At 38.9% G+C, this 144,179-nt stretch overlaps 3 protein-coding genes across 8 annotated transcripts; 2 read left to right on the top strand and 1 right to left on the bottom strand.

Annotated features, from left to right (window-relative positions):
- Positions 1–8,009: 8,009 nt before the first annotated feature.
- LOC113194703 (3-ketoacyl-CoA thiolase B, peroxisomal) lies at positions 8,010–17,783 on the bottom strand. 4 transcript variants are annotated; one of them, XM_026405902.2, is made up of 12 exons: positions 17,565–17,783; positions 17,300–17,393; positions 16,288–16,345; positions 14,314–14,393; positions 13,967–14,009; positions 11,636–11,734; positions 11,001–11,081; positions 9,669–9,859; positions 9,318–9,497; positions 8,979–9,034; positions 8,721–8,866; positions 8,010–8,370 (listed from the first exon to the last, which is right to left on the bottom strand). In XM_026405902.2, exons 1-12 carry the CDS (start codon positions 17,733–17,735, stop codon positions 8,295–8,297), a joined length of 1,275 nt encoding a protein of 424 aa, XP_026261687.2. In that variant the 5' UTR covers positions 17,736–17,783; the 3' UTR covers positions 8,010–8,294. The 4 variants fall into 4 exon arrangements, with proteins under 4 accessions (XP_026261687.2, XP_026261695.2, XP_026261702.2 ...); XM_026405910.2 differs by lacking the exons at positions 13,967–14,009; positions 14,314–14,393; XM_026405917.2 differs by lacking the exons at positions 16,288–16,345; positions 17,565–17,783 and having other exon boundaries at positions 17,300–17,388.
- A 1,717-nt stretch (positions 17,784–19,500) lies between these two features.
- On the top strand, positions 19,501–23,702 carry Myd88 (MYD88 innate immune signal transduction adaptor). The gene is made up of 5 exons (XM_026405932.2): positions 19,501–19,900; positions 20,704–20,838; positions 21,239–21,419; positions 21,596–21,687; positions 21,860–23,702. Exons 1-5 carry the CDS (start codon positions 19,573–19,575, stop codon positions 22,012–22,014), a joined length of 891 nt encoding a protein of 296 aa, XP_026261717.1. The 5' UTR covers positions 19,501–19,572; the 3' UTR covers positions 22,015–23,702.
- A 13,792-nt stretch (positions 23,703–37,494) lies between these two features.
- Oxsr1 (oxidative stress responsive kinase 1) lies at positions 37,495–134,987 on the top strand. Of its 3 annotated transcripts, XM_026405802.2 has the most exons (19): positions 37,840–37,906; positions 55,212–55,249; positions 57,127–57,239; positions 65,862–65,970; positions 75,009–75,150; positions 88,398–88,453; positions 93,252–93,361; positions 95,044–95,145; positions 100,867–101,000; positions 106,608–106,656; positions 107,239–107,304; positions 112,576–112,698; positions 121,353–121,388; positions 125,916–126,062; positions 127,395–127,459; positions 129,203–129,255; positions 130,912–130,980; positions 131,821–131,885; positions 132,285–134,987. In XM_026405802.2, the coding sequence occupies exons 3-19, from the start codon at positions 57,225–57,227 to the stop codon at positions 132,357–132,359; spliced, it is 1,416 nt and encodes a 471-aa protein (XP_026261587.1). In that variant the 5' UTR covers positions 37,840–37,906; positions 55,212–55,249; positions 57,127–57,224; the 3' UTR covers positions 132,360–134,987. The 3 variants fall into 3 exon arrangements, with proteins under 3 accessions (XP_026261578.1, XP_026261587.1, XP_026261595.2); XM_026405793.2 differs by lacking the exon at positions 55,212–55,249 and having other exon boundaries at positions 37,495–37,906; XM_026405810.2 differs by lacking the exons at positions 37,840–37,906; positions 55,212–55,249; positions 57,127–57,239; positions 65,862–65,970 and adding an exon at positions 68,171–68,250.
- Positions 134,988–144,179: the final 9,192 nt, after the last annotated feature.

Here is a 144,179-nt window from a genome sequence, read left to right as displayed (position 1 = left end):
GACTCTCCATCCTATAGTTACAATACAAAAGATAATTAACAGCAAAGAGAATAATCCAATAATGTACCAAGCGGAGTGTTTAAGAATATTTCCAGGGTTGAATCCATTTAACTCCTTCAATATTTGGTTAGCCAAAGAAGAAGGATCTGAAAAATCAGCTTTATTATTTTGAATGTCTTGGATATGGTGATGAAGTTCCAGAATATCCAAGCTATTATTACTATTTTGCCAAATACCTAATAAATGGTTTTTAACCTTCTCCCAATCCCAGAGAGAAGCATTGTACTTGGCAGCTGTAACACATACATACTTATAATTAGCATGGCATTTAAGCCTTTCCTTAAATTTTAAGGCTGAAAGTTCATTACCTATGTCTATAACAGTTGCCTCTAAGGCGTTTAATTTAGTCTCAATCCTTTCATCAATATTTACTTGATTACGCAGAGCCTTGGAAGTATTTTGAGCTAAATTATTAAGAAATTTTGCATGCTGAATATTTTGAGACAACGTCAGAGACGCAGAGACAGTTGAGGCAATAAATGAGACCAGTGCTAAGACACCAACAATTATGACTCCAATAGCACGTTTAGGTCTTGTTAGCTGAGCATGAATTTGCTGCAAGACTTGTAAACCAGCATCAGCATACCATGGCTCTGAAATATTAGCAGGTAATAAAACAAAAGAGGGCTGATGAAGTATCAGCACTCCTTTTCCTCCATTATACCTAGTAATACAATTGGTTAGGTTGCACTTATTACAAGTAATAATATATCTGTCATCCATCCATTTAACTTTTACATTTCCAATAATTAAAACATAAGGAGATTGGACACAAGCTCTTAAGCCATAGCAAGATCCCTCTTTACAGTTCTTGCCGACAAATTTTGGTAAAGGCTTATCTGTAAAATGCAAATACTCTGAGGCAGCAATTAAGCGCCAAATATCTTTTTGAATACCTCCTTCACTATAAGTCAAAATATTACTGACAAATCCTGCAGGTGTCATAGCAGAATTTCTTCGTAATTGTCTTTTATCAATCTTTGGAGACCAGTCTAAAATATACCCACTATCTTTAGACACCTTATGTTGTACAGGAAAGGCATTTACACAATCCATCCATTTAGGAAAGGTGCCGATCTCAATTATAGAACTATTTGGACAGTGGGGTATCTGTGGAGGTTTTGTAGAAATGACTGGCTTGTTATGGGAAAGTCCCATTTTAATTACTGATCTAATATTAGGTTTTAAGTCCCCATAAATAGAATTATTTGTCAATCTAGGTTTACCAATCGCTGTCTTTTCTTCAAATGATACTTTCAGACAGCCAGCATGTTTATCATGTGACCAACACAAAGGTAATTGGGCACTGTAGCCAGAATAATTAAATCTAGTCACATGATTGGGAGTAATATGAGTATCTGTAAATCCTCCCATCATGAATGAGTCATTAGTAAATACTGGAATAGATTCTCCAGTCCACACAGCTGGGTGTACCAGGGGTGGATCTGGGAAATATGTCCAATAAGTGTCTACTTGATTCCCTTTTACCTGACAGCCCAGTAGGGCAATTACTGTCGCTACCATCAAGACTGGGGTCCTGTTCTTTCCTAGGCGTCGAAGTATTTGGGAAGCCTGGGTTGTTAGCTTCTTTATGTCTTTCCATGAAATCAGCTTTTCGACTGGTTCAATCTGGTCTTTCTTCATCCTTTTCCGAAATCTCCTCCTTCTGGGTAGGGACTCCTCTGGGTCGATCCTCAGTCTCTTGAATCTGGGTTCTATCTCCTCCATGTCTGATAGCACGTTCAGGCACCCAAATAGGATGGAAAGAGCCTTCTGGGAAGATACAAGCATGGCCTTTTCCCCACATTATTACCGGATCTGGACCCTTCCACTGACCAGTCTGTAAGTCTTTCCACAGAACTCTGCCTAAGGGGCCTGTTACTGAAGGAGACATTTGTCTCTCAGCAGCAGTGTGACCTTCTGCATCACAGTTTAAAAAATTTAAAACAAACAAGGCATGATTAAGGCTATTTTGGGGAGTGACAATCCTATTCCCCCCTTTTAATTTTTGTAATTGAAGCTTAATAGATAAATGAGCTCGTTCCACAATGGCTTGACCTTGGGGGTTATAAGGAATTCCTGTTTTATGATTAATTTTAAATTCTTGGCAAAATTGTTGAAAAGAGCTTACGTAAGCTGGAGCATTATCTGTTTTAATCTGCATAGGGCACCCTAAAACGGAAAAAGCTGCTAAGCAATGAGAAATTACATGTTGAGCATTTTCCTTAGTACGTGCTGTGGCAAAAATAAATCTAGAATAAGTGTCCACTATGACATGCACATAACATTGCTTACCAAATTGAGGAATATGAGTTACATCCATCTGCCATATCTGATTTGGTTTTAATCCACGGGGATTTACCCCTGATGGCAGAGATGGAGTGTGAATAACACACTTTGGGCATTGGCTTACAATCTGACGAGCTTGTTCTCTGGTAATACTAAATTTTTTACGTAAGCTAGAAGCATTTTGATGGTGCAAGGAATGGGAAGCTAGTGCACAGTCATATGAAGACATCTGTTGACAAAAAGCTACTAACTTATCAATTTTGTCATTACCTGAAACTAGAGGTCCAGGAAGATTAGTATGGGCTCGAATGTGTCCTATGAAACATGGGTACTTTCGCATTAGCACTGTCTTTTGTAAATTATGAAATAATTCAAATAACTCCTGTGATGAAGTAAACCCAATCATTGAAGTTTCAATATTTTTGGTAACTCCGACTGCATATAAGCTGTCAGAATAAATATTAATAGGCTCATTTGAAAAGTAATCTAAGGCACAGATCAGAGCTTGAAGCTCTGCTCTTTGGGCAGAAGTATAAGAAGTTTGTATCACCTCTGTGTGAACATGACTGAAAAAACCTGCCTTACCGGAGTTAGAACCATCTGTGAACACCGATAAAGCTCCCTCTATTGGGTGAGCTCTTACAATTTTTGGAAAAATGAGTGATGTTAATGATGCAAATTGTACAATCTTATCACGAGGATAATGGCTATCTATCTGTCCAGGGAAATCAGCAAAAGCTATTTGCCAATAGTTAGAAGTTTGAAAAAGCCAGTTAGTTTGTTGAGCAGAAAATGGAATAATTATGATATCAGGCTCAGATCCAATTAATTGTAAAATCCTAGTTCTACCTTTAATTACTAATTGAGCTATAGAATCATGAAAAGGAATTAATGTTTTTTGAGGAGAGTGGGATAAATAAATCCACTCAATAACTCCTAATCTTTGCCATATGGCTCCTGTTGGGGTATGCTCAGTTGGAAATATTAATAAATACACTATTTCTTTAGGATCTATTCTAGTAAGCTGTGCATTTTTAATTGCAACTTCAACTTTCCTTAAGGCTGCCTTAGCTTCCAAAGTTAGCTGACGTGGAGAGGTTGGAGAAGGATTCCCTTGTAATATCTGAAATAAAGGACTTAACTCAGAAGTAGTTAGTTTTAAGGATGGCCTTAGCCAATTAATATCTCCCAATAATTTTTGAAAATCATTAAGGGTACGTAACTCCTTAACTCTTATCTGAAGATTTTGAGGACGGATTGTACGTCCTTGAATTATCTGGCCTTAATATTGAAAAGGAGACACCTTTTGAATTTTTTGAGGAGCTATACATAAACCCATTGCTGTAAGCGAAGCCTCTAACTGAGTAAAAATTTCTGAAAGTATCTCTGGATTAGCATGAGCCAATAATATATCATCCATAAAATGAATAATATATGCATCAGGAAAGCTATTCCTTATGGGATCTATTGCCTGATCAACGTACTTTTGACACAGTGTAGGACTATTACGCATTCCCTGAGGAAGAACCTTCCAGCAATATCTCTTAACAGGTTCCTTAAAATTAATTGCTGGGACAGTGAAAGCAAACCTTTCACAATCTTCAGGATGCAACCTTATAGAGAAAAAGCAGTCTTTTAAATCTATTACTATCAAGCTATAATCTAAGGGAATGGCTGTGGGGGAGGGAAGTCCTGGCTGTAATGATCCCATAGGCTGAATTGCATGATTTATTGCCCTTAAATCCTGTAGTAATCTCCAATTTCCTGACTTTTTCCTAATAACAAAAATAGGTGTGTTCCAAGGACTAAGCGTTGGTTCAATATGACCAGCCTGAAATTGTTCCTCAACTAATCTATGAATTATTTTAAGCTTTTCCCCTGAGATGGGCCACTGAGAAATCCATATAGGCTCCTCTGTGAGCCACGTGATTTTTTCAGCTGTCTTAGGGATCGGGGAAGTGCTCAGGGCCCCTAGTAAAAATTTTGGTTTGGAGCAATTACTAATCTTTGTCGTGGAGACTGGCTTGTAAACAGATACTCTTCCTGAAAGGTCTCCCTATCATCTCTAGGAAAATACCTCTGATTGACTTCCTCAACTGACCTTATAGAATTTGGAGTAACTAATAATAATTCCATTTTGGTTAAAATATCTCTTCCCCATAGGTTAGCTGGTAAAGACTCTAACACATAAGGCTTAAATACTCCACTGTTCCCACCAGAATCTTCCCAATGGAGATAGTTGGCACTTTGAGCAGGCTGTGAAACCTGTCCTATTCCCTCTAGGTTAGCTGGTGCTACATGCAAAGGCCAGTTTCTAGGCCAAAACCGACTAGACAATACCGAAATATCGGCTCCTGTGTCGATTATTCCTAGAAAATTTTTATTATTAATTCTAAGTTTTAATAAAGGGCGTTCTTGTCTTACTAACTGTGACCAATATACTCTGTCCGGCTGCTTAGAAACTGAATCTGCCGGCAGGTGCCTTTCAGAGACACAAGGCAATAATATTAATTGGGCAAAAGTATCCTTTGGGGTGAGTCTTAGGGGATAATTGGCTTTTACAGTAACATATAGCTGTTCTTTAAATCCTGAATCTATCACACCAGGTATTACCTCAGTGGCTCCCTTCAAATTATTTCGTCCCAAAATTAAACCTACAGTATTATCAGGAAGCGGCCCGAAAATCCCAGTAGGAATTTGTTCTGGCCCCGTTTCAGGATTTAATTCAACTGTCCTTGAAGGTCCTAAGAAAACTGTCTGTGATCTCTGTCCCTGTCCCGGTAAAAATCGCGGACTGTTCTGGTCGGCGCCAGTGACGTCACACTGTGCGACCTTCCCCGGAATTCCCCATATTGTTGCTCGGCTCCCGCTAGGAGGGAATGGTGGCGGCGAGAAGGCGGGCTCATCTGCGCCATCTGAATCCTCCACATGGGGCTGCAAGTTTAAGTTCACATTTCTAACCTTTGGCTTGGCCCTTAGTGCCTTTGTTTTTAAATGGTTTAAGGGAAAGGGAATTAACTTAGCCTCAGGCTGATTCTCCATTTGAATAGACCTAACAGCTCCTTGAATGCCTTTTAAAAGGTCCTCAGGGGGCCACGAACTTTGGCCCATATATTCAAAAAGACAAACTTCTAGAGCTGTCCATGTTTTCTGTATATTTTCAATGTCTCCAGGTAATTCATTAGAAATACAAACTCTCTGTAACTTCCTTCCTAATTTCTCCCAAGTAAGTAAATTTGGAGATTCCTGTTCGCAAAACCAAGGACAATATTCACCTACAATCTTTAAAAATTGTAATAACTGAGTTTTCTTAATCTGTTTCCCTTTCTGATTAATTATACTGTCTAAAATAGTCAGGTACATTTCCTTATCAGTAGAAGTTGAATTTCCCATTTTAATTAATTTAACGTCTCTTTCCTTCAATAACTCTAGGTACTTTTGTGACCCAATGTCACTTCTTCCTTTATCTTTATCTTTTTCCTTTATTTCTTTATTTCCTTTTTCCTTGTCCTTATATCTTTTTTCCTTATCTTTATAGCGCGCTCCCACTCAATCTAACTAATCTAGAATGCCCCCCTCGTGGGCGCCAAATCTACCACGCGGCCTGCGCAGTGGTTTCATTAATGAGGTTCTAGGCATAAAGTTAGTTAGACGAGATCGAAATAAAAACACAAGACTCAATTACCTTAATTCTATTGCTAGGTCCGAGACGGCTCCCCTCTCTGGTTTGCTCCTCTAGCCTCCCAGCAGGGCAGCAAGGATTACTCAGGGCTAGCAGGAGAGAGAGAGCGAGCACGCCGGGGAGTAGCCTTTTATTAGGGAACCAGAGATTCAGGGGAGAATTCCATCCAATGAAGGTTGAGGGGGGGCTGCACTCCAAGGTCAGGGTCAGCGATTGGGTCCCCGGGGTCAGTGGTCAGGCACACCCCCACACGGATGGGCTCTCTCATCAGGAGAGGGACGGGAAAAACTTCGACTTTTGCCAAAGTGCCTCAGACCCTCAACGGGAGGCACCCGATCACGTGTGAGAATGGCGTCCCACAGGTAGCCTCTAAGTTTCTTCTCACATTTTTTCCTTTTCTACTGCTTTGGATAGTGAATGCCAGAGGGTGTGACTAGGGAGCTACATTCTAGATCTTTTTCGTTTTTGAGGGAAGATCTTGCTAAATTCCCCTCACTGATCTGAAACTTACAAACCTCATCTTTAAGTCTCTTTGGTAGCTGAATTACAGGTATGTGTCATCACACCTGGCTCTCTTGAAAATTTTTCAGGCTTGAAAAAGTCTCTGTTCTTTGGAAAAATAAAGCTGAGGAGGCTTTGACTGGCTCAGGAGGTAAGTAGCACTGGTTCTGACCTTTTGGGCTGCCTTGGGATCCTCTCTGAATGTTTCTGGACAGGAAGCATCACTGGCCCTTGACCAGGGCTGAGATGACCTCCTCTTGGTTGCCTGGCCTGTGTCTTAGTTGGAAGACATCCAAAGCCCACAAACAGGGACTCTGGCAGGGCAAAGGTCACTGCATCCCCTGCCATTTAGTGTCTCTCACCTTCCCTGGTCTCACTGTGCAACAGATGCGAGTGATGTAAGAAGCATGACTGGAGCCTCGTAAGTTCCTCTGGAGGCATTTGATCACCAAGCAGGTTAAGAACTGTGATTCTGAAAAACCTTGGCTCTTAGTGTCTGAGGGGCAGGGACAATACCACTGGCACTGGCACATGCTGAACATTGCCAAGAGTTGGAGAGTGAAGTATTGCTCAGGCCATTCTAGCTGGGAACAAGCTCTTGGGCCAGAATGCCTTAATTAGAGTCCAGAATGGGTGACCATGACAAATTACCCACCATTCAGGACCTCAGAATTCTCCTCTATAAAAGGGGATGCCTACCTCAGTTCTAGCAAGGTTTTTAAGAGAATTAAATGGAATGATGGAACACTATGTGGCTCACCCTGTTGCACTACTAACACATGAAAATAGTTCAAAGTAGCATTACAGGCATGGGAACACTATCAGGGCCACCAGTTGTCATTCTGTAGGCCATATGCCTCCTCAACTCACAGTCCATTTTGAGGACAGTATAGCTGTCTACACTGGCCACTGTGCTTTCCTGTCAATGCCATCACACCTCCTTTTCTGTGCAGGTCAGGTCCCTCTTGGATGTGATTATTGCACTGACTTCAAACACATTTGCAGTCCACATCTGGTGGACTCTGAGGGCAGGCAAGGGCCGAAAGGATGTGATCCCCACTCTGCAGCCCTCACTAGAAGCCTTTCTGTGAGAACTCACAATTCACTGGTTGAGCAGAATTATATAGAACATCATCCTGCCCCTGGGAGTGTGGAGAGTGCAGTGATCAGAACAGAAACAGCTGAGGGAAGAGGATGGCACAGGCACGGGAGCAGATCAGCGGGGCAGGGACATGGACCCAGAGGTTCTGAACAGCTCCTGGTATGGAAGAGCCCCCTCCAGGGCAATGGTCTTGGCCTAGGCCCTGCATTATAATTCCCAGAGCTAACACAAAGGATAGGCCATACTACCATGAAGACTACAGCAGTTTAGACTCACTACTCAGATGGAGCACACAGAAGTCCAACAAGGAAAACCACCACCCTTGGAAAAATCCACAGCCACCAAGATGAGATAACACATGTTTATTATGTCCATTGTACCCTCATTCATAGGGCCAAAGTTCCCTCGGAATTACATGGGGGCTTTGTGGGCTGGGTGACTCACACTGGCCCAGCTAGAGGGGGCCTGGTGGTAAGGCCCAACACCCCACCCACTCATGTAGTGTGTCATCAGTGTTCACAGTTTCCAAATTAGTTAAAGTGCCTTGATTTGTCCCCATCACCACCACCAGTGCTGAAGGTCCCACGTGGATTCGCTTCCTCAGAGTCATTTTCTGGCTGCCAGAGCAGGGCCTTCCGGGTAGTGCCTTGAGCCAGGGACTCAGTTCCCAGGGTATTCGAAGACAGCAGCAGCTCCCATCCCAGTGCCAACGCACATGGACACCACTCCATATGCCCTGGGAGAGGGAACTAGGTTGGTTGGGCATAGGTACTCTGGACAGAGGCCCAATCCCCTGACCAGAGGCCCAACTCCCTGACCAAGGCCCTCCTAAACAGAGGATGCAAAACCAGAAGACCAGATCTGTGGGAAATCTGACCCCTGACTGCCCACCTAGGCACACACTCAGTGGCAGATGCCCTCTGTAGGCCAGAGGCCCTTTTGAGGCTGACCCTCAGGGACAACAGGGATCATGTCCCTATATGCCCAGTTCAAAGTGCATGTTGAATTCCCAAACCCCCACCCTTCCATGCCCCAGCTCAGCATCCCCCATGACACCCCACATCACCCCAAGGGGAACAGCCTCACCTCTTCCCACGGCGCTTCAGCTCATTCAGCAGCATGATGACCTGTCGTGCCCCAGTGCAGCCCAGGGGGTGGCCCAGGGCCACCGCTCCTCCCAGAGGGTTCACCTTCTCAGGGGGGATTCCTAGCTTCTCCACACAGTAGACAGCCTGGAAGGAGCCAGAGCAGCGCCTGGGCGTGCTGACCCCCTCCCCTGCATGGCTGGTCCACTGGCTTCCACTGGGTGCCCAGGGCCCAGGCAATAGGGAGACTAAGACTCACCTGGCTTGCAAAGGCCTCGTTGATCTCAAAAATGTCCACATCATTCACTGTCAGTCCTGCAAGCAAGATTTAGACCTGAGATGATAGAGGCCCCCAAGCACAAATCTGGGTCTCCCCAGACCTCCAGCCATGCACAGACCCACAATGCCTAGTAGTATGTCTGTCACTTCTGACAAGTGAATGGGTCTCAGCTGTGGGTCATGAAGGCCTTGGGTATGGAGTGCTAGCCTGCCCAACCTCCACTCTGCAGTACCCACAGGAACACCCTAGTAGTCACCCCCAGCCCCAGCAGCAGGTCATGAGGGGACCCAGGTCTAGGGCCTGAAGGAGCCACCTGACCTGCTTTCTCCAAGGCTGCAGGGATGGCATATGCAGGTCCGATGCCCATGACATCAGGTGGGACTCCAACCACTGCATAGGACCTCAGGACCCCGAGGATGGGAAGGCCCAACTCTTCTGCCTTGGACCTCCGGGCCAGCAGGACTGCAGCTGCCCCATCGCTCACCTGGCTAGAGTTTCCTAGGGAGGAAGTATTGGGGTAAGGAGGCATCAGGGCAGAGCAGAGGAGAATGAGTTCTCCCACGGGCCCCTTCCAAGGGATCTGGTCTGCCCCAGACTCCATAGCATAAGAGCCAGCCTGATGACAGTCCCTGGAGGCAGCCCTACTCCAGCATCCTGGCCTGTACTCACCAGCCATGGTGGAGCCGCCATCCTTGAAAGCAGGCTTCAGTTTGGCCAGGCCCTCCATGGTGGTGTTGGGGCGGATTCCCTCATCCTGGGACACAGTGATGCTCTTCTTGATGCCCTTGTCATCGTGGATGGTGGTGGTCACAGGCACAATCTCAGCACGGAAACAGCCCCTGCTCTGGGCTCTTGCTGCCCTGCCAGCAGCAGACAGACCGGCTTAGGCTCCCCTGGAGCTCCCTTCCTCCTGTCTCCACTCTGGCCCATTGTGGCAGACATGCAACCTCAGCCTGCTAAATTCAGGGACATGTCTGGTCCTAGGGGACATTGGAGGGATCCGTTGGAGGTCCTGAGGAAACCCTGTTGTTGGGAGGGGGAGGCTTGTCTAGGGCCATCCAGAGCATCATTTACTATCAACTCCAGATGTCCACATCATGGCTGATTTAAAACTCAAGGGGGGAGAAAGAAGCTTTTGGGTTGTGTTTACTTCTTAAAGCCCTTCATCCAAGAGCTTAGCCTGTCAGTTTCTTCTGCTCCACTGAGGCTGGAGTCCCAGGAACACTTGTGATGACTTTTTCCAGCTTTCCTGGGTGACCCCACATCTGAATTTCCTCCCTTTCCCAGGTTCCTCAAATCTGAAGTGAAATATCCTAAACTCCTTGATGTCTTTTCCAATTCAAACAGAGTTGAACCCCAAGGCATTTTAGAGTTACCTTTACAACTTTATGCAAACTATAACACTTAGGGGGCATTTCAATGGGAGGAACCCAGAGCTTCCTGCAAAGCCCACATGCCCACCTGACCCAAGAGGCTAACAGTCCCTGCCTTGGAGAAGCCCACCTGGCTTTGCTGTCCTTCCTCAGCTTGGTCAGGGTTGGCCAAACCTGTCTGCTGATGCCCTGAGGCTGAGCCCCAGGTTTTCTGCCGTAGGCTCAGGATGTTTGTCCTGACACAGGCCTGCTCCAGAAACTAGGGTGGCTGGTCCAGAGCATCATTGACCTCACACTCTAGGTCCCCAGGAAGCCTCTGGCTGCCCCATTCAGTTCCTGAGCAGCAGCTAGACATGATCTGGTCCTCATTATGCCCCAAAGAACAGAGGGTAAACTGAAGCCTAGGTAGGGAGAAGGTACTCTGCATGGACAGTCCTCAGGGAAGAGCCACCAGCTCAGAATGACACTGCCCCCTTTCCGATCCCCAGCTGGGAGGCAGGAGGCTTGTAAACCCCTAGTACATAGCTGTACTCTTGGGACACATCCACCTCAGACCTCAGACCACCCAGGATGGCCTCACAACCTCACCGTCCAGTCTTTTCAAGGTTCCACCCCAAGCAGCACTCACTTCTGCTGGGAGGCCAGCGCAAAGGTATCCTGCTTCTCTCGTGAAATGCCAAACTTCTCAGCCACGTTCTCTGAGGTTATCCTAGGACAAAAGTAGTACCCAGCTGGGCATAAGGCTGGCAGCATGGGGACCAGGGCCATGCATGCCACAGAGACAGTATTGAGGAATCAGGCAGTGGCACTCCACCCCCAGCACTGGAATGGGGCAGAGAGGGAGTCACCAATGCTGGCCAGATGCTCAGAGTTCATACACCAAAGACACCTCCTCCCAAAAGAGGGAGGGCAGCCTGCATTGGCAGCAGAGCAGAAGAGAATGTGTTCCCTGGGTGAGCTGCCTCAGCACAGAGGAGAGGGGAAGGAAAGTTTATCGGAGGGACCTACTTGTGAATGAACACCTCAGAGGGGGCATGACAGAGCAGGATATGTTTAGAAACTCCGGCTCAGAGAAGACTTGAGGACCTCAGAAACAGGAAGTACTGAGTGCCATGCTGAGTCTCTGAAGAACAGATGCTACACACAGGAAGCAGGCCAAGCCTTAGCATTGGCAGGCACAGATGAGAAAGTTCCTCAGCCCCGGCTCCTGGAGAGACAGAGCTGAGGGGGCACAGGCACACAGAGCTATGGACAGGCACTCACCCCATGGGGATCAAGCAGTCTCTGGCCTTCTCATTCTCCAGCAAGCGTGAAGTGATATTTCCAGGGTTTCCTCTGTTAGCCAGGGACATGGACTCCACCCTGAGGAGAGGGAGGAGAAGGAGGGAGTTGAGTCCTAACAGGAACACACCCAAGGATAGGGGACATGTGGCAAGTGTTGGGAAACAGCCAGGGAGCCCTCGGGAACTGCAGTGCCCTGTCTGGGAGGCACAGACAAGTGAGGCAGAGCTGGGGCTGGGGGGCTGCTGAGCCTCGTCTCTATCTCCACCCCAGGACAGTGTACACTGCACAGTCTGCACTCCTGGGTGCAGGGGCATGCTTCCTTATACATCTGCTGAACCAGCCATTTAGAAGTTCCCGAGGAAAGCTTTCTAGTATATACCACATTGCTACAAACATATCCAACATGCCCAGGCCCTGTCCCAACCAGGGTCCACAAATTCAGAGGGGAGAAGGCCCAATAAGTTCATATCAAAGAGCAACCTGACCTGCACAGACAAGGAGGTGCAATGTTCTAAGAGGAAAGTGAGGTGGCTAGTGCAGAAGGATCAAGAAGGACTGGGGAAGGGGAAACCCTAAAAAATGGTAACAGATGACCTTGACTAGTGCTTTGTGTTCCCTGCATTACTTTGAACTCTTTTCAGGCTTCAAATAGTACCCACCCCATGATATGTACCCTATAGTGTTAGCTTCGTTATGATTCCACTTTCTTCATCCTCCTTCTCCTTTTCTTCCTCCCCCTCCCCCCTTCGTTTTTTTTTTTTTTTTGGCATTGGGGATTGAATCCAGGAGTGATTTTAGCACTGAGCTCCATTCCTAGATCTTTTTTTTTTTTTTTAATTTTGAGACAGGGTCTCACTGAGTTGCTGAGGGTCTTGCTGTGTTGTTGAAGCTGATCTCCAACTTGTGATTTTCCTGCCTCAGTCCCCTAAGTGGCCAGGATTATAGGTGTGTACCACTGTGCTTAGCCCCAGCCCTTTTTATTTTTTACTTTTGAGACAGGGTCTAACTATGTACCTGAAGCTGGCCTCAAACTTATAATCCTCCTCCCTCGGTCTCCAAAGTCACCGGGAGTCTTTGGGATTATAGGCGTATGCCACCATACCTGACCTCATTTAATATTCTTATAAGCATTGGCCAAGCTCAGATAGTATCCCCTTTTATAGCTGAGGACACTGAGGTCCAGAGAAATAAGTAATTTGCCCATGGTCATTCAGCCTGGACCCGAATTTATACAGCTTATACCAGGAACTCCCCTTCTACCTAGGATGCCCTAGGCAACACTGAATGTTCAAGCCCTTGGGGACTGTCAGATTGTGATATGGGTGTTGTGCAAGCACAAGAATCTTTAAGCTGCTTAAGAATCAGAAGCTCCCTATGGAACTCATTAAGGCTTCAGGCCTTCTCCTCAAGTTTCCAAACTTGCTCTCTTCCCAGTAAGAATGTAACAAGAAACACATCAGAAGGCAGGCTGGGCTGTGACCTGTGTCATAATAAAGTCCCTATTTGTAGTCTTTGCTCTCTTTGAGATATAAGTTGGGGCAACCCAGTGCAGGTCAGCTAGGACCCAGTTAGGGACCAGCAATACTTTTCATCAAAAAACATTCTAGAGAGGATTTGAAAGACAGTGGAAAGACATCAGAACCAGGGCTGGTCACCACCTCAGCCTGCCAGTGTCTTCACCAGCCTGCCCACCCAGCATCAGAAGCCCCCAGCCAGGGACATAGCACCCTGCCCTTCCTTGGAGGCTCTACCCAAAATTTCTAGCGCTCAATGTGCTACAGGTAAAGATAGAGTCACAGTCTGGGTAAAGGGGACAGTGACCAAATCACCTGAGATCTGACTATGTCCCTGAAAACGTGGTGGGCAATTAGAAGTTTCCATCTTGGTATCAGGGGAGAGATAAAGACATCGTGTAGGAAAAGGAATAGACACACAGTAGGGAACTGTCCCTAGGTTTAGAGAATTGAAACTGCCACTTCTCTTTCAGTAGCAGTGAGAATCAACAAAAGTCACCGACGGAAGTCTCAGTGGTGTATTTTTCCAACATGGTCACAGTTTCCAGTCTGACAGATTTTCAAGAAAGAAAGCTTAGAGGCCACCTGCCCTCTCCAGCTAGTGCTCAGATGTGAACTATTCTTGATCACCCAGAGTTGGGGGCCACTCCTAGGTTTCATCTATACGAACCTACACCAAGCTAGCTGCCTAAAGGAGCCAGGGGATGATACTGAAATCGTGGCCTCTGAGAACTGAGGAGAAGGGAATTAATTTATCCCCATTGGTTAAGGAGCTCTGGCAGAAAGAAATTCTTACCCACAGGCCATGCCAATGTCATATGACCCATTTCTGATGCCACCTGCAACAAAAGCATTTCATAATCATCCTCGGCCAAAGTTTGTCTGTCCTGGGAGCAGCAGAGCCCCTGTCCCACCTGCTCTCAGCCTAGGTGCCATTCAGTCCAGTCCCAGAGATAAAGACCCAGGAGTGTTCTGAAGAGGAGTGGGGCGGTGCCAAGGGGAGCTCCTGAACTCTTTCTGTGCTCATAGTCCTCTCAGAAATGCTTACTGCTGGTCCAGGAGACAGTGACATCACTGACTGTAACCCTCAGGGACAGGACTAAGCCCAGGCCCTGGCCTAGGGCACCACCCATCCCAACTTACCAGCTATGTTGGCCAATGCCTGCAGCCCTGATGAGCACTGTCTATTGACAGTAGACAGAGGCACAGTCTCTGGAATGCCACTGAAACAGAAGGCAAGAGGCATAGTCAATCCCTTGTCCTGCAGGCTCTCATGGAAAGCAGGTCTGTACTCCAGGGCCCTGTGACTGTCCCCATCAGAGGGTGCAAAGATCAGGAGAACAACCTGAAAACCCAGTGCCCATGCCAGGATAGATCCATTGGATAGGGGTGGGCAGCTCCTGGGCAAACTGTGTCTCTGTATGTACTTGCTCCCCAGGTCCTACAAGAGCATGCCCTTCCATCCTATGAATTTCCTCAATCTAGAAAGAGGGAAGACTGTGTCACAGGAGTCCTTCTCTCTGTCCCTCTGAAAAATTAACAGTAAAAACTAGTCATATATTTTCCCAAAAGTAGAAAGGAGAGGGCATTTTGCTTAGATAAGCTACCAGAGCAAAAGCCATGGTCAAGTATGAGGCCAGCAACCATCTCTACCTTCCAGCATACTAGTACCCACATGGCTGGGTATTATGTTTCTATTCTCTCCCCCAAAAGCCTGTTCCCACCTGGAAGAAAAGCTCTTCTAGGCACCATTGTTCTAACATCCCATCCACTGGGAGCTCCCAAGGGTCTCACCATGGGCTTAGCCCTGAAAGGTAGTACAGTGTTGGCCCTTCCAATGAAACCTGCCTTGGCAAACAGTATAAAGCTCTAGTGATATTTTCAGGCCATACTCCAACCCACTTAAAACTTCAGGGAGTTCCATGAGCATCCTGGTGATTCCAATGGGCAGCCAGGCTTGGTAATCCTGGAGGTACTGATTGGGCCAAACTCTGTAGGGACCCTTAGAAGTACATGGCTTCCTAGGCCTGTTGAACCTTTCCCAGATATCCTAATTCCATTACACCTGATTCTTACCTCTTTACCCGATCCACTAAGTTTTTACCAAATACCTATTGAGTAAAAGTTCTTAGATGCTTATAGAACTTCTAGAGGATGCTTAACCAACATGCAGAAAATGAATCCACAAGAGGAGAGTGAAGTAGCAGGACCAGATGGCAAGGCCACATCAAAGAGTAGCATAAGACTCTTATTCAAGAGGAAGGTCTCTCATTTTCAGCCTGAGAACTTGGAGAAGCAGTGTCTAAGCGGCAAGATTGTTTAGGCAGGGTTTAGCTAGGAAAGAGAGAGGGACAACACTCCCCAGGCACAGAATGAAGAGAATAGGGAGGATAGTAGGCAGAGAAGCCAAAAAAGAGAAGGAGGAGGGAAAAGAAAGAGGAAAAATCAAGGTGAGTAACCAGTTGAGAGATAAGGCTGGAAGGTTAGCCTGGAGATAGTGGGAGACACTGAACTGCAGACAAAGCAGTCTGAGGCTTTCCCAGTTCCTAGAAGTTTTCCTGTTCTGTCACTGGCTAATGTCCCTACTATTTCTACTCAATGCAAATAAAAGGACAAAGACAAGTGTGTCTTAAATCTACAAGTGAAAATAACAGAATCACTCCTTGCCCATAGTGGGAGGTAAAGTGCTAAAAGGCAAGATGACCAGGGCTCCTCCTGGGTTCCTCGCTGCCCCAGGGTTCTGACCTGGAGTTCCCAGCTTGCCCAACTAGCAAAGAAAGCAAAATCACTCTTCAGCATGTTTATGTGTTTAATTTACCTGATAGATGAGGACAGAGTCCACTTTTTTCAAAACACAACAACAAGTTAGCTTTGGCTACAATCATGCCACAGATAACCACTACCAAAGCCCTGTAGGTCTTGGCTCATAGCTAGTAACATACCAACCTCAAAGTGGGAGAAAGGTTGGGTCCACAAGAGCAGCATTCAGGTTTCCCTGAAATCTTTTGACATGGTATCCAATTTTATTCTCCACCACCCACAGAATGAGTTCCCTGGATCCAGGACCCACTCATTAGTCACAGTGGCCAACTCAGAGCTAGTGGTAGAAAAGATTACCTCAGAAACTGGGCGATCCGGGCCATGATAGCCCCAGCCCCAGGCTGAAGTACATTGCCTACGGACAGAAAAGCCTTTATTCAGTGCCAGTTGATGTCTGGGCAAAAAGGTACAGCTCCGAGTACCCCAGAGGAAACATTCCATATCTTTCTTCAGGAACATGAGTTTATGGCAGGCCCACTTGATGCTCTGGAATTTCAGGGTATAGAGTAAGGACAGCTAGACATATGACAGTGTGTCCAGGTCATATACCAGTCCCCATGCTGGAGGGTTCCAAAATGACTTGCCCATGCACCCTGCTCTTCCAAATCAGCACAGACTAGGCAGGTGTCCTACCCTTCCAAGTAACATGGAAGACTGAAGGGAAAGAGAAACACAAAGCAAAGCCTGAAGGCCAACAGCATTGATACTTGGGCAAGGGAAATGAGATTCTGAAAATGTACATCCCCTTAGTGTCCTCCTCCAGGCCCTGCTGTCACTGCAGAGAGAAGAAACAATGATTCCTGACCCAGTGGTGGCACCTGATGGATGAAACAGTATTACATACTATGTTTTTATATTTCAAGGGAAGAGGTGTGTGGGTGGGAATCAAGTTTGGCCTGAAGGTCCAGACTCTGGGTTCATGTTCTAGCTCTGGAGCAAATAACACTGGGCCTCAGTCCCTCCATCTGTAAAGAATGGAGTGGATTAGATGGGTTTTGACATTCTCTTTTGTCCTGGCACAGACAGGATATCAGGACACATTCAGAACACCCATCTGCCTCCCAGAATGACCTGGAACCCCTAGATTGTCTGTGTTTGGGATGTCTGCTTTTTCTCTAACAAGCAGAAGACACGAGGAAGAAGAGCAAAGTGTCTAAGTCTACTATCAGGAGGAGAGCACATCCAAGTCAGTGTTCATAGTCCATAGTTCTCCTTAGTGACAACTCTGGGACTAGAGGCGTGGGAGCAGGACTTTGGAGGGATGGGAAGACCAAGAGACTCCATAGCAGGGCCTGGGTGGTGCACTCACCCACGGAGATGTCCCCCAGCTGCTCAGGCCTCAGCTTTACATCCTGTAGAACTGCGGTCAAGACAGCTGACAGAAGCTCGTCGGGGGTGGTGTCCTGCAACGGGACGCGCAGCTGTGGTGACTGGCCCGATATACCCACCGCAGGGAGACACAGCGACTGCAGTTCGAGTTCTCATTGCCTGCGGCATCCTTGGGTCCACCTAGCAGATGACAGCTCCCCGCCCCCCACCGTGTTACTCCAGGCGCCAGCGCCGGGGGACCTCACCTTGAAGCCCCCGCGCCCCGCTTTGCCGATCGCAGTGCGCCGCCCGTGCACCACCACCACGTCCGCGGCCGAGGCTTGCGGGAAGCTACTGTAGCTCGGCGCAGCCTGCAGCGCCGGGCCGGACTCGGGCCGGCCAGTGAGATGACCCAGAACAACCTGTAGCCTCCACATCACGCGCTCGGATAAGCTGACCAGCTTTGGGACTCACGACCGACCCTCGGAAACAAAGTCACTCGCGCAAGCGCGGAACCGCCCCTCTCTCCCGGCCCTCCCAAGCCGGACCCAGAGGCACAACCATTCAAAGTCCCGCCTATTGGCCAATCAGGGTACGGTTCTTTCTGAAGCCACGCCCAGAAATGCAGCCTGGAAATTTACCCCCTTTGGTAGACTTTAGTATCCAAATCCGAGGCGGGACTCTTGAAATAACTTCTTGAAATAATCGGGCCCTCTAACAGGAGCCCCTTCCTCCAACGGCCCGGCCCGCTCGCTGCCCGCCGCCAGACAGAAGGCTGAACCACCTGGAGCCCGCCTCTTGCTTTGGTTGGAGGAGGTCGGGGCTCTAATTCCAGTTCCCAGGTTCTAGTCTGCTCGGTTCCCCAGCATCCAATCCCAAGGACCTAAATACTTCTGATGCTCCCAATCCTACTCCGAAGGGGTCAGACTCTCCCGGGAAGTCTTTCCAGAACTAGGCAATTTGAGATTCTTGGCCGGTGCTGAGAACGGATTTTCAAATGTATGAAAGTGTGACAAGCTCTATAGCTAGAGAGAGAACAATTCTGATACCAATTTTACATGGCTTGGAGTATCTCATTAGTATCCATCCTCCTCTCTAGAACGGATCCACACCAAGGTAGAGAGAACCCTATGTTAGAGGGCCTGCAATGTATTTGACACATAGTAAGTGATAAATAAATACTTGTTGAATTAATGAAACCAATCAAGGCTCCCTAGATCTGTACTGTGTCCCTAATACTAACTAAAGAGTAAAACCAAATACTCCTTGACGGACAATAGCAGGACCATGCATTTACTAGAGACCTGTGTGAGTAGTGCTGTGTTTTACCCAGATACCAAAGGACCAGGCGCCTAGTAAATCACAACCCTCCGCCTTTTGAGCGAAGAACCATAGCCTGCCTCAAACTTAAAGCAGTATGTCCTTTTCCACTGCCACTTCGAGATGCAAAACTGGTCTCTTCCCATTCTCCTTCGGATTGTGTATTCCGCAGAGAACAGACCTGGTGACTCCCCCTGTTCTCTTCCACTACCTCAAGGGCAGCACCATCTGAACCTCTTAGATCCCCAGTGAAATGGATGTAACACCATCAGATCCCATAGAGCTAGGCCGGTTTCCTACAATTCCCGAAATAGGGCCATTCTCTCTGGTCTTTCACTCACCACCACCATCTGACCCCTTGAGGACAAGTCAGACGACCTACCCAGATCTCAAAGAGCAGGTTCTGCTGGGTACGGAGGCATATGCCTGTAATCCCTGATACTCCAGAGTTTGAGCTAGGATGATCATAAATTCCAGGCCAGCACACTCAAATTAGCGAGACCCTGACTCAAAATTAAAAGGGGACGGCTTTGGGGGATATAGTTCAGTGGTAGAGCGCTTTCCCAGTATAGAAGAGGCCCTGGGTTGGAACCCCAGTATTAGAGAGAGAGAGAGAGAGAGAGAGAGAGAGAGAGAGAGAGAGAGAGAGAGAGAGAGAGAGAAAGAAGAGAAGAGAAGAGAAGAGAAGAGAAGAGAAGAGAAGAGAAGAAAAAGAAAGAAAGAGACTCAAAGGGCAGGTACTGGATTCCTATATTCACCGCCCTTAAGTCTCCAAGTGAGGGGTGGGGCGCTCCAATTTGGCACCCCTGCGTGGGCCTTCAGATTCTACCGCAGGGCGGCGCTTCTCAAAAAGCGAAAGCAGCTGGGGCGACGAGGGGAGGGAGCCGTAGAAGGAGGAAGTGGGACTTGCTACGCGACCTTACAGAGCCAAGGATCCTCCAGGACGACCCTGTCATGTCTTCAGGAGTCCCCAGTGATGAGTCTGCACCCCCGGCCATTTCTACATCCTCCCTGCCCCTGGCTGCGCTCAACGTGCGAGTGCGGCGCCGCCTGTCGCTTTTCTTGAACGCGCGGACACAGGTGGCCGCGGACTGGACCGTGCTGGCTGAGGAGATGGGTTTCGAGTATTTGGAGATTCGGCAGTTTGAGGCGCGCACAGACCCAACCGGCAGCCTGCTGGACGCCTGGCAGGGCCGCCCTGGCGCTTCCGTAGGGCGGCTGTTGGAGCTGCTCTCCACGCTGGGCCGTGAAGACGTGCTGGTGGAGCTGCGGCCCAGCATCGGTGAGGCCTTGGATCCAGGGTGTGGGAGGCTGACTTTCTCAGGCCTCAGCAGCCTGTGGGATGGCTCCGGGCGCTGGAAAAGTTCACAGAGGGAGACGATCAGGTCCCTTGTCAGTATCTCTGACAAGATAAGGATAGAGCAAATGCGGCAAAGGCCCTGGGAGGCAGAGAAGATGAGGGCAAAACTTAGCAGAGGCTCTCAGGTTGGGCCAGATGTTAGTCTGAGGCTGCACTGGAGCCTCTGAGCTGCGTCAGGTAGGGCAACAGGACAACTGAGGGACTGGAAGCTGATGGTCTAGAAACTTCAGGTGCCTGGGAAAAGAACCCCTCTGCCACTCACTGGCACTCTCTAATGTATTGCACAGGAGGTCCAGCTGCCCAGACAGGCACACATTGCTGGGTTGGGGTCACTGCCATCACTGCACCATAACCCTGGGTTCTCAGCCCTCCTCACATGCTCTCATCCCCCTTTCTCACATCTGCCCCTGATCCTGAAAAAAAGACCTTCATTCCATTCTCAGGAGCCCTAGAAGGGGGTCAAGGACAAGGGACAGGAGATGCTGCTGGCTTCCCACAAGGCCAGAACTCCACAATATCCTTTTGGGAGAGTCAAAGCTCTGGTGGTGTGTGGTGGGGGGGTGAGTGCATGTGTGCATGCTCAGCTTGTCAGAGCTGTGGAGCTGCCCATGGCACCAGCAGCTGAAGGCCTAGACTCCAAAAGGGCCAAAAGAGGTGAGACAGGCTAGATCCTGTCTGTGGGTGGAGGGCTGAAAAACCTGACATACCCTGTCTCTCTCCTACAGAGGAGGATTGCAAGAAGTACATTTTGAAGCAGCAAGAGCAGGAATCTGAGAAGCCCTTACAGGTGGCCAGAGTAGACAGCAGTGTACCACGGACAGAGGAGCTGTCAGGCATCACTACACTTGATGACCCAATGGGTAAGGGCCCAATACTGTTCCTGTGGCACAGGCAGACAGGTGGGCGACAGCCACAGGACAGTGTAATATGCAGAGCATGGATATTGGAAGCAGATGGGCTGTGAGTCCTTGAGCAAGCCTTGGTTTCTGAGACTTGGTTTTCCCACTGAAAAAAAAAAAATGGGGCTACTACTAGTCCTACCACTATGTTGCTCAGAGACTCTCACGAAATGATGGTTAACCCAGGGCTTGGCCTCCAGGGCCTCACCTGTCCTCTCCTGAGAAGGGCACTTTCTCTGAGTCATGTCATCTTGGGATGGGTGTAGAGTCCAGGACTAGGTTGCCTAGGCAATGAACTCTTGGCTGGTTTCCTTCACAGCTTCTTTGTTGCTCTGACCATCACCTTGTGCTCTGCTCCCAGGGAAAGTACCTGAGCGTTTTGATGCCTTCATCTGTTACTGCCCCAGCGATATCCAGTTTGTGCAGGAGATGATCCGGCAACTAGAACAGACAGAATATCGGCTGAAGTTGTGTGTGTCTGATCGTGATGTCCTGCCAGGCACCTGTGTCTGGTCCATCGCTAGTGAACTCATCGAAAAGAGGTTGACTAGGGCCCAATAGTGGGTGGGTGAATGATGACTTGCTCAAAGGTCCAGATGCTGGGCTTTTCCTGCCAGCTGGCCCTGGTCACAATGGCCCTCCTTCCTCTGAGGCTACCCCCTGGGAATATGCTGAAGTAAGTTACCATAGTATGTGCAGCCTGCCCACTCTCCCTTAGGTGTCGCCGGATGGTGGTGGTTGTGTCAGATGATTACTTGCAGAGCAAGGAATGTGACTTCCAGACCAAGTTTGCACTCAGCCTCTCCCCAGGTAAGCTTAGTTCTTCCCTGGCCAGATGCACGTCTCTGCACACCTGAGCTTGTGTGCATCCCTGTGCCTTTGTGTGAGTAAATAGGTGTTATGTATTTAACTGGGGGTGGTCTGATGTTATCCCTTGACTGGGCCAAGGGCCTGGTGAAAGTGCTGTAACACTTGCTTACAGGTGCCCATCAGAAGCGCCTGATCCCCATCAAGTACAAGGCAATGAAGAAGGAGTTCCCCAGCATCCTGCGGTTCATCACTGTCTGTGACTACACCAACCCCTGCACCCAGTCCTGGTTCTGGACACGCCTTGCCAGGGCCTTGTCCCTGCCCTGAAGATGACTCTAGGATCCCCGGGGTGCCTCCATCTGTCTCCTTGTTCATGTGCTTCTGCTGGTGCCTCTTCCTGGGATTGTGGGGGGAATCTGTGCTCCACTTGCCTCTCTGTTCCTAGAGGTGCCAACTCCACAGATACATCTGCACTAATCAGACATCATGTGGACACCACCTCTCTGTCCTGATGGAACCACCACTAGGATTGGTACCTTCACTTGCTGAGTTATCAGCCAGGACAGTGTAAACCAGGGTCAGCTGGATGAGAAAAAAAGCTGCTCAGGAGTAAGTAAGAAGAGGAGCAGTCAAGTCATCTCTGAGCCATTCACATATCTTCCACCTCACTTTCTCTACCTGAGCAGTACAATGTGGAGTTTTGGTGGGAGCTGTGTTCAAACCACTGCAGGAAAAGGTTGAGTATTGCTCTGGCTCTCTTGGAGAAGATGATCTTGGCTGAGAAAGAACTAACTGCTGCTAGACCACATGCTGGCCACCAGTGGGACCATGCACCTGCTGGGGCAGCTGCTTCCACTGTGATGTCTATTCACCACCTCACAACCCCCTTCCTCCTCTCTGTAGGGCAGTTGAGGAAGCTGGCTACTCCTTCTAACAGAACCTGCCTTGAGCCTGCTTCTAATGGGTCTTCTCTCAGCTACATCTTTGACTCCCCCAAGCCTCTGCTCCAAAAGACCATCCTGAACAGCTGGTGCTGCTTTTCACTTCTACTCATCCAGACGCCTGTCAGCTCTCCTCAGTTCTTCTTGACCTGGGTTGGCATCCTGGCCTCTGACATATCATCAGATAGGCCTCTGGGGTTGAGTCACCAGGGTCATGTCAACAGAGAACCTTCCTTCCTGGGTCACCCACAGAGAGCTTTCCTACTATCTTTCTGTATTTCCATTGCTTTGTTTGTCAACAAACAGAAGCCACATAAGAACATCCTTCCCCCAAATTTGTGGGCACACAGCCACCCATAATCTTCCCCACATGAGCACATACAAGTTGACTCATACACTCTCACCCACAGAGGTACCTACATGTACATGTTTCTTTGGTGCAGCTCCCAGGGACAGCTGCATGGGAAAGTTCCACCTTCAAGGGGGTCTGACCATCTCCTCAGACAAGAATGGGTGCTCTTGATTCCTTTTTTCTCTTTAAAACCAAAGTCTGGAAAGGGTCCAAGGTGCCAGCGTTTCAATGAAGGGCAGACAGAGTAGGAGAGCTCCTTGGACTGGCATAGCAGGCAAGGACATTTTCTTCCTCCCAAGGTGGTTTGTACCTTCCCCTCAAATTCTCTATGAGGGAGAAAATGCCATGGTCCCAGTTCTCTGTGCTCAAGGACAGACCCCAAGGCCCTAAAATAATAGAAAATCACTTCTCTGCTCCACCTTGGCCAGGCTGGGGCAAGGTGCCTTCCCACAGGATTCCAAGAATCCTGTCCTCCCATTGATATTGGGAATTTTACAGCAATTTCAAGAAAGCATTATCCACCCCTTTTTCATATGATTTGTGAGAATTTCAAAGAGATCTGAAAAATGCCTGTGTTTGTCATTTATCTTTCTCTATTTTGGGTTTATAATAAAAATATTCTATTTGGGGAAGGTGTGTATATGTGGGTATGTGTGTGCACACACACACTCAGGAAAGGAGTTTGGAAGCAGTAAGCTGGATAGCATTCTCACCAGTAAGAGAGGCTGGCTGGTTGGGTGGGTTCCAGAGGGCTTGGCAGGGGCTCCCTCCTCCTCTTGGGCTCAAATCTCAACAGGGCAGAATGCAGAACCAGGAGCACCCAACCTGAACAAAAAGGCTGGAAAATAATTAACAGAGTCTCAGGAATTTATGAGACTGTGTACAAAAAAGAACTAGTTTGCCATCCAAATCTGAAAGGAGAGGAAAAGAAATTTGAGCTAAAAAAAAGTATTCAAGGGTCTGGGGTTGTGGCTTAGTGGTAGAGTGCTTGCCTAGCACGTGTGAGGCACTGGTTTCAATTCTCAGCAGTACATATAAATAAATAAAGGTCCATCAGCAACTAATAAAAAAAGCATTCAAGGAGATATGGTTGAAACTATAAAAATGAAGTAACTGAGCATAAATCAAGAAACTGAGCAAACCCCATCCATGATGAAGCCAAAGAAATCCTCACCAAGACATATCAGAGTCCAGCTTTGAAGACCAAAGACAAAGAAAACAATATCTTGAAAGCAGTCAGGACAAATGGGATCTTAGAAATATTTGAACAACCTCAGGTTTCCATTCAGCAGCTGTAGGGGTGAGAAAGCAGGGGTTTAACAAGTGCTGGGAAGAAAGAACTGTCACTCAAAATCCTTCACCCCTCTCCAAAAAAAAAAAAAAATCCTTCATCCAGTGAAAACAGTCTTCAGAAGAGGAAATCAAGACGTTCTCAGATGGAAATCTGCAAGATTTCCTAAGAGAAGGGCTATCAGAATTTCTTGGAAAAGATAAGAGGAGGAATCTTAAAACATCAAGAAAGAAGAACTAAAGAAATAATAAAAAAAAAATAGGGGCAAGCTCAAAGCCCTTTGCTTTCCTAGATGTTTGGAAGTTCTACTTGTTAATTCTTTTCAGTCTATTTTCTGTCTACTTTTCAGTTTGGGACTGTATACTGTTCAATCCAAAAGACTAGTTAGCAGTTGAGTGCAAGATAGATTAAGAAACAGGAGAAGTGCAGTGAAAATTTCTGCCTTGGGCAACTTCATTAATGAAAAAGGCAAAGGAAATGACTGATTGTGGGGTTCCCAGAAGGTCCTCCTTCTTCAGAAGATCAAACTCTACCAGGTCCCCTGTCTTAAGCACTGTGTATTGTGATGTGCCTTCAAATCGTGTAGGGAAAATATTTAAGATGGTTACAAATTTATTTAAGATGGGGAGAGTCAAGTAGCCCAAAGGGAGCACAGGCCTTCTTATCCCAGTGAACTGGTCTACTGTCAACACAGGTAGAACTGTGACACATTAGCTACAGGGAATGTTCTGCCCAGAGCTATGAAATCCTATACACAGAGACACTCTTACAACACTGCAAATGCACCCAAATTACAGAGATGGAGAAGTAATCAGAAGTGCCAGGGCCTAGAGCTCATCAAGGAGGGGAGGGTGGAATGAATAGATGGCCCAAGCAGAGCTATACAGTTGTAATTGTTAGGGAGTTTGATTGTGGTGTGACAGAATCTACCCATGTGATAAGATGGCCCAGAGCTACACATGCATATTCTACCAATATCACCTTCCTGGTCTTGATATTGTTCTACAGTTACATTCGTTCACTGGGGAAATTGTGAGAAGGATATAGGATCTTCTTCTGGAATAGCTTTGCAATTTCTTTCAAATCTATAAGTATCTAAAAATAAAGTTTTTTTTCAATTGTTAATATAGAAAGTAAAAACCAAAGCCACTGGGTCCCTAAGAAATTATTAAAGCTTAGTTTTCCATCATGTTATTTTTTTTTTATAAAACTAATCACTGATAATACACATTTATAAAAGTATTGTTTCCCAATACCACTTCATTTCATAAGCTCATTTTTGGAGGAGCTGCTTATTGTATTGGTCTAAACCAAGGCAGAATAGGAAGGAAAACCAAGCATGGTTTTGTCTTCAAGGAAATTAAGACCCAATGGGAGAATCAAGACACAAAGCAAGAACCTGAGTAACTCAAAATCAGACAGCAGAGCCCCGGCAGCAGTTGTGCTGCTCAAGCCCCCAGCAGCAAGTTTTACAAGTCCCAAGGACAGGCCTCTGTGGGCCAAATGCCTTGATAGGGCCTCTGGAGGCAGATGGCCCTAAGGTGGGCTCTAAAAGATGGTGTAATGGGCAGGGTGAACCAAAAGCAAGAGAAGGAGATGCAAGCAGAAAAGGAATAATTTAAGTGAATGGGAAAACCAAGAAGCACATCTGGAAAGGAGAACAAATTAGTGAGACAAGACCCTTGAGGTTTTTTCAGGGATGACCAGGGTCCCAGGAATTTAGGCTTCAACAGGGCTCTGGACTGAGGCTGGCAGCGCAGGGTTGTTGAACCTCAGCACAGAGAGGCTAGCTGGGTGGCTGCATGCAAGGAGGATTAAGGAAGTGGAAAAGCATGGTGGCACTTTCTGCTTCAGGCAGTTGTGCAAACAAAAATGAGCAAGGAAGTGACACTGACTAGCTTGAGAGACTCTGTGGTTTCTGAATTTCCTCTTTCCCTGAGCAAACACCACTGGGTCCATCCCAGATGCCCTTGCCCAAGGACACACACATCAATACCACTTGCCATGACCTGCCCCTGAGGGCCTGAGGGAAAGTGGAGTCTGAGGACCCACGAGGGAAGTCTCCTGTGCTCTCTGGTGTAGATAGGCTGCTCTAGCTCTCACCCTAAGTGGAAATGAAGTGTGGTCAGAGTGCCAGCCTCATCGACTTCAAGGATTACCTCTTTTTAGTGGAGCTCTAGTCAACAGACATGGCATCTGAGCCACATATATGATTTTAAATCTCCTAATAGCCACATTAAAAAGGCAAAAGGAAGCAGATAAAATGAATAATTTATTTAATTCATTATATCTAAAGTAACATATCAACATGTAAACCATATGAAAACAATTGATGAGATTTTACATTTATTTTCCTTATCAAGTCTTAATAATCTGGTTTATATTTTATGCTTTCAGTATATTCCAATCTGAAGTAGCCTTATTCTAAGGGTTCAATCCCTACTGTGGCTAGTAGCCACCCTAGGGACAGGACTGAGTGACTAAGGAACTCTGCTACTCAAAGTGTAGTCCCTGGGCCAGTAGCATTGACAACCCCTATTAGAAATGAGGACTTGGGGCGGGGGTTGTGGCTCAGTGGCAAAGCGCTTGCCTTGCACATGTGAGGCGCTGGGTTCGATTTTCAGCACCACATAAAAATGAATAAACAAAATAAAAATATTGCATCTGTCTATAACTAAAAAATATTTAAAAAGAAAAGAAAAAAAAAGAAATGAGGACTCTCAGCTGGGCATGGCAGTGCATGCCTGTAATCTCAGTGGCTCAGGAGGCTGAGTCAGGAGGATCTCAAGTTCAAAACCAGCCTCAGTGATAGTGAGGCCCTAAGCAGCTCAGTGAAACCATCTAAATAAAATATTTTTAAAAAGGCTGAGGATGTGGCTCAGTGATTAAGTGCTCCTGGGTTCAATCACTAATACCAAAAAAAAAAAAAAAAAAAAAAGTAAAAGGTACTCTTTGGTTCTACTCCAGACCTAACTGATCAGATTCTGCACTTTAGTAGGGTCCCCCAGTGTTTCATAGGTGCAGAAAGGTTGAGAAGCTCCATCACATCCATGTGGGGAGGGATCTGTAGGGTGGTGGCGTTTGGTACCAGTCATCAGCATTCCTCTTCCTCCTTGGAGTTTCCCACCATAATTTTCCTCAGCCCCAGCTTCAGACACAGACCTACATCAAGCAGCACCTCTCCTTCTTCTGAGCTCTCTGATGGGTTCAAGCATGTCATGAAACCCAGCCAGAGTCAATAAGATACACTGCAGCCCTTGACAGATCCCAGTGTACTTGAAAAAAAAAAAAAAAAAGGTTAAGTTCTGTAGCCACTTTGGAACATGATGGGACTACACTGTGTAGGGAACTGCAAAGAGAAACAAGCCAGCTACTGATGATGAAGTAGCAGGGCCAAAGAGCAAATGTCCTGGGTCTTAGCTCATAACCTGACAGCCATTTAAAAGGTCTCACCTTAACCTTCAGTTTGTCAGATAAGAAATGTTCTTCATTTATCCATCCTCAAACAGGACTAGGTGCACCATTAGAGCCAGGGTCCTTTCATTTTCCTCATCAGGGCAAGTCTTACACCTCACCCTTTCGAGCAGCCAATACAATAACACTAGCTTCTTTTGTTGTTGCAGTGGGCCAGACAGATACCTTCTTGTCCCAGCTGTGTTTCTTTTCCCAAGAAGGGGTCCCCATAAAGTTTTTGCCTGACTTGGTTTTATTTCTCTTCTCATTGAGTCAAAGTTCCCAGGGTCTGGCACCAACGACATCATGTGAACCCCTACTTCTAGTTTTACTGCTGGGATTTTCAGGTATGTGAGAGCAAATTTCCTGTTTGTTTAAACTAGATGGGCTCATGTGCTAATATTAATATTGTCTTTCTTCTCTTCCACAACTCCTCCCCTTGCTCTCCAGCAGGCTCTGTGCTCCCCATGGGCTCTGGTTTGCTATTGGGTTTGGGCCTTGGGTGGAACCAGCTGGAGATCAGAGAGCAGGAAGTGAGTGAGGTCAGTGTATTTATCCTCTTGTTTTCTCTACCAAAGATGCAGCTGCTTTCAGGTAGCCTCTCTTTCCTTTTCCCCTACTGGCTCCTGTAGTCCTCTGTTCATTGCTCCCTCAGGGTTCTGTGTGGTCATGGCTTCCCAAGGTCACTAGCCCTGGAGTATAGTATTCGTCCTTTAGATTTCCCTCCACCTTGCCCTTGACTTTACAAATAGCTTCTTTATGAAACTGATCTCAGATTATCCATTTTGACTGCACAGTTCATTTCCTGTTGACTCCTGACTGGCACAATGATTGATACGAGAAGTGGCCTTAAAATAGGATTTTGGAATTGAGTTGCTCATGTGTTGAGGAGGGCAGGGATAGCCTCCTTACTGGCATCCTGGAAATTCATGGTGTTCATATCATTGCAAATAAAATGATGATTACTGGTGGTACACAGGTAGAGGACAAGGCGTGGGGATAGCTGATCAATCCAAAAAGCACCTGTTCTGACCTGGGTGTTACCTGGTGCACTGGTCCATCAGACTGCCCCTCAGTCTCTATGAAATGCATTGTATAAACATTTATGAATTACTCTTCATGTGCACAATTGTGACAAACTAGCCTAAAAAGGAGATCATGATCCATCATCCAGAACTGGGGCTGCTTTCCTGGTACAGAGCAATGGACCCTGACAGAGTGGGAGCTCCCCAGGACCTTAGAGTGGAGTTTAAGCTCTGACCTCCCCATTCAGTAGGGTAGATAATAGGCAAGTTTAAGATTACCCTTCCTACCCAGCTAAACAGAGGCTCATGGGAAACAGATTTTAGGAAGCTAAGAAGTCAAAAGGACAGCTGCAAATCAAATGACCTCAGCTTCTACCTTAAGAAACAGGTCAATGGGCTGGGGATGTGGCTCAAGCGGTAGCACGCTCGCCTGGCATGCGTGCGGCCCGGGTTCGATCCTCAGCACCACATACCAACAAAGATGTTGTGTCCGCCGAGAACTAAAAAAAAAAAATAAATATTGAAAATTCTCTCTCTCTCTCTCTCTCTCTCTCCCCTCTCTCACTCTCTCTTTAAAAAAAAAAAAAACAAAACAAAACAAAAAAAAGAAACAGGTCAAGAGGCAGGGGGAGCAGAGAGAATTGATTCAAAATAAGCAAAAGAAATGAGGCCTGTGCTTTCTTTTTCTTCATTATGCAATCAGGTCTGTTCCCTTTGGGGGCACAAGTGGAAGGCTGGAGGAGACATAGGCAGGCAGTGGGGTTGCATGTGAGAAGAGGTCACTGTGCCTTTGCACCTACTCAGTGTACACCATCTCCATTGCACAAGAGCGGGTTGAGGTGCCTGTCCAACCTGATGGACCAGTGTACCAGGAAAACTCTTTCTTGGTGTCCTAAGATTTCCAACTCAATGGTCAGATAGGTAGAGGACTCTGATATTTACAGTTACACAACCCTAATTCAATCATTCATGTTGGGTGCTAAGGGCAAACAAGGCTTCCAATCCACTAGGAATCAAGGAGAAAGTCTTGATTTCCTTAATCAGATTTTGCAATGAGAAATTTAAGCAAGCAGTGATACAGCAGCAACTGGTGTGACATCCTGCAGATGGTGGTTGAAACCTGTTTTTCCTGAGTAAGAAGACCTGAATCAAACTATGTAGCACTGTTGTTCAACCTCTGTCTCTATAATGCTCTTACTCTATTCCCACCAGCTGATTAGTAGCAATTATATTTACAGAGCACTCAAAATAAGACATGAGCTATGCTCAGCATTTCCAGGAATTTCTGAAGGCAAGTTTTTTTTTTAACCTTTCTAAGTTTATTTCCTCACCTATAAAACCTCACAAGGCTATTTTACTGAGTAGAAGTATTTATATTGCACAGTGCCTGACAGTTTAATTGTTGCCATGAGGTTTTATTGGGCTTTTTCTCTGAATTTATATTATGAAACTAGGCATAATATTTTATGCGGTCTGACTTTATTCAGTTCCTGAGTTCAGAGATTGGGGGATATCAAGTTATTAGAAGTTAAATGAGTATTTAGTTCCTAGTTTAGCTATTGATGGATATCTGTATTTTGGGATTTTTTTTTTTTTTTTGTAAATTATGCTCCCTCCCCCTGGATATTCTAATATTCTTGAGGTTCAAACTGGTATATAATATTTTGTCAATTTTTCTAAAAAAAGGAAAGAAAAACAGCTCTTTATAAATTTCCACACTGCCCTTGTGCTGGCATGGCACAGGTGGGCACATCCCCATAAATGTCATAAAAATCCTTTACTTCTTATCTTAAAATATCCTCACTCCCCACAGGCCACCCACAACCTAATTTGAAATACAGACTATTTACACACACAAAAAGACTATGGGTACAGGGCAGCACAGGCTAAGTGTCCAGAAATGGTCTAAAAGAGGAAATCAGCACTCAAGATTGTCCTCAGGGCTGGAACAATTTCAGAAAAAGCATTCCTGTGGGCCGGTGGGGTAGGAGGGAGGCTGGGCCATTGCTGCTTCTGGAAGAGAAAGTAAGACCCAGATAGGTGGGGCTGAAGTGAAGGCATTCCTGGAAGGAGGTGTGGCCTGAGTGACAGGCTAAGGCAGGCACCATGAGACCACACTGGAGAGTGCTGGCTGAAGTTCCCTAGGTCTGAAAGAGGGGAAGGGGCTGAAGCATGGATGCCATAAACATTGCTACTACCTGAGATGTGAGAAACCAAACCTTACAAATTGTGAAACTCACCTAAAAAGAGCATATTAATATATATGAATACTTGTGGTTTTGAGAAGTGAAACATTTGTTTCTAGTAAGTCCTCCCTATACTCTATTGTGGGTGTATAGCCTTCCTTCCCCCACGGATAATCAACAAACTGAATTTTGTTCTCTTGCTCTTCTCAAGTATACAATCTAAAAAAAAAAAATTCATTCAATTGTACCCGCTTTTTATTTTATTTTTTTGTGAATGGAATTGTACCCTATATAGTTTTTTTGTTATTTATCTTTTGAGGTGGGGGATTGAATGCATTGGTTCTACCAATGAACTTCACCCCCATCCTGCTACTTCATTTCTATCAGCATTGTTTTCAGATTTATCCAATTTATTTTGCATAGGGTTCCTACATTTCTGCTGGTGTATAGTATCCATCGTACGAATATTTTAAGATTTTATTCCCCTGGTTTCCTTAGTCATTACAAAACATGCCTGATGATGGTATTCTTGTATGTTACTTGGAATACACATGTATAAGAGTTTATTTTAGGTAAATATTTAGGCGTAGGATTGTTGGAATGTAGGGGCAGCATAGGTAATATCACATTGTTTTCCAAAGACCTTACATCAATTTACATTCCAAATTACAGAGGATGGCAGATTCTGTTGTTTTTTATCTTGGCCAACACTTAATATTATGTGGCTTTAATTTTTTTTTGCCCATCTGGAGGGTTGAAATTTTCTCATTTTAGTTTTAATTTGTACTTTTTTGATTATTAATGTAGTGAAGGTTTATGTTTATGGGCTCCCAAGATATTTTTATGGAATTATCTTTTTTGGAAATGGGATCTCATTATGTTGCCTCCAACTTGTGACCCTCCTGCCTCAGTCCCAAGTAGCTGGATTATAGGCACATGCCACTATGCCTGGCTCTCTTCCATTTTTTGGACAATTGATCTTCATATTGTTTGTCAGCCTATATTTAACTAAGAAAAATATATTATTTATGTGATTACTTTTCAAATTAACCAAAAAGTCATAAAAATTGTTCTTTTAATAGGCAATACTTGGACTTACAACTTCAAAATGTATAAAAGTTTATATAGTCTTTCTACTTTTATCCTCAACAAGTCCTTAACCTGTGTACCACCAAAGTTAGCAGGTGTAGCAAATTGGTTAGCTGCTCACCAGTACCATCAGTTTCTTCTTCCTGAGCACATGGGAAACTATTTCCCAGTTTCCTTGACTTGGGATTTCCTCACAAGCAATGGACACACACACACACACACACACACACACACACACACGGAAAAAAGTAATGGACACAGCATCTACTGTTGGCCCATGTTTGTAAGTGTTCTTTGAACTGATGGGCTGGCTCAATATGGAGGATCTAGTAGAGGATTCCAAAGACACCTTATAAGATTGTGGTGTCCACAAAAGCTAAACTATTGAACCAATCAATCAACAGATGAATGGATAAAGAAAATCTGGTACATGTGTACAATGGAATATTACTCAGCCTTAAAGAAGAATGAAATTATGGCATCTGCGGGTAAATGGATGGAAGTAGAAAATATCATGCTAAATGAAATAAGCCAATCCCCCCAAAACAAAGGCTAAATGTTTTCTCTAATAAGTGGATGTTGATCCATAGTGAGGGGGTGGGTAGGGAAGAATGAAGGAACTTTGGAATGTGCAGAGGGGAGGACTGGGGTGGTGGAGATGGGAAGGATGATAGAATGAAAGAGACATTACCCTGTGTGTGTGTGTGTATGAAAACTAAGATTTTTAGATTAATTTTTAGGTTGTTACTTCAGCTAGAGTTAAATTACACTCACAAACTTCTTATGTGTCCTAAGATCTTCCACATAATATATATAATTACCAGTTCTCTATCAATAGACTCACAGATTGTTTCTAATTTCCCCCCTTTATAATAATGCTACAATAAATATCTTAATGAAGTAGATTTTTAGTCATATTACACTTTTGTGAGTGCGTGTATGTTACTGGAGATGAAACCCATGGCCTTACATATGGTAGGCAAGTTCTCTACCATTGAGCCATACTTCAGAAATAAAAAAACATTAATTTTGAGATGAGGTCTACTAAGTTACTCAGGTTAGCCTTGAACTTGTAATTTTCCTGTCTCAGGCTCCCAAGTAGCTGGGATTACAAATATGTACCACTACCAATACTGGCACAGACACATGAAACCTTTAAGAGATATTGTTTGAAACATTGATGGCATTTAGGAACCAGCTCTACCTCAGTCAGGTATTTCCTGCCTTCTGCTCAATTCAGCTGAAGCTCATCAAGCTGGCATGTTGTCAGCTTGGGAGACTCTGAAGCTCCTCTCTTGTTCCAAGTCTAGCAATGATAAGATTCCTTGTATTGACTGATTCCCCACTACCCACCTAAAATAATCTATATACCTACTTATCTTATAGGACCTGAGTGCCTTGGACATTCATTTCTGAATTTATCAAGATGTCAGTTTCTTGTAGGCTTCAGATTCTAAGTTATACTCTTTAATCAACACTATGACAATGTGTGCCTTTACATGGCACTGTTCCAGACATTAAGCAGAGTACACTATGCAAGGTTATTGTCCCTTCTCATAACAAGGGATGACATCACACTACAGTTGGCATATGATAAAGGGTTTGATGGTAGGGAACAGATTTTAAGAGTCTACTGTTAGTGCAGATACTGATAGGGAACTGAGAAAGTCAGTTCATCCCAGCAACATAAAATTGTGCTTTTCTTAGTTTCTCACATTTCTATATTAATGTTCAGACTTCAGTTTCTTTCATAAAGGGTCTATAAAGCCAGGCATATAGTAAAACATGTCTGTAATGTAAACATGTCTGTAATTTAGGAGGCTGAGGCAGGACGACTCCAAGTTCAAGGCCAGCCTGGGCAGCTTAGTGACTGTTTCAAAAAAAGAAAAAAGAAAAACAGGGATGGGGATAAGGTATAGTGATTTATGTGTGAGGTCCTGGGTTTAATCTCCAGTCACACACACACACACACACACACACACACACACACACAAAACACCTATAAAACTTGAATTATTATAGCTCTATAATTACTAGTGATTACTAAGGATGTCCCTAGTCTTTCCTTCTCTATCCTGAAGGTGTAAAAGCAAAATACAAGGCTGATAAGTTGCTTAGGGATGACAGTAAGAAGGCAAAGCATGAATACACTTTCACTCTTGGTTTCTCAATCCAGAGTGATTTTCATGTTTTAGGTTTACACAAAATGGTAGATGCTGGCTACACCCTGCTCATAGTCTTTGGGCCTGCAGCAAAGGTTGCTTTCAGTGTCCTAATACATGAGAAAGAGCACCTATGATTGTCTGTAGCTTTTTCTGGTCTTAGAAATGTGTTCTTCAAAGTACTGAGCTTCTTTTTTGGTGGTACTGGGGATTAACCCAGGGCCTACTTGCATGCTAGGCAAGCACTACCATTGAGCTACATCTCCAGGCCAAGTGTTAACTTATTAAAGAAGAAAAGGAGTTTGTGGTTTAACAACTCACCTTCTTTGTCAAGTGGAACCATTCTAAGATGTTTTAGTTCTTAGGTGTCTCCTGACATGACTGAGCCGTACAGTAACCCCTTGTTAATGTACCCTTTAACAGCCGTCCTTCCCTTCCTGTCTCACTGCTCCATTCCTACAGAGCACCTCCTGGGGTAACCTCCTGGACAAACTATTTGCACCTAAATCCTGGTCAGTCTCAGAGCCTGATTTTAGGGGAAACTGAATCTAAGTCAGGAACTCTTTTGACAATGAGGGGAAAAACAAGGTCCTTCTCACCAGGAAAATTTGTCATACATTCAAGAATCCTGGGTAAGATCTGAGGAAATTGTGATATAAGGCACAGGGTTCCAGAATTACCCTACTTTCTTCTCTTTCTCTCTTTCCTAAAATAATTACTGAGGGAGCCATATGCAAAAACCAGCAACACAACTGTTTTTTTTTTGGGGGGGGGGTGGGGAGTAATCAGGGAATGAACTCAGGGGCACTCAACCACTGAATCACATCCCCACCCCTATTTTGTATTTTATTTAGAGGCAGGGTCTTAGTTGCTTGGCGCCTCACTGTTGCTGAGGCTGGCTTTCAACGTGTGATCCTCCTGTCTCAGTCTCCTGAGCTGCTGGGATTACAGCACACCTGGCCCAGCAACACAACTGGAATACCAAGTATTATTAATAGCTTCAAATGTGGCTAAATCCCCCTGAATCCTGTTTTTTAAAAACACTCTTAACTGAGTGCGGTGGCACATGCCTATAACCCCAGAGGCTCAGGAGGCTGAGACAGGAGAACTGAAAATTCAAAGTCAGGCTTAGCAATTTATGGAGGCCCCAAGCAACTTAGTGATAACTTAGCAAGAGACCCTGTCTCACAATGAAAAGGACTGGGGATGTGGCTCAGTGGCTCTTGGGTTCAACCTCTGGTCCAAAACCACCACCACCACCCACTCTTTGCCTGGCTGGTTTCCTAATTATTCTCTATCACAGTATAACTACCTTTTCCTGCATGATAATTTGTAACTTAAAATTACTTATCTATTTGTTGTTTACTCCTCTCTAAGAAAACCATATTCTCTACAAAAAGAGGAACTAAGGCTGCTTTGGTCACCACTGTATTCCGTTTATGACAGCATTCTCACATGGGAAGATACTCCACAGGCTGAGAAAGGGGTTGAGGTTTGGACTTCTGGCCTAGAACAGTCACCAGGTCTTTGTTCATTAAAAATCATAGTAACCTCTATCAAGCCACAGAGAAAATAAAATGACCAGATCTGCAGAGGAGGTTCTAGTTTGAATAATGCATCAACCCATGTGTGTTCAGGAGGTAGAGGTCATATAGTGACTGCCCAACAACGTGGGCCAAATAACATCTTTAATTTTCACCATTGGATTAGTAAGTAGTTCCTTTTCTCGGGGGAAGGGGAAGAGAGGAAGGAAGGTTTTTCAAATCTTTCCCTGAAGTCTTTACTATTATTCATACGATATCATGGATGTGAAAAAAAAAAAATTCTGGTCTGTTCATGGTCCACATAGCCTAACAATCCCAAGTTAATCTTTGGTTTGTGGGTCTTTCTATTGGCACAAACCTTGAGATTTCTAACTTTTACCATCAGATGTAGCTCCTCTTCTCCCCGCAAAAAAGAAAAAAGGTAGCACCGGCAGTAACAAAGGTGTCAGTATTAATGGCTGAAACCGATTTCTGTAGTAAGGGCTGTGCCATGCCTTCTGGAAGTCTGGCACCTTTGCTATGATTGCAATGGTCTCTCAATTTCCATCTGTTGAAATCATGTTAGCTTTGCACGGTCAGGCTCAAACTCTATTGCGTCCATGAAACGTTCTCCAATCCCATCAACCAGGAGGAGACTTGCTACCCTTCACGGGCCAGTGGACTTCCTACAGGAGGGCTCAGCACCGGGTTTCCAATGCGTGGCTCGGTGAAGGTCTCTTCCTTTGGTGATTGTGTTTGGACTGAGGTGTTCAGTTAAGAAGTTTCGCACCAAGTCCTATCAGCCGAGGCTTGTTTTCTTTTTGGCCATGCTACCAAAGCGTTGTTCAGTGGCCCCATCTAGTAAACCTGAGAAAAGTGAGGTTCAGTAAGGGTGCACAAAATTCAAGGCCTTTGAAATGACCCCAAGCTGCGTGAGCCGGCTCTTACTTTAACAGCCCCAGCCGCGTCACGGGGAAAAAATAGATGATCTCGAGGACTGCAAGGAAGGTGCTCGTTTGAGCTCCAGTCCTAAAGCTGAGAACCCACAGAACTCGTTTCTCTCCAAGAAGACGCTGGAGGGCGCGCCGCGTCGGACGCTGCAGAGAACTTCCGCCTTGAAAAAAAAATGTCGTCACGGGGCAAACTTCCGGTTCCACTCTGCTGGCAGCTCGAGGCCTTTAATCCTAGTTGGCAGTTATCCACACTCAAAAGCGACCCCACCCAGCCGCTCCCTTGGGTTTCTCCACACCCTCAGGAGCAATTTGCACGTCTCCAGGGTGTGACGGTTACGTCGTGACGTCACTGCAGATAAAGGGGTTAGGAGAGCAAAGTACAGAAGATCTTGAAGGACTGGAATCCTACCGCCGAGACACTAGCTGAGAGCCTGGTGGCGGGACTAAAGTTGTGACTGGCATCCACACACACCCGTTGCTCTTTTCATTCCGTCTCAAACCAACCAATGAATGCGACGACGGAGACGGCAACGTGCCCGGGCCTCTAGAAGTGGCTCCTCCCTCCTTACTTGGCGTCTCTGGTCGCCATGCTTAGTGTGGCTACCCACTACCTCTGTAGTATTTTTGTCTCTTCTTTGGATTTTCGATGCCCTTGAAGAACTCCTTCCTTCACATTTCTTTCCTTTCACCCTCAACTTACAACTTCTTGGAGTTTTTACTTGCTTGCTAAGTAACCAGCCACACTTGAGATGGCCGCTGGAGGCGGGGCCGAGGCGGGGCGTGACCGGCGCGGTGACGTCAGCGCGCTGCGTGTCGGCAGGTGGAGGGAGAAGGGAAAGTTTGGCCCGTGCGTGGGGCTCGGGTGGAGGGCGGGACAGAGGGGTTGGGCCCAGGAGAACCTTCTGTTGCGGCTGCTGCGGAGGCCGAGGCTGGGACGTGGACCCGGACGAAGAGTGCTGGACGCGGAGGACCAGGAGGCGAGATACGTTGCAGCTGTGAACCCTGGTCGCTTTGCCGTGCAGTGACCTCGCACCCAGGCGCTGTCCGACCGGCGGCTGTTCCCTAGGCAGTTGGTGGGGGCGCGGCGGCGGCGGTTGGGGGTGGGGAGCCGCGCGGCGAGGAGACGAGAGAGGTCAGCGAGTTTGAGGGAGGACCGAGAGCCGCTGCCGCCGTCATGACTGAGGACTCGAGCGCCCTGCCCTGGTCCATCAACAGGGACGATTATGAGCTGCAGGAGGTGATCGGTGAGAGCAGGCGCCGCTGAGGGGGGAGGCGTCACGCTGGGCGGCGGGTGACACGCGGGAACGTGGGGAGCTGCGGAAACTCGAGGATTGCAGCATTCACGGGAATTGGAGGGGCGCTCGTGGGGCCAGAGGTTTGTTAGGCGCGTGTATGAAGCACGGGGTTGGTGGAGCGCTTGTGAGGCGGGGTGGGGTGGGGCTTGAGGGGCTCGTGGAAGATTTGTGTACATTTGACAGATGCTTGCACGCGAGCGACAGATTGTCTTGAAGAGCAAGAGAAGTGCTGGTGTGGGAGAGGCCTTTTGGGGGTCGTGTGAGAAGTGGGATATTGGAGTTGCGGGCTGAGCCCCCTATTTCTGGGATTGTAAGGTAGATTCATTCCTGCATCCGTTCGAGAACCCCGCCAGGAAGTGCCAGACGTTGCTGGGGAAGCTGCAGGTACTGCGCTGAGGAATGTAGACCCAACTTCTGTTTCCTTCCAACGGACTTGCTGGTCAGGGAGGTAGACATTAAGTAAGTAGTCAAAAAAAAAAAAAAAAAAGAATTAAAAAGAACAGATTTTGGCAGGTGATGGGAAGGAAATAAGATGTTCAAATAGAGAATAACCTGGAGACCAAGTTAGGGTGATTTCAGGGAAAATTCTTTTTCTGAAGCAGTGATATTTAAATTGAGCTCTGAAGGATGAGAAGTGAGTCTTTAAGAGCCTAGGGAAGACTTGTTTTTTCCCCTTAACTGAAGGATGAAGAAATGCAAAGGCCCTGGAGAGGGAAAGAACTTGATATGTTTTAGGACCCGAAGGAAGGCTGGCATAGGTAGAGATAAGGGGGAGCCAGATCTTAGGGACCTGTTCAGCCATGTAAGGATTTTGAAATTTTATTTTTAAGTGTCATTGGAGGTCTTCAACCAGGGATATGACACGATCTGATAGATCTGACTGCTGTGCTAGAGTGAATTTGAAGGGGGTCCAGGAATACTAGTTGGCAGAGACCAAAACTTTCACAAAGGTGGATTGTAATTTTCAGAGAGGCTTAGTGATAAGGGGGAGGTTGGGGACTGTGGATGAGGGTACTGTTTGTTGGACAACAATAACTCAAGTGACCTTAGAAATCAAAAGGGGGTGGGTTTAGCTAAACAGAGGCTCAATCCAGCTGACATGAGCAGACCCCTGTGTATTGGAGGAAGAATTGTCTACTTTGCCAGCATGCTGTGCTAAAATTAGTTTTATAACAAAGACTAACTGAAGACTCTTGAGCTGTCTTGCCTGGCTGTCAATGTTATCAGCATTGTGTCTGTGTTTTAAAGAAATGTCAACTTTTTTATTTCCCCCCACTTTTCTTGCCTCTTGGTTGTTTTGTTTGTTTGTTTTGGTACTGGGGATTGAACCCAGGGGCACTTAAACACTGAGCCACACCGCTAGCCCTTTTTATTTTTTATTTTGAGACAGACAGGGCCTTACTAAGTTGCCGCGGCTGGCTTTGAATTTGCAATCCTTCTGCCTCAGCCTCCTGAGCTGCTGGGATTACAGGCATGTGCCACTATGCATGGCTTTGTTTCTGGTTTTAAAACAGCCTAAGCTAAGTTTTATCTAAAAGATACCATATCTTTTACTTTAAGTCACTTCTTGGGTCTATGTCCTTGCTACATGTTGGGTCTTTGACATGTATTGATTGAGCTAGTTAGATCTTTTTGGGGAGGGGTGCTGGGGATTGAACTTTGGGAGTCTTTAACATTAAGTTACATCCTTAGCCTTTAAAATTTTTTTTTTTTTTTTTTTAAATTTTGAGACAGGGTCTCCACTAAGTTGCCAGGCTGTCCCCAGATTTGCTATCCTCTTGCTCAGCCTTCTGAGTAGCTGGGATTACAGGCCTGTGCCACCCACCCAGCGAGATCTCTGTTTTTGATTGATTACTTCTGGGTCCCTTAATTAGGGTTTCATATTGAACTAAGGGATTAAATGGGAGATTCCAAAATGATAACAGAAAAATAAAGAAAGGCCTCTCTACAGTTATTTTAGAAGAGGAGTTTTGCTTTATTTTCTGGTAGGGATACTTCTTTCTAAGGTGGAAAGGGTGGCTGTAGTCATTCTTAGTATGTTTGTTGTTGAGATGACATGGAATTTCAGATTTGCAAAGGCTCTAGAGAGTTAGTGATATTATTAATTTGGTGTCCTCAGAACCATAAATTGTCTGTAAGTGGGCAATAGAGAGTGACATCCAGTCCTTCAGGATAGGGTTACTTCTTTTCCCATTAACCACAGAGTAGTCCAAGGCTCATCAAAGGTTAAGAACTCTACTGTGATTTGATTAGGTTATTTTTTTTTTTTTTGAGAGAGAATTTTAATATTTATTTTTTTTTAGTTATCGGCAGACACAACATCTTTGTTTGCATGTGGTGCTGAGGATCGAACCCGGGCTGCACGCATGCCAGGCGAGCGCGCTACCGCTTGAGCCACGTCCCCAGCCCCTGATTAGGTTATTTTTTAAAACAACTTTTACATTTAATACTATAAAATGTTCTTATTTTATTTATAAAATGTAACAGTGTTTTAGTAAGTTTGCTGTATAATTGTTGCCATCACCCCATTTTAGGATATTTCTATCAGCCCAGTGAGATTCCCTTGTGCCTTTTCATAGTTAATCTCTCTTCCCTTCCCCAGTCTCAGGTAACCACAAATCTATTTTTTTCCTCTATAGATTGTGTTTTTTGAACTTTTCACATAAATGGAATCCATATAACATGATTTTTTAAAAGTCTACCTGATTAAAGGTGAATTTACAGAGTTGGTCAGTCATCACCAAAGGCCAGTTTTAAAATATTTCCGTCATGCCAAAAAGATGTCTCATGTCCATTTGTAGTAACTCCCTATACCCACCCTTAGCCCCAGGCAACCACAAATCTACTTTCTGTCTTTATAGATTTGCTCTGGATGTTTCATATAAATGCAATCATATAATATGTAGTCTTTTGTATTTGTATTTTTTTGCATAATGTTTTTTGAGGTTCATCATAGTGGTGTAGCATGTTGCAGTACATGGTTCCTTTTTATTGGACATCGGTTCATGGACATTGGATTGTTTCTGCTTTTGGCTATTTGGAATAAGGCTGCTATCAGAATTCACATTAAATCTTCATGTGAACATGTTTCATTTTCCTTGAGTATATCCCAGGAGTGGAATGGCTCGGTCATATGATAAATTTGGTAATTTTTTTAAGATACTGCCAATCTTTTTTCAAAGTAGTTATACCATTTCACATTCTTCTAACTAATGTATGAGAATTCCCATTTGTCAACATTCTGGTCAGCTTTGTTGTCTGTGTGCTATCTTGTATACATTTATGTGGTACTGGGGATTCAACCTGGGACTTCACATGTATTCTACCACTGAGCTATATCCCTAGCCCTGTCTTTTTTAAAATATTTTTTTAGTTGTCAATGGGCCTTTATTTTCTTCACTGATACATGGTGCTAAGAATCAAACCCAGTGCCTCACACCTGCTAGGCAAGCGCTCTGCCCCTGAGCTCCAACCCCAGCCCTGTCCTGTCTTTTGGATTATGGCCATCCTGGTGGGTATGAAGTGGTATTTTACTGTAGTTTTGATTTTTATTTCTCTAATGACTGATAACAGTATCTTTTGCCTATCTGGATTATCCATTGCTATGTTTTGTTTTCTTACTGATTTATAGGAGAGGGAAAGAGAGTGGTATATGTGTATTCATTCTTCATATAAGTCTTTCATCTGGTGTATGATTTCAGTACAGGTATTTTTATTTGTCTTCCTTTTTGTGTGTGTGTGTGTGTGTGGTGCTGGGAATTGAACACAGGGTCTCACACATAGTAGGCAAGTGCTGTCCCACTGAGCCAACTCAGCCTTGTCTTTCTTTTTTTTTTTTTTAATATATACATTTTTTTTTTAGTTGTCAATGGATTATTTATTTATTTATTTATTTATTTATATGTGGTGCTGAGAATTGAACCCAGGGCCTCACACATGCCAGACAAGCATTTTACTACTGAGCACTACTGCAGCCCCCTTAGTGGTGTTCTTTTTTTTTTTAATTTTTAATATTTATTATTTTAGTTTTTGGCAGACACAACATCTTTTGTTTGTATGTGGTGCTGAGGATCGAACCCGGACCGCACGCATGCCAGGCGAACGCGCTACCGCTTGAGCCACATCCCCAGCCCTAGTGGTGTTCTTTTAAAATACAGAAGTTTTGATGAAGTTTGATTTGTCACTTTTTTATTTTATTTATTTTATTTTTGGACAGTATTGGGGATTGAACCTAGGGATTTGTACCCTCTAAGCAAAGGCTCTACCACTGAGCTACAATTCCTAGTCCATAAACACAGTATTTCATAATTAACTATAATCTTCAAGTGAATCTTTTTTTAAAAAATATTTGTTTTTTAGTTGTAGTTGGACACAATATCTTGATTTCACTTATTTATTTTTATGTGGTGCTGAAGATCGAACCCAGGTTCTCACATGTTCGAGGCAAGCACTCTACTGCTGAGCCACAACCCCAGCCCTTCAAGTGAATCTTCACAATTCCTTTATATTTCATCATTTTTTTTTTTTCAGGAGACAAATGATTGGAATCTAGAAAAAAAAGATTTGAGAAATCATTTAGATTTAATTTTCAAAGGATTATGTTCCAGGGAAATTAGTGTAATTATTTCAAAACCTGTATATTTATTTGGCCTGTAATATTTTTCACATGTGCTACTTAGCACTGTGATATTTAATTATTCTCTCATTCTGTTTTTTTTTCACCTGTAGGATTTTACCAATATTTTTAGTTGCTTATCCAACATAAATTTCTTCTTCTTTAATAAGAGAACCCCAATCTCTTTTGTTTTAAGTAAAAACATATTACTCAGCTAGAAAGCTTCATTTACCAACTTCCCTTGTCCCCCCCCCCCCCCAAAAAAATATGGAAAAATCCTACAGGCGAAAAAAAAAAAAATCTCTCCCTAGGAACATATTAAAAGTGTACCAATTGGGAATTCAAAGGACTTTCTTGTAAGAATTGTATCATCCTAAGCATGTTTTTGTAAGATTTTAAAAGTTATCTATGTATAATTATTTGTTAAAAAAAAAGGTATGTGCTCTTCTTATAATTAATTATCTTTTTACTATTTTTGAGCTCATTTCTAGCCTGTAGTTTTGTATTGGGATTATTGAGCCTTTTATACTGTATTTGACATGTATTGAAGTAGTTGTGAAAGTGTGGGCTTTTATTATAAAGGTGTGGACTGACTTGAATTCAAATCTTGGCTCTTACTAGCTTTATGATCTTGGGGACAAATTATATAACTGGTTTTACTGTTAGCTTTTGTCTAAAATGGTGGTAATAGTACCCGTGTCATTGGGGCTGTTACATGGATTGATTGTATTAAATGGTCCAAAAAGTGGTTGTTATTATATCCAACTTTTTTCCTCCTTTCTTTTTTGTATTTACAATTTTCAAATTTTGGTATTGACAAAATATAAAATACTATGTGATTTGTAATCTTGTAACACTGTAACACTTCAATATTTTGGAATCTATTCTTGTGTATTGGAACATTCCTTCATCTTCCATTTTTTTTTCCTTCTTTCTCAGTTCCAGGTCTTATTCAAATTAGATGGATTTAGGGATTCATGTTAGACATGATAGTATACCTTGTCTAAGTCCTGCCACCGTGGTATTGCCAACAGTGCAGTATGATGGCAAAGATGAAAACCAGTCTGCACCATGTGGCTTTTATTGTCATGTCTTGGAAAGTCTCAATAAATATTTAGTATATACCTAAGACTAGGTTTAGAAAATTGAAAATTTCAGACTAGGTTTAAGATTTTTTCTTCTTCTTTAAGATGGGCATGATTCACTTGGCTTTGGTGAAGGCAACCCACAAGCTTTATTCTCTACTCCCCCTGCTTTTTTTTGTTTTATTAGTTTTTAATTAGCTACACATATTGATATTTAAGTAGTAGTTTCCAAACACAGATTTCAGAACTTCACCTCAAATCCCTTCATAAATGTGAGGATCTTCGTGCTCTTATCAATAGAGTGATGCGTAATGGTATATTTTCCCCTTGATTGGGAGACTCTGCTGAGGTAACATTTTCAGTGAGGGAAACAACAGTTTCATAGGGTTCTATAAAATAGGGATTATGTTTGTCTGCATGTAATGCAAATGAGGCATAGCAATGGCTTAATAAATACTTTTCCCCTTATGTGACAAGAGAACTGGAGGTGGCAGCCAGTCCAGACTGTCAGGTACCAATGATCCTGGTTTTTCATATCATTGCTTTTAGCTCTCATTCTCATGGCTGCAAGATAGTTGTTCCCTCTCTAGCTTCATGCTTGCATGTGGGCCAGAAGAAGAATGTGGCAAAAGGACAAAGACACATGACAGCTAAATTGGCTCTTGTTCAAAGGGCTTCGTTTCTTGGGTGCCTTACTCAGTGATTTCCACTTCTATTTATTGGTTTGAACTGTGTAATTTTTATTTTATTTTTTTGGCAAGGGAAGTTGGTAAATGAAGCTTTTTAGCTGAGTAATATGTTTTTACTTCAAACAAAATAGGTTGGGGTTCTCTTATTAAAGAAGAGGAAATTATATGTTGGATAAGCAACTAAAAATGTTGGCCTTGGGTTTTGTTTTTTAAGTTAAAATACTTAAAAAAGACATTGAAAGTAAATAATTAACATAGTAATCATATGTAAGTTACCTTTAATCTAAAGAGGTGACTGGGTGTGGTGGTGCACACCTGTATTCCCAGCAACTCTGGAGGATAAGGCAGGAGGATTGCAAGTTCGAGGCCAGTCTCAGCAACATAGTGAGCCCTGTGTCAAAAAATCAAATAAGATAAAAAGAACTGGGGGGGCTGGGGTTGTGGCTCAGTGGTAGAATGCTTGCCTAGCATGCGTGAGGCACTGGGTTCCATCTCCAGCTCCACATAAAAAAGAAAATAAAGGTACTGTCTTCATCTACAACAACAACAAAAATATTTTAAAAAATTTTTAAAAAATCAAAAAGAATTGGGTATGTAGCTCAGTGATATAAGTGCTCCAGGTTGAATCCCCAGTACCAATGGAGGGGGGGTGTGGAAACTAAAGAGGTAATTGCCTACCAATTAAAAATTTAATATTGAAACATGTAGTTTCGATTTGGAGGCCCTGTATTGCTTCTTATTAACTCTATGACTTAAGTCTTACCTTTGCTTACGTTGTTTGTAAAATCAGTAATACCTAACTCATGGGATTATTTTAATAGCTAGATGAAAAAAAGGGATACAAGTAAAGAAAGTGCTCAGTATAGTTCTTGGTATACAGAATAAGTATACAATAAATGTTATCATTCATGATGGTAACAGTTTGGACATGCTGAAGATGACTGGGTTATTTTATGTTTGTTCTGACCCAAGCAAGTAGGTTTTTTTTCTCCTTGAAAATATATTCTATACTTGATTGATAAATTCATTAAACAAATATTTCTTGAACTGCTGTTATAAGCCAGGCACTGTTCTGAATACTGGAGATAAAGTAGTAAAGCAAATAGATAAAATTCCCACTTTCATGGGGTTTGTAATCTAGTGGTGGTAGTGAAGGAGAAAAATAGAGCAGTGCTAGGGACTGGGGACTACTAGGGATGGAGGTGGGGTATGGTTTTAAATAGGTCAGGGGAAGCCATACTGAGAAGGTGACATTTGAATTAAGACCTGAAGTAGATGAGAAGTGCTTATCTATAGGAACCTTATTCCAATTAGAGGGAACAATGAACACAAAGGCTCTGAAGTAGAAGCATGCTGATGTGAATAAGGAATTGGAAGGAGGTGAGGGAGGCCAGAGCTGGGGGAGACAGGGTGAAGTGACAGGTGAAGAGGTCAGAAAGGTAAGTGGTACAGGTGCATGGTCCTTATCAGATAAGTCATTGTCAGAATTTGGTTTTTGCTTTGAGTAAGATTGAAAATCATTGCAGGATATTGAGCAGAGGTAAAATAGTTGTGAAAATAGTTTTTGTAAGGATGATAGGAGAGGTTATCAAGGGGAGGGGGAAGTGTAGTAGTGGAGGTGGTATTGGTTAGACTCTGGATATGATATATTTTGAAGTTAAAAGAGAATTTGCTGTTGGATTAGATGTGAGAGAAAGGGGAGATAAAATGACTCCAAGCTTTTTGGCTGGAGTGTCAGGAAGATTGGCATTACTGTCCCTTGAGCTGGGAGAGCACCAGAATGAGGAGGAGGGTGAGGGATGATTCACTGCAGGACCATCATGCTGTTTGAATAATTACTCAACACATATGGCAATGTATCTTTATTTTCATCTTGTATGAAGAGAATAGCCTGATTTTTATGATGGTGCCTGTTTTTTTTTTTTTTTTGGTGTGTGTGTGTGTGTGTGTGCCAATTCTAGGAGCCTTAATTTTCAGTGTGACTCTGACAAGATTCTTATTTAGAAAAGGGCTTACTCCACAGTTCAGGTGAGAATACCTTGTTTGCCTTTTAGAATGAACAGTCTGGGTTGGCTCATTCCTTTAATAAATGCAAAACCTTACTAAGGATTACTTTAAATAGTCTTTGGAATTTACCTGTTAGAGCTGTGACCAAAATTTTGGGGAAAATATCTTTAATTGATCTGACTTATTTGACTTATTTTTTTTCCTCACAGGTTAGGAGTAATATCCATTTTTACCTTCCCTTAATTTCTGGGTCTGGTAAGTTGGAGAGAGACTCAGAACTTTTTTATTTTTAGTTTCCCTCATGTGTGGGTAACTCCTTTTCTTACTTTCCATTTTGAAAGGTTTTAGGAGAAAGCTGCACCTCTATTTTTGCACACCAGTCCATTCTGGCGTGCACACTGACAATGCAGTTAAAGAATTAACTAGGAGAGAACAGAAGTTAGAATACAAACCAGTGCAAAATAATGAAAGTCTGACTTTGGGTGTTTTATTGGAAATTGCTTTCAAATTATCATTATATCAGGTCAGTGCTTAGTGGAGGGCACATCAGGGAGATAGCTTTTCACACTTTGAAATCATTCCTGAGTAGTGCTTCTTACCCATATGTATGTGTATTCATACTGAAATAACAGTTTTTACAAAGTAACATTTATGTTTGCTGCCTATAGTGCTTACCCATTGTGTTCATACTAAGAAAAATGATGGTAAGCCCAGTGTAAATAGACTTTTTTTTTTAAATTTTATTTATTTTTTTATTTTTTTAGAGAGTGAGAGTGAGAGACAGAGAGAGAGTTTTTTAATATCTATTTATTTATTTTTATTTATTTATTTAGTTAGTTTTTGGCGGACACAACATCTTTGTTTGTATGTGGTGCTGAGGATCGAACCCGGGCTGCACGCGTGCCAGGCGAGCGCGCTACCGCTTGAGCCACATCCCCAGCCCCATAAATAGAGTTGTAGTTTAAAAAAAACTGCATTAAGAAGCCTGCTTTAAAGAGGAGATAAAGCATTTAAAAAATTTGTTCTGCAATCCTTTTGTTACTAGATTTTTGAAAAATATTGGAGATAATAGTTTATTAGAACTGCACAATTCACAATAGCTAAACTGTGGAACCAACCTAGATGCCCTTCAGAAGATGAATGGATAAAGAAAATATAGTATATGCACACAATGGAATATTATTCAGCAATAAAAGAGAATAAAATTATGTCATTTGCAGGTAAATGGATGGAGTTGGAGAATACAATGCCAAATGAAGTTAGCCAATCCCCAAAAACCAAATGCCAAATGTTTTCTCTGATATAAGGAGGCTGATTCATAATGGGATTGGGGGGGGGGGAACATGGGAGGATTAGATGAACTATAGATAGGGCAAAGGAGTGGGAGGGGAAGTGAGGGGGAATGGGGGTAAAAAAGATGGAGGAATGAGATGGGTATCATTACCCTAAGTACATGTATGAAGACATGAATGATGTGAATATACTTTGTATACAACCAGAGATATGAAAAATTATGCTCCATATGTGTAGTAAGAATTGTAATGCATTCTGCTGTCATATATAACAAATTAGAATAAAAAAGTTCACTTAAAAATAATTATGAATAAAATTTTTTAGGTATTCTTTTACCCTCCTATTTACATTATTAATTACTATTTTCTTTCTTTTTTAAAAAAATATTTGTTTAGTTATACATGGGCACAATATCTTTATTTTTAAAAATATCTTTATTTATTTATTTATTTATTTTTATGTGGTGCTGAGGATCGAACCCAGGGCCTCCCACATGCTAGGCGAGTGCTCTACTGCTGAGCCACAACCCCAGCCCCAGAATATCTTTATTTTGTTTATTTATTTTTATGTGGTGCTGAGGATGGAATCCAGGGTCTCACACGTATGAGGTGATTGCTGAGCCACAACCCCAGCCCACTATTTTCTTTTTGATATTGGAGATTGAACCCAGAGGTGCTTAACCACTGAGTTACTTCCACAGCTGTTTTTATTTTTTGAGAGAGGATCTCACTAAGTTGCTTGGGGCCTCGATAAATTGCTGAGGCTGTCTTTGAACTTGTAATCCTTCTTCTTTAGCCTTCCATCTCTGGGATTTCAGATGTGCACCACTATACCCAGTAAATTGCTATTTTCTATAAAGTAAATTTTTTTCTAATGAAAGAACATGGTTGACTATTTCTAATTAATGGTATTGAAAGTATTGAGTTTTTATTGGATTACTGTACTTCTCTATTTTAGAATCTTTAAATATTTTGTTTTTGTTTTGGGAAAAATCATATGATGATGGATGAAAATGATTGTTGGATAGAACTGGAGCTTGCAAGTCTCTTTTTAATACTGGGTTTGGTGAAACCTTTACAGTTTGTCTTTGGTCATTGGTTAAATCACACCAGAACTTAGGGAGATTTATTCATTAAGTGAGTGAATCTTTGAAATAAAGATACTTTAATAGATGAACAATTATGATTGATAATACTTAGGTTTGATGTTTCATTGTTGGTGTAACTAAATTTATTCCTTTATCTGTGAAGTATCTTCCCTTATCTATGGTTTTTTTTCTTGCAGTTTCAGTTACTTGCAGTCAACTGAAGTCTGAAAATTTTAAATGGAAAATTCCAGAAAAAAATAATTCACAAGTTTTGAATTGTGTACTGTTCTGAGTAGCATGATGAAGTATCACATCACCCGTCCCCAGTATGAATCATTCCCTTGTCCAGTGTTTCCAAGTGGTATTTGCTACCTGTCCCCTTGCCTGTTTAAATAGCCATCTTGGTTATCAGATTTAATGTCATGGTATTATAATGCTGGTGTTAAAGTAATCTACTCAGTAAAAGTGCAAAATGTGGGCAATTTGAATATTCCAAAGAGAAGACACAAAGTGCTTTCTTTATGCAAAAGGGTAAAGATTCCTAATAAGAAAAAAATTGTTGCTAAGATATATGGTAAGCATGAGTCTTCTATCTGGGAAATTGTTAAGAACTGGAAAGTATGTTATTAAAATGTTCTTTTATTATTGTTTTACCTATTACTGTGCCTATTTTTAAAAATAAATCTTATATAAGTATATTCGTATAATAAAAATATAGTATATATAGGGATTAGTGCTGTGCATGGTTGCAAGCATTCTCTGGGGGCCTTGGAAGATGTCCTCTGTAGATAAGGGGAGAGTACTGTATTTTTAACCTTGGCATGGTTTTGGTTTACATATGTATAACATTAATATGTTTAAGGCTGGTATTTCAGGTTTTGTGTATGTAAAATAGTCAATATAGGGTTACCCAGGGGTAGATGTGAGAATTAACACTAGTTAAAAAGACTAACACCATTTTGTACATTTTTGAAAATTAATAATCAGTGAATACATCTATGTATTAAAAGATGTCTGTTATATAGGGTCAAAGGTACCATTAGAGGCCACATTGTGTCTTCTGTGATTTGAGAATGCTTCTGCTCCATGATTAGCTTCCTTCTATTCTGTAGTGTTTCCAAGAGTCAAGCAGTGGCTACTTGCTGAAGACAAGAGAGTTTAGATTTTTTTAGGGATTCCTTGAAGTGATGTGAAAGGAAGGGAGCTTAATTGCAAGCACTACCATTCTGCTCAACTCTACCTGTATTCATGTGCAATAGAGGATGTTCAACTAAGAAGCAAACTAAACAATTTCAGTAGTAGCCTGTTGGATCATTTTTATTAAGCAAAGGATTTTAGTGTTCCTAAACAGTTGTGAAAATTGTTCAGTTACAATATTGGATGATGTTATTGAATGTAAACATGTTCTTAAATATTGGATCTCAATATAAATTTTGTGTTGAGTTTTGTGCAGTTTTTGTTATCATTGGGATTTGGGTTTATCTATGTCAGTATTGACTGTGGTTATGTGTGTGTGGCTTTAGACAAGGATTTTTCAAATGGATTTAAATTTAACACATGTACACTCTGTTGAATTAGTTAGTTGTATATATGTATTATTTGCAATTTTTAATGTTTGAAACACATTAATTTAGAAATTTGACACACTTGAAGGATTTTAAGTAGTAGCATTATTGAGATGTAATTCACATACCATAAAATTCAGCCTTTTAAAATGTACAATTCAGTATATTTGCAGAGGTGTGTAACCATCACCACTAATTCCAGAACATTTTCATGATTCCAAAAAAGAAACTCCATTCCTGTTAACAGTACTTTCCATTTCTTTCTCCCTATGGTCCCTGGAAACGGCTACTTTACTTTCTGCTCCTAATGGATTTGCCTATTCTGGATATTTTATACAAATGGAATCATACTATATATGGCCTTTGTGTCTGGTTTCACTTTGTGTGTTCAAAGTTCTTCTGTGTCCTGTTCATCTGTAGGATGAACTCAATTGTATGCATGTGTGTATAGTTATATGCAGTTTTATTACATGAGTAGTTTCATGTAATTACCATTAAAGTGAAGATAATAGAATTGCATCTCACCGCAGGGCTCTCTTGGGCTATCCCTTTGGAGTCCTATCTGCCCCCGCTCCCAACTCTTGACAACCACTGATCTATTCTCTATTTCTATTGTTTTGTTATTTAAAGAGTAGAATCATAGAATAAAATATGTAACTTTTTGAGAGTACTGTTTTTAACTCAGTAGAACTCACTAGAGGTTCATCCAAGTTATCGTGTGTGCCAGTAATTATACCTTTTTATTGCTGAATTGTATTCCTTGGTGTGGCTGTACCAAATTTGTTTAACCATTTACCTGTTGAAGCATATCTGGATAAGTTCCAATTTGAGCTATTTAAAATAAAACTATGTCAACATTCATATGCAAATTTCCATGTGAATGTAAGTTTTCATTTCTCTGGGTTACATGTCTAGGATTACAAATGCTAAGTCATATGAAAAGTCCATTTTTTTGTTTTAATAGAAATGGCCAAACTATTTTCCAGAGTAACTGTACCGTTTTTTACAATCCTACCAGCAGTATATAAGTGATAAATCTAGTTTGACTTCATCCTAATCAGCATTTGGTACTGTTATTATTTTTTAAAGCCGTTTTTGATATTGGGTGGTGATATCTCATTGTAGTTTTAATTTGCATTTCCCTAATGGCTAGGGTGTTGAACGTCTTTTTCTTGTGTTTATTGGTCATCTGTATATCCTGTGATTAAATGTCACATTTCTTTGGCTCATTTCTTTTTTTGTGTATGTGGTACGGAGAATTGAACCAGAGGTGCTTTACCACTGAGCAACATCCCCAGACCTTTTTATTTATTTTTTTTAACACAGGGTCTAACTAAATTGTTGAGGTTGGCTTTGAATTAGTGATCCTCCTGCCTTAGCTAAGATTACAGACATGTACCACTGTTTCAGGCTTTGGGCCCATTTCTTTCTTTCTTTCTTTTTTTTTTTTTTTTAGAGAGAGAGAATTTAATTTTTTTTTTTTAGTTATTGGCGGACACAACATCTTTGTTTGTATGTGATGCTGAGGATCGAACCCGGGCCGCATGCATGCCAGGCGAGGTGCTACTGCTTGAGCCACATCCCCAGCCCTCTTTATACATTCTACATAGAAGTCGTTTGTCAAGTACATTCATATTTTTTACAGGGTCTTTGCAGAGCAAGGGTTTTTAATTAAAAAAAATTTTTTTTAAGTACTGGGAATTGAACCCAGGAGTGCTTAACCATTGAGCAACATCTTCAATCCTTTTTTTAAAAATTTTGATACAGGGTCTCACTAATTTGCTTAAGTTGCTGAGGCTTCTCAAACTTGTGATCCTCCTCCTGTCTCAGCCTCCTTGGTTTTTAATTTTTTTTTTTTTTTGTAGATGGACACAACACAATGCCTTTATTTTTATGAGGTGCTGAGAATAGAACCCGGGTCCCACACACACTAGGCGAGCGCTCTACTGCTGAGCCATAATCCCAGCCCGGTTTTTAATTTTAATAGTTAAATTTATCAGTGTTTCTTTTTATGAATTGTGCTTTTGATTTTATGCCTAAGAACTCTGCCTAGTCCTTAGGTTCCAAAGATTTTCTTCTGTGTTCCTTTCTTTAATTTTTATAGTCTTCTGTTTTATATTTAAGTTTGTGATCTATTTTGAGTTGTTTTATTTAAATAAAAGGTTTAGGTTGAAGTTCATTTTTTTGTCTTTGGATGTCTATCTGCTCCAGTACCATTTATTGACAAAGCTATCTAATTCCATCGAAATGCTTTTGTACCTTTGCTAAAAATGGGGCACATTTATGTGAATCTGTTTGTGGTTTCTATATGTTTCGTGTATCTATCCCTCTGCCAATACCACACTGTCTTGATTATTGTAACTGTATAGGTCTTGAAATTGGGTAGTGAGTCTTTTCGTTTTTTTGGTGATACTAGGAATTAAATCTAAGGCCTCATGCATGTTAGGTGCAAACGATGAGCCACTTCCCCAGACCAGTCTTTCAGCTTTGTTATTGTTCTTCATTAGTGCATTGGCTATTGTGTTAGCTTTTCATTGCAGTGATTAATTATCTGATAAGAACTACTTAGGAGGAAAGGTTAATTTTGGCACACGGTTTCAGAGGTTCAGTCCGTGTTCTGCGTACTCCAAGGCAGAAACATCATGGTGGAAGGGTGTTGCGGAGGAAAGCTACCTAACTGTGGGTGGATGGAGGTAGGACAGAAGGGGCCAGGGTCAAAATATATTCTTTCAGGGAACACTGCCAATGATCTGCTTTTCCATCTAAGTCCCATTTCCCAATAATCCATTCCACTATCAATGGATTAATTCACTAATGAGATCAGAGCCCTCATGATCCAGACATTGTCTAAACAGTTTTCCCTCTATGAACCTTGCTGCATTGAGGTCCATACTGTCAACATGTGAGCATTTGGGGAACATTCCAGACCCAAATCATAGCAGTTATTTTAGGGACTTTCCTTTTCCATATAAACTTTAGAATAAGCCTGTCTACAAAATACTTTGGAATTGGGTTTAATGCAATTTCTATCCTATCTATCAGTTTGGGGAATATTGATATTTTTACTCTGTTGAGCCTTCTAATCCACAAACACAGTTAAATGTCATTAGTTTTTCATCCTGAAAGATTTTTAAGATGAAAGTTTTTCATTAGTATTTTGTAATTTTCAGCATACATGAGATTCTGTACATGTTTTATTAGACTTATACCTATTAAATTTTGGAGGGAGCAATTATAAATGGTATTAACATTTTAAAATTTGCTTTTACTCATTTATTGTTAGTGTATAATGAAATTGATTTTTGTGCATTGATCTTGTATGTTTCAGCTTTGCCAAACTTGCTTACTAATTATATGAACCTTTCTTATAGTTCTGTCATCTGCAAATAGGAATTGTTTTTTTTTTTCCTTCCTTTCTGATATGGGTGACTTTTATTCCTTTCTCTTAATTTATTGTAGTAGATAGGACTTCCAATACTTTGTCAAGTAAGAGTTAAGAATGGATATTCCTGGGGCTGGGGATGTGGCTTAAGCGGTAGCGCTCGCCTGGCATGCGTGCGGCCCGGGTTCCATCCTCAGCACCACATACAAACAAAGATGTTGTGTCCGCCAAAGACTAAAAAATAAATATTAAAAAATTCTCTCTCTCTCTCTCCCCTCTCTCACTCTATCTTTAAAAAAAAAAAAGAATGGATATTCCTATTGTATTCCTCATCTTAGAGGGAAAATAGTCTTTCATTATTAAATAGGATATAAATTGTAAGTTATTTATTTTTTAGATATTCTTAATGAAGTTGGCCAGAAATTCTCTATTCCTGGCAAAGGCTTTTTATCATGTTGATGAATTTTTCCAATGCTTTTTCTATTCCAGTTGATGTGATCATGTAATTTTTCTTCTGTAATGTGTTGCTATAGTGTATTACATCGATTTTTAAATATTTTACTAGCTATGCATATCTGGAATCATTTTACTTGGTTGTGATCTATTCTGTGTTGCTGATTCAGTTAGCAAATATTTTATTAAAGATTTTGCATCTTATTTCAAAATACATTTTTTAGTTGTAGATGGATAACAATATCTTATTTATTTTTATGTGGTACAGGAGGATCACATGTGTGAGGTACTGGGTTTGAGCCACAACCCCAGCCTCAAGATTTTACATCTTAAATCATAACAGATACTGGTGTGTGGTTTTCTTATCTTTATCTGGGATTAGTATTGGTAAAATGGCCTCTTAAAATGAATTCGGAAGTGCTTCTGCTTCCTGTTTCTAGAAAACATGTGTAAAATGGCTATTAATTCTTTTAATGCAAAACCATCTTGGCCTGGAGATTTTGGGGGAACTTTAGAATTACAAATTTAATTTTCAAAGTAGTTATGTTATTGTATTATCCATATCTTGGCTGAATTTCAGTTGTTTTGGAACTGAAATTGGAACTCCATGTTTTCTAATTCATTGAATTACAAGCTAAGTTGTTTGTAGTATTCCCTTATCCTTTTTTTTTTTCTTAAATTGAGGTAAGATTTTACTATTTTAAAGTACACTTCATTTATTTTTAGTGTATTAAAATCTAATTCCAGAACATTTCCAGAAAAAGCCCATGTTCATTAAGTAGTAGTTCACCTCCCTCTTTTCCCAGTCCATGACAACCATTAATCTACTTTTTCTCTGGATTTGCCTATTGTGAACATTTCATATAAATGGAATCAAATAGTATGTGATCAAATAGTATGTGAGTGTTTGTGCCTAGCTTCTCTTACTAATTAAGCATGGTGTTTTCAGGGTTTCTCCACGTTGTAGCATGTATCAGTATTTATTCCTTGGCTCATGGCTACATCACTCCAACCTTTGCTTCCATTATTTTATCTCTTTGTCTGACTTTGACCCTCTTGCTCCCCTCTTTCACATTAGGACTCCTGTGAGTACTGTGCCTGCACAGATAATCCAAGGTAATCGCATCTCAAGATCCTTAATTTAATAACATCTGAAAAATCCCTTTGCCATAAGTAACATACTGTCAAGTTTCAAGGATTAGAACACATACATGTTGGGGTGGGAGGCATTATTTTTATATACCACATGGATTTTATTTTAGATCTTTTCATCATTATTTCACTGTTCCCTAAGGCTCTGTTCTTTTTTTTTGTCTGTTATCTTTGTTGTTTAGATTGAGTAAACTATTGATCTTGTCCCTAAAGTCACTGAATTTATCCTCTGTAATCTCTACTCTCTTATTGAGCCCTTTCAGGAAAGGTTTTATCTCAGTAAGTATATAAGTTTTAGTTGTATAATTTCCATTTGATACGTGTAAGAATAACTTATGGGGCTGAGGTGTAGCTTAGCACTAGAGCATGTGCATAGTGTGTGTGAGACCCTGGGTGTAATCCCCAGAAACCCCTCTGGTCAAATTCCATTTCTTTGCTGAGATTTTCTATTTTTTTGTTTCAGTAGAATTCACAACTGTTTATTGAATTTTTTTTTATGATGACTGCCTTAAAAAAATTTTTTTTTTTGGTGGTGGGGGAGAGAAGTACCAGGGGTTGAACAAGGTACTTAACAGTGAACCTCCTCCCAGCCCTTAAATTTTTTTTTTTTTTTTTTTTTTTTTTTGAGATAGGGTCTTGCTAAGAGTTGCTTAGGGCCTCAGTAAGTTGTTGAGGCTGGCTTTGAACTCACCATCCTTCTACCTCAATCTCTTGAGCTGCTGGGATTTCACACTATCACACCCAGTGTGCTTTGAAATTTTTGTCATAACATTCCAACATCTTATTGATCTTGGTATTGATGTCAGTATGATGTTTTTTCTTGTTCGGATGTGTTTTTCCTGTTTTTTCATGGACATGTCAATTTTTGATTGTATCCTGGACATTCAACACTCTTGAGTCTATTTTAATCTTCTAATTTAGCAGTTCCCTCTTTAGGTTTAGCGTAGCTTCTGTCCTACTTTTGTGAGCTGTAATTCCTATGGTAATTTAGTTTTCAGAGCTCTTGCAGTGCTATTCTCTTCTACTTTATTCTCTTGACACCACTGTTCCTTCTTTTTAGATGCTGCCTTGGCTGTCTGGTGGCAGTGGGTCCCTGGCTTCGTTACTGCTAAGGGCAATTTGCCTTGGCATTGCCGCAGGTGTAGGGCAGGGATGCAGCTGCCCTGCAGTGTATCTGGCCTACCACTGTTTTAGGTGTGGGATGGAGGGCCCTGCTGATGCTGTGGGGAAGCTGGCGCATCACTGTTTTTCATGAGGACTAGGAAATGTTTCCCTCCATTGGGTCTCTGTTGAGCTGTCCCTTTCATAGTCATTTGGCCAGAGAGCAGAATTTTCTCATTTGTCTGTCTGTGTATTCACCCGTACACCCACCTCCCTCACTATTGTTGGTACCTGGTTACAGGCCTCTCTGGTGTGTAGTCTGGGATATGTGGAAGATAGAAGGAAACCCCAGTGAACTCACAGTAGTGCTTTCCTCAAGTCCTGAGTTCCCTAGCTAATCTTCTGCCTCCTTTCTAACTTTCAGGGTCCTTATATAATTGTATGTTGTTGTTTTTAGGGTATTCAGTTGTATGGTAGAAGAGAGGGAAATGTGAGCCTGTGCCATCATATTCTAGAACTAGTACCCTAGAAATTTTGAATTTTTGCACTGGTATTTATTTTCAGTAAATATAAAGTGGTTGATGCTTTTATTCACTTTGCTCTTTAGAGTGTTTCTTTGCATCTGTTGTTTACTCTAGGAATAATATATGACTCTTGTTTAAATAGTATGGGAATTAGAAGTGTCATGTCTCTCTATGTGTACATTTATTTATTTAATCATTTTATGTATTTATTTTTAGGGAGTGGAGCAACTGCTGTGGTCCAAGCAGCTTATTGTACCCCTAAAAAGGAGAAAGTGGCAATCAAACGGATAAATCTTGAAAAATGTCAAACTAGCATGGATGAACTGCTGGTATGCACATCTGATTTCTTAAATGGAGGGGCATACGTCTATATATTTATGTGGGAAATAATATGAAGTTTTTGGTTTGTTTCTTTAAAAAAAAGGTTTATATTTATTCACTTATTTTGTGGTACTGGGTATTGAACCTATTGCCTTGTGCATTCTAAGTTGTCTAGACTGGCCTTGAACTTGCAGTCCTCCTGCCTGACCTCTCTAAGTAGCTAGGATTATAGATGTGCTCCACCATGCTTGGGTGGGACTTACTATTTCTTCATTAGTAAATAATGTTTATTGTAAAATGTATAAAACCCGGGTAAATAGAAAAAAATCAGTTATAATCCTCTCACTTCAAGATTAACATTTACTATGTAATCTTTCAAATTGTGAACATTTAAATCTATTCCAGGCTAGAGAAAATAGCTCAGTCGTAGAGCACTTTCCTAGCATGAGCAAGGCCCTGGGGTTGATTCTTAGCACCACCAATAAACAAACAAAATACATCTTTTTTTTTTTTTTTTAGTGGCAAGATAATTATATATTTATTTTTTTATTGAAAAATTTTTTATTCAACTCAGATTCTGTGTCTATAAATGTGGATTTAATGTTTTTTTGTTGTCGTAGTATTCTGTTGATAGATGACTATTTAAGTTGTTCTTTGGTACTGGATGATTACCATGTTTCTTCTTTTCTTCTTGGTATAAATAATGCTTGCTTACTTCTCTGTTCCCTTAAATATTATGGTATTGTGATTCCTGGATCAATGGAATATTCCAAAAAGACATAGATTTCCTAAATTTAGATTCCTAAATACCAATTTGAATTAAGACCATTGATGCAAGTTGAGAAAATACCCACTCCCACCCTCCCGAGGCAGCATTGTCTTCTCCAAAGGCTAGGGAAAGGAAGAAGTAATGTGAGTCTCAAAGATTAATAACTGTAAAGAGATTAAAATGTCATCATACAATAATTGTTTTGTACTACTTTTGTGCACAGTGATGCTTAGAATAGTTTTAAATATGTAATAAGGGTTCAGCAAGGAAAATATATCAATTATCATTTAATGCTTTGAATCCTCTTTCTTTGGCATTAAATGGAAATAATAATACCTCTTTTGGGTACCTCATGAGGTTTTTTCTTTTTTTTTAATATTTAATTTATTTTAGTTGTAGTTGTACACATATCTCCATTTCACTTGTTTATTTATATGTGGTCCTGAGAATCGAACCCAGTGACTCACGCATGCCAGGCAAGCGCGATATCACTGAGCCACAACCCCAGCCCATGAGGTTTTTCTTGAAACCCACTATAAACTTTAATTTCTTTTATTTAGCTATAAAGCTATAAACAGTATTTAAAGCCATATAAAATGAACTAGTAATTTTTCTAAGAGCATATAAAGCTAGTAATAGAAAAGGAAGGGCTTAGGACTAGGATGACCTGCCTATCCAAAGTTTTCCACTGACTCAGATTGTTTCTCTTCTTTCTTTTCTTTTTAAAGTGTTTTTTTTTTCTTTCTTTTTTCTTTTTTTCCTGATGCTGGAGATGACAGAGCCCAGGGCCTCTCATGCTAGGCAAGTACTCTACCACTGAGCTATATACCTATAGCCTTCCACTGTCCCAAGTCGGATTTAATTTCTGATATTGTCTGTACAGAGTTTTAGTATTACATAGTAATTGAAATGAAAAAAAATGGATTTATATTTCGAACTTTTAGCAAGTATGACACATGTATTTCTTCTGGAATTGGTAACACATGCACAGAAGCTGGAGTGAGTTGCTGGAATGATCTTGTCCCATCTTTGGTGAGAGAACATGCACTTGAAATGTGAGGCTGAGTGTAATCCTATTTGAAGATCTAGATTTACAGTTGCCAGCAATATCATACAGCAACATTTGAACTGCAGTGATGATAAGGGAAGCCTGCAAATTGTAAACTGTCAAAGCAAAACAAAATTCTAACCTACATATTAATACTAGAGTTTGAGAAGCCCAATTTGAATACTCATTATTTACTACTTATTGTACATTGTCTATAATGATAGAGACAAGAGACAAGATAAATAAAAAGCCTTATTATTTACTACTTAAGGACTAAAGAAACTGAGGTTCAAAGCTAAGTTCACATGATGATAATAGCAAACATCTTTCAGTACATTACCCTCAAACATGTCTGAGATAGGTAGTAGCATTATTTCTTAGATGAGGGAAACAAATCATAGAAGAGGTGGAGTCAGTTTTTCTGACTCAAGTCTATTCTGTTTTGTGTAATATGTTGCTTTTAATCTTAGTCCAAAAGTAGAACATCTCTTCTTAAATATCATAAAACATTCTGGACAGTATTTTTGTTTTTATGTCAAGGCCTTACTTTTAGAGGAGTACAAATTGATTTATCAAAAGAAATAAAATTGGTTAGAGATCTCTAAATTTTATCCAGAAGTATATATTTTGGCACCAGGGATTGAACCCAGAAGTGCTTAACCACTAGACCACGTCCCCAGACCTCTTTATTTTTTATTTTGAGATAGGGTCTTGCTAAATTGCTTAGGGCCTTACTAAGCTGTTGAGGCTGGCTTGAACTGGTGAGGCTCGTGCCTCAGCCTCCTGAGCTGCTGGGATTACAGGCATGTGCCACCATGCTGGTTATCCAAATATTTTAATAAAGTCTTAAATGGCAAGTATAGTACATATGTACTTATTAGCAAATATGAAAAAGAGCAAAAGTGACTTTTAATAGAACAAGTTAAAAATAATTGGCTTTTGGGGGAGTTGGGGAAATAAGCAAGAAAATTCCACTGGACTTGAAGAAATTTCAGGAATATATGGAATGCTGGAATCAGCTAATACTCTAATTTTATAATGAATCATATTTTCTTTGTAGAAATACATATATATGTGTATCTGTCCATTTCTATTAGATATAATGTTAATGTAACTGAAACAACATTCTCATGGAATAATTCTTGATTGTGTGGAACATACTCTCATTTTCTATTATTATATTTTTAAATGCAACTTTCTTAATTGATTTTGTGACCCATAAATAGGTTACAACTCATAATTTGAGGTGTACTGAGAGGTATTGAGACTCTTCATTTCAGGTTGTAACAATTGTAAAGGAAAGGAAGACACAGGTTTCTTAGATGCAAAATTTGTTTATAGTCCCAAATAAACTGTCCATGAGGGCAGAGGCTTTATTTATTCTATATGAATAAATGAATACAGTAACATTACTTGGGGGACTGACTGAATTGTGTGAAATGGAGGAAAACTGCCTACTTTTGAGTAATTAGAAAACTGGAGTGTAAATGCTAGAAATCAAGATGAGTGAGTTTCACAAAGGAATATAAAGTCACTATTAAAGGAAGAAGAAAGCTTAGGTGGAGAACTAAGTAGTCTTAATAGAAAGCCTTACATAACAGATTAATAAAGGACTTTTAAGAAAGCAGTTTCATTAGTAGGGGTAGAATTTACCCCTACTATTGGTTGTTGAGGAAACTGCTGGGATCTTTGAGTCAGAATGAATATACCACTTCTGGAAAACATTTATTTTTCCTTTTGAAAGGAAGAGGAAAAAAATAATTTTAGTGGGAGTTAGTGTTGCGACCCCTTGACAGTAAGGGAAACACGACACAGGATTCTTCTTTCAGCAGTTTACTCAGGACCTTTGAATTATGATGAGAAAACAGGAACAAGAGAGTGAGCGGTCAGTCTGCCCTAGCTTAAGTACCCAGCCTCGCCAATGAACTAGCACCACGTGGAGGAGTCTAGTAAGTACAGCGCAGCGGAAGCAGGCCAAAGCCCAGCCCACAGCCTTACAAGGAGTTATTTACTTCTAACAACTCTAACCGCTAAGTCATCAGAAGCAGGAAGCCAGCGCCATTTTCAGGGTGCGGTCGCCGGCTCCCAAGAGTTCCCCCTTTCTGTTTTACAAGCAACAGGTAAAAGTAGAGGTCCTATCTCCATTGTGCAAAAGTGGCCGTAAATAATGGCACACTCCTGAGGGGGCCCTCCCCAGGCGAATCACCATTCCGACCGATGCCTTTTTCATGGAGGTGGGGCGTCGACATCAAACCCACATGCAATAGGACATGCTTTTCTTGGGACTCAAACCTAGAGCTCCCAAGTGCAGTGCCTTGCCTCGCACCCTGTGCTGTGTCGATCACTTGAGCATGGTGAGCCATGCTTGAGGGGACTGTCCTGCCTCTAAAGCGGCAAAGGCTTGTATGAGCATAAGATTCTGCACCCGCTGCCGCTTGCGCATACGAACCAGACACCACAGGCACAATCCAATGGCAAGTACCAGGACCACAGCCAGCGCACCCAATGCCTGCCCATTGCTTCAAGAAACTAAAAGACTTAAACAACCATGATATTACATCTTTCACGGGAACAATATGGACTCGCGTCTTATTTACTCTAACAATTTCTTGTAGTCCATCCATGGGCAATAAACACCCATGAGTGAGTACTTGACTCAAAATGTCCACTTGGTCTTGTAGTAGATCTACCCGCTGGTTTAGAAGCACAATGCCACGATGTAGATGTTGATTCATCATAGTCTGAGTCTCCATGGCTGTTGCAGCAGTACCCGCAAGCTTGTTCACAGCATCAGCAGTAAGCACAGCAGTGGCCGCCGCAACAGCAGAAGCTGCAACGGCTGCCACAATGGCTGCAGTTATACCAAAGTCTCTTTTGTTTCTTTGCAATAATACAGGCAGATTAGTAGGAGGGCACACGTACTACCACAACAGAGTCCTCCAAAGAAGCATTCCAGCATTGTATAAGTACTACGGGGCAACAATGCTGGTTGTTGAGGAATAGAAGTATTGGCTCTCAATACCTTAGCAGGAAAAACACCCTTGATTACAGTAGCATTACCATTTGAGTCCCGGTAACCATCACTATCAAACCAGCCCGAAGACTGATTGGTTCACATAATACAAGGTATGAAATCAGAGTAATCAACATGTACAGAGAAACACAATGTGTCAAACAACGAAACAATAGAAAAGTTATCAATAGCTGCTACAGTATCCATAGGCAAGGTCGACCAATCCATGGTGGCAGAGCCATCAATAGTGAAGAAAAATGGAAGTACACCAGCCTGAGAAGTAACGGGCAATGGACATGGCCACGTCTCCACCACCGCCCAGAGAAGTCGTTCTGCAGTCCAGACGACCTCATGTCCGATCACCATCAGGAGAAGCATCAAGCACCTCATCTTGTTCATCTTCATTCTTCCTTCCTGACGGGGCCTGAAGAACTTTCCGCACGAGGCGCTCTGGCACCCACAACGGTTCCGTTCGGTCCGGTGCACCACCCTGACTGCTGAAAGTTCTGGATCCTGGGTTCGAGGAATATTCTTCCACGCTGGAGCCACCAACTGTCGTGACCCCTCGCCAGTAAGGGAAACACACAGGATTCTTCTTTCAGCAGTTTACTCAGGACCTTTGAATCATGACGAGAAAACAGGAACAAGAGAGCGAGCGGTCGGTCTGCCGTAGCTTAAGTACCCAGCCTCGCCAATGAACTAGCACCACATGGAGGAGTCTAGTAGGTACAGCGCAGCGGAAGCAGGCCAGAACCCAGCCCACAGCCTTACAAGGAGTTGTTTACTTCTAACAACTCTAACCGCTAAGTCATCAGAAGCAGGAAGCCAGCGCCATTTTCAGGGTGCGGTCGCCGGCTCCCAACAAGTTAGGGTTTAAAGGAATAGAGGGGAAAAAAAGAAATATTTAAGTCCCTTTTCATGTTTGAATTTTGTGGGTTTTTTTATAGTTTCCTATTGGAAAACCCTTTGTAGTAAGCCCTTTTCAAGTTAAAGCTCAAAATCCTTAGCTTTACGTTTAAGACCTTCCATAGTTTGATCCCAAGTCTTTGCACTATTGTCACCCTCCTGTGTAATTCTTTTTCCCTTTACCCCTCTCTGTTACTAAGTCACTAAGACCTCTTGTATCTCTTTATTACTACCTCTTGACTCTTCTTCTTCTTCTTTTTTAAAATATTTTTTAGTTGTCAATGGACCTTTATTTTATTTATAAATATTCAGTGCTGAGAATTGAACCCAGTGCCTCACACATGCTAGGCAAGCGCTCTACCACTGAGCCACCACCCCAACCCCTCCTCTTTTTTTTTTTTTTTAAAACAGTGCAAGGGATAGAATGCGGCTTATGTGTGTTAGATAAACGCTCTACCACTGGGCTGCACCCTAGCCACTTAAATTTTTAAACCCTTTATTTATTTATTTTTTGTAGTTGTAGATGGACAGCATGCCTTTATTTTATTTGTTTATTTTTATGAGGTGCTGAGGATTGGACCCAGTGCCTCACACGGGCAAGCAAGCTCTCTGCCACTGAGCCCCAGCCCCAGCCCTTAAACCTTTTATTTTGAGAAAACTTTTAACAGAAAAGTTGTAGAAGTAGTACAAAGAGTTCCAACGTGCTTTTCATCCAACTTCCTCCAATGTTAACATAACTGTAGTGCAATTAACAGAATTGAGAAATTTATCATTCTTCCATCATCTCTCACAGATGGTGGCAATAGCTTGAAAAGTCTTTGCCTCTAGTCTTGGCTTCATTTACTTCCTATGTTGTAGCAAGAGTGATTTATGAAAAAAATATATATGGTTAAACTTTTTATGCCTTCCTATAGCTGTTAAGATGAAGACTAACTTTTTTGACATACTTACAAGGTCATTTATGTTCTGGTTGTAGGTAGTTAAACTATCAAAACCTTAAAATCAAAAACCTACTTATCTTTCCTATTTCAGTGTCAGTGCAGTAAAACTTAAAAGACTTCACTGATTATGACTCCTATGTTTTCTCAATATGTTTCTTCACTGAATTTATATAATATCTAGTACTTTTCTCTCAAAATTATATTTATTATTCTTGTTGTAACAGTATAACTAGCAAGGTACCTGGCACACAGTTGGTATTGTAGGCACATAAAAAATATCTGTAGAAAGCATGAATTGTTTACCGTAGGCAGATTTATTTATTGTGTCTTAAATGTATCTGACATATTTCACCTTATTTAAAAATCACGTTACCTTGCACCTTATACTGTTATCCTTTTTTTCACATCCTATAGATCTAAACCTGGTTCCCACCTCCTTTGTAAAGAATTCTTTGGTCACATTTGCCTGCCTTAACTATTCTTTCCTATGATTCTTGTAACATTTAATATATTTATTACTCACTTAGCACATATGTGCTGTCCTGTCAGTTAGCTCTTTTATGTACATATCTTATCTCTTCAACTCTGTATGTCAGTAGACAAGTGCTTACTTCAGTTCCTTCTTCCTTTTCTTTCATATTTACTTAGCTTTTAGTGCAGAAGACCATGCAGGTGAATTTGGGGTTTACAAAATATATATGACAAGGTCCTTGACATAAGTGAATTTATATTCAAGTAGAAGTTGAGAAAAAAGAAAACTGGCTTTTGTGTGAGCACCTCTTATGAATCAGAAATTATGAGCAATTCACACACTGTGTATCTTATTGAACAGATATCAAGGACCTTGTGCAAGGGTATGAGTAAATGAAAAGCTACATAAAGTGCTGTTGGATTTCATTTACTCAGCAAATATTTATTGAAGGTGTTCTGTGTGCTGGGTGCAATGATGAGTTCTAAGAATAGTCTTAGTTTTCACTGAACTTACAGTTTTGCAGGGGATGCAGAAAATAAATAGGCAGTTATAGTATGGTATGATCAATTCCACAGGGGTTGGGAATCAACTGTTAAGTACTTGCCTTCATGTGGCTCTTAATCTAGGAGTGAGAGATGAATAAGCATACAGTGTACTATCCAGTACATTATATGAGTGATGGAATGAAAGACATGGTACTTGGAAGATAAGAGACAGGGAACCTAACAGACTTGGGAGGAAATTTTATCTAGAGTGAGATCAGAAGGAAGAAGCAAAATGTCCAGGGTTAGAAGAAGCATGGCAAATTTCAAGTTTTCTGTGGCTGGATCATAGGACTGGGTCAGAGTAGTTAGGAATGAAACCAGGGTGTTAAACAGGGCCCTGATCATACCCAGGGCTTTCTAAGGCATTTTATCATACCAAATCTAATTTAAACTCATAATCTATGGTAGAGTAAGCTTAGATATCTGGTTCAGGTTTCTACTCTGTTTTAGTATATAACCTTGTCCTGTTTCAGTATGTTTTTCTTTAGGGTGAGAATTGTTAATTATTTCCAAAAATGGGAGTAAAACAATATTTTTTTAAAAAAAGTATCCCACATAAACAAAAACCCCTATTCTCTGTTTATTAGTAATTACTTTCTGTGGCTGTTAAACCATATTTCCCAAGATGGTTCTTTCAGGACACCTTGAAATAAAAATGTGTGTCCCAGTGGAGGACTCTTGTGGTATTGTAACAGGGTGTGGTATATAGTGTGTGTTTCAAGTTTCAAAGATGACTACTGAAGTGAGTTAAAGGGGTAGGTTGGGAATGGATTGTGGGAAGGCAAGTGGCTTTTTGGCTTAATTATTCTTGAAGAGATCAGGGCTGTGGAGTTTCTAAAACGTTGTGACAGTATTGGGATCCCTGTCTGTATTTGCTAACTTGCAATGTATGTGTTAAGCTTGCATATAATGAATTATCATGTTTTCTGTTTGTAGAAAGAAATTCAAGCTATGAGTCAGTGCCATCATCCTAATATTGTGTCTTACTACACATCTTTTGTGGTAAAAGATGAGCTGTGGCTAGTCATGAAGCTGCTAAGTGGAGGTGAGTGGTGTGCAGTAAAATGTTCTGTTCCACAGGTTGAAAAGTTTAAAATTTCCTTCTTTTTATCCTGATTTGATTTCATGGACATTTGTATTTGGGGAGATACCAAAAATGTATTATCTGTTAAAGAGGCTAGTGTATAAGCTGAGACAGATTTCACACATTGCATTGGGTTGTTATGCCTCTTAAATCTTTCTTAATTTAGGATGATTCCCTTCCCCTTCCTGCCTTCCATGCCATAAGCTTATTGAAGAGTCTTGATTCAGTTATTTTGTGGAAGGTTTCACATTCTGGATTTATTTGATTTTTCTTCTTGTTGATGTTTAATTTGATCTAGATTTCTCTATTTTTTGAAAATTAGCTGTAAATACTTTATTAAATTCAAGTTAAATATTTTGGGGCAGAATACTTTGTAGGTGATGCTGGACACTTCGTATTACATCAGGTCAGAAAGTGTTTGCTGTCTGGTTGTATCTTTAATAGTGATTTTAATTTTGTTTGCTTAAGATTATGATAGCCAGACCTCTCCATGGGAAAGTTAACTTTTTTTTCCCTTTGTATCCAGCAAGTAATCTCTGAAATGATACTCTGGCACTGTGTGAATATCTAGCCCCCATGTCTTTTAAAATGACTTTACCATCCATTAATAATCCTTGTTTGCATCAGTTAGTTCATCAAGGATTTTAAAATGTGATTTCTCTTATTGTATCATTTCTTTCGCATTTATAAATTGTCATTCTTTTGTGAAGAGGAACTTTGCCTTACCAACTGATGCCCTGTACTTAATCTGTACTGTAGTTTAACTGAAAAAGGCAGGTTTTATAAACCAATTTTCAGAGTAAAAAGTTGCTTAAAAATTACCTCCAACAGTAGCAAATGAGAGGGTTTTTTTTCCTCCTTCTTTTTTCTAGTTGTGTTGGGCCTTCACTTTTTTGCATATCATTGACTCAAGTTTTTTTGTATGTTGGCAGTGTATCAGTCAGTTGTACTTGGTTCTCTTTGCTGCTTTGGTTGTCCAGATTTTGTTAGTGAAAATCCTTTAAGATCCCTCTTGTATTCTTTTGACATGAGCCCACTGATCTTTGATTACATCCTTTCTTTTTGATTGAACGTTTCTTAGGTTGACATATTTTTTTTTCCAGACCCAGAATCATTTAATACTCTAAGCAGCTCTGTTATTTTTTTCTAGGGAATGATATTTAGAAAGCATAACTTAGGTACTTGGTATGCTCATTGCTCCTGCCTTGTTGGTGCTCCTAAAATTTGGAAATATAATATACATTATAAATAATAATTTGACATTCATATTTCTAATTCAAAGTTTAATATTGTAGACTTACAAAACTTCTGTAATACTATGCTCGAATCTCTTTCCTCTTACAAAAAGATCTTGGTCCACAATATTAACATAATTACATGTGCGCTGTATCCTGCAGACAGACACATACATACAACACACACATGCTATTATTTCTACTTTATCCTTACAATAAAATATAAATATTGCTAATTGCAAAGAAAGGACTTGGGCATGAATAGATTGAAAATTTTGTTATTGTTACCTGAAGGTCCATGCCACATGATAAATTAGTCTTTTTGCCAGGCCTGGATTTGAGTTATGTGGCAACATTGGTAGGACTCAGGAATGCTGACCTGGAGCCACTCCAGGCTTCTCATTTCTGCCTGTTGGTTTTGTGTGCCTATGTATTTTGTGAGGGAATATGATTTTTCATTTTAGAATGCAGAGTTACAGAAAAAAAATCCATATTTGTTTAGTTTGTAATTTTAATACTGTCCCTCACTGAACATTGTACTTCTCCAGAGAAGCTCCAAAGGTTAAAAAGATAGGCTTTAGAATAAGTTCCGCCTTTCCAGCTTAGCAATTGTATGTCATTGGGAAAACTGTTTCAACCTTTTAAACCTTTTTTGATTTTTGTAAACATGGCTGTTAAATGAGGATACCTTCCTGCATTTCAGTATATTGGTGAGGAGTAAATAAGATGATAAATGTAAAGCATCTACTATTGTGCTGACATGTAAGAGTTGCACAAGAAATTTTTATTCCTAAGTAGTAATGTTCCCTTGCTATATTTTGATGCTTTTCAGTGTAGCCAGAATCACCTTTTTGTTTCAATCCCATTAGTGACACACTGGAGAAACTGGATTGCTTTGTTAAAGGCCCTGTTCATATGATGGTTGGAAGCCTTGCTAACACCAACCACCTTTCAAGATGGTGGTCAAGCATGGTTCTTTCTGTATGGACAGATATGGGAACATTAGGTAATACTGTATCTTTCCTTATTGATCACCTATGGTATAATTTATTTGTAATTTAGAAAAATGTATAATACAGAGTTTTTAATGTTTTGCAGAAAAATTCTCTGATATAGGAATAAATTGTATACATAATTCTGTCTTCTGTATGCTAGCCCATCTTTTCTGCTACTTCTAAGCAGAAAGACTCTTCTTCTTCTTCTTCTTTTTTTTAAAGATCCCTATTCCAGGCTGGGGTTGTGGCTCAGCGGTAGAGCGCTCGTCTTGCACGTGCGGGGGCCCTGGGTTTGATCCTCAGCACCACATAAAAATAAATAAGTAAAATAAAGGTATTATGGCCAACTATAACTAAAAAAAAAAAAAGATTCCTATTCTTTTGTTAATGAGTATATGTTCTGATCACAGAAGGGGTGGACATGTAGATGGGTGAAATGCCTTTTAAAAATAGCTCCTTGTCCCTTCTGGTCTTTCATTTCCTTGGGTAGTGTCTAGTTTTTCCATCCTTATAGTCAGAAATTTCCTGAAGGATAATTTTCAATCATGTTCCAGTCAGAACTCATAATATTTACATGTTTAAGAACCAACGTAATCTTTACATCTAAACTTCTTAAATATTAAAATTTTTGCATTTTTTTGGAAAATGAAATCTTTTGTTAGTATTAAGTGAATAAACATTTAAACAGAAGAGATACATTAAGCAGTATTTAGGGAAACAAAAAGCTAGAACCAAGTACATCTTAAAATTTTTTTAAGTAGAGGAAATTACATGAGGGTTTATAGTGCAGCTAATACACTATTCATTTCCGCTGTCATGTATTTAAAAAATAAAACCAATTAAAAAAAACACTATTCATCAATACTTATTGAACACCACTACTTTGGTAAATACAATAGATAGTTCCTTGCTCTCCATGTAATTACAAGTGTGTAGAGTGCCATGAAGAAGTACCAAGTGCCATGGGAATACGTTACAGGAGAGCCTAACCTTATTGAGGGGTAATGGATGCACTAGGATTAACAGATTTCCCTTAAGAGGTGACATCCAGCTGAGACTTAGAAGAATAAGCAATAATTAGCCAGGTGAAATGAGGGATGGAGGTAGTATAAGGGGAAGGATGAGAGAAGCGATCCAGATAGAGGACACTCTACAAAGGAGGGATGGAATAAAGATAGAGGAGTGTGGAGTGTCTCAAGAATCTGGGTATCTGGGTGCCACAGCCACAGGAAGATTTGGGAAGACCTTTGGGGGAGGCTATGACAATCTCTTTGAATAATTTAAAAAATATGCAAATATGAATATAATATCTTCTTTTATATCAGCTTCTTTAGCCACAGTATTTAAAACAAAAGTATATTTTTGATTTAGCAACATTGTACTAATGTAGAATTTAATAAACTAAATCATAAAATAAATAGTAACTGACACTCTTAAATCATCAACTGGGTGAACATCATGGTTAAATAAGTTAGCTGGATGTGGTGGCACATTGCCTGTAATCTTAGTTACTTGGGAGGATGAGGCAGGAGATTCATAAGTTTGAGTCCAAACTTGGCAACTTAGTCAACCCTCAAAATGAAATATAAAAGGGCAATGTAGCTTCAGTGGTAGAATACCCCTGGATTCAATCCACAATAGCACAAAAACAAAACAAAAAGTTTCATTAAATGTCAGTACTGCAATTATTTCATAATGCTTTCTTATAACAGTAATATTCTTATATTTTGCTAGTTAAAACCCTGATGTTGAATGTTGGGATTTGTTAGTACTCTAATGAATCTTTAGAAATTAGAAGCATGTTTTGTTTGAATAGCTGTTCATACAATTTATAAGTACCAAACTGTCATGTGAGATTTTTTTTAGAAACCCAGATAATTAAGAAAACTTATGAGAAGAAGAGAAAGAAGTATCTGTAGTATGTAGAGATGAAGAAATCTAATTTAAATGAACTGCCCTAGAGAGTGAGGTATTTTGTTATTTAGGAATCCCACCAACTTTGTCATTTTCGAAGAGATAAAAAGTGTGAGTACTTCCTTGATCTACACAGAACCCAGGTCCGGTACCAGATATTTATAGATTAGTTTTGAAGGTTCAGTCAACAGTGGAAGGTTTTAAACTTTTGCACCTTCTAGGGGCCTGAAATGGAATAATTAACCAAGCCAATTTTGGCCCCTTTGAAACCCAGCCTAAAGATTGATTAAAACTTCATAGTAGAGACACTTTTAACTAAATCAAATGAGTTGATTTTAAAAAAAATTTTTTTTGTAGGTGTAGATGGAAAGAATGCCTTTATTTGTTTATTTTTACATGGTGCTAAGGATGGAACCCACTGCCTCACACATGCTGGGCAAGCACTCTGCCCCTGAGCTACAGCCTCAGTCCAAATGAGTTAATTTTGTATTTGAAGAATGTCTTTTTTTTTTTTTTTTTAAAACAAACTTCCCTTTATTAGGTAATGAAACTGGGGTACTCCTTCCCAGCCATTTTAGTTTTTTGAATTTTGAGACAAGGTCTTGCTAAGTTTCCCAGGCTGCCCTTAAAATTTGCAGTCCTCTTCCCTCAGACTCCCAGGCAGCTGGGATTACAGACTTGTGCCTGTTTGCCTGGCAGAGTGCCTTTTCATAAAAGTAAATGAGGAAATTAATGTGTTGACTGAGTAATTAATTTGAGTTGTAATTGTCAGTTTAATAGGAATCTTAAGCCAGCCAGTACTTCACTACTTTGTCAATATTATTTTATCTTAATGATTTTTTGGGACAGTTAAAGCTTTTGCAGTTTTTTTTGGGTGGAGGTGGGGGGGTAGAGTGTTGGGAATTGAACCTAGGGGCCCTTTACCACTCATCCACATCCCTAACCCTTTTTATTTTTTGAGACAGGATCTAGCCTATCTAGTCACTGAGATCACAAGTGTGTGCCACCACACCTAGCATCGCATTGTTTTTTAAATGTTCTGTGCCACAGGCTGTGAAGACATAGAATATAATTTTGGAGGCGGGGGGATAGATCTGTGTTTTAACTTTTTGCTTTATGTTATAGAATTTTTACTAAATCCCCTTAGTTTTCCATGTGATTTATTTGCCTTTATTTTGAAAAATGCTTAAATTTTAGTGGTGGACAGCTTTTATCAAAGTAGCATAGGTTGTTAAAATGTCTGAAAAAGCACTTCTTGGGCTCAGATAACTTGAATGACTGTCTTTAGGGTCTGCATCTTTTACTTACTTGCCAAGTAATTCCTTCATATGTTAGAGTTCAAGATCTGATTATCCTAGCAGAGTATTTGTTTTTCCAGATTATGCTTGAGAACACAATATTGTCTACACTATTATAACTTTCCCAGTTGTTTCTACTTTTTTTTAAAAAAAAGATATTAATAAAGTCACCAGTGATAATCTGTAGTTTCCTTTTGCTTTAGCATGCTTTACCTTCAACTTTCTCTTAGTTAACATTTAAATTATATGATTTTGATATTTGAGGAGCAAGTATTGCAAGCACCATCATTGAGTTTGGTGCTTTGTAGCATCTTGTGATGCCAGGAAAATCAAACAGATAAGAAGGGTTGGGGGGACTCTAGAAATAATACCTGTCAATTAAGGATGAAGATTTGCCACTTATAAAAATTATTGTTGGAAGGAGACTAAAATGGAAAAGAAATAGTTATACCAAGGAAGGGAGAGTTTTGTCTATTCCTTGTTCAGATGCCTGATTTGGACTTACACTGGGATGTGCATTACTCTTAATTTTGATTGTTGGATGATGTGAAATTAATGTGAAAATTTAAAATTTTGAAAAGGAGCTCTTCCTTCACACTCTTCCAAAATATAGAACTAATAATTTTTTTACACATTTAAAACAATGTTTATTGAATATCTCATTTTTTAAACAAATATTTATTTTTTAGTTATAGGTGGACACGATATCTTTATTTTACTTTTATGTAGTGCTGAGGATCGAACCCAGAGCCTCATGCATGCTAGGCGAGTGTTCTACCTCTGAGCCACAACCCCAGCCCCTGAATATCTCATTTTTCATTTGGGAGATGCTAGAAGGGCCTGAGGCCCTTCAGCCAGGCTTATTCTGGAGGCAGAAGAAAATGGGGCCCAAACCTGGACCCAGAAAATTCTCTTAAATATATGTTCTTGGCCCAGGCCAAGAACAAGATACTGCTGATTCCTTTCAGAAGTACGTGAGGCTTCAAATCTGCTCAATTAAGATACAAATTCTGCTTCACTTCTCACTAGTGTCAACATGGTCAGGTTAGGCCTTACTTCTCATTTTCAGTATCCATGTCGTACTACACAGGTGCCACATACTAGCCTAGTAGCCACAGAAGGGATTTCAGCTCTGGCATCCTGGGATCATTGCTGCTGAAACACCAAGGAACAGCAGATAGCCTTCTGCTACATGCTGGGCCAGGAACCCAGGAAGTGGTAGTTGTCAGGAACTGGAAAGTCTAAGATGCTCTTCCTTGCAGCTAACAAGGTAGTGTGCCAGTTTTATGATGCCAGTAGAAAACATAAAAACTCCCAGGACATCTTCCTGAAGAGCTGCTGTGGCTGTAAACCCTTCTCCTACTTTGTGGGATCATCCTGCCTTTTGTGTCTTCTTGCTAAGCAGTAAATACTACTTTTATGTGGGTTGAAAGTCTCAGAAGAATGAAACATGGCCCATTGGTGTAATCATTTTGCTTTAGGGATCAATGTGTGATTGATAAAACTAAACTGAACCAAGTTTCTCCCTTAGGCCTCCCTGCTTCCATATCACAAACATGTGAATCTCAGCAATAAGAGGGGAAAGAACTAGTTTGATAATATGCTAGGAAGTGCTGTCTGAGCTGGTGCAACAGTGCACATCTGTAATCTCAGTGACTCAGGGGACTGAGGCAGGAGGGATTGCAAGTTCAAGGTCAGCTTTAGCAATTTAGGGAGGCTCTAAGTAACTTAGTGAGACCCTGTCTCAAAAGAACAGTAAAAAGGACTGGGGATATGGCTCAGTGGTAAAGTGCCTCTGAGTTCAATCCCTGGTACCAATAAAACAAGAAAGGGAAACACTGTCTAGAATGTGGAGCCTCTGTGGTTCATCATCTTGAGAAAATAAACTAACTGAGGCTTTCATAGGGGAGGAAAGATACAAGAACCTTACTCTTTTTCATCTGAATTTTCAACCAGTTTTAGGACTCAGGATATAGCTCAGTGGTATAGTGCTTGCCTAGCACATTTGAGGCTTTGGGTTTGATACCCAGTACTGTGAAGAAAACCAAAGATAAAAATAGTTTTCTCGTTTTCAGTCCTCTCCTTCACTGCCCTCTCACTTCTTATGTGGTATTTGTGTATAGTTCTGGCCTTTTTGGAGCCAGAACTGCAGAAGGATCACTTTTTCTTAAATGTATACCTCCTCTGCAGGCATTGAAAGTAAAATTTTTTCACTTTGTTTAGTCAGTTACTTTTTATATTTCTGCTTTCTTCTATAATATTGTTGCCATTTCCCCCCCTCCTGCCACACAACCTTATTAAAAAATCTCTTTCCTGTTCTCTTCGTTCATCCTGGATTTATGCCCCCTCCTTTTAAAAATAAACTTTATCAAGTTATTGTATTTTAAGTGGGAGCTAGAGTGAATTTAAATTCAGTCCTTCATGAGTTCTGGGAATTGCGCTCAGGGTGTGCTACCTACCACTGAGTTATACCCCCAGCCCCAAATCCTTTGTGTTTTTGAGGATCTTACCTAGACCATTTCTTTCCATGTATTTGGAATTAGTATTGTTTTCTTTTTAAGTGAATGAAATAAAACCATCCAATAGGGTATGTTTTCAGCAGGGTTGAGTAAGTGATTTTTAGTCTTGATCATTGAGGTTTTGTACCAAAAAATGGATATTGAATCTTTCTAGTATAGTCTATCTTCTGTTTCAGACTTCTTGACATAGTTTCTAATAGTGAGGATTGTTTTGTTTTAGTTCTATGATCTTTATAGGTCAGTATATTCCAGACACCTTAGGAACCAAATCTCTGGCATGCCTTTTTAAAAATAATTATTATTATCAGTTTTTGTAGTCAACATTCTGTGATTTTAATTACTGTTTTTTCCTCTCTCTCTTCTCGTTCTTTAATAGAAACATTATTTCCTATCCTGGGAAGAATAGGATTGATAAGACATCTGGGGTATTATTTAAAGAGAACTTCCATTGTTATTCATGTTTGTCTTTACCTATTTTATTTCTATAATTTATTAACCAGAAAACTTAAGTGTTTAAGTTACTTTGTATACAAATCTGATCCTCATTTTCTAACTTCCCTGTTTTAACTCTATTTCAGTTGTGTTTTTCTCTCTCCTTTTTCTCTCTGTCTCTGTTTCTTACAGTGTTGGAGATCAATATCTTTAGTCATACAACACTGCTTACTCTAATCTGGTATTGGAGGTCTGTATTAGTTTGTGATATCTTAGATTTGAATAGTACTGATGGGCATGGTTCACTTAGGAAGTATACAGATGTGGTTAAAATTCTTTCCCTACTTCTTCCAAATTCTCATTAGAGGTCTAAAGGAGATGCTGGTCTAACATACTGTTTGGATGATAGCAATTTACTTTGTGTTTTAGATTGGAATTGGGAATAAATGATTACTTTTAAATGTCTGTTTCCTAATGTTCACTCTTTTTTCCTTTCTTACATAATTAATTTTATGAAAAGGTTTAAATGTGTTTTGATTCCAGAATGGATCTGAATTATACTGAACAAGTTAAAAATTTTTCATGAACTGTGTTTTCTGTTTTCAGGTTCTGTTTTGGATATTATTAAGCACATTGTGGCAAAGGGGGAACACAAAAGTGGAGTCCTGGATGAACCTACCATTGCTACGATCCTTCGAGAAGTATTAGAAGGGTTGGAATACCTGCATAAAAATGGGCAGATTCACAGGTATATAAAAGATGATACTTCAATCTTTTGTATAGATAGCAGTGCTGAATCATGTTATTGAGGCCAGTCTCATTCTTCTACAGAATTACTCATAGCTCTAGTTGTTGTCAAGGCACTTTGTATCAATAGTTTCAGTACATTGTGGTTAGACCTTTAATTATACATCTGGTGAGTATTAAAAAAGTTATAAGTACTTCAATAAAATCAGAAAACATAAAATTAGCAATTTTTTACTGAGAGGCAGTTACTAATAACATTTGGAACATTGTTTTCCATTTTCTTTCATGTGCTTTAAAAGTATCTAAGATAATGATGTGTATATAATTTTGTCTGTTATTTGTTTTGTTTTCTATTTCCAGTATTTTCCCAAATTATGAAAAGTTCTTTGTAAAATAGCACTGTTTTTATTAAAACTTTTTTTCCCTTTCTTTTCAAATAGATAACATAACCTGGTTCTGATACTGCTAAATGAATAGTGATAGCTAAGTGAATAGTGATAGATTCTGGGTACAGGAGTCTTTGAGCACTTTCCCAGGCCCATTATGTGGATTACCATATTGTGCAGGTGGAGTTCTCATTCAATCCTATGGGAATTGGAAGTCTTTTTCCTTAGGCCACTTTTTGGTGCTCTTTGGAGTGTTTGGACACTCTGGGCCTACTGTTGTCCTTTGCTATTTGACAAAAGGCTGGTAGATACTAGGCCTGGTTTGACCTCTGCTCTTGAATTGGAGGGCTGTGAGATGCCAGCTGTGCTACTGATGGTGGTATGGGCCTACCTGCTGCCCTTGGGATAGGGCAGGATGTAAAGTTTTCTGAGTTGGTCTTCATTGGTGACTCTGGTTCTGGAATAGTGGGCTCTCTTACAACTGTGGAGTCCAGGGTGAGGCCTCCTGTTAGTACTTTGCCAGGCTGCCCCTTCACTGCTTCTCTGATCAGAGAAAGCATGCTTGAGCCTTTTTTTGACTTATGCTTGTAGTTCTTAGTTTCAGGGTCCTCAAGTGCCCAGTCTAGGATGTAGAAGATTAAAAGAAAGCTTAGGAAACTTAATGACCTGTTGCTTTTCATGTCCTAAGGCCCTTAAACACTCTGCTCTTCTCTTTTCACTTTTCAGAGTTCTTTTGTGATTGTTGAATTATGTCTGGGAATTTTAGTTGTATTTAAAGAGAAGGAGCAGGGGAAAGTAAATTTATATAATTAAAATTTTTTTTATTTACCTGAATTAATTACACATGACAACAGAATGCACTACAGTTCATTGTACATAAATGGAGCACAGTTTTTCATTTTTCTGGTTATACACGAAGTAGAGTCACACCATTAGTGTAGTCATACATGTGACTAGGGTAATGATGTCCCATCTCATTCCACCATGGTTTCTATCCTCATGCTTCCTCCCTACCCCTCTGCCCAATCCAGAATTCCTCCATTCATCCCATGCCCCTCCCCGCATTATGTATCGGCATCCACTTACCAGAGAAAACATTAAGCCTTTGGTTTTTTGGGATTGGTTTACTTCCCTTAGTATGACATTCTCCAACTCCATCCATTTACCTGCAAATGCCATAATTTTATTCTCTTTTAATGTTGAGTAATATTCTGTTGTGTAAAATTTATATAATTTTTGAGGGGGTTGGAATAAATCCCTAGATTTGGGATGGCACCATTTTAATCTATTTCATTCCTGAGTTAAGATTCTGAGTGTAATATGACAGGTTTTTACATGTTATATGGGCCCATTCTCTGAATATTTTCTATTTATATTGTTATCAACATTGTAATAAACATCTTCCTCTGTGGTTTTTATTTTTTTAAAATCTAACTTTCTATAAAGAGTCAAGGAGTCAAAGGGAAAACATTTTATAAAAAAAAAATTGCCACATCTTTTCAGAAATGTACAGATTTATGCCCCTGTTAGCAGGTTATGTAAACGGTAGAATTCATTGGACCTGTTCTAGCCTTGCCCATTAAAATTTCAGTTTGCTAATTTTGATGAAGGAAGAATGGTATTAACTTTAATATTCTGGATTATTAGTGAATTTAAATATCAATTTGTATGGAATAATTGGTATTTCCTCTTGTGAAATGTTTGCTTCTGACTTTTGCCTGTTTTTCTTTGGGATTTCACTGCTACTTTGATTATTCTGAATTTTTTTATGTGTTCAGAATGGCCTTTTTTTCAGTTTTTGTCTTATTAGTTTGGCTAAAGGATATGCTGTTTGGGTCTTGGTCAACTTGTAGAATATAGGGGCAAGAGGGAATGAGGTTGTCCGATTATGATTAAAATCTGGAAAATAGGATGGGCTGATGGAAAGTCAAGATGGGTTGGTTGATTGGAGATGTACTTACTTCCATACATACACATCATTGAAGTCAAAGAATAGTCATAGTGGAGTGATTGAATGGTTTCCTAGAAAAATAGGAGGTTATGGTTAGAGAGTAGTAATTTTGTACATGACTGCATTTTGATGAAAACAAGATAAAAAACTGAGGAAGGAGATGACTAAGGGGTGGTGGAAGAGGAGGTCTGTAGAGGTGGCATTAGTGAACTGAGAAGGAGTGCATTGCATGATCATCTCTGTGATGGTTGAAGTTTCTTAGAATAATGGCAAGATCATTTGGGCTTAAATAAACAACTGGGAAACTGAATGATGGCAGCAATAAAGACGGTGGATGGCAATGCCTGAAGGGAATTTTTCTTTTTTGTTTTTTTAAAAAATTATTTTTAGTTGTAGATGGACACAATACCTTTATTTTATTTATTTATTTTTATGTGGTGCTGAAGATTCAACCTGGCCTTACACATGCCAGGCAAGGTCTCTACCACTGAGCCACCACCCCATTCTGGGAATTTTTCTTTTAACTGAATGTTTAATACATTTGTGGGATTCAAAGGAACCGAGAAAGGATTAGAATTCTATAATATATAATAGACATTTATGTAAAAGATATTGCCTTTTTTTCCCCCAAGAAGTTTTCCCCTATTTCCTTATCATTTCTGTCTTCCTCAGAGCAAAGAATAGTAATTACTACTTTCATGGATAAGCTGCTCCATTGTGTTGGACAGTAATTATATCTTTATGTTTCACATCATCATTTGTACTATTTCACAGTGAAATTGAACTCCACTCAAAGTAGAGCCTAAAGAAATTAGAACAAATAGTTATCAAATTCATATGAATGAATGCTAAAGGCCTAAGGATTTTTAAGCGCTGGTTTAGTAATAAAATGTCTGCTGGCACAAACCTTATATTTACTCATATTATTAAAACTACAACAATAGAAATGATAGCCATTTTAAGGAAAAAAGAACTCCGGGACAAGGTCATTAAGTAAAATACATTTTAAATATAAATACCATGTATTTCCTGATTAGTGTCAAGTAAATATCTTAATTATCCTGAGTTTATGTCTCAGAGGAAAAAAATCAGAAATAGTTACAAAGAAAGTGCTTTACTTTATATTATCAGATTCATTTTCAAAATAATTGAGATCAAAAAAAATAATAATAATTGAGATCCATTGGAAAAATTGTTTTAGTTTTTCTTTTTATCAAAGATGTATTGGTCATTTTTTTGGTAATCCATTTATGTCTGCATTCTTTGTCTACTTTGCCTTCATTTTTATGATTGGATTCTTTTTAAAAAAATATTAATTTTTTAGTTATAGTTGGACACAATATCTTTATTTATTTATTTTTATGTAGTGTTGGGGATCAAACCCAGGGCCTCGCCTGTGCTAGGCGAATGCTCTACCGCTGAGCCACAACCCCAGCCCGATTGGATTCTTTTTTAAAAAATATTTTTAAAATTGTGGATGAATCTTTATTTTATTTATTAATTTATTTATAGGTGGTGCTGAGAATTGAACCTAGTGCCTCAGACATGCTAGGCAAGCACTCTACCGCTGAGCTCAGCTACGTACAAACCTAGCCCTATGGTTGGATTTTCTAGTCTGTATATGACTAACAAAGGGGAAATTGGAGGGTATATGTATTGCTCCACTAAATTTTTATAGATCTAGAGCAGAATCGGAGTGATGATGTAGAGTATACACTATTATCTCAGGCTTGAACTTCTAAACTGGAGAGTGAGGCTGGCTACAAAGCATGGAGGAAGCCAGAAAAGCAAACCATGTATGGCTAGGTCTCCATGACCATGACCTTGTGGGACCCTGCTGAACAATGGGAAAGTGCTGTGGTAGCTGGGAGGTTAGAACCTATCTCTACCTTGAACACCCAGTCTGCTGCCTGCCTGGGGCTACTCAGGCCCTGCCCACCCACATCCAGAGTCCAAATGGCAATCTGGTTGATATTATATTTATATAAAATAGAAGTATATATAAAATAAAAGGAAGGAAAAGCAAATTGAGGCTCTGATCTTTTTCCTCTCTATCTCTTGGATTGATAATTCTATCTTTAGGCTTAATGAGGTTTAATGATTCTTCTGCCATCTTGAACCTGCTGTTAAACTCTGCTGGTAGATTTTTCATTTCAGAAACCATACTCTTTTTTTTTTTTTTTTTTGATACTGGGGATTGAACTCAGGGGCATTTAACCACTGAGTCACATCCCCAGGTCTATTTTGTTTAGAGGCAAGGGTCTCACTGAGTTGCTTAGTGCTTCTATTTTGCTGAAGCTGGCTTTGAACACATGATCCTCCTGGCTTGGCCTCACGAGCTGCTGGGATTATAGGTATGTGCACCATACCTGGCTCAGTAATCATACTTTTTAATTCCAGAATTTCCTTTGGGCCTTTTTTATTGGTTACTGGGGATTGAACTCAGGCGCACTCAACCACTGAGCCACATCCCCAGCCCTATTTTGTATTTTATTTAGAGACAGGGTCTCACGGAGTTCCTTAGTGCCTCACTGTTACTGAGGCTGGCTTTGAACTCACTATCCTCCTGTCTCAGCCTCCAATGCCGCTGGGATTGCAGGTGTGCGCCACCGTGCCCAGCTCCTTTTGGTTCTATTTAAAATGTTTTTATATCAGCATTAAGAATCTTTGTTGCTTCTTTTTCTTTATATATTTTTTATAGTTTTAGATGGACACAGTACCTTTATTTTATTTGTTTTTATGTAGTGCTGAGGATTGAACCCAGTGCCTCACACATGCCAGCCAAGCACTTTACCACTGAGCCACAACTCCAGCCCCCTTTGTTGCTTCTTTATCTTCTTTTTACTTCTTTAAATGTGGTTTCCTTTGATTCTTTGAACATAATTTATTTATAGTAAATGATTTCAAATCTTTCCTAAATCAATATCTGTGAACACTCAGATAATTTCTGATTGATTACACTTTTTTTTTTTCCCAGAATATGGGCTACACTTTTCATTTATCTTTGCAAATCTCTTGTTTTTCTGTTGGAGAACCTGAAATTTTAGATGCAATTTTGTAGAAACTCTGGATTCTGATTTGTTTTTTCTCTGAAGGCTAGTATTCTAATTTTTTTTCAACCCCCCTTCATTAACTTGCCTGGGACAAATCTGTGAAATTTGTTCTCCCCTTTGGTAGGTAGTCATTGATGTGATTTCTCTGCTTAAGTTTTTTTTTTTGTGATTGTTTAAATTCTTTTTATTTTAAAGTCTGGTTTCCTAGGAGTTACCCTATGTCCCTCTGAGTACTCAGCCAGTGAATAACTAGTGATTATGCTTATATATCAGGAGCCACTAAGGCTTTGCTTTATCAGAATCCTTCTATGAATTTAAAAATGAGCATTTTCAAAGTTCTGTTTTCCAGTTTACCTGGATTTCAGTTTGAACCAAGCATTTTATTGTGGGGGGTAGGGGGGTTGTATCGGGGATTGAACTCAGGGGCACTTGACCACTGAGCCACATCCCCAGCCCTGTTTTGTTTTTTATTTAGAGACAAGGTCTTACTGAGTTGCTTAGCATCTCACTTTTGCTGAGCTGGCTTTGAACTTGAGATTTTCCCATCCCAGCCTCCTGAACCGCTGGGATTACAGTGTGTGCCACCGTGCCCAACCCTGAACCAGGCCTTTTTAAGTCTTCTGTGTTCTTGTGTGTATTCTCAAGGTTGGCCAGAAGTGTTTGACTAGCAAAGGCCTCTTTGTCTCTGTTGTGCATGTGTGTGTCTTCAGCCAGGATATTTTTATCTCAGTCTGGACTGAAATTACAGGCTATAGAGGCACTCTTGATCCTTTCTTGTTGGCTAGTCTTGAAAAAGTCATTTCTACTCAAGTCATTTCTACTCACAGTGTCACTGGGTGTAGGTGTTGTCCACCATTTGTAATCAAGAGAGCGCTTCAACTCTGACAGAAGAGCTGCCAGTCATCAAGTTTCGTCTACCTTAGAGGTATTACCTCCATGCAGACTAAGCTGGGGCTGGTTCCAGACCAGAATACCATGGAATCACACTGTTCTTATCTGTGATGCAGTAGTGTTTTCAAGCATAAATGTTTCTCAGGTTAATTTCCAGAGTACTGAAATGGTGTTTTGTCCAATTTGTTCAGCTTTAAGGTTGATTGGGGGGGGGGGGGAGTCTATTAATTTCCTCATTGAATTGTATCTAGAAGATCCACTCTTCTACATGTATTTTCTTGTCTTGAGATTGTCTTAAGAATAAATACGTTTTGCAAGTAAATGTATGGATCTGGAGATTCTCATGCTAAGTGAAATAAACCAGTCCCCAAAAGCCAAAGGTCAAATGTTTTCACTGATATGTGGAAGCTAATCCATAATAAGGGAGAACAGGGGAAGAATAGATATTCAGTAGATTAGACAAAGGGGAATGAAGGGAAAGAGGGGGGGTAGGAAAAGGAAAGACAGTGGAATGAATCTGAAATAATTTTCTTAGGTACATATATGAATACACCATAATGAATCCCACCATCCTGTACGTCCATTAAAATGGGGTTCTAATTAGAATACAAATATTCCAGGCTTGTGTAATTATATAAAAATGAATTCTATAATATATAATTAAAAAGAATCAGTAAAATTTAAAAGGCGGGGGCTGGGGATATAGCTCAGTTGATAGAGTGCTTGCCTTGCATGCACAAGGCCCTGGATTTGATCCCTAGTAACACACAAAAACACAAGCAAAAATAAAAAATATATTTTCCTTCTATAAAGAAGCCCCCTAAATAAAATCTCTAAAGAAAAAAGTTTTTATGGTTATATTTTGTATTCTTAAAACTAATTTCTAAATAAGAAAATTTACATATTGCCACAAGCATAGATAATATGTTGCTATTATTAATCTCACTTTGCAAGTAAGCCTTGTTAGGGGATTTGCTTAAGCTTACAAAACGGGTCTATAAAGAAGGTTTCAGTGGCTTATAAACTAATTTTGAGGACCATTCTGAGTGGGAATTTCAAAGATATTTTTGGCTGTGATTTTATGTCAGAGTAATACTCTTTAAATGGCAGCCTCTTAGGTAAGTGTTAAAAGGGGTAATGCTTAATTAGCTAATCGAGAACTGACACACTGAACAAAATAGATGTTACAGTCATACGAAGTAAAGCTGACTGAACTTCTTTGTGCCTGAACTTAATATCAATTTTTATTCCTTTTCTAACAATTTTATCCACTTTATTTTCTCTCTAAAAATATAACTTTCATTCTCTTGCTTTTTGTAGGTTAGTGTTTCTGACGCATATCATTTTTCTCTCTGAAAGAACTTCTTTTAACATTTCTTGGAACACAGATATTGAGTTCCTTAATTAAGAGTTTCTTAATTCTTGTCTAAGAAAGTATTTTACTTTTGAAAGGTAATATCACCAGATATAAATTGGAGGTTGGTGGGGTTTTCTCTCAATACTTTAAATATTTCACTTCCTCTGTCTTCTTGCATGCATGTTTTCTTAAAGAGAAGTTGGATGTAATTCTTTTTTGCTCTCCTACAATAAAGTGTTTTGTTTGGCTTATTTCAAGATTTTTGTCCCCCTTTAGAAGTCTTTGGGTTTCCCCAGAGACTTCTTAAATAAGGTCCAAGACATTAATATCTTTCACTTGCAATCCCTTAAAATTTCACAGAACTATTTGGACAAGATTCATAATATTCAGTTCATCTGGCAGTTGAGGAAAACTCCAGTTTTCACCGTTAACTACCCAAAAGAAGACCTAGCACCCTGTTGAACACATTAGGTATTAGAGAGAGAATGTACCTCACTTGGGCACTCTACTGGTCCTTCATATCAGCTAATCATGTTTTATTTTAACATAGCATCCTTTGATGGTGGTCAGAACTATCAGGCTGGGCTGGGGTTGTGGCTCAGTGGTAGAGCACTTGCCTACCACACATAAGGCACTGCGTTTGATCCCCAGCACTACATAAAAAAACTACACAAACACAATAAAGGTATTGTGTCCAACCACAACTAAAAATGTTAAAAACACAAAAGTAACAGGCTGTATGTTGGAAGCTATCTAGCAAGCTGTGATAGTTTCTAGTGGGGGCCCTGTAGTTCTAATGATCCCTTTGAATTACAATTCTTTGTGATTGGAGGTATGTAACTGGAACATACATATTCAGGATTGTTATTTTCCTGATGAATTTTTTCTTTTGTTATTACGTAATGATCCCTTTTACTCCTAAAAATGTGCTTATGTTAAAGACAATCATGTTTTATTTTAACATAGCTAAACTAGCTTGCTTTTGTTAAGTATATTTCATGGTGATCGATCTTCCCTGTGTTCTGGCTTTATTAAAGGTCACACTTAAAAGAGTACCTAGCCTTAAATTAGCCCAGTACTATGTTTAGGTGTAAATTTAAAAATGAGCCCCCTACCCATTTGGGCATTGTCTTGGTTCTATTTCTCAAGATTTACTGTTCTGCCTCTTAAATGTCTCTTTCATTTCTTCTCACCATGAGGACTTCCTCTTTGTTTCATGTTCATCTACTTGGTAATTTTTGTTTCCTAATTTATTCAGGATTTCTTTGTTTTTAGCAGTGAAGGGTATGTTTTGGGGCAGGAGCCTCAGACTTAGTAATGGTAGTCTCTGCTTTCCATGCAGTTGTGCTATATTGTTTGGGATGGGAATTTTCTGTCTCATACCCCACCCCTGCACCTCTACCCACCCACCCACCATGGCTATTGAACCTAGGAGAGCTCTACCATGAGCTCTATCACCAACCCTATTCATTTTTTTTTGAGACAGTTTCTTCAAAACAGCATTTGCTAATGTGTCCAGGCTGGCCTTGAACTTGTAATCCTCCTGCCACAGCCTCCTGAGTTGCTGGGATTACAGCTGTGCACCACCACGCCCAGCTTCTCACACTTTAAATCAGAGATTCAATCTTTCATATTCAGTGAAATCATTTGGAAAGCTTTAAAAAGTATCGCTGCTTGGTCCACTGCCAGAAATTCATTTAATTGGCCTGGAATAATGCCATGGCACTGAAGCTTTTAAAAACTCCCATGGTAATTCTAACATGCAGCCACGGTAGAGAACTACTACTTAGACTTTAGCAGTGAGCAGTCTGAAATATACAGAGACTTACACAGAAATGGATATTTTTAGTAGGTTTTGCTACTTCTCATATGTTTAAAGTCCAGTTGTTACTAAAGGTGGATTTGTGTGTTAGCCTGCTGAATCAGGTCACATAATTTTCTTCCATTTCTATTGTGTTTTCCCCTGATCCTTTAGCTTTAGAGATTTTTATTAGGATAAACATATCTCTAAATTAGACTTTTCTTTCTGTGTTTACCTACCCAAATATTTTTCCCATTAAGAAGATTAGCTCTAACAGAAATGTTAGATATTTTAAGATGCATAAATGTGATATATTTCCAGCTCTGGTTTTGATTCATTGCTTCTCTTGACCTCTTTTCAATTTTTCCATAAACTGTGCCTATTGATGAGTAATAAAAATGTTAGCTGGGATTACAGCTGTGCACCTCCACGCCCAGCTTCTCACACTTTAAATCAGAGATTCAATCTGTATTTTGTACTTATGAGAAGGCCAAGCATTCTTTGATATTCTTTTTTAATTTTAGGAGGAATGTGTAACTTTTGGGCAGTGGTGACATGTGAGAAATGACAGTAAGCAGTGAAAAACAAAACTCAACTATTCTTGCTAAATAACAGTAGGTGGATGACTCAACTGATGGGGCTGCTGAGTTGCTTAATAATTGTTTATGACAAAGTAAAAAATGTTCTTTAACCTGAGGCCTTAGATTGGTTTTCAGATACATAGTTACAGATCTTTTTCCTTGAAAGGACCATTGTCCTGTTGTGTGTGAGGACAGACTGTGGTGTATTTGATTATTCACTGGGTCATGATTTTCCTCTGCTTTTACTCCTGGAGATTGTTCTGCAGATTGCACTTTGGGTTCAAAAGAGAAACATAATTGATTATCAGGAAAAATAAGCAAAAAGTACAGGCTCTACTGAAAATTGGATTGATATGTTTTCATTTATGAAAGACAGAAACTTAAAAAACATTGGTATAGGTAATCCCTATACATGGCTTAAAGCATTCCAACAACACAAGATGGTATATGGTAAAAAGCTTCATCTGTGCTGACTTATGTTGATACCATATACCTTGAGGTAATGTGATAAAAATGACACTCATGAGTTTCCTTTCAAACCCAACACCAGTCTAACAATGAGAAAAATGTCATATAAATTCTTTAGAAGAATGTTTGACAAAACACTTGACTAATGCTTCTCAGAACTGCCAAGAACATCAAAAACAAGGAAAGGATAAAACACAGGTATTCATTCATTATACATAGTATTTCATGGTATGAATGAGATGTGCCACAGCTTAATTGGTTTCTTACTGATGCAGTGGTTAGACTTCTCACATTCTTTGACTGAAGTGTATTAGTTTATAACTCTAACATCTGGAATGAAGTAGGAGGTCAAGGATAGGGGTTGGAGTATCAGGGAGGGTACAATCTAGGTTGCTTTTTTTTTTATGTTGTTGTTGTTGTTTAGTTGAAATTTTTATTTACTTGTTGATAATCCACTTCTTTACAGAAGAGGATTTAGAGTCAGGTAGTGTCCTGCATAGTTTAGTTGATGGGTATCTGGGACATGCTAAATAAGATATAGGTCCAGATGTAATTCAGGATAAAATGGGGAGGCTGACCTGGAAATACAATCATACAGTAGTAATACACTTTGGTAACATTGTAATACAACCTGCTATAAAAACACATGAGAGAGTGGCTAATCTCTACTCTCCCCCTACCCCCCACAGTTTTTGATGAGCTCAGAAAAGGGAGTTGGAAGTTAGTGATTGACTCAGTTGAATGGCTTTTGTCACTAAGGGAAGGGAATGTCCTGAATTCTTTTCTATTTGTAGTATCTAAAGTCAAGAGACTCTAGGTTCATGGAGCAAAAGCAAGTCAGCCTCTTCCACTCTATTGAATCAGCCTCTGGGAAAACACTCGTAACTTGCTTGGGTTTCTGAGCAATATACGACACTCAAGAACACAATTTCCTTATGCTTCCGTATATATCAAGGAAATGCATTATATGCTGTGGTATGATGCTGCTGCAAACAGTTGTGAAACTGTTTGCCAGCAAATGGTTATGTTTAAAGATGGAGGAAAAAGGGACATGGACAGGAAGGAATGACGTGTGTTTCTCTGACTCGTTTTCCTGATAGACAAAGCTTTCCTCCATGAGCTGGCCTTACTTTTTTTCCTTATCTAGCCTTAAGTACTGCCTTTCTTTTTCTTTTTTTTTTAAATATATATATTTATTTTTGTTGTAAATGGACTTTTATTTATATGCGGTACTGAGACTCGAACCCTGGGCCTCACACATCACTAGGCAAGTGCTCTACCACTGAGCCACAATCCCGGCCCCTAAGGTACTGCCTTTCTTTTGTTTATTTAATTATATTTGTTTTAATTGCAAAATGACTACATGAGTACATTCTTAGAAGATATTTGAACACTGTTCCCCTTGACTTTAGCCCCACTCATCACCATGGAAACCATTAAAGGATATGTGTGTGTGTGTGTGTGTGTGTGTGTGTGTGGTGTGTGTATATGTGTGTGTGTTGTGTTTGTGTGTAAATGTAAGTAAAACAATCATATAAAATGCACTCTTATTTGACTTGTTCATTTAAAATGTGTGTTAGAAGGCATTTCATTTCACAGTCTGTTGATGGACATTCTGTTTCATGGATGTAGCAGAATTAATTTAACCTTTCCACTATAGCTGGCTGTCTAGGTCATTGCCTTATTTGTTGTTATTGTGCTAGTTATTACAAACAATGCTGCAGTGGAATCTCTGTATATGTGTGTGTGTATACACACACACACACACACAAACATACACACACACACACACATATATATATATACATATATATATATATAAAGTTTTTTTTTAGTTGTAGATGGACATAATACCTTTATTTTATTTATTTTTATGTGTTGCTGAGGATTGAACCCAGTGTGTCACATGCTAGGTGAGCACTCTACCGCTGAGCCACAACTCCAGCCTCCACTGTGAGGCTTTTTCTGGGTTATCAAGAAATGGATTTGCTGTTCTTAGGACTTAGAGGTTTTTAGTATACCAAAGAAAACATGTTGTAGACTTAAATGAATAGTATAATATCATTTATACTGGGGGAAATGTCCAGGTAAGCCATAGGTAATATATTTGTTAATTGGACTAATAACATTTGACAACTTTGGAGAGAATACTAGACTTGAGAATGATGGTCAAAGGACTTTGATCTTCTTAGTAATGTTTAAAAAATTTTTTTTTGTAACAAGAATATATTCCTGTATTACTTGAGTTGTTATAAATATCAATAAAAGTATAGTTGGGTTGGAATAATTTATATCTGTCTTTATGCTATAAGCTCAGAATAGTCTCTACTTTCAAGTGCATATTGATTATTTTAACAAAATTGATCAGTTAGGAGTTGGTGGGTGGGTATTTGAGGTTCCAGAGAGAGAATGATCTAGTATTTGTAAAAAGTGTTTAGTAGAAAAATTAGTATTAGGTGAGGGGAGATGCAGGTCATGTTCTTTGGCCACTGTGATCTCAGTCAAGAATATTTAGTCACCTTAAGTTATTTCTAGATATTATAAGAAGAACCTATACCTTATTGTGGTTTTCTGGTCAATGTTTAGATTCTGGTAAAGTGACTAAAATTTTAAAAAGCTTATTGTTGGCCTTAATACCCTTTAATACAAAATAAAACATTTAAATATTGCTTGTGTTGTGTAAATACAGTAAACAATTGCTTAAAGTATATTACTCCAAAGAATATATGTTTTTTGAGATGTGACTTTTTTTCCTTAAAGAGATGTGAAAGCTGGAAATATTCTTCTTGGAGAAGATGGCTCAGTACAGATTGCAGGTAAGGATTAGTGTTCCTTTTTATTCTGATTTAATGGTCAGTAGAACCACATTACATATCTTTTATGTTAGTCAGTATTTTCTCCTGTTCTCTGGGCCATCTCTATTCAAGCATCCTGTGTTGGTACATCCCTGCTGACTCTCAAGATATCTTCTACTACTCATCCCTCATTTCTGATCTTGGACATTTTTCTGACCATTACTCATTACTTTCCAGTTGTCCACTCCTCATCCTGATCACGGTCTTCTGCTTTGGATTCTCATCGCATTCTATGTTTAGCATTCTGTACTTTGCTTTAAAGGAGAAATAGTCGAGAATCCTCACTATGTTTAAGAGTAAATATGCTGTAGAGAGATAATATAGAGCTGCTTTTGTCCTAGGAGAAAGTATTTGTTAATTATCAAGAGGAATCTGAGAAGTGGAAGTGCACTTTTGGCAGCTTCATAACTGTGGGATAATAAGAGCTGGAGGCCAAGGCCTGCCAAAGGTGGCTATCCTGATGAAACACCGCCTCCTTCAGCTTGGTCCCAAGCTGCTAAAACAGCCAAATGTTTGGCAGGAAAAAGGTGGTTACCCAGACCTTAAATTATTTCTTTCACCTTTAGAAGATAATTTAGGCAAACATCTTCATGTCCTTGAGGTAAGGAAATGTTTTAACCAAGCCACATAATGCTCTAACATAAATTTGAGTCCTTTAAAAATAGCAATTCTGTTTATCAGAAGAGGAACAAGCAGTTTTATGACTATGGTAAAAAGGCAAGCCATAGAGTAGATGTTTACAACATGAATAATTAACAGGGATCAAATTTAGAACATATAAATAACTCACTAAGGTAAAAAAAAATAATGAAGTGGGCAAAAAGATTGGCATAGGCACTTCCCAAATGAAGGAATCCAAACTTAAATATAAAAATCTATTAAATGAAAAGTACAGTCACATTGGAATAATATTCTCAATTGACTGACTTTGTAGAAATACCTGGCAGTACCAGTTATTGGTGATATATTCACTAATGATGGAGTATAAATGAGTTAGAACCATTTATTAAAATTGAAGAGATGTATATTGTAAGACTACGATTACTGCATATATAGCCCAGAAAAACTCACCTCTATATTTACCACAGTAATCTTAATCATTATGAGTTTGAAAAAATTCATCACTTCATTAGTAGAGCATATAAATAAATTGTGACTAATTTATATATCAGAATACTATATATAGTGAGGGAAATGAACAGATCTACAGCGACATACAAAAACATTAAAAATAAAATTACAATGTAGGATGATAGACTAGATGTGATAACCTAGCCTAGTGTGAATGGCACCAAACAGGAATTCAGGAACAACTTTGCTGCCTCTCTTTCATCTGTGTCCAGTCTATCTCCAGGTAGATACTGCCTCCTTAGATAACTTTACATATTTTTCATTTTTATGTATTTATTTGTTTTTGTATGTATGGTGCAAAGTATTGAGCCCACAGCCTAACAAATGCTAGGCAGGTGGGTCCTCTACCATTGAGCTACACCTCCAGCCCTATTTGTATATTTTTTTTAATTGTGATAAAATATAACATAAATTTTGCCATTTTAACTATTCTTAAGTATATGGTTCTGTGGCATTAAGTATGTTCATGTTGTGTAGCTGTCACAACCATCCATTTCTGGAACTTTTTCATCCTCTTCCACTAAAACTTTGTACTTATTAAAAAGTAATTTCCCATTACATTGTCACCTTGATTCTGAACAACTATGATTTTACTTTCTGTCTCTGTGAATTTAACTACTCTAAGTACATCATAACTAGTCATACAACATTTCTTCTTTTGTGATTGGGTCATTTTATTTAGCATAATATCTTTGAGGTTAATCCATATTATAGTACATTGTGGATTTTCATTACTTTTAAAGATTGAATGCATATACTATATTCATCCATTTATCCATCAAGGATGATAAAAGCTTGTTTCATCTACCTTTTATCTATTGTGAATAATGCTGCTATGAACACACGTATATGAACATCTGAGTCCCTGTTTTTCATTTCTTTTGAGTATATGCTCATAAGTAGAATTATTGGATAATTCTGTGTGTGTGTGTGTGTGTGTGTGGTGTTTTTTTTTGTTTTGTTTTTTTTTGGAGGAACTGCCTCAAAAACATGGCAGCTGCTGTTTTCCTTTTTTTTTTTTTTTTTTTGTAGTGGGAGTTGAATCTAGGGTTACTCTACCACTGAGCTATATCCCCAGTCTTGTCTTTCCTATTTACTTTTTTTGTGTGTGTGGTGCTGGGGATCAAACCCAGGGGCTTGAACATGCTAAGCAAATGTTCTACCCCTGAGCTATATCCCCATTCCCTATATTTTTACTTTGTGAATGGGTTTCCCTAAGTTCTCTAAGCTGGCCTCAAACTTGATAATCTCCTGCCTCAGCCTCCTGGTTGCTGGGATTACAAGCATATGCCATGTGCCCTACTTTTTTTTTTTTTTTTTAAATTAATAGTAGCTTTTCTAATTGGTGTGAGTTGGTATCTATCTCATTGTGGTTTTGATTCGTATTTGCCTAGCAATTAGAAATATTGAACATCTTTTCATGTATTTATTGACCATTTGCCTTCTTTGGTGAAATGTCTACTCAAGTCCTTTGCCATTTTAAAATTGGATTTTTAAAAATTGTTGAAGTGTGGAGTTCTTTATTCTGGATATCAATCCCTTATGAAATTTTTGGCTTACAAATATTTTCTCCCAATTCTTGGGTTATGTTTTGCACTCTGTTGAGCGATATTTTAAGAAAATTTGATGAAATAAATTTTGGTGAAGTCCAATTTATCTGGTTTTTCTGTTTCCCAGGATTTGGTGTCATATTCAACAAGTTGTTGTCAAATCCAATATTATAAAGTATTTCCCCTGTGTTTTTAAAATAGTTTTTGGGCTTACAGATTTTTTTTTACACTATATAGAATTTAGCATAGTGTATTCTAATTACCTGATTCTACCTTCTATAAGGAGAAGTTGCATAAAGGTAGGGAACATGTCTCCCTTGACCTTTACTTTTGATCCTGTCATTTAGTAGGCACCAAATTCCATTTTGTACTTTATTGAAATTGTTAACAGAGGAGTTAAAATGGTTTATTTCAAATTTTAGTTACTTTTTGTCTTTAGTTGGCAATTTAAATTGAGGCAAGTAGGGTATTTGCTGCTTGATTTCTCTTCTTTATAGTTGGAGTAACAGTGGACATTTTAGTACAGTGGATGCTCTCATTTATATGCCTTAGCTGACTGCTTTAACTCAAGTCTTCAGGGTTGGTAAGTCTTAGGGATAAGAGAAGTGTATAAAAGGAAAATCTGAAGATTTTGAATCATTAAATTCTGGATTTAGAATTCTGGATACAGTTTCTTCATCTGTAAAAAGTGGTAAATAATAGTACCAACTTAAAATGGTTGTTGTTAAGGAGTAAATTAAAAATTCCCTGTAAAATACTAAGCACCTGATTAAGTATGGGTATTTTTACTAATAGAACAAACCTATGCCTTAAAATTCTTCAATATAAAAGACTTAACTAATCAGGTTATGTACACTAACTATATCTTCAGGTTCAATTATGAGACTTCTGATTTTTTAAAAACTTACTCAATACCTAGATATTCACCAGTTTAGGAGCATTAAGAATTAAGATAAATTTTTTAAAAACTTGTTTTGTATAGATGTGCTGTTTTACATAGAGACAAGCCAATAATCACTTCAGTATGAATGAATTAACTGTTTTCTAAATCTGGAATTTTACAGTGCTAGAATTAATCTTTCTCACACTAGGTTTGTCTATAATTTATTCTATTTTCAAGTATAGACCCATTTTACATACCACAGGGTGTTTTGAAATAGCAAGAAGGGAATTGGATAAGGTGTTTACTAAAGTATATAAAACTCTTCACTATATTAGATATTGTTCTTTGGTTGCATCAGAAATTATCATTGGCTAACTTAACAAAGCAGGAATTTTTTGAATATGCTGGTAGTGAGTACACAGAAAGAATCCACCAACAACTAAGCCTCAGGATGAACAAGAACCCAGTTGTGCTAGTGAACAAGATTCTTCTGTTAACATGACTTGACTCCAGTGACCCCCATTTTTCTTGTTTTTCCATTCAAGCTTCAGGCAAGAGCTATGATTGATCAAACTTGGATTAAGGTGTCTAAACCTGGCTCAAATCAGCTATGCCCTGGTGTCAACATCACAGAACACAGTTACATGACCAGAACTATTATAAAAGGAGGAATATTAGTGAGACAGGCAGTCCTCCTCATCAGTGACTTTGGTTTCAATATTTTGGAATAAAATCTTTGTGGAGAAAATCCTGAGGCTTGGATAAACTTCAGTTTACCAATGATATACATCTATTAAGAAGTCAAGATGGGATATTAAATTAGAATTACTAACTCTAATTTATTTGGAACCATCTTCTTGTGAGCTTTTTGAACCTGTAGGAGTTTTTGAGCTGAAAGAGCCAGATGGTAGAAAAGGAAACGAAAAGAGGGGAAGGAAAGAAGGAAAGATGGATCCCATCCTAGTATGTAGAATAGATTTGAACAAGGAGCAGATTAAGATGATACTTTGTGAGAGTGGAGAGGAATGGAATGAAGGACCTGTTAAGCTATACCTTAATTTAGCTACAAAGTTCAGCAAATTGGTCTCTCTATATATGTCTTATGTATAGGATGGTGACTAACAACATATTAGTTTCCTATTGGTTTATGATTATTACTGACTTTATAATTCTGTGCTGTTGTATTCAATTTCAGACTTTGGGGTTAGTGCTTTTCTAGCAACAGGTGGTGATATTACCCGAAATAAAGTAAGGAAGACCTTTGTTGGCACCCCTTGCTGGATGGCACCTGAAGTTATGGAACAGGTACTATGATTTTTGTCTTTTAAAAAAATGGCTTAGGTTTTTGTGATGAAACTGAGTAAATTAAATGTTTGCTTTTGTTTAGTACATATACCAGGTTAGCTTTAAGAAATGTATATTTCTCCTCCTTGGTTAAAACTTAGTCTACTCTTTTTTGTGTGTGTATGGTGCAGGGGATTGAACCCAGGGCCTCATGTGTGCTAGGCAAACACTGTACCACTGAGTTACATCCCATCCCTTTTTATTTTTATTTTGAGACAGGGTCTCACTGAGTTTTCCAGATTGGCCTTGAACTTATGATTCTCTTGCCTCAGCCTCCTGAGTACATGATATGATAGGTGTGCACCATAGCTGTAAAATCCCCCAAAAGAATCTAAACAAAAAAGCCAAAGCATAACTCAGAACATAATATAATAACAATTTAAAAAATTTTTCTTAATACAAAATAAATGACCTAGTAGTTTTACATGTTTTTTTAAAAAATTTATTTTTAGTTGTTGATAGACCTTTATTTTATTTATTCATATGTGGTGCTGAAAATCGAACCCAGTGCCTCACACATGCGAGGCAAGTGCGCTACCGCTGAGCCCCAGCCCCAGCCCTTACATGTGGTTTTGTTGGTGTTTCTTGAAGGTCTAAGTGATCTCCACATCCCATTTCTTATTTGCATTTCACATATCTACAACCTGTTGTCACTTATCCCATCACTTAACTCCGCTGATTCTCAAATCTAGTGCTTATTTCTTATTCCTTATTTATTTTTCTCTTTGGTGGCATTTGAAATTGGTAGCATTCCAACTTTTAATACCAGCCTCAGCACCTTAGCAAGGCACTAAGCAACTCAGCGAAACCCTGTCTCTAAATATTATAAATGCAAAAATAAATACAAAAAAGGGCTGGGGATGGGGCTCAGTAGCTGAATGCCCTTGAGTTCAATCCCCAGTACCTCTCACCCCCCCCCCCAAAAGAGAGAGATGATGTATCTCTTGTTACTGTGTCAAACTTTTGACAATTCATATTATTTTTTCTCTTCATAAATGTTTTATCACAAATGGTTTTTCTGTTTTCATGTAGAATTAATAAGCATTGCTTTTAATTGATTATGTAATATTCTTGTAATTTACTGTATCATAGTTAACAATTTCTCTTTTTGTGAACATTCAGGTTGCCTCTTTCCCCATTACCAAGTATATTTAGTTTTTGTTTACTTTAGATTATTTTATTCTATAATGCTTATGAATGCTTTTCATTGTTCTTGATGATAATATAGTAGAAACTACCTTTTTTTAAAAAAATTACTTATTTTTTAGTTATAGTTGATATACACAATATCTTTATTTATTTTTATGTGGCACTGAGGATGAACCCAGGGCTTCGTGTGTGCTAGGAGAGCGCTCTACTGATGAGCCACAACCCCAGCCCCAATAGAAACTACCTTTTTAAAAGAGCTTTTAGCAAAGAAGAAAAAATAAATTTAAATATTTATTTTTTTAGTTGTAGTTGGACACAATACCTTTATTTCTTTTATTTATTTTTATGTGGTACTTAGGATTGAACCCAGGGCCCCACGCATGCTAGGCGAGCGCTCTACCGCTGAGCCACAATCCCAGCCCCAAGAAAAAAATTTTTAAAAAGTGCTTTTAAATTGGTTAAAATAATCATGCACATCTTTCTCTTCTTTGCAGGTCCGAGGTTATGATTTCAAAGCTGATATCTGGAGTTTTGGAATCACAGCAATTGAACTGGCTACAGGGGCAGCTCCTTATCATAAGTATCCACCAATGAAGGTGAAGCTCAAATTCAAAATACTATACCCAAGTTCAAGTCCCAGTTTCTTTTCAGAGCTTTTTCTTCATTTGCTGGTCTTACGCTGGTTTTCCATTTTTTTTTTTTTCTAATTGTGGCAAAATATCTGTAACATTTACCATAAAATTTTCATCTTAACCATTTGTGAGTATACAGTTAAGTGATGTTAAATATATTCATAATGTGAAATATCTTACTGTCAATATTTAAGTGTTTTCTTAAAAATTTTTTTTGGTGATCCTAGGGGTTTTAGTTATTACATTTAGGTCTTTCCATTTTGAGTTGATTTTTTTTTTTTTTTTGCTCAGGGGAAGTACTGGGAATTGAATTTTTTTTTTTTTTTTTGTAAATATGGTGAGAGGGTTCTGGTTTTATTCTGCATATGAATGTCCAGTTTTCCCAGCACCTGTATTTTGAAGAAGATGTCCTTTTCCTAATGTGTACTTTTTGCATCTTTGTTGAAAATAAGTTGTAGATGGATGGGTTTATTTCAGAGTTCTCTGTTTTGTTCGATTGGTCTGTATGTGTGTTTTTATGCCAGTACCATCTGTTATGGTTACTATAGCTTTGTAGTGTGTTATGAAGTCAGGTATCATGACACCTCCAACTTTATTGAAGTTGCTTTGGCCATTCAGGGTCTTTTTTTGGTTCTATATGAATTTTAGGATTTTTTTTTCTGTGAAGAATGCCTTTGTTATTTTTTTTTATTATTAGTTGTTCAAAACATTACAAAGCTCTTGACATATCATATTTCATACATTTGATTCAAGTGGGTTATGAACTCCCATTTTTACCCTGTATACAGATTGCAGAATCACATCGGTTACACATCCACGTTTTTACATACTGCCATACTAGTGTCTGTTATATTCTGCTGCCCTTCCTATCCTCTACTATCCCCCTCCCCTCCCCTCTTCTCTCTCTACCCCATCTACTGTAATTCATTTCTCTCTCTTGTTTTTTTTTTCCCTTTCCCCTCACTTCCTCTTACATGTAATTTTGTATAACAATCAGGGTCTCCTTCCATTTCCATTCAGTTTCCCTTCTCTCTCCCTTTCCTTCCCACCTCTCGTCCCTGTTTAATGGTATTCCTTCCTCTGTTCTTAGTTGCCCTCCTTATATCAAAGAAGACATTTGGCATTTGTTTTGTAGGGATTGGCTGGCTTCACTTAGCATAATCTGCTCTAATGCCATCCATTTCCCTGCAAATGCCATGATTTTGTCATTTTTTAGTGCCGAGTAATACTCCATTGTGTATAAATGCCACATTTTTTTTTTATCCATTCATCTATTGAAGGGCATCTAGGTTGATTCCACAGTCTAGCTATTGTGAATTGTGCTGCTATGAACATCAGTGTTGCTGTATCCCTATAGTACGCTCTTTTAAGGTCTTTGGGGAATAGTCACCTTTGTTATTTTGGTTGGGATTACATTGAATCTGTAAATTGTTTCATGTGGAATTTACGTGTTAACAGTATTAATTTTTCCAATCCATGATCATGGGATGTTTATCCATTTTTTGCATGTTGTTTTTGATTTTCTACATCAATGTTTTATAATTTTAATTGGAGAGGTAATTCATTTCCTTGGTTAAATTATTCTTATGTATTTTTGTAACTAGTATGAATTGCCTTCCTTCCTTCCTTCCTTCCTTCCTTCCTTCCTTCCTTCCTTCCTTCCTTCCTTCCTCCCTCCCTCCCTCCCTCCCTCCCTCCCTTCCTCCCTTCCTCCCTTCCTCCCTTCCTCCCTTCCTCTGAGTATTGAACCCAGAGGCCTTCTATCACTGAGGTATACCCCTGGCCCTTTTAAAAAAAATTCATTTTGAGACAGGTCTCTCTTAGTTGCTGAGGCTGGCCTGATTATAGGATTCTTGGTTGATAGTTGATAGATTTTTTTCATTTAGCATTTTGAATATTTTGGCCCTCTGCTTCTGGCCTTCATAGTTCTTAATAAAAATATAAGGAAGATCTGCCGATATTTTGTTTATTTGTACCAGGGATTGGACCCAGGATTTTGTGACTGCTCTATGAGTGTTCTACCACTGAGCTACATCCCCAGCCCATGTGCTGATATTCTTATTGAGGATCCCTGTATATGAGAAGTCTTGCTGCTTTCAAGATCTTTCTCTTTGGAAAGTTTGATTATGATTTATCTTGGCTTGAATCTCCTTATATTCATCTTACTTGGAATTTATTGATCTTCTTGATTGTTTACATTTATTTCTTTAATAAAATTGAAAATATTTTAACAGTATTACTTCTGTACTTTTCTCTGTGATCTTTGATATTTCAAATGTCTCTTAGGCTCTGTTTTTTTTTTTAATCCTTTTTCTTTCTGTTTCTTAGAAATTTCCATTCAAAGTAATTGATTGTTCCTTTTGCTTACTCAAATCTGCCTTTGAATCATCTAGTGTTGTGGGTTTTTTTTTTTGTGTGTGTGTGTGTGTGTGTGTTTTAGTTGTACTCAACGTCAGAAAGATTTTTGGTTTCTTTTGAGTTTTTAAAAAATTTCATCATTGACATTTCTATTTTATTCAAGCATTGTTTCCTGATTTCTTCATATCTTTCTTTAGTTCTTTGAGCATCTTTAAGACAGTTGTTTTTTCTTGAGTTTGGATGATCTCTTTTTAATAATCTCTATATATGTAGTTTTTTCCTGGTCTTTAATATTTGGTTCTCAAAAAAGAGAAAAAGAAAAATGAAAGGCGGGGATTGACTCTTTCAATCTCCTGGAAGTCACTTTAGCTGGAGAGGAAAGGACTTGTACCACCATTGGCTGCTGACTCTTTATATGCATCTTTGTGATCAAAAGTAATCAGCAGTGAGAGAACCAATCTCCATTAGGTAGAAGACATAGTCTTTTGTTCTTCACTCTGGATCTTCATACTGTGTGTGTTTTAGTTACCTTTTCCACTGTTTTGACTAAAAGATGTGACAAGCAATTTTAAGGAGGAAAAGTTTATTTTGAGGACTCAAGGTTTCAGAGGCATCAGTCCATAGACAGCCAGCTCCATTCCTTGGGGGCTCAAGGTGAGGCAGAACATCATGGCAGATAAGTGTGGCAGAGGGAAGTGACTCACATGATAAGGAAGCAGAGAGAGAGAGATTCTACTCATCAGATACAAAATATATACCCCAAAGGCATGCCCCCAATGACCCACCTTCTCCAGCCACACCCCACCTGCTGTCAGTGACCACTGAAGTAATCAGGGGAGTAATTCACTGATTGAGTTAAGGCTCTTATAATTGATAATTTCTCCTATAAACCTTCTTGCATTGTCTCACACATGAGCTTTGGGAGGGACACCTAATATCTAACCATAACAGTGCAGTTGTTCTAGGAATATGTAATAGAGTTGGAGGTTGGGGTGGGTAGCTCTTTCTTTCCTAATAGCTGAAATAACCAAAACTTAACTTACTGTCTAAGCCTTTCCTTGGAATTTGTAAGCTTTAGTAGAATCCAGAGTTCCAAAATCATTAGTTCAGATTATCCAGTGTAGTTGTCTAGGTATGTGGAAAGAGATTCCTGATACTTCCTATCCCACCATCTTCTCCCCCATAGTGTTCTGTGCTGTATTCCTTCAAACCCCCGTAATGGTTACAATATGAATTAAACATTAAAATACAACCTAGGTGCTTGGCATTGGATGGCTTTATATTATAGTTGACTTTTTTATGTTATGCCTTTCCATCTCTTGAGTCTTAGTTTGATAAAATTGTAGACCAACGTCTCTCAGTTTCCCATAGTCACATTTACAGAGCAGCCTCAAAGGGGATGATGATCATTTCTACTTCATAAGGTTGTGGGGAGGATTACATATTTGTGTAAATATAGCTAACATGTTTTACATGATTTTCTGTGCAGGCACTGTTTTAATTGCTTTTCAAATAATAAATAATCCATGCATAGTGTTCATATGCCAGATATGCTAATTATTTTCATTATCTATTGGATAGAAATTAATATAAATTTTGCTTCATGATAGAACACTATGCACCTTTTATTAAATGGCCTGTCATTGTGTACTAATCTAGTAGTTACCGGAAATGTGGTTATTTCAACATTAGTGACAGAATGAGTTTTTGTGTTACAGTATGGTTCTGTCAAGAATGCTCATAACCATATTTGTCTGTGTGGCTGTTCTCTAGTTATAATATGTACATGAATTCTGTTTTTCTGTTCATAACTGGTGGTTGTGGTTCTGCTTTTTCACTGCAAAAGACGCCCTGTGGATGGATGACCACCATTGTAAATTGTCATATAGGTATCACAACTGTATCATAGAACCTAAAGAAAAGATATTATTCTGTCCCTGCAATACTGTAAAGTATAGAGAGGAACAAAACCAGTAAAAGAATGTTATGAAAACCCTCTATGTATCCATTTTTTTAAAAGGATATGTTTTTACATTTGCAAGGTGGGAGGCTTTTTTTAGGCCAAATGGCTTACTTTTAAAAAGATGATGATGAGTGAGGTCTATTTATCCATTGTAGATTATTATTCCTGCAGTTCTAGCTGGACATACGTGTTAACTTATTTGCTCAAAAAAAAAAAATTGCCAGCCTTACTGATTCCAATTATGTAAGTATAAATTGAATCGGAAGAGCAAGTAATAACACTGATTCGGGCCTCTTTTTTGTGTGTGTTGATTTTATATTTTAAAAAATGTTGCAAGCTTTTATACAAAAAGTTAAGCAATATAGAAAAACACAAATAACTTGGATCCTTCCCATATAAATATGACCTTCATTCCTTATATCTCTATGCATCAAGCTAGTATATTGCCATGAAATCCGAAGCAGGAAGGAATGTATCATGGACAGAATAATCAAAATTGTCAGTTGTTGCAGGGGAGGCAGAAAGAATGTGGATGAGAACTTACATAGCTTTGTTAATTTGGACATCATTGGTTATATATTTTTAAATTGATTGATTGATTTTTGTGGTGCTGGCGATGGAATCCAGGGCCTTGTACATGCAAGGCAAGTACTCTACCAACTGAGCTATATCCCCAGCCCATCATTGGCGATTTCTGTGGTGGAAGCTCTAGAAAGGGAAGGCCATGGACAAGGAGTCAAGGTAAAGCAGGCCCATGAATATGTAAAATTAGTGAGGTCACGCTCTTAATTTTGCTGTGGTTTTAATGTTTTTTTTAAAGGTAATTTGGCAGTATAAGAATTAGGACTGAGGGACATCAAGAAACAAAGGATTCTAACTAAAGAACATCAATGTTGACACAGTAGGCCCTTGTGAGAAAACTATTGGGAGAGCCAGCTGTATACTTTTTATTACTGTGGAAGTCACAAATAAAAATGGGTTCTAGGGCTAGGGGTGTAGCTCAGTGGTAGAACACTTGCCTAGCACCAGTGAGGTCCTGGGTTCTATCCTCAGCACCACATAAAAACAACTAAATAAAATAAAGACTAATTAAGAAAAAATAACAAATAACTCTGGGTTTTAAACAACTGGCCTAATGTGAACTTTTGTTTGTTTATTTACGTATTTAGCAGTGCTGGAAATCAAACCCCAGGCTTTGTGCATGCTAGGCAAGTACTCTACCACTGAGCCCCAGCCCCAGCTCTCTAATTTGTTTTTATTTTGTAGGAAGGAAAGTATGTCTGTATTGAAAAATCTGGACCGTAGTTGTTAATTAAATTTCATTGAGTCTTCAGAAGTTTACACTGTATTGAAAATTTTTACAGGTTTTAATGCTAACACTGCAGAATGATCCTCCTTCTTTGGAAACTGGTGTTCAAGATAAAGAAATGCTGAAAAAATATGGCAAATCATTTAGAAAAATGATTTCATTGTGCCTTCAAAAGGATCCAGAAAAAAGGTAAAAAATAAAAGAAACCATACTTTTCTGTCCATTGATATGTAAACCATTGTGGGTAATCTGAGATTCATATCTAAAGGGCTAACTATAAAGTTTTAAAAAGTATACAGAGACTATTTTACAAGACAGTTTCACATTGATGGTCTTGATTTCTGTCTTCTTTTTAGTATATAGTATACCCTAAATAGTTTTAACTATTTTTTAGTGTTCTGGAGCTATAAAATTATATATTGTGAATGCTGTATTAGTAAAAAACCAGGTTAATGGGAGATGTTTGTGTTTACTTTGCACTTAAAATTTTTAAGTAAACAAATATCATTTATAATTTAATAACAAAAGGAATATACATAACAAGTTTATATTTAGTGTCAAATAATAGTACTTCTTTCCATGTTAGAAAGCTTTTAGTAACTGGACCAGAATTTTAAGTTGCTTCTTTGTCAGTTCTAGATAGATTGAATGGCAAGTGAACAAATAAGTAAAAATATTCAATGCATATATTTTTGTCTATTAAACAGCATTATAGAATGTTGGAGATCATTGAGTACAAGCTTTTCTCTGTGGTCACCCAGATGCCTAGTCATAGATGTGGGAACTTGAATTCAAAAGTCTTGAATCATAATTTAGGCCTCTGTTCTATACCTTATTTTTCTGTTTCATATATGTATATAAGTTCTGCATAGAGACAGGTTTTACATTCACAGGTTCAGCCAACCATGGATCAAAAGTATTCTAGGAAAAAAGTAAAACTGTACTGAACACATAGACTTTTTCTTATAATTATTCCATAAGCAGTATAGTATAAAAACTATTTACATAGCATTTACATTTTATTGGATATTATAAGTAATCTGGAGATGGTTTAAAGTACATGGGAGAATTGTATATAGGTTATGTGCAAATACTGTGTCATTTCTTATAAGGGACTTTAATATCTACAGATTTTTGACAGTGGTGAGGGGTTCTGGAACCAGTTCTCCTGAGATACCAAGGGACAACTGTGTATTCCACTGAGTTTCTTAGCACTTAAAGTTCTTTAATTTTGTTTTCTCTAAAGGTCGACAAAAGTAAGACTTTGACATCCTTGATCATATCTCTAGTATATATAATGGGGCTTCAGAATTTACTATTGGAATTATTGGAAAGGGTAAGAAAAATAGGCAGCAAAGTTCATACCTAAAAGTAGGAAACACTTGCTTCCCCCAAGTTAGTGAACAAAAAGAATAAATTCTCTTGTTACAGATAATTAGAAATGTCAGAAAAAAGCTATCAAACTTAAAAATCCCTGGATACCAGAAATAATGAGGTAACCATAGATTAGGGAAGAAGTATTAGCAATTAATCCAGTAGCTGCCTTCAGTGGGACTGTTCATTCTAGTAACCTGCTAGGTTTTGGATTTCTAACTCCCATGCTATGACTAGAATTGAGATCTTGGGCTCCCCACCACAGAGGGGATTTTGCACTGACATGCTGCTTAAGCTAAGATCTTCAGAAGTCTACATACTCAGTAAAACGGTAGACTAGAATAAAACTGTCCATCATATCATCATCATTAAGAGAAAACAGAGATCTTTCCCGATTAATGTCAAACCCTCAACCTTGTTCAAGATATTAAGATAATTCAATGATATAATTAAAATCATAAAAGAAATCAGAACCCACAAGAGTTTGAGCATTACGAAAATGTAAGTAGCACTATTAGAAATGAAAAAATATAGTAATTAAAATTACTTAATGGATTCCCTTGAGTGTGGGTTGGATTGTGATTTGTTTCGGATTAAAGTATGAAAAAGAAAAAATGGCAATTTTACAGAGAAGAAATCTGGTCATAACTCCATCAAGTGATAAAGGTTAATCACCACCATTAATACAATGAAATAATACTATGTAATTGATTTGATGCAATTAGAAGGGCACATCACCTATGAAGTATTCTTTCTTTGAATTTGTAATTTTAGTTAATAACTAGAAAATAATCAAACATCCAAATTGAGGAGTATACTACAAAATACCTGGCCAGTACTTTTTAAAAGTATCAAGGAAAGGAGAGACTAAGAAGATACTATCACTGATGGGGGAGATGATGGATACTGGCAACTCAGTGCAACAAGGTGTCCTGCATTAGATGCTACAGTAGAAAAATGAAAGTAATGAGGGGCTGGGATATAGCTCAGTTGGTAGACTGCTTGCCTCACATGCATAAGACCCTGGGTTTACTCCCCAGCACCACACCAAAAAAAAAAAAAAAAAAAAAAGAAAAAGAAAAGAGAGAGAGAGAGAGAAATGAAAGTAATGGAAAAATTGGAGAATCTGAGTAAAGCCTGTAGTTTAGTTAATAGTACTGTACCAATGTGAATGTTTTAATTAATGGCTTGATAATTAGACCATGGTAATGTAAAATGCTAACATTAATGGAAGCTGATGAAAGGTAAGTGGGAACTTTGTACTACCTTTGCAACTCAAATCTATAAGTCTGATATTGTTATAAAGTGGTTTTTTAAAAAGAAGAAAACCTGGGAAGTATAAAAAAATCTAATTTCTGTTATTTAAACCAAAATAAAACTTTGTTTAGGGCATTTCTAATATATATAGCATTTCTAGGATAAAAACGAAAGAACCCTAAACGAACTGGTTAAAAATCTACCTTTTCCAGTGTTGCAAAACGTCTCACATTCAGCCTCAGGGAACAGATTACTTACTAAGGAATAGCAGGTAGACTGGAAACCACTTCCCCTTAAAGAGCCTGTAGAAAAGATAACTATTGGCTCAGCAAGTACCAGGCACTTTTATAAACATTTAGTGTATATCATCTCGTTTAATTCTCATGCCATCCATGACGATGGCACTCTTTTTTTCTTTGTTTTACCAATAAAAAAACCTGCATCATAGGTTAAGTAACCTTGCCTGAAGTCACACATCTAATAAATGGTGGAGTTAGGATTTTGACCTCTGCAATCTGACTTCAGAGTGCCTGTTTTCAATCTCATTACACTTTATTGAGGAAATTGTTCAACATGTAGCACAAAAAATGAATGGTATAAATATGAAAGAAAGATGAACATTCCAAGGGTGAGAAAATTCAGAGAGTGAGGGTGTGCTTATGCACATATGTGTTCAGGTTGAATGTCTCTTGTCTGAAATGCCTGGGACCAGAGAGTTTTTGGATTTCAGAGTGGTTTTTTTTTTTTTTAAATTTTGTAGTATTTGCATTTTCCATAATGAGCTCTCTTAGAAATGGGATCCAAGTCTAAACACAAAATTGTTTTTATTTCTTGCATAACATATACATAGCCTGAAGATTGTTTCATGCACAAAAGGCAATATTGTTGATTTTGTGCATGAAACAGTTTCATGGCATGGAATTTTCTACTTGTGACATTATGTTAGCACTCAAATTTTGGATTTTGGAGCATTTCAGATTTTAGATTTTTGAATTAGGGATGATTAACCTATTTACATATACACATATATGAACTAGTCAGTAAAGACTAGAGAGAATGTAGGGGAAGCAATAGTCAAAGAAATAATGGCTGAACATTTTTTTATTATTAAACACTATAACTTCAGATTAAAGAACCATTTTCCCCAGGTTCCAGGCATTGTCTACCTTTTCCAGTGTTGCAAAACTTCTTATATTCAGCCTCAGAGAACACATTACCTACTGAGGAATAGCAGGTAGACTGAAAACCACTTTTCCGTAACAATAATTGAGGCCAGCATATAGTTAAATAATGCTGAGAGAAGTTAACTGTTAGCCCAGAATTCACCATCTAGTCTAACTAGTATTAAAGAGTGAGCATGAGGTGAAGATATTTTTCACAGAAACATTGTTTTCCAATCACATCCTTTCACTTAACCCTTCAAAAGCTGTACTTTTTGATCAGGGTGCAATGGTGCACACCTGCAATCCCAGATACAAAGGAGGATTATAAGTTTGGGATGACCCAGGGCAATTTAGCAACATCTTGTCTCAAGATTAAAAATAAAAAGGGCTGGGGATGCAACTCAATGGTAGAGTTCCCCTGGATTCAATCCCCAATACTGGGGAAAAAACTTTAAAAAGAAGGAAATGAACCTAGAAGAAAGAATAGTAAGGAGCCATCTTGGGCAAATTGTTGAAGCAATGAACTCTTTTTTTAAAAATATTTTTAAATATTTTAGGTGTAAATGGACACAACACAATGCCTTTATTTTCTTTTTTTATGTGGTGCTGAGGATTGAACCCCGGGTCCCGCCCGTGCTATTCGAGCACTCTACCGCTGAGCCACAGTCCCAGCCCCAAAACAATGAACTCTTGACTAATTTCACATTTAACTGCTTTCTTAAACGCCCTCTCCCATTAAATCCATGGCCTCAGTCTTTCTAGGCAAGCTCTCTACTACTGAGCTGCACTCCTTGATTGCTAGTCCTCTAGGGATTGGTTCTTAAGCTTGAATGCACATTGAAATGACCTGGACAGTTAAAAAAAAAAAAAAAAAACCACAAAAACAAAAAACTGCTGATACTAGGTTTTGTTCCAATACATTCTGCTTTCATTGTTCGTTAGGATTTTTAAACACCTCAGATACTCTAACACACAGCAGTGATTAAGAACTGCTGCTCAGGCTGGGGATGGTGCTTGCCTAGTGTGTGCTGAGGCCCTGTGTTTGATCTGCAGCATGCAAAAACAAAGAAACAACACCCCACCCCACCCCTTAGAGGCTTGACTAGGTAATATTGAACCTTAGATGAATTGTGATTTTTGTAGAATTACATGTTATGTGTGTGGCATAATCAGGTGTGGGTTTTTTAAGTGTAAAATTCTTTATTCTGAAATAATGTATTTTTAAAAGTTTTAAAAATTAATGATGAATTTAGTCAAAACTATAAAAATATTGCTCACAGTTGAATTAAAAATTGACTTTGGTTAAATCTGGGGAATATACTTTACTTTTGGAATTTTCCGGTCTTCCTTCCCCTTCCGTCTCCTTTCTTCACTCCTCCTCCCTCTTTCTTTCTCATATTGAGATTGAAGTCAGGATCTGGACATGCTAGGCAAGTGCTTTACTAACTACTGAGCTTCATCCCTGGCCCAAATCTTCAGATTTTTAAGGGAAATTGTGAAATCTGGTTTTCAGAATCTAGTTGCCTTAAGTTGAAACTTGTCAGGCAGCCTTGTGACAAGAAGCAGAGTTTTTCCTTTCAGTAGGAAACCAATGCCTCGAGGACTAGCAAGTCTAGGAATGTAACTCACTTTCCTCTTTGTGATCTTAAATATGTTTTTATGCTTTGCTAAAAAATTAGAGTAAATAATTTCTCTTGGGAAATAATAATATTAAATAGTAAATATGTTGGAAGTGTTCTTCCAGAAACAACATTTCACTAATGAAATTTTCAAAGAATGTCTTAATTATTATCAAAACATTTCTATTTGAGTGTTTTATTCTACTTGATGTCTTATATCCAGATTATCCTACTTTTGTTTTTTAGCAGGTTAAGGAAAGTGGAGCCTACTCAGTTTTTATTTTGCTGCTCAAAAAGTAATTTTCTCATTTTTGAAGATATAAACTCACATTGCACTTGAATATACTGCAAAAACTGTTTTGTTTTTTTTTTCCTGCTTTTAGACCAACAGCAGCAGAACTATTAAGGCACAAATTTTTCCAGAAAGCTAAGGTAGGATATTTTATCTTTTGATTTTATATGTGTTTATATGATCCTACCATATTATGTTCAGTGTTCATAAGTTGTATTTCTTAAGGTGATTCTGTGTGGAAGAATGATAGAAGATAAAATAATAATTACTGAGGGTATTATGAATACAATTTTTGGTATATAAGACACTTGCTTTGGAATTCAGTAAATATCTTTATGGTATAAATTAAATGTCAAGTTAAGCTTATCATAGCAATATTTAATAATTTTTTGCCATTATAATCTGTGAAAAACATTGAACTCTCATTTCAAGGTTTACTACTTAATTTGTGAATCATTTATTTCCCAGAGATAGTGGTATGTTATTATAGTTGGAAATTCAGGATCAACAAAGTTTGCCATATAATAAAGCAAACTTTCTATAATGGTTTATTCAACATATTGGAAGCTCTATCTCAGTTTCTAAAACCATGGCAGTAATGTACTATAGTAGTTTCATACTACTTCATAAGACATATTAATTGTGATGAACATTTCTTTGTCAATTTTATTGGTTCAACAAAAAATTTTTATAAAAAGAAAATACTTATTTTTCCCCTCCAGAATAAAGAATTTCTTCAAGAGAAAATATTGCAGAGAGCACCTACCATTTCTGAAAGAGCTAAAAAGGTAAATGGAGTATCTAATAAGTTTTCTTAGGAAATTTCTTAGAGTTGATTTATTTTTTATTTTGAAAGTAAATGTTAATTAATATTCTGTTAACTGAAGCAGGATTATTCATTTTCTCTCAACCTTTTCTAAAGCATTCTTTGGTATATTCATCCAACAAATATCATATGCTAGGGCATTACTCTGCTATCTACTGGAATACAAAGGTATGCTGGACAGTAATCTGTGAGTTAATTCTGACCCCTGTTTAATCATGCTTTCCAGCTTCTTGAGTGAGTTGTGATTTTATGTAGCATTTATAGCTGCAGTACCTGCTAACTGCAAACTTTGTTGCTTTGACTGAAAGACCAAAAGAACCTTGATACATAAGTCATTTCTGAGAACTTTGGTCATAATGTGAACATAGAAATGCATTAAGATCTCAGTTTGAGCAAATGTGAGTTTTTCCTTCCAGTAGAGAAAAACCCTTTCTTCCCTTTCCCTTCTTTTCCTCAACACAGACTTATCCAGTCTAAAGGAAATGAGGCCAGCTGGCTTCTGCTGATGTTAGACTTGAGGGAGAAGGTAAAGAAAGGTATTGTACCTCATGGAGCATGGTGGTAGGATTGTCTGGGAAGTTCGAGCAAATCTAATAAGTGACTTATTCACCTCCATAGGTTTCAGTACTTGGGAATTCTGATGTTATTTAGGAAGTTTTTATTGATAAAGAATCAGAAAAGTATATTTAACACTTTGAAATGATATTCGTAGCACTGGTAGCACAATTAACTTGTCTCTACTTCATAGAGATATATCTTCTGCAGACTTAGATACTTAAATCTTGTTATTAAGGTTCCTTCCTGCTGGGTGTGATTGCACACATCTGTAATCCCAGCAGCTCCAGAGGCTGAGGCAGGAGAATCATGAGTTCAAAGCCAGCCTCAGCAATTGAGTGAGGCCCTAAGTAATTTAGCAAGACCCTGTCTCTAACTAAAATATAAAAAGTGTTGGTGATATGGCTGAGTGGTTAAGTGCTCTTGGATTCAATTCCTGGTACCAACCAACCAACCAACAAATAGATAACCACTCAGGGTCCTTCTTTTCTTCACAAGGAGTTCTTGAGAAGTACCAGGTTACTATTTTCTAACTTTCAAACCTACATTTAAAGAGTTATACTACCTCCCTTCTGGAAAAATTTCTCCTCTTGCCTTAGGATCTTTTGACTTGCTATACTCCCCCCCCCCCCCCCGCTTTTTCAATGGTTATATCCATTGTTAACATCAGAATTACCTTGAGACTTAAAAAAAAAAAAAAGCATCATAAGTAGTGTAATGCCAAGCCAATTAAGTCATCTCTAGGAAATGGAATCTTGAAGATTGATTACTCTTCATGGATAGTTACTTGGTCAGACACTCATGGCTCATCATTCTTCCATTTCATTCAGGTCTCTACTCAAGCTTCATTTCCTCAAAATAGTTTTTTCTGATTATCTTAAAATAGTCCCCTCCTATCACTTTCTGTTCTTTTATCCTACTTTATATATATATATATATATTTTAAAGGACTTAATCACCATCTGACATTTACTATCTTTCATTAGAACAAAAGCTTAGTGAGATCAAGGACTTTTGTTTGTAGCTGTATCTTCAATAGGCCTAGATCAGTTCCTGACACTCTGTAGATATCCAATAAATAATTTAATGCATATTAAAATCTTTATGCTTATAATTGTTTGCAATAAATCCCAATTGAGAGAGATGTTTAATATCTTCAGTGTAATTTATTTAGGAAGATGGACCCTCAAAAAGATAGCACAGTGAATATCTACATTTATTCCCACTCTCTACTTAATAAAAGATATGTTAAGAAAATTAAAAGAAAATTCATAAACCCCAAACTGACAAAATATGAGAGAAATGAAGGCTGCAACCAAGTTTTCAAAATTATGATGTCAATAAGCTAGTGGTAAGGGACTTGGCAAGTCAGAGGACTCCAATTGCTAAATCATCATTAAAGTTTTAGAACCTGCCTTACACAGCAATACCCCTAAACCTAGGTGCGGTAGCAATACCAGGTACCTTTAGAGTATAAGTAGGGCCAAAAGCCAGAAGATTGGTTGACAGTTCCTGTCCCTCACTCCATGCTGTACACTAGGCATTATATTGAAGTTTATTCTGCAGAAAGATAAAAGAAATGGTATTTATACTAAAGGACACCAAGCATAGTTGAAGATAGAAATAACTTATTGAAAATGGATATTTCATTGAATGTGTACATACTGTTAAAACTCTTCAGTCATATTACTTTATTCAGTTACTTCAACATAAGCATTAAAGCTTATTGTCCTTCAGACAGAATATTGGAAGATCTAATCAAGATCAATCCAACTAGCCCCAGAGGAAAAATTTAAAAGGTACAGATGTTTAGGGTTCTCCTGTGAAATGCCTACCCAGATCTTTTTGCAGCAAAACTCATAGTCAGCAAATTTTACTCCCTTAAAAGCTTAGTGCTTCAAATTGATTTTTTAGTTTCTGGATCTTAATAGTGCAATAGTGCAGGCATCTAGGATCGAAGGGTATATGAGGAAAATTCCTTAAATAAAATCATAACTCTTCAGAGGTAAGAATTTGCCTTCATAAAACAAGAACATGATACTATTAAAAAAGAAGCATTTGTGCCAAGATAATTCAATTAGTAAAGAACAGTCTTCAACAGATGGTGCTGGGACAACTGGGAGAATGAGGTTGGGTCCTTTCCTCCCACCATGCAAAAAAATTAGCTTAGATTAGATTGTAGACCTAAATGTAAGAGCTAAAGCTTTAACTCTTGAAAGAAAATACAATAGTCCTCTCTCCTGCAGTTTTATTTTCCTTAGCTTTGGTTACCTATGATAAACAGTTACCTATGAAAATATTAAATGGAAAGTTCCAGAAATAATTCATAAGTTGAAAATTCTGCACAATGAAATCTTGCTTTGTCCTGCTCTGTCCCAGGTGTGAACCATCTCTTTGTTTAGCATATCCATGCTGTGTATGCTACCAGCCCATTAGTCACTCAGTAGCCATATCAGTTATCAGATTGAACTATCGTGGTATTGCAGTTCTTGTGTTTAAGTAACCATTATTTTATTCAATAATATACCTAAAGCATAAGAATAATAATGCTGGCAATTTTATTGAGGAGTGTTGTTATAATTATTCTATATTAGTATTAGTTATTATTAATCTAGTAATACAAAATTTTATAAATTAAACTGTCATAGGTATCTTTATAGGAAAAAAACAGTATATATAGGATTAGGTACTATCTTTGGTTTCAAGAATCTACTGGGGGTATTGGATTGTATTTACTAGGGAAGGAGAGACTTGTTCATAGGAATAAATCTTTGGGACCTTCCTTGAATTAGGCAAAGCTTTCTAAGCTATGACACCAAAAATACAATAAAAGAAAATAATTGATAAGTTGACTTCATCAGAATGAAAAACTTTTGTGCTTCAGTAGATACCATCAAGAAAGTGAAAAGAAACTTACCAAGTGGGAGAAAGTATTTCTAAACCACAATGTGAAATGGGACTTGAATCAGAACTTTATAGAGAGCTCCTTCAATTCAATAATGAAAAGACAACTCAGTTGAAAAAAATGGGCAAAGGATTTGGGTAGAAACCTCTTCAAAGAAGATATACAAATGGCTGATAAACACGTTAAAAGATGCTCAGTATCATTTGCCATCAGAGAAGTGCAAATTAAAATAACAGTAATATACTTTACACCAACTAATAATGGCTATCGTTAAAAAAAAGTAACAACTGTGGGTAAAGAAGTGAAGAAACTGGGATCCTTATACATTGCTGATGGGCATGTAAAATGAGCAGCAGTTTTGATAATAGCCTCAGGGTTCCTGAAATGGCCAGAGTTATATATAACCCAGCACTTCTACTCCTAGGCATACCCAAGAGAATTGAAAACATATGTACACACAAAAATGTGCATAAGTGCTCATAGCAACATTATTTATAGTAACTGAAAAATGGACAGAAATGTCCATCAACTGATGAATGAATACATAAAATATGGTATGTCCATACAATGGGATATCATTCAGGAATAAAAATAATGAAGTACAGATGGTGTTCAATTTAGGATTTTTTTCAACTTTGTGATTGTGCTTAATAAGCACAATGGTTTTCAGTAGAAACATACCGTGATTTTGAAATTTGATCTTTTTCTGCACTAGCAATATTTGTATAGTACTCTCTTAAGATGCTGGGCACGGAGTGGTGGGGGAGGGTGGGGGAGGGTGGGGGATATGAAAGATCAGGAGTCACAATAACCTCAGTAAGCCAGAGTGTAGTAGAACAGTTCAAAATTTGGAGGGAGAAAATATTTCTAACTCAGATTCCTTTTGTCTACCAAATCGTGAATGAAATGTGGGAATACAGACAGGATATGTTTAGAAATGCCTGACTTTAATAAATGTGGAGGAAGCACTTAAACTAAAAAGAGGGCAGTTGTATGACCCAGGAAGCACAATCCTCTGCCTTATGGTAGAGCACCATCTGAATTAGCCCTGATATGAAACTAGGCTGGCTGGAGCAGATGGAGGGAGAGGAGATTTACCCAACTGAAAGAGTAGATATTAACTTCAAGGAAAACAAGATACGCAGCAAAGAGAGCTAATCGTAATTTATAGTAAGGCTCAAAAGTGATATCATGTATGTATAATCATGTGATGTAAATACCAAGTATTGATCTAACCAAGATTAGAGCGTAACTTGAAAAAAGAGTACAGAGTTGATAATACAGTGAAAATTGTCATCTTCCATAGTGGAACGTTCCATAGATAATTCCTAAAACCAAAAAAGTAGTAATGTGATTCATTATTTTAAAATAATAAGCTAAAATGAGTTGAAAGTAAACTATTTTCAAGTATAATTTTGATTTAAGAAATTGAAAAAATGAAAGAATACTCTTTATCTTGGTTTTATTTTTGAGATCCAAAACCTTTTATTTCTTAACTGTCTCAGGACATTAACACATTAGTCAGATTTGAAGAGGCATAGAAAATGTTTTTATGTTGTTTGGGCTCAGTATAGAAGGTTGTGACTAAAGACTGATAAGTGGAGATTGTGAATAGAGAGCAAGTAAGGTTTGGAGGGTATGAACTTACGAGGGAATACTTACTCATAAGGAAAATAATTATTCATTTAGCAGGTTGAAATGATAGAGGCGGGGTGTGGTTGTGTTTTCTGCTTAGTAAATGTTAAACAATCCACATCTGTTTCTAATGTGCAGGTTCGGAGAGTACCAGGTTCCAGTGGCCGTCTTCACAAAACAGAGGATGGAGGCTGGGAATGGAGTGATGATGAATTTGATGAAGAAAGCGAAGAAGGAAAAGCGGCAATTTCACAACTCAGGGCAAGTTTTGTATTTAACTGTATGTGGTTCTTGTTCAGCCTAACCAGCTAAAATGTAGAGTACGAGTGTTAACTGGCCGCGTTTCTTTGAAAAACTTAGCAGGTGTCTAATTCATTCTGCATGGAAAATTGGACTTGGTGCATCTGTTTGAATATGATAATATTTAGACTATTTAAACAGGACCCAAATTTAATCTGGGCATAGTGGTGCACACCTGTGATCCCAGTGACCAGAGCTAACCTCAGCAATTTAAAACAAACAAAACAACCAAAAAAAACCCAAACCCAAATTTAGAGATGAAAACTATGTTTGAGATGAAAAAATACAGTAGGTAGGATTAATGGCTAATTAGACATTGCAGAAGAGAATAGTGAACTTGAAGGCCTGCCAATTAAAAAAAAAAAAAAAAAAACTTTGTCCCTGAAGTCTGTGTCCTTCTGCCAGTGTACTGTTCTTTAGTTGGTGTCCTGGATTATCTGTCTGGGGTGTGTGTGTGTGTGTGTGTGTGTGTGTGTGTTAATTTTTGTTAGAAGCCTCAAAGACAAGGGCCTTCCTTTTAGTTTGTTTGTTTCATAATTCTTACTTAAAGTTAGTTAATGCCTCAAGTTGATTGTGGGGACTCATTCTCAAGAACAGAAGTTTGTGTAAAGGTAAGTGTCATACCCTTGCCTGCTGGATCTTTTTTGTGAGATGAATATTGGAATAGTGGTAATACCACTGCTTACTTTCAGGATCTACTCTACTGTGAATACTTACCACTCTGTTATCAACCTTCAATATTTGTTGAACTTGTTTATCAATTGAAGTCTTGGAGTCTAGTCCTTTTGCTGAGTTATTTGTTGACTTTGCCAATGAAAATTGGCAAAACTTAATTAAGCTCTAAGCTTGGAAAAGCTCTGTAAAAGATAAGAATTGTAAACATTAGTTGCATGTAATTGAATTTATTATTTAACAAATGTGAGGTCATGGCATCCTTTTTTCCTTATCTTTTCATATGACTCCTCTCTGGTCACATTGATGCTCTTGTGTAATGTTACATTAAAGCTTCTAATAGAACCTAGAGCTACATGAATATTGTAGTTCTTCCTCCCTGTGAAAGAGATGATGATATTATTTTCCCTCTAACAAATATTTAGAAAGATAAATTGTAGCTTTTCACTCTCTGATTATTACCTGCTATCTATCAGAAAGAGAAATTTCGTACTTCTAAATTAGTTACACTAGCATTTTCATAACCTAACACGCTAGTGTCTAAATATCATAGAAAATTATAGGCTTATCTACTGAATAAGTAAATTTATGTTCAACATTTCTTATGTTATATTTATAGATGTTTTTGAGACCATGAATTCTAAGAAAATGAATCTTTTAAAACTAAGTTGAACTATATTAAGAAGACAATATACCATGATAGAAGCTGAAAATGTAGCTGAGTGGTAGAGTTTTTAACCTAGCATGTATGAGGCCCTGGGTTCAATCCCTAGCAGGGAGGGGGAAAAAAAAGAATATACTATGATCTGATGGGGACAATGATGTTTCGATGTTAAGAAAACTTTTAATATTAACAGGTCTAAGAAGGCAAAAAGTCATATTGTTATTTTCGTAAATTTTTATTTTGTCAAACCATTGACAAAGTTCACGTTCAAAATAAGGATTCATATAGATCTAGATTTCCACTTGTTACTTTCCTTATTCCCGGAGGACATCCCTTAATGTGTGTGTGCATATGTATGTGGGGGTCGGGTTAGTGGGGTGGATCTGCTGGTGAGGATTTTTTTAAGGTTTTGTGACTGAAAACATCTCTCATTTACCTTTATTTTTAAAAAAAAAAAAAAGTGGGTTTGCAGATTGTAGAATTCTTGATTGATAGCTTTTTCTTTCAGTATTTTTTCAATCAACAAATATTTATTATACCATACATCAGATCCTCTTATGCCACAGTCTGGCTGGGCACAATCAGGAGCCACTTGTCAAAAGAAACTAACTTTATTTAGCCAAACAAAACAGCTCCTCAGGAAAACCCTCAGAGCCCAACTGCCACCACCGGCTTCCCACAAGCCTCTCCCAAAACCACAAGACTCTTCACCTCCCACAATCCTCCTGCTCTTGGCCGATTGGCTGGGTCGTGTGGGCGAAGCCAAAAAAGTCCCCCAATGAACAGCTCCATAGTCTGAAAGGGCAGGGAAACAGCCCAATGAGCATCACCGCAGAGCAGCCAATCAGCTAGAAGTTGCTGGGGCTGCTGTGAGCCAATCATCAGCTGGTAGTCTGAAAGGGCGGGGAAACAGCCCAATGAGCATCACCGCAGAGGAGCCAATGAGCTAGAAGTTGCTGGGGCTGCTGTGAGCCAATCATCAGCTGGCAGTCTGAAAGGGCGGGGAAACAGCCCAATGAGCATCACCGCAGAGGAGCCAATGAGCTAGAAGTTGCTGGGCCCGCGGTGAGCCAATCATCAGCTGGCAGTCTGAAAGTTTGCTGGGGCCCCTTTGGCTGTGGCTCTCAACATCTCCCCCTCTCTGTTTAAACAACAAGCATGTGGCTTAGGGACCGTGCCTGCCTTAGGTTGTCCAATAGTACATATGGTCCTTACCGGTTATCGGATGAGCTGACCTCAAGGCGTGAGCCTCCTATCTTAGGTTGGTACCATTGCAATTGGATCTTACCCGTCACTGACTACCGGTCCAGTATACAGCCACACTTGTGGATAGGTCTTTGTACCAGTGGGGGGGTGGGGTGGGGGGGTAAGGTTCTTTGCCTCACCTCTGTTGGCCCCCAAATTTTAGCTGAATGACCATGACAAGCAGAAGGGAGGAAGATTCACCAAGCCAATTGACAGCTCCTTTTGGAAAAATTGTACCACCGATGACATCATCAGCAAAAATACCCCAACACTACCACAAGTCGCTGCACCAACAGATAGTTCACAATGCATATAAGTGATACATAGTCCAGGCAAAAGTTCTGCAAGCAGTTCTGTGATGGGTATTGCAGAAGCTGTAGATTGGTCTTATCTTTGTCTTCACCGGCACTGGGATGAAGATAGGAATTCTGGCAATAATGGCTAAAGAAAAAATTATGTAACATTCCACTAGGCACTAAAAGAAAACAATTTTCTTAACAATTTACATTGTCTTCACCGGCACTGGGATGAAGATACATCCGCTGTGAGCCAATCATCAGCTGGCAGTCTGAAAGTTTGCTGGGGCCCCTTCGGCTGTGGCTCTCAACACTTTTACAGGTTATTTATTGTTATACCATGTATCAGATACTCTTACAAGTTTTTGAGTATCAAATATAGTCTTAATTCTTGCTATCAATGTCCTCCTAGTTGACAGAGGAAGCAAGTATAGGAAGAGATAAATGTCTTTATAGAGTATTTGTTCCTTTTCTATTTAATTTTGTATTTTATGTGGCAATTTTTTTTAAGAGAGGGAGAGAGAGAGAGAATTTTAATATTTATTTTTTAGTTTTCGGCGGACACAACATCTTTGTTTTATATGTGGTGCTGAGGATCAAACCCTGGCCACACGCATGCCAGGCAACCGCGCTACCGCTTGAGCCACATCCCCAGCCCTTATGTGGCAATTTTTTAATGTTTGTTGTATTGTGTTGTGAAAATTTATAACTAAAAACTTTAAAATATATTAATATGTTGCCTCTGATCTCACTATAAACTATGTTTATAATCAAGTCTTTCTAATTTTATTGTGACTTAGAAATATGTATTTTATTGAGACATAATTATACCTCTTATGGAGTATAGTACAGTATCTGTATACAGTGTATAATGGTTAAATAAGAATACAGGCACTTCCATCTCCTCAAATATTAATCATTTTTATGTACTGGGAACTTTCTTCTAGTTATTTTAAAATACATCATTTTTATTCTGTATTCAGTATTTTAAAGATGTTTTTCCACTATTTTTTATCTTCCCTGTTTCCACTAAGAAATTTGGCTACACTCTTCTCTCTCTCTCTTTTAAATATTTATTAGTCATCGATGTGGTGCTGAGAATCGAACCTAGTGCCTCACACATGCCAGGCAAGCACTCTACCACTGAACCACAACCCCACCCCACCCCCCCCTTTTTTTTTTTTAAATAATGTATCTTTTTTTTTTCCAGGCTGCTTTGAAGATTTTTTTTTTCTTTTAAATGGCTTTGAACAATTTGATTACAATATGCAACATGTATTTTTCTTCATGTTTTTTGTGCTTGGGCTTCGTTGAGTTTCTTGGATCTGTGGATTTATAAGTTTTTGTCAGGTTTGGAAATTTTTCAGCACTATATCTTCAAATAATTTTTCTTTCTTCTATTAACATGTTTTTTAAGCTGGTCAAAGTGGTATCAGAGCTCATTAATTGTCTTTTTATTTTTTAAAGATTCTTCTTTTGACTGGGGTTGTGGTTCAGTGGTAGAGTGCTTGCCTGGCACATGTGAGACCTTGGTTTCAATCCTTAGCACCACATAAAAATAAAGATGTTATATCCATCTACAACTAAAATTTTTTTTTAATTTTTATTTTAATTTTTCATAGTTTCTATGCTATCCTTCAAGTTCATGTATATTTTCTTCTGTAATTTCTAATCTGCTACTAATTTTATTCAGTCTATATTGCAGGTGTTCTAATTGTCTAGAAGTTTATTTTTTTATCTTATATCTTCCACATTTCTACCTTTTAAAGATATGTAATACATTTATAATAACTATTTTAACGGGTTTTCCTGCTAATCCTAACATCCATGTCAGTTCTGGATTGATTTTACTTGTTTTATAACTTTCTTCATATTGGTACAGGAGTGTTTTCCTACATCTTCATACCTGGTGATTTTTGACTGGCTGCCAAGCATTGTGAATTTTACCTTGTCACATGGCACTCATTTTGTATTCTGGTAGATCTTCTTGAGCTATATTCTGGATTATATAGTAAAGTAAGTTGAAAATATGTTTTTCCCTCAGTCTCAGGTTGTTTTCTCACATATATGCATTGATAAGTGTTCTGCTAAATATTCAAAAGGAATCCTCTGCAGATCTCTAGGGTTCTCTCATTATGTAGCTCTTTCTTCCCTAGTACTCTGTCTTATTATCTTATCTGTCTTGGCCTCCTTGGATTTGTAGCTCTGTTTCTTCTATTCATGCAGTTAATTGGATTCCACCTAGGTTCCCCTTCTCTGTGCCACAGCATCCAAAAAACTCTCAAGGTGGTTCCTGTGTTTCAGGGATCACACTCTTTCTTTGTTTTTCAGTATCTTGAAAACATTTATTGTTTTTCTTTGCTTTGCTCTTCTTTGTTTCCTTTCTCTCCTTTTTTTTTTTTGATTATTGTTTCAGACAGAAGGGTAAATCTAGCTCCTTGTTACCTATTGTTGACAGAGCTGGAGCCTACAATTGTATTTTAAGGGAATATGAAACTACTGAAGAGGTACAAAAACAACTAATCCAGGTAATTTAGGGACATGGTAATTGACTATCTTCTTTCAGTCGTAGAGTTGGTAGAGGAGAGGGAAAACTTCAGATAAATCATAAACTCCTTTTATTATGATTTTTTTCATATTTGTACATGCAAAGCAGTTCTGAAACTCTTTTGTATAATGGGGTTAAGCAAATGAGTAAATGGCTTAATGTTCTTGGGAGCCAAGATTCTAACTATGAAAGAAGAAGAGACGTACAAATGTGAAATGAGAAAAGATTCTGTGGAGGTGGATTTGAATTGTAGGCATTGGTGTGGATTCAGGCTTCTGAAGTGTGTGTGTGATCTGAATGTGTATGTGCACATGTATGTATGTAAGTATGTATATGCTTGAATGTATTTTCAAGCTTTGTCTATTGAAAGGCCTAGAAACAAAGATACCACAATAACAATGAGCACACCTTATGTCCAGATAATTTTCTCTGATATCATTCCCCACTAAAAGAACTGGGCTCTTAGAAAAATGAGTGGTTCCAGGACAGGGAAAATGTTAGATGAATCACGAATATCTTTTTATACCAGTTAAAAAAAAATGTCTGAGGGAATAAATGATGCAGAAATCAGCTTGAAGCAGTGTGGTACAATTTAACCATTCAAATAATTTCTTTAAAAATAGGAATCTTTGAGTCTGTACCAATTATAAATAGATACATAAACCAATGAGGAGAAAGATGTTTTTTCATTACGCTGAACTGCCAAGTGCTGTCTGGTAAATGTGGAGACGAAAATTGGAGGTAGAAGAATTGTTATTTTATAGCCATTGTCATTGGATCGGGGAAGAATCATCAAATACAGAGGGAAGTTTTGAGGAGTAGGATATTTTTAAGATTACCTTTTAGTTGCTAGATAAAGAAAAAATCATAGTTGCTATCTACTGGAGAATTTAGAAAACTCTTTGGCCAGGTGATTAAATTAATCTTCACTGGTGGGGGCAGATGAAGATTTCATACCCTATGAACGACACATCACTATGCAGATTTCCAGCTGGATGTTCATGTAAGTCTAATCATGAAGAGACAGTAGACAAATCCCAAGTAAATAATATTCTGTTAAAGTAGTGGTATGGTAGTGCGTACTATATTCTTTTAAAATGTTAATATTCCAGATTTTAAAAATCTAAAGAAACGGTGACAATGTAATTAATACATGATCCTAGACTTCATCCTAAACTGGAAGAAAATCACAAGATTATAAGGAGCATAAGGGTCTGCTGGCATTTGGATTGTGGATAGTAAATTAGATAAAAGTATGGTATCTTTGTTAAATTTACTGAAGTTAAAAAACTGTACTGTGAAACTTTTTAAGAAAATGTCTCTGTTCTTAGGAAACACACATAAGTGGTAAACCATGGTATATGCAGCTTATTCTCACATGGTACAGGAAAAGTGATTTAAATATCTATTATGCACCCAAACTTTACATGATGAAAAAAAAAAGCATCTTTTGTATTGTTATTATTGTAGCATCTTTTCTGTAAAAGAAAGAGAAATAAAACTTGGAATTATTTCCTAATACAGAATCCCCTGCCCCAGTAGTATTGAGGATTGAACCCAGGGCTTGGCTCACGTTAAGCAAGCACTCTATCACTAGGGTATACCCTGTTCCCTGCTGTCCCCAGAACCCTCAAATAGAGAAGTGTTTTAAAAAGGGTTTTGGTCGGCCCCTTACTTGCTGTGATAACTTTAGCTATTATCTGAACCTTGATTTTACTTAATACAATGGTGATGAAAATTATAAAACCTAAATTGGCCTTTCAAGTAGCCTGGCTAAATCCATAGTTGGTAGGATTTGCCATACATTAATATTTGTGCAGAGGTAAGTTCTTTTTGAAATGACAATGTCTGGATCCCAGAATCAGACAACCCACATTTATTTATGTACCAGATCTCTAAATATCTAGCAATAAGAGTAAGGGGTAGTAGGAGGCATCCCCTCCTCCTTACTTTCTCTCTCTCTCTCCCTGCCCCCTCCCCTTCTCTTTTTTAATAATACTGGTGATGGAACCCAGAGCAGCTCTCCCAAGTTCGTTCTTTCTCTCTCTCTCTCTCTCTCTCTCTCTCTCCCTCCCTCTCCCTCCCTCCCTCTCTCTCTCTCTCTCTCTCTCTCTCTCTCTCTTTTTTTGGAGACAGGTCCTCGTTAAATTGCCTAGGCTGGCCCCAAACTTGCTATCCTTCTGCCTCAACCTCCTGAATTGCTGGGATTACAGGGATGTGCCACCATGACCAACCTCTCCTTACTTTTTAAAAATTATTATTGTAATTGACAAAATTATGGGATGCAGGATGATAATTAGATCTATGTCTTTCGAGTATAATGATCAAATCATTAACATTTCATTTCCTTAAGCATTTCTTTTTCAAATTTTTGATTAACACATAGTACTTGTATATATTTATAGGGTGCAGTACAGTATTTCAATACATGTGTATTACATATATTGATTAAATCAGAATGGTTAATGTTTCTGTCTCCTCATCGGTACTTTGTGTTTCGAGCTTTCAAGCTCTTCTAGTATTATTGCTTATTGTGAACCTTAGCCACTCTACTGTTTTGTATAACACTAGACTTCTCTTTACTTGTGTTTGGGTAACTTGATCCAGTATCCCTCTATCTGCTGCCTCCATACTACCACAACTTTCCTAATTTCTAGTCATTACTATTATATATATCCCAGTCGAATTTTTTTGTAGGTAGTAGATTCTTGAAAAGTAACTTTCAGGTCATTGTTCTGTAATTTTGTTTCAAGAATTTTCTCCATAGAGTCCTCAATCACTTGTCTCAAATCTGTGCTTTGAGAGTGTGTTGGATAGCTGGCCTGAGGTTTATTTGGTCTAGAATTTTAGGCACACAGTATTTTCATATTACTTTGAATGTGACCTCCCCACTGCCTGAGAACTAATGACAGTCCCCATCATCTCTTCAATTATATAGCTGAAACTGTAAAAAATTTTAAATACAGTAAGTATATTGATACATTTATTATAGGCTAATTAGACAAAGAATACAATTGTATCATAGCAGTTTTCTTTTTTCAGAAGACTCACTGTAGTAACTTATAAGTTAATTTATGAATCAGAATGAAGTAAAATTGACTTGCATTCAACATTACTTGAAGTTACCTGGAACTGACTATAAGTAAACTAAGTCTGAGTTAACAAGCATCCTTTTCTGTATTTCTTCTAGTCTCCTCGAGTGAAAGAATCATTAACAAATTCTGAGGTAAGTAATTGCAATTATTAAATCCTTGTTGTTTTATATATGCTTCTGTTTTGTTTTTAAAAGTCTTTATATGTGTGCCTAAATGGGAATGAGCCTTTATACAAGTTACATTTTAAAAGTTGGTTTAAGAGCCTGGAATGTTGGTCCTTGCTTGCTTAACTTCATGATTTGCTTTTTTGGTTTGCGCTGCTTGAAGTGGGAAGCAATCTTTATGCATTACTCTGCCCAGGAATTTGTTATACATTTTTGAAAGTTTTTTCAGTTTTTTCTCTTGTTGGGTAAATTGTATTTTCTGTAGTTTGTTTCAGTGTAATAGGAAATGTTACTAAACAGAATCCAGTTAGGTTGGCTTTCCTTCTTTTCACTACCTGAGAAAAATAATTTCATGGATCCATTCTGTACATATTCTTCCTCTGGCAGCATCTCCCATTCTGAGCTCAGTATTTGGTTTAAAGGCAAGTGTATCTCTTAAACAATTTTCCCACTTCATTTGTGTACATACCACGCAATTTGTATGTACAATTATATACATGATTCATGTACATAGAACTTTATAATTTAGAAATGAGCCAGTGCAGTGGCACATACCTTTACTCCCAGCTACTTGGGAGGCTGAGGCAGAAGCATAACCAGTTAAAAGCCAGCCTCTTTGAGTGCCGGGAATGTAGCTCAGTGGTAAAGCACCCTGGATTCAAGCCCTAGTACAAAGAAAATAAATTCTCTACCTTAATATATGTATTTTTGTTATACTTCAGTTTTTTATTAGAGCATTATAGTTGGGCTCATCTTGACAAATTTGTACATGCATGATCTTCCTACTGATCTTCTTTTGCTCATCTATTTTTGATTGGTTCTTTGTACTTATACATAAAAGTGAAATTCCCTGTGGTATATATGTATATGCACATAGTTCAATTTAAAAAAAAAAAACATTCTGCATTTTCTCTCCTTTCCCATCCCTCCTCTCTGCCACTTGATCTTGTTCTTCTGCTCTTCCTGTGACTTTATGAAATCTTCCCTGTGACTTTATGAAATCCTGTCCTCTCCTCCTTCTTTCCATTATTTTGCTCTAGCTTGCACATGGGAGAGAAAACATTTGACCCTGATTTTCTGAGACTGTCTTATTTGACTTAGCATAATGTTCTCCATTTCCATCCAGTTATCAACAAATGCCATAATTTCATTCTTTTTGTGACTCAGTAAAACTACATTGTGTGTGTGTGTGTGTGTGTGTGTGTGTATGCGTATACACCACATTTCCTCCCTTCGTCTATTGATAGGCATCTGGGTTAATTACATAATTTGGCTATTGTGAATTGTGCTGCTATATTGCTATTGCATGCTGATTTTAGTTCTTTTGGACAAATATCAAGGAATTTGATAGCTGGGTCATTATGGTGGTTTCATTCCTGGTTTTTTGAGGAATCTCCATACTGCTTTCTACAGTGCAGTAGTATGCAGTTCCATCAGCAGTGTACAAGTCTGTACCTCAGGTACATTAGTAGAATTGTATGTCCTTGACCCTTGAAATTATGCATGGTCATGTCAGTTCTTTTGACCAATGTAAAGTTAGCAGAAGAGTCACTCTGTGATTCTGTGTTTCCTTAATCTTGCTGCCATAATCTGCATCCTTGACTGAATGAAGGGATGAACTCATGCTGGTCAGAGATATACTTGAAGTATGTGTAAGAAATAATAAAAAGTAAAGTTAAAAATAACGTTGTTTTAATCTGCTGATGTTTTAGAATTATTTGTTACTTCTAATTAAGCCAAACTTGATAATTTCTCAGAAATTGAATGAAAAGGTATTTTATAGATTATTATAGTTTTTCTTTTTAGTGTTCTTCTTGTGCTTTTGCTAAATAACTTCTCCATGTGAATTCTCACTCATATTCTTATACTCATTACATTGTTTTTTAACTTAATTATGACAAAATTTATATGACATAAAGTTTACTGTCTTAATCATTTTTAGTTTGGTAGCATTAAATATAGTCATGCTGGAATACAACCATCACTACCATCTAAAGAACTTTTTAATCTTCCCAAACTAAAATTCTACCCATTGAATAGTAATTCTCCATTTTCTTCCATATTTGTCCTGGCAGCCACCCTTCTACTTCCCGTCTCTGTAAATTTAACTACTCTGGTATTTCATATAAGTGGATTCATATAGTATTTGTCTTTTTCTGACTGGTTTATTTCACTTAGCACAGTGTCCTCTGGGTTCATCCATGTTGTAACATATGTCAGAATGTCTTTCCATATTAAGGCCAAATATTACTGCATTGTATGTATATACTGTTTTGTGTATTCATCTTTTAGTGAACACTTGAACCTCTCTGTCTTTTGGCTGTTGTGCATAATGGTGCTATGAACATGGGTATGCAAATATCTGTTCAAAACTTTGCTTTTAATTCTTTTGGGTATATATCTAGAAATAGAATTGCTGGATCATGAGGTAATTCTATGTTTTAATTTTTTAAGGAACAACCATACTATTTTTCATTAGAACTTCCACCATTTCACATTTCCACTAACAGTGCACTGGGATCCCAGTTTCTGTATATCTTCTTATTGCTTTGTTATATGTATCCTTTTTGTCTTTATTATAGATAAACATACATGTACATACACTTTGGAAGCTAACCTTTTGAAATAGTACATTTTTAAAAGTAATCTTTTTAACTATAATTATCAACATATTGATTTTACAAATTAATGTTCTTCACTGTAATTTTTACATACATGCATAATTGTGCTTTGATCATACCTAACTTCCCTTCTGTCATCCTTGCCTTTCTTTCCACTCTACCTCCCTTGCACCTCTACTTCCCCTTCCCTTCCCTGAAAATCCCCCTTCTACTTTGAGGCCAACTAATATTAATGTGCTATATTTCTGTCAAACTCTGAAACCAATGAAGAACTTTTTGCTTCCTCTTATGTATGAAATTAAATGATATAAAATTTTACTTCTGATCTCATTTATTTTACTTTTATCAGCTACTAGACCTCTGTTGTTGCCTTTTGAAAGTTTTTACTCTTTCATTTCTAAATTTTGGTCATTGCCATTGGTATTTTCCCCTAACTTGTAATTTTTAATTTTGTTTTATTCAACAACAGTTTTTCCCCAAAATTGCATAATCAAAATTTATGAAATAATTCAAAATGCAAGATAATTTATTTCGTGTCTGTTTGTTATAAAGCTTCACACCCATTTTTGAAATATATTTTTAGATATGTTAAGGAATCATTGGTTGATTATCTTTCTTTATATGTAATAAAAGTCCCCAGGTCATAACACATTTTATTTTGCTGTATCAAAATACCTAAAGCTGGATAATTTGTAAAGAAAAAAGATTTAATTAGCTCATAATTTCAGAAGCTAAAAGTTAAAGATGATGTGGCCCCCTTTGGTGGGCCTCTGGTGAGGTCCTTCTGGCTGTATTGTAGCATGGCAGATGGCATCAATGGTAGAAACATGGAATATATATGAGAGATCACATAGCAAGAGACCTGGAGGGGTCAGGCTGTCTCTTTTATAACAGCCCACTCTGAACAAAGCTAACCCACTCCAACAAGACCAGCATCAATCCCTTCACAAGGGCAGACATGATTCAGTTACCTCCCACTAGGCCCCTCCTCCTTATGGTTCTACCCCTTTTCATACCACTGTATTGGGGAATTCAGGGAATTCAGTTAAATCGAAGCACCATGTGTAAAAAAATGTAGCTTCAATAATTTCTTACAGAAACACTATACATACTTTATATATAAATACTTTACCTACTTAACTTTTTATTTTGGAGAAGCTGTTTTGCTGTGTGAAGGGGATGAAGTAAATGTGGTTAAAAATAAATATGATAGAGGCTGGGATTGTAGCTCAGCAGTGGAGTGCTCGCCTAGCACGTTCGAGGCCCTGGATTTGATCATCAGCACCAAATAAAAATAAATAAATAAAATAAAGGCATTGTGACCAACTACACCTAGAAAATAACTTTTTACTTTATAACTATTTCAAACTATTTTGAAAAAATAAAAAAATTAGTAAGTATGATACAGAGTGAAAAAAGCTACACAAAACACTGTTTGTTAGATGCTCCATTTACACAAAATGCCCAAAAAAGGCAAATTTACAGAGACTGAAAGTAGATCAGTGGTTGTGAAGGGCTAGATGTGGAAGAATTTACTAAAAGGGTTTGTGAACCTTTTGGGGGTGATAAAGGGTTCCAAAACTGCATTTGGTGATGATTGTATAGTTCTTTAAACTGTGCAAATACCCTTGAATTATACACTTAAAATGGATGAAGCTAAAAGCACGTAAATTGTATCGAAAGTCGGTAAAAAACTAAAATGCCTAGAAATATTTGACTTCTGTTTGATGTGTATATTTAGAAGTGTTGTCAAGCCAGTACATCATAAAAACTGCTTTGAAAATGTCACCCTGTAAGGCTCTGTTTGACTGTCAGTAAACCTGCTTCTCTTTCCAATCAAGTTAACAGCACTGTATGCATGGTTTCATTATAGCTCTTTTCAACAACTGATCCCATGGGTACTTTGCTCCAAGTTCCAGAACAGATTTCTGCTCATCTACCTCAGCCAGCTGGACAGATGTCTACCCAGCCAACTCAAGTCTCTCTCCCACCACCTGCAGAGCCAGCAAAAACAGCTCAGGTAAAGCAGGGATGTCTTCTAATGGCCACCTAGTACTGGTAGATTAGAAAAGCAAATATTTATGTGAAATAGCCTAATGTGCTCAGGTTGTTGTCCTAGTAGATTTTGGAAGAAGTTAGAAATTATGTCTTCATAGTTCTGAATATTCACCCGAAGGTAAGAGAGTTCATAAGGATCTTAAACAACAGTATGTTAAGTTTGAAAACTTTTGAAACATCAGAATTCTTTGGCTAATTTCTTATTGGCTGTGTGTTAGATCATTATTAACTTAAGATTGCAAATGATGGCATTCATGGTGGGGCTAGGAGAATCATCTGCTTTACTGTTTTCTTTTGCTCATTTTTGTTTTGTATCATTTATTAGTATTTTTATAGCCCGTGGTTTTTCTAAATTACTCTTTTTAAAATACTAATTTTGTGAGAGTTGATTTTATTAAAACTAAGTGATGTATAAACTCAAATAAAGTACACACAAACTTCATTAAATTGTATTTATCTGAAAGCAGCTGAATGAGGTCCTCCCTGTGAATCCCAGTATGCTGTGTAACTCCCATGCTCCCTTCAGGAAACTTCTGATAGTACATATGTGACCTTATGCTATATTGCTAAAGTAAGGGTTTTGTGTCGATTTATTAATTGTTAGAAGTTGTCCCCCACCCCGAGTAGTTTAGGTGAAAAAGAAATGAAAGTTGTGATTTCTCCTTTTGTAGCGCCATGTATCATGTGTTCTGGCTTTGAAGACCAGTGCACTGGGCATGTCTAGTTAATCATGGAGATAACTTCTTTTAACCTTTCATCCTTCCAGCTTTCCATTTCTGCCATCATAGGGGTAAAAAAGTTCTAATGATTAGAATTATTTTACAAGTAACTTAGAGTTTATGTCTGCCATTAAACAGGAGATAGCTAAACAGTTTTCAGAGAGATTAGTTTAACTATAGAAAGACCTGGAACGCTTCGGTTGAATGATCCCTGAGGGGCAGTTGATTTAGGCCCTACTTGTGTGTTGCCAAATGGTACAGGTGCAGATTTTTTAAAAAATGATAAACCTCATTTTTCACTTTTGTATAGGGGAACAGGGGCAAGAAAAATATAAAATATATGTAATTTCATCTGGGTTTGAAAATTATTTAATTATGTTTGATACAGGTTGATATTTAGCTTTTGTTGCTGCTGTGGAGTGCCTGTCCTGCCACAGCAGGGAATGAATGTCTTAGGGAGCAGAATGACCTCAGCTGGAGAGGAAGAGAATTGCTGCCAGTGGATGATTCCTCTGCAGTTACCTCCATGCTTAACATTCACAGGCAATGACTTTATACTTTTCAATGCATTTTAGGCTTTGTCTTCAGGAGCAGGTTCACAAGAAACCAAGGTCCCAATCAGTCTAGTACTAAGATTAAGGTAAGAGGACATTTTCTGTTTTGTGAGTTCCCTGTAGGTGTTGAATAATCTGTGCTGAGAATAGCTAAAGCCATGATTGTGTCCCCCCAGCATCAGTAGGTGTTAATTTGCTGGTGTATTATTTTCTTAGAAGTAACAGCAAAGTGTGAGGACCTGGCAGTTAGCAGTTGCTGTGACTAACTGATGCACATACCCTCCTAGTTTGTCCATTAATAGTGACGAATGTGTACATTTGCAGCATAGTTTGAATTAGAAAGTATAGTCTGTAGTTGATAATGTTTTAGGGGAGGAGCACTCACTGGCTTATCTGAAGTTTAGTGATTATATAAGCATTATGGACTCTGGGATTGACTAACTCAGAAGGGGAGTGCTTTGTGATTGGTAGATCAAATAAAGATGAAAAGGAAAACCTCTAAGTATATTCCTAGTTTGTTTCTCTGTTATATGGCAAATGTTGGTAGTTCTGGTGGGGATGTATAGATTGGTCCTAGCAGGCTGCTCAGCAGTAAGTGCCCTGGGTAGCAATCTGTTCATTTTAAACACCCCTCAACCCCTAACCCCTCAACTTCTGCCAGGGGATTAAGAACTCTGGATTAGGATTCCAAAGTTTTCATGTCAAAATAGCTATTACTGTTATATTGTTCCAGTTAGGTCTCTTTCTACTCATAAATGTATTTGAAAAAATTAGTATTGAAAAAATGTCATGTGAGACATCCCAAACCCTCTTTAACTATTAATAACATTTTAAAAAAGAGTCCCACTGATTACTATTAACTAACCCCACTTCTGCTTCTGAATTCTTAGTTGTCTTCCCAATAGGATCATAATAGAGATAGAAGCAGATAGAATTCGTTAGAGAACTTTCAACGACTAATGTTCCAGACTGTTTTTGGAAGTTAAATATCATGTTGTTTGTGCTTACCGTACCAGTTAAATCAGTAAACTGGTGCTGAACATTTCTATCTTAATTTATTCAGCTGCCAGAAAGAATAGACTAAGGAATTATGTATTAAGAACAGACTATGTTGGGCCCTGTTGGCACACACCTGTAATCCCAGCAGCTTGGGAGGCTGCAGCAAGAATATCTCCGAGAGCCTCACATTTGGTGAAGGCCTTGGTGCTATTTCATCCCATGGTGGAAGAACAAGATACCAAGTGGCAGCCAAACTCACTTTTATGACAGATTCACTCATGATAATGAACCCACTCCTGCTTTAACAACATTGATCAATCTTATGAGGGCAGTGATTCAGGAGGCAGAGGCAAGAGGATCACAAGTTCAAGGCCAGTCTTATCAACTTATCGAGGCCCTAAGCAACTTAGTGAGACCATGTCTTAAAACCCCAATACCAAGAACAGAAAAAGAAAAAGGGAAAAAAACAAAACAAAACTCAGTGCATTGGTAATTAAGTTTTCAGCATGTGAACTTTGTGGGACTTATTCAAACCATAACATCATCTTAGAAGAAATACGGTAGGAGTGGACATATAAGAATCTCCCCCAAAGTATGAGATTTTTATGTTCTTCAATGGGAGACATAAATTCAAAGGCTTAGGACAATTAGAGTATAAATCTGAATTGTTGGCTCTGAGCCCTGAAGTGTCAGCACACCAGGACAAATCATATAACTTGTGGGAACAGACTAATCTTTCCAAGGCACAGCTTTCCTGATATATATTGGCAGACTCTTATGCATAAACTCACAAATTCTTATTTTATTTAATTCTGGTTTTTTCCCCACAGGAATTCCAAAAAAGAACTAAATGATATTCGATTTGAATTTACTCCTGGGAGAGGTGAGGCAACAAAACCATTAAAAACAGATTAACTTCTAATGTGTTGTTTAATCAAGTGTGAAATTTCTGTCTTTTAGATATATTTTGCTTTTTTAAGATGATAAAAATTTCTTGGTTTTGGGGGTCAAATGAATAGAATGAAATAAAATGTAGTTTACTTACTACTAAACTCATTTAGAAAATCTAATGTAATAATACAAACAGTAAATGACTGTAGCTCTTATTTACTGCTTACAATGGATCAAGTATTTTGCTATACATTACATTAGCTCATTAAATTCTTTTTTTTTTTTTTAAAGAGAGAGTGAGAGAGAGGGGGACAGAGAGAGAGAGAGAATTTTAATATTCATTTATTTTTTCTTAGTTCTCGGCGGACACAACATCTTCGTTTGTATGTGGTGCTGAGGATCGAACCCGGGCCGCACGCACGCTAGGCGAGCGCGCTACCTCTTGAGCCACATCCCCAGCCCAGCTCATTAAATTCTTATAACAGCCTTCTAATGAAAAATTATTATCCCCATTTACTAGATGATGATGTCAAGGATTAGAGAGAGGCAGGGTAACTTGTTCAAGGTCACACAGCTGCAGAGAGGTAGCTAAAGTTCAAACAAGATCTGAGTTCATAGTTCATGTTCTTATCTCTCTGTACATGCTCATTCTTTATGGTAGTAAAGAAGAAGTCACCTCCATTTTCCCTTCTCCTCAGGCAGAACTGAACCTTGGCATGTACTGTTTCTGATTGTGAACTTCACTCTAGAGCAAGGGTTGGTTGGTTTTGTTTTGTTTTGTTTTGCTTTGCTGTTGTTATTCAGTGTTCTGATTTGAGGAGTGGCCAGAAGCTAGCAGTTACCTTTCCTTACATCCCATAGTTGCTGTCTCAGTATTAACATCTGGCCATTAAAGAGAACAGATGTAAATGTACTAAGGTGTATCTGTTTGACTTTTTTAGAGCAATGCAAAACTCACATTTTCAGGAATTAATTGAAACTTCTGGTCATCATGTGAAAGTATATGTACCCCTTCCCATTGGCTCTCCCTACTCCCACTCAGGGCTTAGTGTCCAGCCCTCAGGAACCAGCACCACTGAGTCAGTTGAAAATGAAATAAATTGGGGTAGTCTATCTTCTTCTTTTTTACTTTTTCTTTATACCCATGGCTCAGATTATACCACCTGGATGACTAGGTAAGGAGAAAATCCACAAGATAAATAAGAAAATGATTTTAACAAAAACTTAAAACATAATACCAAAAGAGAAGAGATTATAATTTGTTCTCTCAGGTTTTGAGAAAGTTTTACTAGCACTTGAGATGTTCCACATTCAACATCATATCTCAGAGCCTGGGTCTAGGATTGTGCTCTGTAGAGTCACTGTTGAAGGTTCTTTTGGCATGGGCCTTAACCCTCTACATTCCACCATTTTAAAAGTTATCTGTACAATGAGCTGATACTTGACACCTGGTTCATACCAATTCTGCCTTCTAGCCAGACCTAAGAGAATTTCTCAGTTGAGAGCATTGCCAGTGGAACAGGACCCTGGTTTTGTGGACTTAGTAGCTCATTTGGGTCCAAGCAATGCTGTCACACATGCTGGCTTTGAGTGTTAGCAATGATGTATGTGCACAAGAAATGGAATGCCTTCTTGTTTGTCCTTTCAGATACAGCAGAGGGTGTCTCTCAGGAACTCATTTCTGCTGGCCTGGTCGACGGAAGGGATTTAGTAATAGGTAACTATACTGTGCTGTGCCTTGTGCCCTATGTCTCTGTCTATATATTTAGTGCCTAGAAAATCAGGGTTGTGTTCCACTGAATAGGTCTGATGATTCTTTTGGTCTGATGATTCTTGAAATGATTCTTGCCTTGGCTGAAACTACAGGTACTGAGGACATTTCCCTTACCAAGCAGAAATATCCCACTTTCAAGTTTGCTTTGTGACTTCCAGTGGTAGTAGATGAAAACACACCCAGGTCTCTGGGATACTTTGGTAAAAGTGGTAGTTAAAGTCACAAAACAGGAGCTTGGTCATTTTTCATCTGTTTTGGTGTATCTAGTCTGTGGAGCACAGAGGTGAGCAAATATTAGCGATTTAGAAAAGCAAGAAGGAAGGGAAAAGGCACAAGCACAAGCTATAGGTACATTACTGATGGGAAAGACCATCAGGTTGAGAAGGTGAATAGTTTCCCTTCAAAAAGCCAGACAATGGATCATTTAAGCTTTGTGGGCCACATGTCATCTGTCATTTTAAATCATTCTTAGTTTGCAGGCAGAACCAAACCAGACCATAGGTCATACTTTGTTGACTTCCATTCTGGGAATTTCTGGTCCATTAATGGACAAAACATACCTGTCCTTCCCAGGCTAGTTGATAAATTTTAAATGAAGTTAATTTGCCAGTGATTCAAGATTCATTGTGTAGTTTGGGGTTGAATTTGAAAGATGCTTTCATTTGAGGAATGATTGATCTTTCTGCTTCCATTTTGATTGTACAAAGCTTAACCACCATTTAACCTTTTTGATAGTGGATTTATGTAACTTCTTATTGCTTTTCTCTGTTTGTATGATTACAGTGGCAGCTAATTTGCAGAAAATTGTGGAAGAACCTCAGTCAAATCGATCTGTCACTTTCAAGCTGGTATTCATCCCTTTCTCTTTATTAAGCCATCTTACCATTTACACATCAACAGCCTCTGCAGACCAGATTTTTATATTCCCCGAATAATGAGAATATTAAAATATGGCAGTGTTCTCTCTTTAACTGTCTCTCCCCCACGTCATCCCACCCAAGTTTTTTTTCTGCTTTCCAGAACTCTCTAACCCCATGCCCTTAACTGTTCTCAAGTGAAATTATAAGCCAGTCTGACTTCAGCTGTGTGTCCTGTCTTCAGGAAAAAAACACCTACATCAACCTCCCATTTGTGTCCCAGGGACTCTTTACCCACTGCCTGCCTTCCCATAGTCCCATGTCAATTTTAATTGCTACTGCAATTTTGTTTATAAATAGCAACAGCTTGTCATTTTGTTTGATCCTCAGGCATCTGGTGTTGAAGGCTCGGATATTCCTGATGATGGCAAACTAATAGGATTTGCCCAGCTCAGCATCAGCTAAAACACAGCCCCAGAAGAGGCGGCCTAAGGAGATTCCACACATGCGTATCTCTGTTGCTTCTGTTGGCCTAAACCCACTACTGCCAAAGAACCCAGCAACGAACCTCCCGGCTAGGAGCTTTAGAATTCTTTCTTTATGTTCTTCTTGCCATCATTCCCCTTTTTCCCACAGGGAAAGTAAAGTTGGATCACCAGTGGCCAGCATCCCCTCAAAGAGTTCCGTTAGTAAATGTGCTGCACATGTCCCCTTTCTTCCGCCATCTGAGAAGTGGCCCGTGTGCCTCAAGGCTCAGGAGGGAGATCGCTCAGCTCATTCTTGCCTTACTCCAGTAATGGCCCAGGTGGAAAGTAGCAGCTACATTGGGCAACCTCGTCCTGCCTGTTCTCCCACACCTGCCCAGAGGTGGGCATCTTGGGATATCTCTACCACTGAAGTAGCAATTAAAAGTTGATTAGCTGGAGCCCAGAGAATTTAATTAGTGTTTTTTTCTTTGTATCTGATGTGAATTCTAGCAACCTTTGTTAGGAAAAAGCACAGCCTCAGAGGAGGCAGCCTAAACTGTGTTCTTGTTTTGTTCATGGTGTCTCTAAGTGTTTTGCTAAAGCTGCTCTCAGGCACCCCCTTCATTGCTCCCTCCAGAAAGGGTTGCTAGCCTTAACTTCAGCTGGTGCAAAACATTTGACTGTAGTCAAACTTCAGCCATCAGATCCTTCAAAGTGGAACTTTGGACTGTTTTTGCAGAAAACATCAAGTAATAGCTTGTAAAAGTAAATTTTGCCAGAGGTGGTTTTTGAACAGGAAAAATAATCATAACTCATATCACTAGGGAAGTATTTATTTTCAAATTTTAAGAAATAAAATTGAAGAAAAACTGCTCCTCGATCCTCCAATGAAAATCAGTGCGCCTGGCCTCTGAGTCATGAGGAAGTGGGTATAAAAGGCTGAGATTACTACAGCAATAAAAGACTCACACTGGGCTAGAGGCCTGGCTTCCATCCCTCTCCTGCACTGACTCTGTGGAGGGGGACCCTGTGCGCTGAAACTGACTCAAGATGGAAAATGAAACCACATGTGCCGTGACCTTTAGGTTTTATGAGTAGACAGTGTTCATTTGATTTTCTACAGAAGTTATATAAATTATTCTTTAGGTTTAAAAAAGAGCACTCATAATGCAATATGTGAATAATCAGTGGGTTTGAGTTTTCTTTTTTCCTATTTCATTGTCAGACTTGTCTAATTGCTAATAACCCTGCCAAGTTACCAAGTTTTATGTATGAATGGGATACTTGATCTGGCCTTAAAGAGACATACAACAATGGGCTGTGGCCCCACAGAGAAGGGAGAGTTGACTTTCACAAAATCTCTTGAGCCCTTTCCAATGTTGTTGGTCTGAACAAGATTACCTGGTTTTCTCTTGGAACACACCTGAAAGTTTTCCCCATAACTGACTTGATATACCTTTATTTCATTCGTTCTGAATCTGTAGTTTTAGTCATGGGCTTTCTTTACCTGCTCCAGGTGTAAAGGCATGTTGGTAAAGGGGTGGATGTTGGGGAGTGTGAGAGGAGTTGGATTTGGGATGGGGATTGGGAGGAAAGATTAGAAGAATAGATACCAAAGTTTAAGGTCCCAGCATGATTGGTAAAAGAAGGGAGTTTGCTGAATCAGCAGAGAGAAAAGAGATTGACCAGCTTGCTGGAAAAATATTTAGCTTTTCCTTTTCCTTTTTTGGGGGGTGGTGGTGGTGGTCATCATGGTGGTAGTGAGCGATGGAGAAGCAAGAATAGGGAGTTGGTAATGAGGTGTGGAAAAGATACAATGTCCTCTTTGACAACAGGCTAATTGCTTGCCATAGAGTCCTTTTTTATTTCAAACAAGCCCATTATAATTTAATTATTTATGAACCCATGGTGGGGGTGACATTACTGTTTTAGCTTTTCATTTGGAGGTGGTATGGCCCAGGCTGGGAGTGAGTGGCCTTGTTCACTTTCTCTAGCCCACCAGTAGCTTTGAATTGCAGTGGGATAGGCATGACAATAGAAGGTGGGGGCTGGGGCTTATCTTTTTTTGTTGTTCAGTTCATTGGTTGCCTTGCTGGGAAATAGGAGACAAACACCAAGTCCCATGACAGTGTTATTTCTTCTTCTGCATGTTGTGTGGTGAATTCCCTCTGCCAGCTTGTGCAGTGATGCTGAGAAAACAGGTGAACAGAAACTGCCCAGGTGCGATAGCATGTGACCTAGGGAGCCTCCTCACTCCTTTCCAGTAGTAGTGGTTCAGGGTGCATCTCTGTTACTAGGTCCCCAGAATACCCCTGTCCCTGGAGTTAGGGACTAACTATAGCACAAGGTAATATGTGCCAATGCTATTTGTGAAAAGTATCGTCTTTCTAAATTACTAATGGATTTGTTTGGGGTTTTTGCTTAAGTTTTAAACCAAATCTTAGAGCCAGCTGATACTGTTTAATAATCTGGAGGATAGAATAATGGTGTATCAATAAGTGGAGGTTCCTCCTTATGACATATGCTAGATTATGGAAGATGTAAAATATTCAACTTTCTCCCCCTTTTTTTGACTTTGTATTTTACTGCATGTTTTCTTCATTTTTAATCAATAAAGAATAAATTGTCCCTTGTGTTGTATGGATCCTTTACTTCAGTGGCTGTTGGTTGAGAGTTGTGGGGACTAGGTTGTGGAGTTATTACTTCAATTTTTCATGTAATAAACAGATGCCAAAGTGCATATAAGCTATAAAATGTATCTATTGACCTATAGATTATCTAGAATTGCTTAAAACCACGGACAGTTGAGGAAACTGAAACCCCAAAAGGAAAGGATGAGGTCTGCCCAAGGAAATCTGAGAAGCTGGGATATGGAACTTCTTGTATTATGTTTTGATCTTTTCTGAGTCACTGGTTTTTTTTGTTCATGCTTCGGGGCAGTGGAAAGATGCCAGGGTCAAGCCCTTGGAACTCCCTTTCAGGAAGTGTTGAGCAGGACTAAACCTGCCCCTGCTCAGCTTTGATACCAAATGGTTGAGTTCCATGTAAGATTCTAGGCTCCTTTGTATTCGTGTCCTCTAACGACTAGATGAATCTTCCTGATCGTAATCCTTCCCAAGAGAAGTGGCCAAGATTCATGGTAGGCCTTCTTATGGGTCCCAGTATTTCAGAGCAGAAGGCTATGGATTCTGGCATTATAGCCCCATATCACCTGCAGCTGATTTGTTTGCTTTCAAGTGAGTTATAAAAGTGAACTCAGTATTGTTCGTTACAATTCATATTATACATATAGAGCTCAATTTTTCATATCTCTGGTTGTATACACCATTCAAGTCTTCATACAGGTACTTAGGGTATAAAATCATGGCATTTGCAGGTAAATGGATGGAGTTGGAGAATATAATGCTAAGTGAAGTTAGCCAATCCCCAAAAAACCAAATGCCAAATGTTTTCTCTGATATAGGGATGCTGATTTATAATGAGGTTGGGGGTGGGGGACACATGGGAGGATTAGACAAACTCTAGATCAAAGGGGAGAAAGGGGGAAGGGGAGGAGAGGGCATGAGGGTAGGGAAGAGGGTGGATTGAGATGGACATCATTACCCTAATGGGACAGGGAAAAGGTATAAGAAGCTGGGGGAAGAGTAAATTAGACCTCTCCACTTACCCATTCTTTCAAACAGGCTTAGAGCAGCTTACTAGGTTTTACTTCTTGCATGGTTGCTCAGTGCAACAGTTCAAGGTTCCTTCTTTGGGGGTCAGATCATTTACCCCATTTGCTTTTACAATAGACTATATTTTTTAGAACAGTTTTGGTTTCATAGTAAAATTGAATGGAGTCACACTATTCATGTCTTCATACATGTACTTAGGGTAACGATGTCCATCTCATTCCACCCTCTTCCCTACCCCCCTGCCCCCTCCTCCCCTTCTGCTCTATCTGGAGTTGTCTAATCCTCCCATACTCCCCCCCCCACCTCCAACCCCATTATGAATCAGTATCCTTATATCAGAGAAAATATTTGGCATTTGGTTTTTTGGGGATTGGCTAACTTCACTTAGCATTATATTCTCCAACTCCATTCATTTACCTGCAAATGTCACGATTTTATACCCTAACTACATGTATAAAGACATGAATGGTGTGACTCTAGTTTGTGTACAGATATGAAAAATTAATCTCTATAATTTATAATACATTCTGCTGTCATATATAACAATAAAAAAAGGCTTGCAATCTAAACTGATATCTTTGACAGCTGAATTAGAAGTAGAATTGGAAAAAAAAATTGAATGGAAAGTATAGAGAGTTTCAAATTACCCTCAGATTTCACATACGAACAGCCTTAGCTGCTATCAACATCCCACACCAGAGTGCTACCTTTGGTACAATTGAGAAACTATATTGACCCATCATTATCACCCAAGGTCAATAGTTTACATTAGGGTTCACTCAATGTAATTTAGTCTGTGGGTTTTGACAAATATGTAATAACATGTAGCCACCATTATAATACACAGAATGATTTCAGAGCCTTCACAGTCCTCTGTGATATTCTTATTCATCTCCCCTTCCCTGGTTCTCCCCTGGAAACTAGTACTGATCCTTTTACTATCCTTGCCTTGCCTTATAGTTAGCATCACACGGTATGCAGCCTTTTTAGATTGGCTCCTTTTACTTAGTAATATGCATCCAAAGTTCCTCCATGTCTTTTCATAGCTTGCTTACTCTTTTTAGCACTGGATTCCATTGTCTGTACCACAATTTATCTACTGAAGGACATCACAGTTGCTTTAAGTTTTAGCAATTGTAAATAAATCTGAAAATATCCATGTGCAGATTTTTATGTAGTCTACAACTCATTTGGGTAAATTACCAAAGAGCAGGACTACAGGATCATATTATAATGGTATGTTTAATTTTTTAAGAAACCACCAAATTGACTGTAATTTTGTGTTCCCATCAGCAATGAGTGAGAGTTCCTGATTCTCCATATCCTTGACAGTATTCAGTGTTATCAGTATTTTAGATTTGACCATAGTAGGTGCAAAGTGGTATATCGTTTTAATTTCTAATTTCATAATGCATAATGTTGTTGAGATCTTTTTGTATGCTCATTTTGCTACCTATATATCTTTAGTGAAGTATGTATTCAGTGAGCTTTTCTCAAATTGTACCTTTTTAAGTACTCTCAGAAAAAAACTAATACAAAAACAGTACAAAGAATATACCTATACCCATCCTCCAGCTTCTCCAAATGTAAACATCTTATATAACAACACACAGTTTTTCAAAATCAGGACATTTACACTGATATGATACCATCTGACTAATCTACAGACCCAATGCTAGTTTTCAGTTACTCCACTACTGCTCTTTTTTCTGGTCCAAGTTTCAGTCCAGGATTCCATATTGTATTTGGCTGTCAGAGATTCTGTCTTCCCATCCATGAATTTTTATTTAGCTCTTTGGTGTCTTTCATTAGAGTTTTGTATTTTTTAATACAGAACTTTTACATATTTTGTAGATTTATGCCCATACATTTCATTTTGTTGGGTGCCAGTGTAGGTGGTTTTGTTAATTTATTTTTGTGGTGCTGGGGAGCAAACCCAGGGCCACATGCATACTGAGCGTGATGTGGTCTACCACTGAGCTTCATCCTTGATGGTATTGTGCTTTTAATTTCAAATTGCATTTTCTCTTTGTTGGTATATCGAAGCAATCAACTTTTGTATATTAATCCTGTATTCTGAAACCTTGTTATAGTCTACTCCTTCCAAGAAGTTTTAATTACTATTATTCTTGTGAGTTTTCTATATAAACAATAGTGTCCTCTGTAGTCAAGAAAGGTTTTATTTTTCCTCCCCAATCTGCTCTGGTTTGTGTATAATTTGAGTGTCCTCAAAGGTACAAAATCAAGAATTGGCCCTTGGGGTGACTGTGCTATAGGACCTTAGGATGGGGCCTCGTGGGAGGTCCTTAGGTTGGGACTTTCCCTTTTAGGGAATAAGGGGAACCCATTCTCTCCTTCTCTGCTTCCTCACTTAAGATGGGACTACTTGCTCTGCCATACACTATTGTCATTGCTATCTGCTTTCCTCACCAGCATTCCAAAGCAGTGGGGGTACCTGATCTTGAACCTCCAAAACTTGAGCTAAATAAACTTTTCTTCACAAGTAACTTTTCTCACATATTTTGTTGTAGTAACACAAGATGACTACTATACAACTTATATACATTTTGCTGTGTTTTATTACTGCGTTACGTAGGACTCAAGTACAATGTGGAAAAGGAGTGGTGAGAGTGGACCTTCTTGTGTTATTCCTGACCTTAGAGGAAAGACTTCTAGTTTTTCACCATTAAGTATGATGTTAACTGAAGGGTTTTGTTCTTCACCGAATTGACAAAAGTTCTCCTCTGTTCCTGGTTTGCCGAATTTTTTATCATGAGTGCATGTTAGATTTTGTCAAATGATTTTTCTCCATCTATTGACATGATCATATGGTTTTCCTTCTTAAGCCTGTTAGTGGGATGGATCACATTGATTTTCAAGTGTATATACCTGTAAGTCCCACTTGATTGTGATGTACAGTTTTTTCTATACATTATTGAACTTAATTTGCCAGTATTTCATTGAGGATTTTCCCTTCATGTTCACGAGAGAGACTGCTCCATGTAGTTTTCATCTGATGTCTTTGGTATTGGTATTATGGTAATGCTGGCCACATAGAATGTATTAATAAGTACTTCCTCTGCTTCTATCTACTGGAAGAAATTGTAGAGAACTACTGTGATTTCGTTCAGTGTTTGGTGGAATTCACTAGTGGAACCATCTGGGCCTGGTGCTTTCTGTTTTGGATGTTATTACTGATTTAATTTCTTTAATAGAAATGGAAATAGAAATAGATATGGGCTTATTCTAATTTTCTATTATTTTGAATATTATCAAGAGACAGGATTTCAAATGTTGCCCATGCTGACCCTGAACTCCTGGACTCAAGCTCAACTCCTACCTCAACCTTCTAAGTAGCTGGGAATACAGGCATGTACCACTGTGCCTAGCTTAAATTGTCCATTTTTGTATGGGTCTTAACAGATAGTATTTTTTGAAGGGATTGGTCTCTTTTATCTAGGTTATCAAATTTGTGGACATAGAGTTGCTCATGGTATTTCTTTATTATCTTTCTCATGTTTGTGGGATCTATAGTGATGTCCACTTTCTTATTTCTGATGTTAGCAATTTCTAACTTTTTTTTCTCAATTAGTCTGTAGATGCTTACCAATTTGTTGATCTTTCCAAAGAACCAGCTTTTGATCTCTGATTTTCCTGTTTTCAATTTCATTGATTTATTTTTTATTATTTCATTTTTTTCTGTTTACTTTAGATATAATTTGCTCTTCCTTTTCTAGTTTCCTAAGGTTGGGAGTTTAGATGGTTGATTAATTTAGGTCTTTTTTTAATTTTACACACACATGTATTTAGTGCTATATTTCTCTGTAAGCACTATTTTCTCTGTATCCCAAGAATTTTGATGTGTTCTTTTTTAATATTTTTTGGTTGTCCATGGACCTTTATTTTATTTATTTATTTATTTATATGTGGTGCTGAAAATTGAACCCAGTGCCTCACACATGCTAGGCAATCACTCTACCACTGAACCACAACACCAGCCCTTGATGTTTTTTAATTTTGTTCAAATATTATAAAAAATTTCTCTTTTTTGAGTTTTTTTAAAAATTTTACCCATGTGTTACTTAGAAGGGTGTGTTTATATTATGGTATTTTCCAGCTATCTTCCTATTTTGATTTCTAGTTTAATTCCATTGTGATCTGAGAACAGACATTGTATGATTTTTAATCTTTTCTATTTGTTCAGATATGTTATATGGCCCATATGTGGCCCAAATTTGGGGAATGTTGCATGTGAGCTAAAGAAGTATATGTACTTTATAATTGTTGATTGAAATAATCTACAGATGTCTGTTATATCCAGTTGATCAGTGGTGGTGTTGAGTTCCACTGTGCTTCTACTGATTTTTCTGACTATTGAATCTTTCCATTTCAATAGAAGGTTGATCGAAGTCTCCAAATATAATAGTAGATTCATCTATTTCTACTTGCACTTCGGTCAGTTTTATCTGTGTTTTGATAGGCACATACAATTAAGGATTGTAATAGCTTCTTACATTGTAATGATCCTTTTATCATTATGTAATACCTCCTCTTTTTCCTTGATGACTTTCCTTGGTCTGAAGTCTTCTCTGCCTGAAATGAATTCAACTGCTTCCACTATGTGTGTGAGAGTGTATGCACATGTGTGCATGTACAGGGTTTGAGCCCAGAGCCTTGCACATGCTAGGCAAGCACTGTACCACTGAGCCCTCTTTAAGATTTTTATTTTGAGACAGAGCCTTATAAAGTTGCCCAGGCTGGCAGCAAACATATGATCCTCCTGCCTCAGCATCCTGAGCAGGTGAGATTACAGGTGTGTGCCACCACAGCCAGCCCCACTTCCCCACTTTATTTCTATTTATTTATTTGTTTATTTATTTATCGATTTATTTATTTAACTTGTAGATGGACACAATGCCTTTTTTTAATGTGATGCTGAGGATTGAGCCCAGTGCCTCACATGTTCTAGGCGAGCACACCACCACTGAGTACAACCCCAGCCGCCCCCCACTTTCTTTTAATAGTGTTAAAATGGTTTATCTTTTTCATCCCTTTTAATCTATATGTGTCTTTATATTAAAAGTGGGTTTCTTGTAGAAAACACTTGGTTGGGTCTTAGTGTTTATTTTGTTTGATCTGGTCTGATAATCTCTTCGTTATTTAATTAATGTATTCAGACTACTACCATTAGGGTAACTATTGATGTAGTTGAGTTAATATCCACTTTATTTGTTACTATTTTTTTTTTGCCCATGTTTTTGTACTTTGTACTTTGCCTTCAACTTTTTCTGCCTTTTGTGGTTTTGATTGAGATTTTCATATGACTTCATTTTCTCTCTTAGTGTATCCGACTATACTACTTTTAAAAAGCCTTTATTAGTGGTTGCACTATGGTTTGCAATATATATTTGTAACTAATCCAAGTACCCCCCCCCTTTTTAATGTTTTTTAGTTGCAGTTGGACACAATACCTTTATTTCACTTATTTATTTTTATGTGGAGCTGAAGATCAAACCCAGGGTCCTGTGTGTGCGAGGCGAATGTTCTACCACTTAGCCCCAGCCCCAAGTACCCTTTTATTTTTATTTATTTATCTGGGGGGGGTGGGGATTAAACTCAGGGGCACCTAACTACTGAGCCACATCCCCAGCCTATTTTTGTATTTTATTTAGAGACAGGGTCTCACTTAGTTGTTTAGAACCTCACTTTTGTGGGGGCTGTCTTTGAACTTGTTATTCTCCTGCCCCAGCCTCCTGAGCTGCTGGGATTACAGGCGTGTGCCACTGTGCTCGGCCCAAGTACACTTTTAAAAAACTCTTTTGCTTCACAGAAAGTGCCAGTTTAAAATGATCCTATTTCTTTACTCCCAACCTTTGTATCATTGCTGTCATTCATCTCAAGTATACATAACCCCCTCCTTTCCCCACAACACATATATTATTTGTTGCTATTATCACAGCTAAGAAAAAATGTTTTTGTTTTGCCTTTGTTTAATTTATTTTACAGTGTTTTTCCTTTCTTTATGGAGTTCTGAGTTTTTTACCTATATCATTTTTCTTCTCTCTAAAGACCTTCTTTTAACAGTTCTTACAAAGCAGGTCTACTTACAAACTCCCTCAATTTTTGTTCTCCTCAGTCTTAATTTTTCCTATCTTTGGAGGATAAATTTATAGGATATAGGATTCTAAGTTGGTGGCTTTTCCTTCTCAGCACCTTAAATATTTTATTCTACTCTTCTTCTTTTTTAAAAAAATATTTTCTTAGTTGTAGATGCATGCGATACTTTTATTTATTTGTTTGTTTATTTTTATGTGGTGCTGAAGATTGAACCCAGTGCCTCACACATAGGAGTCAAGCACTCTACCACTGAGCCACAACCCCAGCCCTATTCTACTCTTGCATAGTTTTTGAGGAAAAGTCTGATATAATTCTTAATCTTCATTCTTATATAATTAAGGTGTGGTTTTCCCTCTGACATCTCTCTGAATTTATCTTTGATTTTCTGTAGTTTGAAAATGATATGCCTAGAAGTAGAATTTTTTAATTTGTTTTGTTTTTGACATTTATTTTACTTGGTATTCTCTGAGCTCTTTGGATCTGTGATTTGGTGTCTTGACATTAATATAGGGAAATTCTAAGTTACCGTTGTTTCAAGTATTACTTCTTTCACTCATTACACATATTTATACCTTTAGTAGTTGTCCCACAGTTCTTGGATAGTCTGTTCTGGTTTGGGTTTTGGCTCCTCACACCATCCCATTTCCTTTCACCCCCCACACTTAATTTTTCAATTTGGGAAATTTCTATTAATGATATCCTCAAGCTCAGAGATTCTTTCCTCAGCCATGTTTAGTCTATCAGTAAGTCCATTAGAGGCATTCTTCAGGCCCCATGTGGAGCCGTATGCTATAATCCCAGCTGCTTCAAGCTGATGCCAGCCTGGGCAATTTAGCAAGCCCCTGTCTCAAAAAAGCATTTTTCATTTGTTACAATGTTTTTTTGTTTGTTTTTGTTGTTGTTGTTGTTTATGTCTAGAATTTGGTTCCTTATTAGAATTTCCAACTCTGCTTATGTTGCCCCTCTGTTCTTTTTATGCTATTTTATCAACTGGATTCTTTAACATCTCAATCAGGGTTTTAAATTCCCAATCTGGAGGAAGGGGCAAGATGGCAGAATGCAGTTAGGTAGCAAATCTCTAGTCCTCTGCAGTCCAGAATTGAAATAGTGAGAGAATAGCTGGTCAGAGAGGTGGGACAGAGTCTGGCTACTGGAACAGAAAGTCGAACAGAATTCATTAAACCCAAACCCTTCTAAGGGTAGGCCATGGGAGAGGGGTAACAAAAAAAGGAGGAGAGGCAGAGAAGAAAAGCTTACCTTGGCAACAATAGAAAAGAAAGAAAGAGTTAAACCAGGACAGGAACTTCAAAGCCACTTAGCAAAAGTGCACAGCTTATCTCAAATTGCTAGAAAACTCTGCTGGGCAACCATTTTGTTGAGATAACACTTAAATATACACAACTGCATCTTATCTATACACAGCAGCAAATCCTATCACAGGGAACAACTTTGATATGGGCTGTTGAGTGACCTGCATGGAGAGATAACTTAGCTGAAACTGAAGGGGAGTGGGGTGGAGTAGAACTGGAAAGCAAATCACTTATCAGAGAGTGTGATACCTGGGTAATAATAGCAAGTGCCTCAGCTGCTGGCCACAGCTGCGTGTTCACAACAGCCAGCAGAAGCCCTGCCCACACACACACACACAACACCATAGCAGCTTTGTAAACCCCACAAAAGCAACCCACAAATGCATGCTTCACAGATGCCAGCCTATGCAAAGCATGGGCCCAGCACAGGCAGAATCTGTACAACCCACAGTGGCTGCACAAGCCCCTAACAGCTGGCAGAGCCTGCACCCAGCAACCCTGTGTGTCCCACAGAGGTGGATCACCGACAGGCATCCCAGACACCAGCCCTACCAAGTTCCAGATGTTGGCCCATGGCCCACATGTACTCCAACTGGGGGCAGTTGTCATGCACTTCTAATCGGTCACACTGTTGGCCACCCTGTGCCACTATCACAGGAGTGCCATGCCCCTGCTATAGGCCGTTGCACTCCAGGAAATCTGAAACCTAGATAAGCT

Source organism: Urocitellus parryii, chromosome 3 (assembly GCF_045843805.1).
Source record: "Urocitellus parryii isolate mUroPar1 chromosome 3, mUroPar1.hap1, whole genome shotgun sequence".
In the NCBI taxonomy this organism is placed as follows: domain Eukaryota; kingdom Metazoa; phylum Chordata; class Mammalia; order Rodentia; family Sciuridae; genus Urocitellus; species Urocitellus parryii.
The sequence above is the reverse complement of the archived record's forward strand: the minus strand, read 5'-3'. Positions and strand labels throughout refer to the sequence as shown.

Coding starts and splice junctions, on each gene's coding strand:
- Oxsr1 (XM_026405793.2), top strand. CDS start 37,837: ATGACTGAGGACTCGAGCGCCCTGCCCTGGTCCATCAACAGGGACGAT. Junction 106,657..107,238: donor AATTTTTCCAGAAAGCTAAG/GTAGGATATTTT, acceptor TTTCCCCTCCAG/AATAAAGAATTTCTTCAAGA. Junction 121,389..125,915: donor AATCATTAACAAATTCTGAG/GTAAGTAATTGC, acceptor GTTTCATTATAG/CTCTTTTCAACAACTGATCC.
- LOC113194703 (XM_026405902.2), bottom strand. CDS start 17,735: ATGTGGAGGCTACAGGTTGTTCTGGGTCATCTCACTGGCCGGCCCGAG. Junction 11,082..11,635: donor GACTGCTTGATCCCCATGGG/GTGAGTGCCTGT, acceptor CTTTTGTCCTAG/GATAACCTCAGAGAACGTGG. Junction 9,035..9,317: donor TGCAGCCTTGGAGAAAGCAG/GTCAGGTGGCTC, acceptor TCTTGCTTGCAG/GACTGACAGTGAATGATGTG.
- Myd88 (XM_026405932.2), top strand. CDS start 19,573: ATGTCTTCAGGAGTCCCCAGTGATGAGTCTGCACCCCCGGCCATTTCT. Junction 20,839..21,238: donor TACACTTGATGACCCAATGG/GTAAGGGCCCAA, acceptor CTCTGCTCCCAG/GGAAAGTACCTGAGCGTTTT. Junction 21,420..21,595: donor AGTGAACTCATCGAAAAGAG/GTTGACTAGGGC, acceptor ACTCTCCCTTAG/GTGTCGCCGGATGGTGGTGG.